This window comes from Panicum virgatum, chromosome 1K, assembly GCF_016808335.1.
Source record: "Panicum virgatum strain AP13 chromosome 1K, P.virgatum_v5, whole genome shotgun sequence".
NCBI classification, from domain to species: Eukaryota; Viridiplantae; Streptophyta; class Magnoliopsida; order Poales; family Poaceae; genus Panicum; species Panicum virgatum.
The window spans coordinates 18,151,048-18,277,712 of record NC_053136.1 but is presented as its reverse complement, the minus strand read 5'-3'; the positions used below and the strand labels follow the sequence as shown (position 1 = coordinate 18,277,712).

General features: G+C 44.3%; 4 protein-coding genes, 2 long non-coding RNA genes and 2 pseudogenes across 7 annotated transcripts; 4 read left to right on the top strand and 4 right to left on the bottom strand.

Moving 5' to 3' along the window:
• Nucleotides 1-19,833: 19,833 nt before the first annotated feature.
• On the bottom strand, nucleotides 19,834-93,471 carry LOC120698165 (annotated as a pseudogene).
• On the top strand, nucleotides 45,521-46,637 carry LOC120698174. The gene has a single exon (XM_039981708.1). The coding sequence runs from the start codon at nucleotides 45,524-45,526 to the stop codon at nucleotides 46,553-46,555; it is 1,032 nt and encodes a 343-aa protein (XP_039837642.1). The 5' UTR covers nucleotides 45,521-45,523; the 3' UTR covers nucleotides 46,556-46,637.
• LOC120698198 (glutathione S-transferase T3-like) lies at nucleotides 47,014-48,731 on the bottom strand. The gene is made up of 3 exons (XM_039981729.1): nucleotides 48,551-48,731; nucleotides 47,747-48,188; nucleotides 47,014-47,661 (listed from the first exon to the last, which is right to left on the bottom strand). The coding sequence occupies exons 2-3, from the start codon at nucleotides 48,176-48,178 to the stop codon at nucleotides 47,101-47,103; spliced, it is 993 nt and encodes a 330-aa protein (XP_039837663.1). The 5' UTR covers nucleotides 48,179-48,188; nucleotides 48,551-48,731; the 3' UTR covers nucleotides 47,014-47,100.
• Nucleotides 49,290-51,892, bottom strand: LOC120698206 (annotated as a pseudogene).
• LOC120653548 (NAC transcription factor 47-like) lies at nucleotides 58,117-59,478 on the bottom strand. The gene has a single exon (XM_039931271.1). It carries the CDS (start codon nucleotides 59,476-59,478, stop codon nucleotides 58,117-58,119), a length of 1,362 nt encoding a protein of 453 aa, XP_039787205.1.
• On the top strand, nucleotides 62,097-72,246 carry LOC120698185. Of its 2 annotated transcripts, none has more exons than XR_005684746.1 (3): nucleotides 62,097-62,663; nucleotides 63,091-63,180; nucleotides 72,076-72,246. XR_005684746.1 is itself a non-coding variant. In XM_039981717.1 (3 exons), exons 1-3 carry the CDS (start codon nucleotides 65,539-65,541, stop codon nucleotides 72,118-72,120), a joined length of 789 nt encoding a protein of 262 aa, XP_039837651.1. In that variant the 5' UTR covers nucleotides 64,359-65,538; the 3' UTR covers nucleotides 72,121-72,246. The 2 variants fall into 2 exon arrangements, 1 of the variants encoding a protein (XP_039837651.1); XM_039981717.1 differs by lacking the exons at nucleotides 62,097-62,663; nucleotides 63,091-63,180 and adding exons at nucleotides 64,359-66,161; nucleotides 66,251-66,371.
• LOC120698214 lies at nucleotides 72,379-73,781 on the top strand. Its single transcript, XR_005684756.1, has 5 exons — nucleotides 72,379-72,477; nucleotides 72,569-72,782; nucleotides 72,872-73,069; nucleotides 73,167-73,317; nucleotides 73,395-73,781. It is a non-coding gene; the product is annotated as an uncharacterized LOC120698214 (long non-coding RNA).
• LOC120698219 lies at nucleotides 73,863-74,457 on the top strand. Its single transcript, XR_005684771.1, has 2 exons — nucleotides 73,863-74,070; nucleotides 74,156-74,457. It is a non-coding gene; the product is annotated as an uncharacterized LOC120698219 (long non-coding RNA).
• Nucleotides 93,472-126,665: the final 33,194 nt, after the last annotated feature.

Sequence of the window (126,665 nt, the reverse complement as noted above, 5' to 3'; positions counted from 1 at the left end):
ATCAGGGCGAGTACAAAGCATGGCATACATGATGGACCCAATGGCTGAAGCATATGGAATCGCACTCATCTTCTCTTGCTCATCAGGTGTCGAGGGACATTGACTCTTGTTGAGACTGACACCATGTGACATTGGCAGAAAACCTTTCTTTGAATCCTGCATATTGAACCTTTTCAATACCTTGTCAATATATGTATCTTGGCTTAATCCAATTAGCCTCTTAGATCTATCTCTATAGATCTTAATGCCTAAAATATATGCAGCCTCACCTAAATCCTTCATTGAGAAACTTTTTTCCAGAGAAGATTTAGTGGCTTCTAATATTGGAATGTCATTTCCGATCAATAATATGTCATCCACATAAAGGACCAGAAATACAACTGCGCTCCCACTAGCCCTCTTGTAAACACAAGGTTCTTCTTCATTCTTGATGAAACCAAACCCTTTGACTACTTCATCAAAACGAATATTCCAACTTCGAGATGCTTGCTTTAACCCATAAATGGATTTCTGAAGCTTGCATATTTTTCTAGCATTTTTAGGATTGACAAAATCTTCAGGCTGTATCATATACACATCCTCACTTAGGTTTCCGTTTAGGAAAGCCGTTTTGACATCCATTTGCCATATCTCATAGTCATAAAATTTGGTAATAGCTAGAAGAATCCGAATATACTTTAGCATTGCAACGGGCGAAAATGTCTCATCATAGTCAACACCTTGAATTTGTTTAAACCCTTTCGCCACCAATCGCGCTTTATGGATGTGAACATTTCCATCCACGTCTATCTTTTTCTTAAAAATCCACTTGCACTCCACAGGTCTCACACCATCAATGGGATCAACCAAGTTCCAGACTTGATTACCGTGCATGGATTCTATTTCGGATTTCATGGCTCCAAGCCATTTCTCAGAGTCGGGTCCCGTTATTGCTTCCATATAGGTCTTAGGCTCATCATTATCCAATAACAATACATCGCGCTGCCCTGTAGTTAGGAGCGTGAACTTTTCAGGTGTGCGATGTGCCTTACAGACCTTCGTGGGGCTGGTTCTTCCACAACGGGTTCTACAACTCCTTGTTCATCCCGTGAAGGTTCAGTGGGGGCTGAAACTGTTTCAGGCACTTCCCGAATTTCTTCAAGATGCACCTTGCTCCCACTGACTTCTTTCGAGAGAAACTCTTTCTCTAAGAAGACACCATTGCGGGCAACAAACACTTTGACTTCCGCTTGATTATAAAAATAATATCCTTTGGTTTCCCTCGGATGCCCCACAAAGAAACACTTGTCTGATTTTGGGGTGAGCTTATCTGACATCAAATGTTTGACATAAGCCTCACATCCCCAAACTTTGAAGAAAGTTAATCCGGGACGTTTCCCAGTCCATATCTCATATGGAGTCTTTTCCACAGACTTAGTTGGAACCCTATTTAGCCTATTTAGTGTAAACGCACCAGTTTCTAGAGCATAACCCCAAAATGACAGTGGAAGATCAGCTTGGCTCATCATCGACCTAACCATGTCCAACAAGGTTCGGTTCCTCCTTTCGGAGACCCCATTCCATTGAGGCGTTCCAGGCGGAGTCAATTGTGGAACAATTCCATATTGTTTCAGATGATCACCGAATTCGTGGCTCAAATATTCACCCCCATGATCAGATCGCAGAAATTTAATTGTCTTGCCCAATTAATTTTGTACTTTATTCTGAAATTCTTTGAACTTTTCAAACGATTCAGACTTGTGCCTCATTAAGTAGATATATCCATATCTACTAAAGTCATCAATAAAAGTGATGAAGTACTGAAAACCATATCTGGCTATTGAGCTCATTGGTCCACATACATCGGTATGTACAAGTCCCAACAAGTCACTTGCCCTCTCACTTTGACCAGTAAATGGCGCTTTAGTCATCTTCCCAAGTAAACAAGACTCGCACGTGTCAAATGATTCAAAATCAAATGAGCTCAATAAACCATCTTTATGGAGTATTTCTATGCATTTCTCATTTATATGACCTAAGTGACAATGCCAAATAAAAGTAGGATTCAAATTATTCGGTTGAAGCCGTTTTGCATTAATGTTATAAACAGGTTTATCCTCAAGATCAAGAACATACAATCCATTCATCAATGGACAATGAGCATAAAGAATATTATTAAAGTAAATAGAACAACACTTGTTCTTTATTACAATCTCATAACCATCAACTTCCTCCAAACATAAAGAAGAGATAATATTTTTACTCAAAGCAGAAATGCAATAACAATTATTTAATTCCAAAACTAAGACTGAGGGTAACGACAAGTGATAAGTGCCGACCGCCATGACTGCAACCTTTGCTCCATTGCCGACACGAACATCCAACTCGCCTCTTTTAAATCTTCTAGTCCTTTGAAGGCCCTGCAACGATTTGCAAGTGTGAATCATCGACCCCATATCAAATACCCATGATTCATTAGAAGACATAGCAATATTAATTTATGTAATATTTATAACATTCATAACTAAGGCAGAAGTCTCACTTCCCTTCTTCTTTTTCAGATCCTCCAAGTATTTCTTGCAGTTCCTTGACCAGTGTCCCTTGCCCTTGCAGTGGAAGCATTCATCATTGGGAGAAGGGACAGATTTGGCCTTAGTCTTAGAGCTCTGGGGATCATTGGAAACCTTTTTCTTGCCCTTTCCCTTGTCTTTGGGAGGCGTCCAACGCTTTCTCTTTTTGTTCTCCTTCTGAACCATCATCACATGACTAGGGTTTTTCTTAATGTTTTCCTCTGCTGTTTTCAGGATCCCATGCAATTCAGCCAATGTTTTCTCCAAGCCATTCATCTGATAGTTCATGTGTAGCGAAAATGGCCTCTCATGCCATATTTCAATATAATGTTTTGGCGATTGATGACACATGCAACACTTGAACTAATGTGTTTGCTTAGATGATATACTCAGGCTTTTAGGTTCAAGTGATGACAAAGAGAAGAGAGGCGAAGCTAGGCCCGAAGGGCCGCCCCTACGGGGGTTCCGCTAAACCGACGTAAGGCAAAATGTACTCATCGGTGCAATGACAGAGATGGCATGCGGGCTAGGGTTTGGCACCGGATGAACCGACGATAGGAAGTTTGAATACGTCGGTGCAATGGCAGAAGCAGACCAAGAAAAATGCATACATCGGATGAACCGATGATGCACCGGTTAATGGCGTCGGTGCAGTTGTCCAGAGAGTTTGTTTTTCAAGGATCAGAGGACAGTTGCACTCACCGGTTAAACCGACGCTAATATTACATACACCGGTCGATTGCGTCGGTTGATTGCCCGTACACGTAACGGCTAGTTTTCAGTGGGCAGTTTAGTATCACCGGTTAAACCGACGATGGCAATTTGGGGAGCATCGGATTAACCGGTGTTAAGCACATTTCTGGCAGCTTTTCTCCAACGGCTATATTTGCTTGTGCTGCCTATATATACCCCCAAGGCCGCATCATTTGAGAGTGCTGGAGTTCAAGGAAGTATACAAGAGCTAAAGATCATCTCCAACCACCATAGAGCTTCATTGTACATCATATAGGCTTAAGCACACTTGTGAGAGTGCTTAGTGCTTGTTTAGGCTTAGTTCTTGAGAGAACTAGCTTGAGAGAAAGCCTTGCTGCGGCAAGCAACTTGTGTACTCGTCGTGTGACCCTCCGACTTGGTGTGGAGTGGCAACGACACTTTGTGCGGGGAAGGAGGCCCCTACTTGGTGTTAAAGCTCCAAGATAGTGATGACGGTGCCGTGGTGACGCTTCGAGATAAACGGTGGCGGTGACCTCGTCTTTGTGACTTGGCGTCACTTAGCCTTTGCTTGTCGGGAGCCTTGGAGGCGTGGCAAGACGGTGATCAAGCGAAGAGACTCGGCATCCCACTTGTTCTTTGTGAGCAAGTGGCCGTGGACGTAGGGAGGGACTTTGGTGTCCTAACCGAACCACGTTAAATCGTGTGTCTTGGTGTCTTCACAGGAGTTTGCATATCTTCTCCCTTACCGCTTTACTTACCGCATTACGTTTCCGCATTTACTCTTTCTTGCTTATCTTTACTTTCCTAGTTAGTTTGATTAGGATTGGCTATAGGTTGCAAGTCTTTTGGGGTAAGTAGAGGGTAGCATAGATAAACCTTAGTCATAACTAGCATGTGTAGGACGTGTTAGGTTTATCTTATGCAATTAGATTGATCCCTAGGATAGAAAAGCGATTAGCGACCCTATTCACCCCCTCCCCCTCTAGGGTCGGACACCCCGGTGATCCTTACATCATGATAAAAGGCTGATAGCTCGGTGGGAGCGATTGGAGAATGACATCAACAGCCAGATCATCTTTGAGTTCAGAACCAAGTTTATCCAAAGTCTCAATGTAACCAATCATCTTGATCACATGGGGACTGACCGGGCTACTCTCTGTCAGCTTGCACGCAAACAAAGACTTTGAGATGTTGTACCTCTCAGCCCTAGCTCGGTTCTCAAACATTCCACGCAGCCCCTCAATCATGGAGTGAGCATCAGTATGCAAATCTGGGGACATAGTGGCAAGCATGAGACAGCTAACATAGAGTGAATCATTGCAGTGCTTCTCATAAGCTCTGCGGTCTGCGGCAGATGCACCATCAGGAAGGTCATCAGGGTAATGTTGCTCAAGAACATAATCCTTTTTCTCTTGCCTGAGAACAATTCTCAGGTTGTGGTACCAATCAATAAAGTTGGTTCCATTCAACTTTTCTTTCTCAAGAACAGATCGCAAATTGAAAGCGGAATTGTTACTGGCAGATATGATCTACAACATTAAAGTAAAGCAAGGTTTCAGCACTAAGTTCATGTAATTCTTCTATTAAAAAGAATAATAAAAGATTCCCACTACAACATCGCCTTCCCTCTAACGACATATAGGGGACCAAGATCCATATTCACTAAAATTCTAGTGAGCTTTGGCTTCACTGCTAGAAAATTAGTGACATAGGTAAACAACGCCTTGTTAATCATATCTCTATATGACTCTTGTTTGTTGGGTGGCATCTAATGCCCCGGCTCCAACTCCATATCCTAAAGCCCAAAACCATTTTGATAGCTTTGTTGAGAAAAGCAATATTATGCTAGTGAGTGTCCAACACTCACCCTATTCATGATGATGGTTGACGGTACTCTACTTTGGTAAATCTACCACACAACGGTCAAAATTTTAATAGGTGCAGCTATTGGTAAAAGCCTAGAAGGATATCAAAGTTTTCAACTTTACTAAGGGAAGCTATTCTATCATGATAAAAACATATCGCTCATATGAAAAACATGAAAGAACAGTATAATAGGAAAATAAACATCACAGTCATATAATCATATTATATTGTGAATAGTATGGCCTTTTGCATCACAATGGGCTCCATCTCCATGGCTCCATGGTGACCTCTGTTGTCATCCATCCTGTCTTGTGGTGATTGTCATCGCCATTCATGCTTGAAGCCTCCAAGAATAAGTACTAAGCTATTACATCTAATAGCACTAGTAAAGTTAATTACATGAGGGAATCAAGCTTCACATGTCGACACGCAGGCCGTTATACAATAATGGGACAACCTCAATCCGGTTGTTTTAACTGTTGACACACAGGTCACACAACTTATTATACACAAATCATCACATGACATTGAGGCCATACCATTCACATCATACCCTGCAAAAACGAGTTAGGCATAGAACGGATTCTACCTAGGGGTATGAAGAGGCCGCTATCAACAGAATGCTATATATTCGCTATGAAAATCTCTTTGGATTGATCCAATCAAGCCGATTCAGGGTCATTCATAATGTCCCTTATTTTCACTGGATCAATCACATTGACCATTGCGACTGGTACATCGGAGAAGACCGCAACACATCACTCGGATCCATCAGTTCAATCTCTTCTCGTTTGCACAGTTAGCCCAGATGGTGATTCCAGCTGGTATGGGCAAGTCGTGCACACAATAGAGAAAGAACACGAACCAATCTGCACTCACAGCGATGCTATCAACTCGTACCGATCCCACACCGTGCACCAATCTATACATCGAATATGAACAGATTGCAAAACCCTAAACAAAAGCATATCTCTATATACGCATCCAGACCAAAAGCTAAATATGATCGCTCTGGTACCACTGTTGGAAAACGGGGACGCTACGCTAGCTACCGCGTTCAACAAGGATCTCATATAAGCGAGTGATCATGGATCGTTACCACTAGACACGCAGGTGCAGCGGAAGATGCGTTGAAGTAGACTTGATCCAACGTAGATGCGCATCGGTGATGAGGAAGCAGATCGCAGCTCCGAGCTCTTGCTTGTCCCGCCGATTAGCACCACAGCAACGCAGCGGCGCCTCCTCGGAGTCCACACGTACGGGGCAGGAACGCCAATCACCGGTGTGCTAGCACCGCGTGCTCGGCTAGGGTTTGGCGGGGAAGGAGAGGCGACGACAGCTAGGGTTTGTCGCGCGAGAATGTCCTCCTACCACAGCCCCGCCCCTCATTATATAGACCCGCCTAATGGGCTGTAAAACCAGAGGCCCATTAGGGTTCTATTCCTTCTTGAATTATATCTGGCCCAAGCATGATTGCCTCTTGGGCATATTACCAACATCAACCCCTAAGGATCTCCAAAACTCCAGGTTCTCCTGCTGGCCGTATCCTCCATTCTCGTACTCGGCCGGCAGATGCTGCTCTGTCGTTTGCACTCCTTGCTCCAGGTGGTAGAAGCTCCCGGTGCACTACGGGAGGCTGGCTGTTTGCCGTGTGCCAAAAACACACGGCAAAGGCCTTTTTGCACACGGCAAACGGCACACGGCAAACATGCGTCGGTAAAGAGGTCCTTTGCCGTGTGCCATTTATCGGGCACACGGCAAATAGTTTGCCGAGTGCTAAAAGCACTCGGCAAAGAAGTTTTCAGAAAACCGATTTTAAAAATAGAAAACAAAAAAGATTTAATTCGGGAGGACCCCACCGGCCAGCCACACACCGATTCCATCTAAATTGCAAGTTGTAACATTTTTCGCACACCACACAGCCGGCAAGATTCGAACTCACGACCTCTCCCTCACGTGTAACCTTCTCTACCACTACACCACACAGTCACTTGTGTCTATACTCCATTTTTTCCCCACATATTATACTAAATCGAGAGTATATTGTTTGTTTGAGGCCCTAAACGAATTCAAATTAAAAAGTTGTCAACTACAAAGTTTCATAATTTTTCGAGATCTATAACTTTTATTTTGGTAGTTTTTCTATCTGAGGTCATTTACGAAATTTAAATTTAACTTTGTCGTATGCTAGATCTAGGGCACACGGCAAACACTTGCTTTGGCGTGTGTCCTTGATCTGGCACACGACAAAGCATTCGAAACATTTTATTTTAACTTCAATTTTTGTACCATTCATTTGTTCTAATATTTTATGTTTGCATAACTTTGTCATAATTTTTACCTTGCCAAAGTGACTCAACAATTCGTATTTGATGATTCTATGAGAAAAAAATATATAATGTAATGTGTTTCAAGCTCAAATTCAAATTAATTATTTAATTGCAAAAATAAAATAAAATTATTAAACGGCTTCAAAAAATAACCAAAATTTTACGTGATGTAATTTAAATTGTATATTGGTAATAGAAAAAATTTTGAAGTCAAATCCAAATTCGATCATAACTTTCACTCCAAACCTTACTGCATCCTTCTCAATTCTCTTATTCTTCTTCGCAGATATTTCCATTTGTAAGCATCGTACATGATAAAATTTTGAAATCCACTCAAATTTTTACCATAGCCTCCACACATGATATCATGAGATATTGCCAAATCTCATAATTTTTAGACTTCATTTGCTTTTTTTAGAATTTTAAAATCATTCAGACACACGTTCATAGTCATGTTTCCTGCACAAGATGTTCGAAATTTCTTCTCATTTAATGGGTAAGGCCTCAAACTAGGTTAAATAATATGAGTATCATTTTTCACTCATTTTATTCTATTATTTGAATCACTTGCAGCTCAAATTTGACTTGATTCAAAAATTACTTGAAATACAATTAATTAGTTAAATATAATAAATAAATACAAAAATGTATCAAATTTTAACATGGAGTGCCACATGTTGTATGTGAAGAGTAGAAAAAGTTTCAAAGTGAGAAGACAAAATAAATTTTATTGCTTTGCCGTGTGACAAAAAAAAACACACGGCAAATCATGACTTTGCCGTGTGTCACAAAAAAGCGCCGTGTGCTAAAAAAAAGCACACGGCAAACCATGACTTTGCCGTGTGCTCTGGTTTTACCGTGTGTTTTCTTAAACACACTCGGCAAAAATCATGTTCGCCGTGTGCACGTGAATTTGCACACGGCAAACTATGGTGCACACGGCAAAATCGAAGTTTCCGGTAGTGGTGGTAGAACTCTGCACCAGATGAAGCTGATCCTCTTGAATCTCTTGTCGTTCCTCGACCTCCATGGAGGGCACTGAGTCATGCTGCTGCTGCTGCTCCGGCGGCGACGGTTTCCTGGATCATCAACTGCTCGTCGGTCTTGTGGTGCTCTGCTGTTGGCTCTGCATCGTCGGCCAGGAAACTACTACCCCAGTCCAGGATTTGCTCGTCGGTAACTTGCGCTGGTTCATAATCATCATAACCACAAATCGCTGAACTGCTGTCGGCGGCGTTGTTGTCGTCCGGCAGGGGCTGCTGCTGATGAGCCGTCGCTGAGATGCCTTGGTCGATCGGAAAAGGCAGCGAGTGTTCTTGCTGGCCCGCATGTAGCTGCGGGAAGACGTCTCCGGAAGCGCCATAGCCTTGATCGATCGCGGGCGCTGTGGATCCGTAGACACAAGTCGACGAACCCCTGTTGGCATCGGCGTCGAAGCGAGCGCGCTTAGATGCGGGTTCAGCATTCTGGCGGCAGTCGGGGTACTCGTCGTCGGGAACGCGCTTGCGTCCATGCCGTGGCCGGAGAAGGAGACGTGGCAGATCTTGAGGGACGGGCACGCCGGCTCGGTGACGGTGTACTCGTGCATCACCCACCCCGTGCTGCCGCCGCCGCCGCCGCTCCTGCCGCGGCCCATCTGCAGGTTCAGGTTGATCCTCCTCCACTCGATCCTCTCGCCACCGATGCACGAGGCGCCGAATACGGGCCTCTGCGACACCCACCTCGCGCCGCCGGTGCAGTAGCGATCCTGACGGGCGGCTTCCTTTATGGTGTCCTTGGTGCGCACGAAGAAGTAGGCCTCGTCGTCGCCGGCCAGGCCGTGGCGCTTCAGGAGCTTCCAGGGCAGCGTGTTGGCGGCGGTGTCGTCGTCGATGACGATGACACCGGGGAACCAGGCCAGCTCGCCGCGGACGGTCGGCAGGAGGAAGAACTCGACGAGCTCGTCGTCGTCGGGGTGGCGGGAGCCCGATGGCGACGGCGGCCTTGGTCGACATGTTCTGCTGGTTGTTAGTTCTTGGACTGGAGCGACGAGCGAGAGAGATCGTCGGAGGGGAGAGGGCTAGGAATATGGTGTAGCGATCGAGAGCGGCTGCGCTTGATCGATCTCAAACGATGGAAAGGGAAAGGGAAAGCGTTAGTTACTTGGGGTGGGTTCTCTTATATAATGCCAGCGATGCGGGATGATGCCCTGCCAGTCTGCCACTGCCATGCGGTTCTCCGTTCGTGTAAGAGTCGTCCCAGGATTCCGAATTCCGACTTCTGTGACCGTCGTTGAGAAACAATTCCGGTCCGGATGCTGGAAACTTGGCCCGAAGTTTATTTGTTTCTGAGTGTTCAGTAGCTTCTCGCCCGGGAAAAGCGCAACGGCAGTTCAAGCAGATGCGGGAAACAACGAACAAAGGGTAACTACTGGGTGTTCTCATGTGTGCTCTAGTCTGAACTCGGAACAAACTACAAACTCTTGCAGTTTCAATAATTGCATTACGACATGTTTTCCATCAGTTGCTGCATACGATCAGTTCAAAGAGTTATTCTTAGTATGCTACCGAAGCATCCTGATTTGCTAGAAATCCTAAATTTGATATAGACGAAGAAATATAGTTCACCTACAAATTTGAATATCAGATCATGTACAACTATACTTCAATTTTAGGTGAAACTATAAGTACACTGTAAATGAAGGGTCGTGAAATTGACTTCAAATCATGATTAGAGAAAATAGATAAATTAACACTGCAGAAAGCTGAAAATGGTCTCCAAGATCATTTTTGGTGACGTGGCACATACATACACATACAGTATCATCAGTTTCACACGTAGGGGTGATAATTAATGGATCATGTACCCACTACTCTCTTCACAATCCAACATGGTTACTATATATTTTTAGCTTTTGTATAAGATATCACCCTAAAATTTTTGACCCTTTACCACCCAACTTCTTCGAGTTTTTTTTTTGTTTTTGCATCACCTTCCAAATTGGGACAATGTCTCTCCGCTGCTCCCCTTCTCCTCCCAACAATGGCGCGTAGGTTGCCAAACCTTGCCCCTGCAGGTTTGGACATTGTCGTCGCCATGCGACTACAGCTTGTACCCTCAATCTCCTCCCTCCATACCAGTGACGGAGCTAGCATCAAAATCTACCTATACGGTGAGTGTGGAGAGCATTGGGCGGCGGAGCAGCGAGGAAGCTGAGTGAGCATTGGGCAGCAGCACAGATCTATTGTGAAATGGCAAGTGTGGCGGCCGCCGTACCTTGCCAGACTGGTGGCTCCACTACTGCTCCATACATCAATGCCTCCTCCCTGTCCCCTTCCCAGCACCATGGCATGGGTCCTCAAGCCATGTAGAGACACAGCTGCCGCACAGCGTACACTAGTAAAAATCGATGCATCGATGACGAACGGTATTTGTCACTATAGAGGCCAAATGCATCATAAAGAAAGTTTCATGACGTATTTGTGACGAAATTTGCTATGTCACAGAAGTCGCGTCAAGTTTGTTCCACCATGACGTAAGGCTCATAAATGTCACAGAACAATTTTTCCTGTGATGAATGAACTTTCATCACCGAAATGTTTTTGCTTTTTGCAACGCATCGCAAAAGCATCACCAGACGTCCGAATTCATGTGTCCCCATCAACACCGTCAATGCCATTATGTGCTGCACCGGCAGCACGTTTCGCCGATGGACGGACACGAGGTGGCCTACCAGAAGGCCACGTGTCCATTGGTCAGGAGCCTCCTGGTACGGCCATGTATCGCTTCGCTTTCATACTTGTCCACTTGTCACTTGCTTGTCAGGTCACATTTCTCCTCAAGATTGTAACACGTGTCTTCTGGTTACTTTCCCACGTGGCACTACAGAGTGCTCACACATGTCACCGCCTAGTTGTGACACGTGGCATCGGCCCACTTGTCCACACGGCCCTACTGAGGTCAGCCACATGTCGGCACTAGGTTGTGACATATGTCGTCTCCGTACTTATCCACGTTGCACTACTATGTAAGACCACACGTCAGCACCTGGTTGGGACACATGGTGTCTCCGTACATATCCACGTCCCACTTTTTTTATTGTGTCACATGCTGTCCTCCTGTTTGTCCATGTATCACTTTTCATTCGTCCATGTGCGTCTTTGTGGTTGTGACACGTGGCGTCAATGTGGCAGTTTTCTGTTCGGCCTCGTGTCACCTCGAGGTTCTAACACGTGTCATATATATTCCTATTGGGTCACGTGTCCTGTTTACATCTCTCTATCTCGCGTTGGCGAATAGTACACGTGTCCGTTTCTTATCGGGCCACGCATCCGTTTCTCATTCTCGTGAATGTTCGTTTCGGACCACCACGTTTCCGAAACCTAGATTTTAAATGTGTCTATTACATGTTGACGTTCATTTAAATCTATTTTATCACAGTACAACAAATGAAACATCATTATTATTTTAAGAAATTAGTGTTATTATTCAGAGAAAATACACTACAATCAATAAAGTTACAACCAAATAAGTTTATGACACAACCAAATAAGCTCGTGACAACCAAATAAGCTCATCAGATCACCACAACAAAGTTCACATTCAAGACACACAGGATCAGGGTTGAGAAGATATACCAAAGGTGGTGGCGTGCCAGAGCTTCTGAAGCATTAGATGCCTCTCCTCTTCTTGCTTCTTGAGCTTATCATACAGGCTTGTAGTTCTTTCCAACACTTTCTCTATTGCTTCAGTCTTCCTCTTTAATTCTTCTAGGTGTTCATGGAGAACAGCTGAACTTTCTTCTTGAGCATCAAGTTCTTGACGTAGCACCGCTTCACAAGCTGAAGAAGACTTCGAGGAAGGAGTGGATTTACCAGAATTCTTCAACGTGCTATTGGAGCTATTCTACGACGCGGCCTTGGAAACAATCTAAGCACTAAGCAATGGTTTGCCTGCCCATTAGCATCAACTTGTGCCCACATAGTGTCCATTGACAACTACAAAATGCAAAATGCAAAATTGAACTATTAAAGAGACAGGAAACAAAGAGAAAATTGTATATTTGACACCAGAAAAGACGAGGTTTGCTCATTTGACACCCAAAGTTCAGAACTTGCCAACATGTCCCCAACTGAAAATTCTATTGCCTACATGGCACTCCGCTTGCTTGTGTTAGATTCCACCATCGATGCGTGGACCCCATAGTGTGAAATGGTCAATATGCCCTTCCAGGTGGTAGTGCCGCAGGTGCGGACCCCCGAGCTATGGGGCGTGGCTGGGATGCCATAGAGCTCCGCCACACAGAACCACCCGCCGCTGTTGAACCTCGACGCCACTGCTGATGTCGCCTTCCCTTATGAAGCTTGGGCTGCGGCGCCGCCAGATCTGGGTGACGCGAGGAGTAGCACGAGGCCATGCCGCGTTGGCACGAGTGCGAGGCCGGTCTGCGGTCCCCAATGCCCGCTGTTGGGTATTTTAACGATGTGAATAAATCCGCAAGCGCACGGATACCATCATAGCTTTCACCCGTGAGTATTCAAGGGTATTATTTCCACAGGGGAATATGTGTGCACTAACTCCTAACTTAGTCGGTCCAAGAACACACCAAGATTAAGTGGCAAGGCTGGAGAGGATTCCTGTGGTAGCACTAAAGATGAGTTAAAGGTCGATCTCTCGGGTAGAATACTCGCTTCGGGCACCGGCTTACCCCCCGAAATGGTCAGGAGACTCCGGCCAATGACTCTACGCTATATCCGAATGTGGAGGATTACGAAGGACCGACATGGCTGTCACCACCTGCGGCCTACCTCTAAAAACCCTGGGATATAAGGCAAATGAAGGTAACCCTTAGCCTAGACACTACATCTATGCTACTGGTTACTACTGCAGTCTAACTACGTCTGTCGACTCGTAGCAAATTATAGCACTCCGTATAAATACGGAGCGACGAACCCGCGAGTAAGAGAACTGATCTCACTCACACAAAAGTACTATGCAAGACAAGAATCATAAATACTAACTTACTCATACCAAAAGAAGCCAGCATCCATAGAGGTACAAGACCGGAGAAGACAGCCGACAGGCCCGGCGCTTCCCCGAACTACTCCTCACCCTCCTGCTACTCTAAGCACTAGCCTAGGAAGCACCTCGCCTTTGCAATGGAGCACAAGTTCTACATGATAGTGGTGTCCTTTTGAGGGGGGCTCTCCTCCTTATATTGCCTCTCCAAAGGTGGATCCGCGGTTAGACTCGCGAGGTGGTACTATGCACGTCCGGAGTAGATGTAGGGGAGCCGTGGAAGACTGCACGAGAAAGTTGGGCCATTTTAGGCCCAGTGGGGGGTCGGGCGACCCACGGGGTCGGCCGAGCCCATATGGCACTCCCTCAGGCATGTCTTCTTCTGGATAACTGATAGGTGGGCCCTAGCGTTGATTCTTGGGTGCATCTTGCTTGGCACACCCATTTCGTCTAGTTTGTGGGCCCTTCTTGTAAGTAAGATGCAGGATAGGATCTTTCATGCATTCTTGTGGTGTCTTCTATGTGTTTTCCTCTTATCTCGTACTTGTGTACCTACAATCAACAATTCACCAACACTTGTAGAATTTGTCAGTAATTACTCCTACTACTACTACTGGTGCTCAATCTTTCAGACTTTATGCAGGAGTTGACGACATTTATTTTGCACTTAACAGCCGTCAACACCCGCGGCGGTGCAAGGAGACGCAGGGCGCCGCCAGCCACCCTGCCCCGCAAGATCCCACATGCCGGCCTCTATCATTGCGCGGCACGAGAGAGAGAGAGGGATGGCCGCGGTTTGCCTCGCTGTAGGGGTGCCTCGTGTCCGCCACGAGCTCGCCCCGCCGCCTGTCCGCTGCGAGCTCGCCCCGCTGCGGAGGGAGCAGGACAAGGTGCTCCGGAGGCGGCGCCGCTGGCGGAGGGCCGGAGCAGGGGTGGGGGTGCATCGAGGAGGCGGCAGAGGCCAACGACTGCGGAGGCCGTGAGGAGGCGCGGCGCTGGCAAGCCGAGGTGCTTGGTAGGCGGCGCCGCTGGAGGAGGGCCGGAGCAGGGGTGGGGGCACTACTGGAACAATGCGTGTAGTGGTTGCATACGTTCTCGTCCTCGCCGCTAATCGACCAGAGCAAGCCTGGCCTCCTCATGTGTTGCGGAATGGCATATTGGTCATTTTGTGCTATGGGTCCCATGCATTTAATGGTAGAATCTAACAAAGCAAGCGGAGTGTCAAGTAGGAAACAAAATTTTTAGTTGGGGACATATAGGCAAGTTCTGAACTTTCGCGGTCAAATGAGCAAACCTCATCTTTTCTGGTGTCATATAGCCAATCTTCTCGAAAACAAAGGTATATTGGATAACTGCTAGTAAATAGTATTGATGTAATACATTTCCGAAAGATAGGGGCAGCCACGAATGTTAAAAATATACGATGTAACATCCAAAGAGAGTGTTGGACAAAATATAAAAGAATTGATGAATTATTTAAGAATCATTTAAGACTTGTTGGTCCTGACTTGTTGAGTATGGCAACAAACAGAAATTACAAGTACAAACATCAATCAAATTAGATAAATCCTAGAAGAGCAAATAAGCATGTAATGGGACTTACAACTGCTTCTCTAGCCGCATCACTCATACCCTTCTTGCGGCTGGTATGACAGTCCTTGAAGGCTTCCACGGCATCGATTTCTTCGTTAGCTTTACCAACTTGCTCCCGGGATCCCTCCTCGTTGAGTTCAGTGGAATTTATAGAGTTCTCCTTGTTCTTATTCTAATGGATGCACCAAAATGGTGGTCAAACAAACAACAAAACTAGAAATAACTGATAATGAGACTTGCTACGAGAGACATATGAGGTGCATGTATGTACTCATTTAAGGAATCAAAAAAGTGGAAAGGTTACATCACAAGAGTGTTGACACTTACAAATGAATGCAACTGAGCAACATTGCAGTGAGATCCTATTGCTGCAGGCCACTTGACTTTAACATGGTTTCGCTTGTTGTGGTCTGAAACTCCCTGCAAGAAATGTAAGTGTTGGTCTATATCATAAGTATATATTTGAAAGCACACCAAGAGAAAAATACCTTGTGATGTGGAGATGACCACTTGTCAACAAGTTCATGCCACTGTCCATCATTCATGGTGGAGATAGGAGAGATTGCAGAGATCTCATTAGCAGGGACGCCAACAAAGTATTCATGCTTCAACCAATACCAGTTCTGCCGTATAGCTGGACTTGAATACATTGGCACAAACTTTTTCCGTAGCCTTGTGACTTGTGTCAATTGCTAACCTCCCCTAGTGACCAGAAATGAAATCTGAGTTACAAAATTGCCATAGAAAAAAGAGCTGAATGTAAAAGAACTAGTACATAGGCACTCACAGATAGTCTTCCCATGAAGCCATCAAAATTCTCAGTCGATTTCATGTATTGTTTCCAATGGGTCAAGGTAGGAACTTGAGACCTAACGATAACACCAGCCTCTGATGCAAACTTGACAGTTTGCACTGGTTCATGTGGCCTTAGGTTCTCCTCAACAACAAGAGATAGGCATCCTTCTCCCCGTAGCTTTGGTCATCTTGTCAAGCAAAACTTCCCTGATTGCCTTCCTCCAGCCACCTCTTTGTGGAGGTACTACAGTGATTTCATTCAAATTCCAATTATTCATTAAGTTTAAAACCATCAGCTCTAAAACACTTGAGTGAAACATAACAACCAACCTTCAGAGCTGGAACCAGTCTGCCCAAAGTCGGAATTCCATCCAGTCTCAGCTTCGTTGACGCCATTACCACCATCTGGATTGTTGAAGTCCTCATGATAGCTAGTGTTGTCTGCAACAATTGTCAATTCTTTCTGCACAACATTTTCACCTCCACTATTGTTTTCTGCACTAGGTGAAAATTGTTCAGGCACAAGCTGTTGACGTGCTAATGATGACCACAGTAACCCTGTTGAAGCTCCAGGAACGTCTTGTGTTGATGGGATTGACCTCTTCCTCTTTGCTTGTTTACCTCCTGGCGCCATGGCACCACCTCTTGTCCTACTTTGACAAACCTTACTAGGAATCTGTACACTTCAAAAGGGAGAATTCGCAAGCATTCAACAAAATAAGCACCTATAAGCAAGAGGGAACTAGTGCGGCTTCTAATAAGCATTGGAAATATGTTGGATGATGCAAAAGGGTGGATCTTCATCTAAAAAACAAGCATTGCAAATATCTAAACTGATGAGAACCCAGTAATGTCAAGCAGGTCCACTATTCGCACTTGTAGCAGATCCGGTGAGGCAGTTACAGATCCAGTGAGGAGGTGGTGGCCGACGGGAAGCGAATCCAGTGCACCGCCCATTGTTGATGTTGTAGCAGATCCGGTGCGACGGGCTTCGTGGATGGGGTAGAAGATCCGGTGTGCAGGCCGTCGTCGATGTTGTAGTAGATCCGGTCCGCGGCCGTCATCGACATTGTAGCAAATCCGGTGCAACGAGCTTCGTTGAAGGGGTAGCAGATCCGGTGTGTCGCTCATCGTTGACGTTGTAGCAGCTCCGGTGCGACGGGCATTGTCAAAGGGGAAGCAACCCCGATGCACTCAACGTCGTCGATAACATGGCAGCATCGAGGCAGTGGCCTTCGGTGGAGGGTAGGGTTCGTTTACTGGTGCATCAGAGTCTCCTTATGCAAATAGGAAAGGTGGGAGGTGGAGGGGAGAGGTGCAACTATTCCAAGCGATAGAGAAGGGGCCATGAATATGGCGAGGGAGCGGAAGATTCTCACAAATACTATAGAGAAATGGGGGAGCGGTGGCCAGTGGGGCTTTTGCCCGAGGGTACGATGGACATTTTCTTGAATTGTTTTCTCACAAATAACTTGATTCTTTCGTGAATGCAGCTAAAATAAAACTCTTTACTATGCAAACACACTTTTTTTGAAATTGCAATTGTTTTTCTTGTTAAACACTAAGGCCGATGCTAGGAATAACAACTAGGAATATGGAAACATACACCTAATCATTGCATTCTACTTCAACAAATAACCAACTCCCATGACAACAAAGGCTACAGCAAACAACCTGAAGAAAATCATAGCTTGGGTTAATCTCTCAACCTTTGCTTCCAATTCGTTGCTCTTCATGAAACCATCACCCAGGGCTCCCATGGCAATAGGGCGCCCAACAGCATGGATCTGCTCCATGGACTGGACTTCTTGAATCCCATCTTCATCATCAAACCGTACCTAGACCTTTGCTTTAATTAAATCATCCATGTAACCCCTCTGCCATTTGAAGTTACCATAGGACTACATGAACAAGAAACCCATGCTTACACTCTATCAGAGATCTGAAAGTACAAAAACCAAATCAAAGCTGAATCTACTCACCGGGCTTTTCATATACACCCAACTGATATTCTCATTGGCTTATAAGAGATAATAGTAATGGAACACTGGAGATGACTTACAATATATGATGGAGTGAGTCAGTTCCACCACTATCAAAGTATTCTCTCTTTAACTGACTCACTTGGTTGAAAATACTAATTTTTCCAGAACTAAATAACCACTGGGGACTACAAGGATGGGAGGCGATTATGGACTTTTGGTCAAGGGCATGAGCAAGTGACTAGGCACTGCCATCTGAGCATCGAAACTCTGCAAGAGTATTGCTATAAGGGCAAGCCAGCAAATGAGAATTGCTGAAGATTTTTTCTAGCAAAGCTAGCAGCATAACAAATGTAGAAACTGTAATCATGAGTAAATATCTATTGATATAAGACACAAGTTCCTGAGAAATGTCTTCAGTCATCAAAAAATACTTATTAACTAACTAGATTGTACTCTTAAAAAAGGCTTTATTTACCCACCATAGGCAACACTTGATTTCAGTTAATACAGAAAGGGAAATATTTCACTGGAACAACAGAGGAAAAATTGTTAAGTTCAACACTCAAATTCTTCACTATCTCCCTTATGGGCATGTCAACCTATGAATTGAAACAAATGGAATTATTTACAAATGTTATCTCTGTTGACACTAATAATCCACAGGGCAGATGAAACTTAATCAAGTGCAGTGGTAGGTCCTAAACTTCACTCTAGTTACCTGTGTGTGTGTGCGCGCGCGCGCTCGCGGGCGCGTGTGAATAAGAACCTATCTATCTCATATACCAAGGGGCAAAGAGAGTGCAAGGTGTGCCAGTTGGTGTGGTAGAATAGAAAAGATAAGGGCTGTTGATATGCCTAGTAGCAACCTGGTGGATGAGCCAGAAATAAATGATCGTAGTGAATGTTTAATCATATGGGAACAGTAGGTATCAGGATGCCAATTCTACCAATAGTAATATGCTTTCACGTGGCGACATCCAATGTGGGGAATTTAAGTTGGGCTGTTGCTCATATACTCACGAAATTCATAAATGATTTTCTTTCTGTGACAGATTTTGCCAAACCACTTGCAACAACTAATGAGTTTTCTTTTTTTGGCTAATTCTGTTCTTGCCAAATGATGTTGAAGAAAGAAATATGCTAGAGGAAGGTTGCAGCAGAACCTTTTCTCATGAATCACTGAGACTAAAAGTTTAAAATGAGAGTAATTTATTAATCTTCTGAGATAAACTTCGCCCATCTGTGCCAATTGATCATCAACTGAAAAATTAAATTACCAAGCTACATAGTCAAATCTAAGGAACGAACAAAACAATGAATTTTTGTGGCTAACATTATCAATATAATCCGAGAATAAATATATATTGCTCTATGTTTCAGACCAAGTCCTCCTACCTCTATGCATACTTCAAAACAAAATTAGTAGCTGATCCCACTCTTTTTCCTTTTTCTTTTCTTTTGTGTTTCAGGGAAGGGTGAGCAACCAAATGGTTTTGAAACAAACCATATCAATGTGCAGCTTCATCAGAGGATGAATATACATGCACATGCAACAATAGTAAACAAAGCTCGACCTTGTGTTGTATGGTGTGCAAATTTTATGTTAACTATATGTGCTAATGAAAGTATTACGCTTAAAGCAAATCTTGTATGCTAATGAAACAATTGTGAAGTCCCATCATGACAGTCAGTTGACATATAATGAGTATTTGTTCTTGAACCAGGTATGGCTGAACATTATTTTTAAATCCATGATAGTACTGTGAAAGACTTGTATTATTGAAATGAAAGTAATGCCAAATTTGAAGAAGTCCATGGATAGAAAAATCCTATAACATAAATGAGATAGCAGAAACAAACAGAAAAACAGGGAGATGAGACACTGATTGCAAATGCAGAATAAGTTGCACCAAGGTCTACCAATAAAATTATAGTGAGGTTCTAATAAGAGCAACATAGTTAGCTGGCAAAGTACCTAGTGTTCCCCTACGTACGCAGATTGCAAGATTAAAGCAATTCCTATTATTGCTGGAAAAGAGAGGTAGAATAATTAAATTCACAGAAATAGCAAGCACATGTAAAGTTAGGTTACATGATCTTCTTAACAAAGTGCACTCATATGAAATCAAGTTACAACAGAGCACATTACCATTAACAAGTTTTTATGGCACTCGCCATCAGAAAGATCTAGCCATGTTGCTGCTGCTCCTATTGTTACCCAACAAAAACATCATTTGGTGTAAGAAATGTGGAGCTATGATGTTCAAAGATTTTCATTGTCCATCTGCCAATGATTCTAAGAAGTTAGGAACATATGGAAGATATGGTCCCAGGCAATCATGTCCAAGAACATGTACTACAGGCAAAATGCTTTGTTTTCTGTCCATTTTGTAAGACATTAGCGTTTTCTCATCCCCCACAACACAGAAAATCGCATTGCCTTCTGGGTAGATTGAAACTAGACCGCATCCATTTTCAGAATTAATGACATCCAATTCAAAGTTCCGCCTATATCTGACATGGTGCTTCAAGGTCCAGTCTTCAATGCCATAGTCCTCAAGAACCCAGATTGTCAAATTATCGGAAATATTAGTTGCCAAATACAGCTTCCCTTGAGCCAGGTCAATGAAAGCTTCATCAATATCAGTGAAAGGACCGTCATCGTATGGCATAGGGATAATCCTCCAAGTCTTCGCCTCCACATCCACTGCAGCAACAACATTCTCATAGGTAACGAGATGCAGCATACCATTGAAAAAAACACTTCTAGAACCCCTACAAATTGTGAGTCCAAAGCTCCAACCACTGTCTTTCTGACTCCACGCTCTAGTCTTTGATGAGTAAATCTGCACTCCTTTCACATATCCATCCTCATGTTCCTCAAATTCAAACACATGGAAGTGGGAGGAGACTGCCGGTTCGAACCCCAAGCGCGCAATTGGCAAATCTGCCGACCAAGTGGACCCAGGCAGGACAAGCCAATTCTCAGTAGCAGGGTTGCAGACGAGGTATTCAAATGTCGCTGGAACAGTGTAGTTCGGGATGCGGCCGAGGAGGAGGCCGTTGCAGCAATCCAAGATGTGGAGGCACACGCGGTAGCTTAAGGGTAGGAAGGGCAGGGAAGGGCTGATGGAAGGGCCTTCTCCCCTCAAGACGTTTGTGAAATGGCGAGCTACCTTCGGGCAGCGGTCGGCGTTGAGGCTCATGTAGAAGAAGCCGGTGAGCATCTGGGGCAGCTTCTTGCGGTGGTCCGGATCGGAGATGAGGCCGCGCCAGCGCGTGGACACGCACTTGCAGGCGCGACTTGGCGGGGAGGCGGCGTAGGATCTCGACGAGGAGGTCGTCGGTGAGCCTGGCCTCTGGACTCCCTCTCCTCCTGCTCCTCTTCTTGGAGCGCGGCGCCATCGCCTTGCCGCCCGTCAAGGAAGAAAATAGTGCGGCCGATCTGCACTGCAAATGGAGAGTGGAGAGGTCGAAGATCAATGCACGAGCAGGACGGAGGGGTATGCTACCATGAACACGCGTACCGGATGTGGGCGAAACAGCGAGCGGTGCTCCCGTTCGACCCGACGGCGGCGAGGTTTTGGGCGTGCGGCGGCGGCGGCGTGGTGGTGGGAGGAGAGCCGAGATGAGGACGGAGGTGGAGATGTGGGGCCAGGGGTGAACCGCTGGCCTGCTTTGGCGAGAAATGGAGCCCAGCCCAGTTGTTATCACGCTTTCCCATTAAGGACTCCAAATTGATCCTTTAAAAGAATATTTCCATCCTAACCATGCATATTCTCTTTTCTATATCACTTTTACATCCGCACTACGTGGGCTCACGTATCAAATTATTTATCTCTTTTTTTACCCATTCTCTCTCTCTTCATGCATTCCCTGCTTCCTCCGCCAGCGCATGGAGCTCGCCGCTCCTGTCTGCCGCCAGGCGAGCCGCCGCCCCCTGTCTCCTTGCCATGGCGCCTACCGCAACCCCCTGGAGCTCGCGGTCTCTACGGCGGAGTCGAGGCCCCACCCTGGCGGCGGGGCTCGCAGCGGCCGGGTCAGCAGGGCCAGGCACGGCGTCGCCCAAGCGCGACTCCGTGAGGGCCACGGAGGCCGCCGGTGGTGGAGGAGAAGCAGGCCATCGAGGTGGATCTCTGACGCTCCTCCTTCCTCCGCGCTGCCCCCTCCCTTGTTCGGTTCGGCATGCTTGGATCTCGCGGCCGCCGCACTCGCCGTCCATGGAGCTCGCCGCTCCCTTCGCTCGGTCTCGTGCCGGCGGCGGGCCTCGTGGTGGCGTGGCAGAGCAGGGGCCCCGCCTCCGACGGCTCGAGGTCGGTGCGCAAGTGAGCGGCGGAGAATCCCGGCGGCGGCCTGTTTCCTCTCTCTCTGGGCGGCAGCCATGCTGGGGCCTTTTCTTCTTCCCCAAATCTGGGCCGTGAAGGGCCCCCGACGAGCTCCTCCCGCTGGCGTCGCCCCTCCTCATCGCGCTGCTCCCACCGGCGCCGCCCGTCTTCTGCTCGCTCTTCTTTTCCTCTCCAGGCGCGCAAGCGCGGTGGTTGCAGCGGGCGCGTGGGCTCTGCCGATTCCGGACATCCTGGGAGCACGGTAGAAATAGCGAAAGAACGCCCTTCTGCTTCAATAGGGTTGGGCTCCCAGTATATGCCGATGTAGGCTATTTTACGCTAAGTGCTTCCTTCTGGAAGCTTTCCCGTATGCCAGTGCAGATAGCCTCAGCACGGAACGAACTCATGTATATTTTTTGCCCTCTATACTGACACCATCAGTAATAATCTCTAATTGACACAGTAATCAAATAACATGTTCTTACAAGTTTATTTACAAAACAATATGTAAGCACGTTTTGATCTCTGCCACACGTATTGGGGAAACAACTTCGGCTTCTTCTGAAAATAAAGTACATACTGATATTCATTATTTTTTAGAAATGGAAAAAAGGCAAGAAGCTGCAACAAACACATGGGGTACATAATGGCAGTCATAAACGGTCGAAAAGTAAAATCATCGTACCATGATGAGAAGTTTTTTTTTTCATATTTTCCTACCACAAGCACCACCACTTGGTGGTCTCACTTCAGAAAGCAATTAAAGGAGGGTGTTTCCAAGGACCGATAGTATTTGTAAAAGCATCCCCTTGAAGTCATGATCATGCCAAATATTGGATTAAATTGATACATTCACTATCAAACACACAGATGTTAGCTGGTTCATAACCACAGGGGTGACGGTGTGATGCATCTATTGCTCACATCAATAATGGTCCACATGAAAGATGAAATATTATCAAGTGCAGTAGCAGGTAAATCTCCACTCCTCGTGGACCTCGCTTTATCCAGCAGTTATAAAATATATAGACACACACACACAGGAGAGCCTAGTTGTATATAGCATCCTCATTTTTGGGCTTTATCGACCGCTCCCTACGGCCGCCCCTAGGTCGTGGGCTGAATTCTGCAAGCATCCATTTCGTGGTGGGCTGAGCAGATAGTCGGCACATTTTTGGGCTGGGCCGGTCTAGAACACTAGTGAAAGTTTGCTCGCAGGTCCCAGCACAGCCGAAGTGTTTTCCGCACAGAGTGAAGCAGGTGAAGCAAATCTCGTCACGGTGTCACCCCCTGTCTGCTTGCTGCACTTACCGCCTCGCAGGTCAGATATCTCATACTCCCTCCGCTAAAAAAAAATGTAAGTCGTTTTGACTTTTCTATATTCATATATTTTGCTATGTATCTAGACATATATTATATCTAGATGTATAGCAAATAATATGAATTTAAAAAAATCAAAACGACCTACATTTTGAAACGCAGGGAGTATCTTCCTTCTTCCATGCTGCCCACACGCCCATGACACCATTATTGAAGAGAGCGAGCATCCACTCCAGCCAAGAAACCACGGGGTGCCGGTAATGAAATCTCGCAGCAGCGGTACAAGCACAGAAATCGGGTTTCTTAACGAGAGGTCCCTCCTCCTCGCTCGAGAGCGATTCACGCTGCGCTCCTCGCTCGGGAGCGATTCACGCCGGAAAAGCTGCCTCCCTGCTCAGCACTGAATTCACTCCCCCAGTCCACCATGAGAGCGGCAAAAGGGAAACGGCCTTGTTGTGCACTCGATAGAGCCTGGAAGCACCTGCTGGCAAGTGGACCTCATAATGCTACTGCCCCACCGTCAGTCAGCTGCTATAACTCAAGCAGCAATATTCTACTCTGAATTTATTGAAGGGGGCTCGCTATTCCATCAGCAAACTAGTCCATCAATTCCTCATCTCACTGGACGGTGGGTCTTTCATGAAGATGGCCCCACTGGCAGGGATAGGGTTGATTGTGCAGGTTGTACAAATGGGAAAAAAAGAGGAGGGCGGTGGATAGGCTGATAGAGTCGTGGAGCGCTCCGTCCGTAGCCAATCCATCGTCATCTCCTCAGATTCGCCTGCAGCCCCCTCACCGGCGTGTTCCATCCCTTCCGAGCAGGGGAGCAAGCCGCGCTGTCCGCTGCCGAGCGTGCCCTCCCTCCTTTCTCTGCTGCGCGGCGACGCGCCGCTCCCGTACAGGCATGCGCCCCCTCCCTCTCCGTGCTGATGCCTAGGCTGTCTCATCGTAGCAGTTGGCCGAGCCCGTGCCATCCCGTCGGCGCCTACCTGCCCTCGCAGCAGCCATACGACGGTCGCCGAGATAAGTATACCTCCCCTTCCTCCCCTGACTCTCCCCCTCCCTCCACTGCCTTTCCCATCTCGCCCAAGCCCAAACCCTAGCAGCAGCTTTGATTTGCTCTGTTCTTCCCTCTGCTTCCCGTGCCAGAACGTAGAGATTTGTGAGCTCCGCGCCTTTCTTTTGCTTCCGTTTCTCTCTCCTACTCTGTGCTGTTCGGCTTACTAATTTTCCCTAGGACTAATTGCTGCTTCTTGGGTTTTTGCCTTGGCCTAATCTGCAAGGTTTCCATGTACTTTGTTGTAGGTACCGCGATGGCGTCAGCTGACCTGGGAGGGTAAGGGTTACATAGCAACACCCGGATTGAAGCTTTTAAAGGTGGGCTCATCTCATCTTCTTCGATCTTTTTTTTTCCATCAGGATGCTGCAGCCCTTTCATGAGCGTGATTGGAATGTATTTCCCTTTGTTTTGTTTGTAGGTCCAGGTGAGCAGGGCAAAGAAAAGATGAATGCTTAATGAACCAGGTCCTTTTTTTTCTCCTTCAATGAGTTTGTAGTTTCTACTTTTCCTTTCCAGGTTTTTTACCCTTGCAGATGCTCTACTTCTTACCTTAGGTGTTATGTTTGAGTCATTTTAAATTGCTGCCAACAAAGTAGTTGTTCAGTTCAGAAGTTTATGATTAGGCTACTTTACTTATATTTCCTCATGTTTTGTGATGTCAGTAGGTTTGGAAAGTTTGCTCTTTAGTAAAAATCAAGTTGCTATCTCTAGCACAATTATCTGGATAACCCACCTTAACAGATCAGTAGCTACAATTTAGTGTGAAAGTTCAGCATGACAGACCTGGTATTATAGAGGGGCAGTAACCATATTTTTCCAAAAAATGAGGGGACAAAAAAATGCAGCTAGGCTACTCTTTATGTGAGGATATGTATGTTGGTAGGGTTTGATATAGTTATTCTGCATTTTTCTTTTTCTATTTTTCCCATTCTTGCAATGTGCCATTGGTCTGCAATTAGTCTTCCTGATACCTGCTTCTAGATGATTCAAAATTCAGGCATATATATATATATATATATATATTGTAGCCTTCTTTCATTTAAACAGATAAAGGGTGTAGAGGCAGATGACCTCTTATATCTGCAGGAGACTACTTAAGTTAAACTTTTTAATAAAAAATGAGGTTCCTGTCTATAACATAGTTATCCGGTTAGCAGCCTACTCAAAGCGCATAGCCAGACCTTTTCCTACGTACCAAATTCATTCAAAACCAGTTGCATACACGCTAGAAAAGGAAAGGTAAGTAGGCACTGTAAAAATGCACAATCAGATTGATGTAAATTCGGCAAGATAATTAGAGGTAGGAGTGTTTGGGGATCTTATAATAGTTGCAGAAAAGTGTTTGCGCTTAATTTTTACGAAAGATAGCTTGGTTACACCCTTACTCAAACTGCGGTTGCAACGTCAACAGATACACCATAGAAGAATGATGACACAACTTTTGCTAAGGTAAACTGTGATATTTTGCTTCATGGTCCTGCTCTATCATATCGTCTACGGCTAATCCAAGAGTTTTGTGATAGAGCTGCTAGGAGTTTAGCCATATCCAACCATATTCCATCTATGTTATATTTTGCTTCATCTTTCTGCTCTATCCTGTAGACTAATGCTAATCCAAAGGACTCCAAGGATGGAGCTGCTAATTCAGCAACTAAGATAGAAAAGACTAACACAAGGAAAAAGTCTGACTTACCAACATAGATTTGTTTTTGCATAACATATTAAATAATCTCATGTCTAACGTGTCCAATTTTTAGGTCCCGCCCCTCACCTAGCAAGAAAATTGCTAGAAAATTATTGCTTGATAAAGACAATGAAGATGGAGATGATGACTGTGTTCATGACACTCCCAAGCCTAGGTATGCTCTTGCTAAAAACCTCAAATGAAACAAATAGATCAGCTACAGATAGCTACACACGGCTATGTCCAATTTATCCATTTGCTGCATCACGATATTATAATTTCTTATCAACCAAAAAATCTTTCCGCACCTAGCTTTGCAAAAACCTTTTTTATTTAGGTGCTCTTACCATGTTTCCATGTTCTCCTACTTAAAGTACATATCACCCATGCTATTTTCTTCATTGATCTTTGGATATCATACTAGCTGTTTTCCTCACATATGATATTTGCTATTTTCTGTATGCCCTATAAAAATTGCCGTTATATCTGTGTAAGGTAGCTACTTGTCGCTGTAAACAACTTCAATTGTTGCTTCATCTTATCTTCAGCTATGTCAAAACTGACGGCTGTTCTCAATAACTGTATTTATAGTTCCAGCGCCGATGCTTAGAAGGAAGACGCAGATCAGCTCATTTTGTGTTCTCACAGTTGCAGCCATACCTAGGCCTACATCTGCTGAATTGCTACTACATGGAATATATTCAGCTATTTTATAACCTGATGCGCAGCATTAATTAACTCTCTTTTGGATATTTTTATGGCTGCAAACTATGTTATTTTCTCTTTAATTATTAGCACTCGCTTTTGTTTGGATTAGCATTCTAAGCTACCTACTAAAATGTTTGGTAGCTACTAATGCTGATCCTCAATTGTATGTAATATTAATATGGCATGACAGAACGTATTGGCTGCACATGCCATTCAATCAATAGTACTGTCACCAATGTTAACATATTTATTTGCATGAGACACTAGTTATGTATTGCCTGTCGTTCAAAGCGTTGCTGTGCTAGACTCCTAATTTTCGATTAGCTAGGTCACAATGTGTATGCAAGCGTGATTGCTACTATATTTTGTTGCTGTATTTCTATATTTTCATTTGAAATTTTATGCTGTGTTTACTTTATATATATAGATCTATTTTATTAGGAATTAAGAAACTGATGATAGAGCGCGCAACGCGCATCATGTTCTAGTGGCAGGAAAAGCAGATACGTTTTTGAGGCAGCAGCTTCTCTCTGGATAGTAGCGTTTATTTAGGGGCAGCTTTCTTCACAGGAATCCTCAACAGAAATAAGATGTTTTTTACATAAAAAAACAGAAAAAAACTGTACCAAACGAAGCCATATGCTGTGGTGCAGTTTCGTTCTGGTCGTCCATTTGATTCTCTTCTATGTCAGGGCAACTTTAGTGTATGTTCATATTTTACAGGGTGCAAGAGGGAACATGCACGTTATCATGCATGGTTCCAAGTTTACAAATTTGCTCCAGTATTCATTATTCAACGTCAGCTTTCTGCACCAACATTTAGGGCCTTTTTGTAGGGCTCCTTTCCCCTCGGCTCTAGCTCCAAAATTATTGTATTTTACTGTTTTGCTCTGTATAGCAGTAGAAAAAACCGCTCCAGCTCCGCTCGGCTTTGCCTGGGGGACAGAAGGAGCCAGTGGGGCTGGGTTGTTGGAGCTTGTCCTGGCTCCTCTACAGTAGTTCAAGCATGAGCCGGGTAAAGCCCAGCTAACACACAGCCTTATTGTCTTCCGATCCCCAGCTCTATGCAGCTCATGCGGTTCACCAGAACGGTGAAACAAGATTTAATCCTTAGCTTCACCAGCCTAGCACACCCAACGCAGGCTTTGCTCCACTGTATCGATATCGCACCCTCTCTCATCCTGATCTCTCCCAGCTCCGCTCTTAGCACCACCAAAAATCACACACCGGAGCTGCCCTCACCGAGTCACCGACTCATCACCTGTCGGAGCTCGTGGCGCTTCCTGCACCCAACAGTCCCACACGTCTAGAGAGATCATAACTGATGGATGTACAGTTGAAGCTCACTGCAAGGAATGAGGAGACGGCGGTAGGCGTGTTGGAAGCAGGGACTGTTCACTGCATCTGTATCGATATCAGCAGTTGTTTTGTGGGTGCTTGGGCTTCCCAATCCATTGCCACACGAGTCTCGGTCTATCCACTGATCTCTTATCTTCTGTTGTTCCTTCTCACTCTCTCAGAAATGAGATACTATATAAATAGGCTCTTCGTTTTGTACTAGTGTGCTTAGAATGCCGTGCGCTTAGGTCTTTGCCGTGTGCTTTTTATCGGTCACACGGCAAAGAGCCACTTTACCGGGTGCCTCAACAAAAACGCACGGCAAAAAAATACACACGGTAAAATCCATACTTTGCCGTGGGGTGACACACGGCAAAGACTTTGCCGTGTGTTTTTTTTTGCACACGGCAAAGTCAATAGTTTGCCGTGTGTTATTTTCGACACACAGCAAAGTTATAATTTTTTTTCTCTTCTCACCTCGAAACTTTTTCTAACCACCACATACAACATGTAGTACCCCAAGTTAAAATTGGGTACATTTTTAATTTTTTTTGCTATATATAACTAATTAATTGCATTTCAAGCAATTTTTTGAATCAAGTCATATTTGAACTGCAAATGATTCAAATAATAAAATAAAATTAGTGAAAAAATGATATTCATATTATTTAGCCCAATTTGAGGTTTTACATGTGAAATGAAAAAAACAATTTCAACATCTTGTCTAGTAAACACGGCCACGAACGTGTGTTCGAATGATTTTAAAATTCTAAAAAAAGCAAATGAAGTCTGAAAATTATGAGATTTGTCAATACCTCGTTATATCATATGTGGAGGCAGTGGTAAAAAATTGAGTAGGTTTCGTAATATTTCACGTACGATACTTACAAATAGAAACATCTCCGGAGAAGATTCAAAGATTTGAGAAGGATGCAGTTAGGTTTGGAGTAAAAGTGACGGTTGAATTTGAGTTCGACTTCGAAAGTTTTTCCACTCTTCACATACAACATGTGGTACTCCATATTAAAATTTGGTATATTTTTGTATTTATTTGCTATATTTAACTAATTAAATACATTTTAAATAAGTTTATACCAAAGTTTATACTAATTAAAATTTCAAAAAGTTTATACCAAAGTCATACAGCTCGATGGAATCTAAAACTTTGTAGTTATTAACTTTTGTATTTGACATGAATTTAGAAGAACACATGATAAAAAAAGAAGGAAAAATAAAAATTATGTCATCTTTGCCAAGTGTATTTGTGGGCACTCGGCAAAGTTGCCATGTCATCGATCGGTCCCTTGAAATGGGGCTCTTCCATTGGCCCTCACGCGCTCTCTCTCTCCCTCCGTCTCTCTCTCTCCTACTGCTACCTTTTCTTCTCCGCCTCCCCTGCTCCCTCCAGATCTCGGCGGCAGTCAGCGCGTGGCGGCGAGGCTGGCCGAGGCGGCAAGGCACGCGCGTGCGGGCTACGGCGGCGAGAAGCGCGCGCGGCGGGGTGGCCCCCTCCTTCTCCCGGCGGCGAAGCTCGCGGGCGGGCTGTGGCGGCGAGAGGCGCGCGCCCCTCCAGCTCCCGGCGGGAGGCTCGCGGGCGGGCTGCGGCGGCGAGAGATGCGCGTCCCTCCTGCTCCCGACGGCGAGGCTCGCGGGCGGGCTGCGGCGGCGAGAGGTGTGCGCCCCACTTGCTCCCTGCGGCGAGGCTCGCGGGCAGGCTGCGGCGGCGAGAGGCGGGCGCGGCGGGACGGACCCCTCCTTCTCCCGGCGGCGAGGCTCGCGGGCGGGTTGCGGCGGCGAGAGGCGCGCGCGGCGGGGTGGGCCCCTCCTTCTCCCGGCGGCGAGGCACTCGCACGGCGGAGGAGCAGAGGTACCCCTGCTATGACTCGCCCCGACCGGCGCTCCCGGCCAACAGGGACCACCAGCGAGGGCCGTCCCTCCCCTCTGGCGCCGCCGCGGACCAGGAGGCGCCTACCCCCCTCGTGCAGCGGCGATGGCCGGGACCACGATGGCGGTGGTGGGGACCAACAGCGCGGCGGTGGCGGCGGCTCCTCCAAGCGGCGCCGGCAGGGACCACGACGGCGGCCGCTACGGCTCCTCCGAGTGGCGATGCCGGACAATGGTGTCGGCGGCGGCGGCGCCACACGCGGCTGTTTTTTTAGTCCTTCAAAATTTGTTTGCCGAGTGCTACAAACCACACGGCAAACTCTTTGCCGACGTCTATTTGCCGTGTGTTGTTTGCCGTGTGTAGCACACGGCAAACCTTTTGCCGTGAGTTTTTTACCCTTTGCCGTGTGCCTTTGGCACACGGCAAGCTGCCGGCCTCCCGTAGTGACTCCAGCTGCTGTATGGACCATTGATTTTCGCAGTAGTAGCTAGCTTGTTCGCTCATGCGGTTATGACTCAGCTAACAACAGCTGGTTCTGAGAGTCAATAATGCAGAAATGTTTGATCCGAAGTTAGGTTGGCTGCACATGACCAAAAACGTGAAGGGGGTGCTTCCACAATTTCTAGAGGTCCTTTGAAACATCTGCTTAACTTACTCCCTGAAGTGAAATAAAGTAATGCGTGGGAAAGCAAAGCTTCTTTATCATGACACATCTTTTCACAGATAATTGTATTTTCTACAACATGTGTCCGTCATCATGTATCTATATGTTCCTGTTTAAACTGCTTTTTTTAATCTATCCCAAAAGAACTAACAAATATGTTGTTGTTTATTTTTCAGAAGAAGTTGCATCGTCGGAAGATGTTGAGCAAATAGTATTATTGCTGGCAACAATATTGAGCAGTTGAGGGTTACGTTGCTGATGACTTGCCCTGACTAATACTTTTACAATCGTGCTTATGTGTAGAGACGCCTGCATTTAATTTTTGTTCGTAAAATTGTTCGTTGTTTAGCTTTGGCGGCCAGGAGATTATACAACGTGGCAGGGATTATTAAACGACAAAATTGGTATGAGCCGACTAAAAGATATGCAAGTATTAAGGGGAGTAAACGCTTGATATAATATGTTTATAATCTTCTAATTATAAAATTACACTCTTTTCCTAATGAGTTTTTTTCCTATTTTTCATAAAAAAGTTTTTTCTATCAAAGTTTTCTCATACATAGATTTTTAATGAGGCAATAAGCTATCAAGAAATTATACATGTCATATCAACAATTTTTTTTTCTATTTTTTCAAAACGGATTTGAAAGAGTTTTTTCTATGACATATGTATACATCTCCTAACTTTTTTCTGTTGAATAATTAGGCAATTGTCTGATTAAATTTTAAAATAAATAAATTATGAACATGATTATAACTAGCATGAACAACCCTATGATACTAGTAGCAAGACGCAGTAGAAACATGATTAAGAAACAAATCAAACAACAATATACGTACGGAGTCTTGGACTTAGCGAAGACGAACGGCGCTGACGGAACGATGACGGTCGTACGAACGGAATGCAGCAGATGATGTCGCAGGTGACGATACGCTGTAGCACCAGACTTGGACGGAGGACGAGCCATGGCGAAGATCGTTGAGCAGTCGCGTCGAGCGCTTCCCAAAAACCTTATTCGCCCTCACCCGGTGCAGGATCCCAAAGGAAAAAGGTTCCGAAGACTGTTGACGGTCACTAACGACCTATTCGGACCGTCAACTCCTGCACAAAATTGAACCATAAAGTGGAATAAATACTAGGATAGACTTACTTACTAACGAATTCCACAGATGATGTTCTAGAATGTGTGCAGGTGATTTTAAGCTAATTTTGCAGTATAATGGTGTGGCATGATCCAAGACACGATGTTCCAGCAAATCAGGATGTGACACGTGTCAAAGTATGGATTAGAGGGCCCCCAAGAGCAAGAAACTGACAGACCAGAAGCCAATCCATGTGGCAATGACAAGTGGGCCCAGAGCTCAACCCAACCGAAGAAGGCCGAGGTCGGTTGGGCCCACTGGGCGTCTGGCTGACCAGCCCGTGGGCCCTACTGACTCAAACCTTCGACGTGGCAGCTCCTGATTGGATGTAGAGGTCGGTTCTTGGAGGATTAGTTGCAGAAGATGCTCCCCTCGGCCGTGGCTCCCTCCAATGAATATAGAGGGGGGGTTGAAGAAATGAGACACACGACACCCAACACAACTCACCTCTCTTCCCTTTGGAGCTTAGAGGTCTTCATCCTAGATGCTTTACGTAGCCTAGGAGATGTAGAAAGACTAGAAGGAGAGTGAGGAGTCGGGGAAAGTGCCGGGCTTGTCGTCACTCTTCTCCGCTTGTACCTCGACGGATGCTTATTCAGTTGTAAGTGTTCGAGTCTTTCTTATTTAAAATTAGAGTTTCGTTGCAAGTTATTATTTCTCCCTTATATATGTTGAGTGTATGCTTAGAGTAGCATTTGATCCTAGCTTAAGACCCCGGATAGAAAAGGGTAGTCTTGGATAGGGCTAGGATTAGTAGGGAATAGCGTAGATGTGGTGTCTATGCTAGACTATACCACTCAGTTGTCTGGTAGTCCCACGGTTTGTAGAGGTAGCCAGCAGGTGGTGACAGCCCTGTTTGAGCCCTAGTAATCCTCCACGTTTGGATATTGGATAGAGCATTATTATTGGAGCTATCGGCTTGTTTAAGCTGGTCGAAACATATTGCTCGAAGTATAACGGTGAAGTATCTCTTCCTCTAAACATAGATTCTAAATCTTAGGAAGTCCTCTCTGTCCTATCCCTTCTGCACCAGTGTGTGTGTCCTTGGATGAGTCTAAACCCGTAGATAGCGTACTCATGTTTCTTAGTGGATACGATACCCCGGAATACTCCTAGGTGAAAGCTACAGCGGTATCTGTGCGCTTGCAGATTTTATTCGTGACATTACAAAGTACCAACAAAGAACTGCTCTCCCGTTCGCCGGTGCACGCCGGCACTTGGGATGGAGAAGACTACGGTGGCAATGCAACAACGAGAGGAGGCAAAACCCTAACTCTAGTTGATATATTCTTTGGTGCAGCCTATGAGTTAGATATATAGGAGAGCCAAATGGTCTCCTCAACTTCCACTAGCAATAAGGGATTAAAGGTTTGCATCACATGGGCCTTTGAGATTTATTTGGAATAATTGAAATACTTAATATGCAAAGCCAAAATTCCAACAATCACCCACCAGATCTCAAATGCCCATTTAGAGATTTGCTTGTTTCTCACTACCGTTTGATATACCAGCATTTCGGTGAGGACTGTTAAGTTGAACTCTCATCTAGAGCTTCAAGCTACACTTATCCACAACTTGAACAATGGATTATGCCTTGAATTGTAAGTTTGGTGCGAACAAATTTCACTCAAAGACATAACCAGTACAAGGCTGCCAGTAGCCTACTCTGCGGGTGGAGCATATACGTCATACTCCCTGGTCTCTTTATGAACTTGCTAGAGATTACCCAAGTCTCATAGACTGCGATGTTGAACAATCGGGCTCATATAGGTGTGCTTCTTTCAAGAATGCTCTGTAGGACAGCATCTTTGCTTAACTAAGCCAACAGAAACACATTAAGGCACATAGCCAACCTACCATACAACATCAGAGAGTATTGCATCTTCACTAAGAGAGGGTTTAAAAGAAAGTTACTCTCCTCAGTTAACCGATAGCTTGTTCTTCCCAAGTCCTAATTCACGGGATCTCCGATCACATAGGTTGGGTTACTACTATGGCAACTATATGGGTCTCAAACCCATATCCCTCGATGCACTTTCTATCACATTCCGTGATAGCCCTTTTGTAAAGAGATCTGCCAGGTTTTTGTCTGTTTGAATATAAGTCACACTTATCACCCCGGAGTTTCTCATCTTCCTGACAGACTTCAGTCGTCTTTTAACATGTTTTGATGACTTTATATTATCCTTAGCATTGTTCACTTTGACTATCACCATTTTATTGTCACAGTTCATAAGGATAGCCAGCACTGGTTTCTCAACCACAGGCAAAGTCCATCAAGAGCTCACACAGCCATTCAGCCTCAATAGTGGCGTTATCCAAAGCAGTAAGTTTTACTTCCATGGTTGACCTCGTCAAAATGGTCTGTTTGTAAGACCTCCATGATATCGCACCACCTCTAAGGGTAAACACATACCCAATCGTGGCATAAAGCTCATCAGTATCAGATATACAGTTTGAATCACTATATCCCTCAAGCACTGCAGGGTGCCCGGAATAGTGAATTCCATAACTCATAGTACCAACTAGATAGCGCATAACCCTTTTAAGTGCATGCCAATGATCAGTACCCAGGTTGGACATGACCCTGCTCAATTTGCTCACAGGAAAAGATATATCGGGTCTCGTTGCGCTAGCTAAGTACATGAGTGAACCAATTATCTGGGAGTATCTCAGCTGATCTTTCGCAATCTTCTTGTTCTTTCGGAGTATCACACTGGGATCATAAGGAGTTGGAGAAGGCTTGCTATCTACATAGCCAAAGCGACCCAATATCTTCTCCACATAATGAGACTGCGAAAGAGTAATCACTACTAGAAAAAGGCTCATTCATTCCTGGCTGTTTGTACCAATCATACTTGGGCCGGTACTAAACTTGCCCCGATGCCATTTTAATACCGGGTCCAAATTTGAAAGCCCTTAGAGCCAATTTAGTACCGGACCAAGCCACCGTCCGGTACTAAATGTCGCATTTTAGTACCGGTCGGTAACACCGACCGGTACTAAAATGGCGCATCCATTTAGTACTGGCCGGTAACACCGGCCGGTACTAAAATGCGATATTTAGTACCGGCCAGTGGATTGGCCCGGTACTAAATGGTCCTCTAGGGGTTACTTCAAAAGGAATGCATCTCCCATCCAGTCACGAGTGATGTATAGGTGGGATGGTAAGGAAGCCTCGGGCGAGGCTGGAGGTCGTGAGTTCGATTCCCACGGACCGCGCATGCGCATATTATGCGTGAAATTCGCGTGACTTGTGACTTGCGACGATGCGCGTGTGCGGGGCCTCCTAGCCGCTCATCCCTTTTTTCCTTTAATTTTTGGATGCAAAACCGTTTAGTACCGGTCGGTAACACGGACCGGTACTAAACGGTCACTTTAGTACCGGGCGTTTTGACCGGTACTAAATGGCACGCCATTTAGTACCGACTAAGCAGTACCGGTCAGCCGCTCGGTACTAAACGGGGGTTGCTGACCGGTATAAATGTTATATTTTCTAGCAGTGAATTCCATTCTCACCCTTAATCAGCTTGATGTTCAGAATCACATCAGCTTCTCCCAGATCTTTCATATCAAAACTCTTTGATAGAAAAGACTTGACCTCATTGATCGCACCAATATTTGTGCCAAAAATTAGTATGTCATCCACATACAAGCACAATATGACTCCTGCCCCCCACCATAGAGATAGTACACACATCTATTAGCCTCATTTATGACAAAGCCCGCAAAAGTTAAAGTTCTATCAAACTTCTCATGTCATTGCTTAGACGCTTGTTTCAGGCCATACAAAGACTTCAATAATTTGCACACCTTGTTTCCTTGACCCTTCAGTACAAACCCATCAGGCCGATCCATATAGATCTCATCATCCAACTCTCCATTTAGGAAAGCTGTCTTTACATCCATATGATGAACGATAAGACCATATGAGGTGGCCAGGGAAAGAAGTGCTTGAATAGTAGTCAGTCTAGAAACTGGTGAGTACGTGCCAAAGAAGTCTCTGCCTTCTTTTTGTGTGTAACCTTTGGCCACAAGCCGAGCCTTGTACTTCTCAATAGTATTATCAGGCCTAAACTTTTTCTTGAACACTCATTTACAACTCATAGGTTTGCAACCATAGGGTTGCTCAGTGAGTTCCCAGGATAGAATTGAGTCCATCTCACTTTCGACAGCTTCTTTCCAATCATCTGCATCTGGAGATGCATATGTCTCAGCAATAGTAGTGGGTGTGTCATCCATAAGGTACACAGTGAAGTCATCACCAAAGGATTTTGCAACCCTTTGTCTCTTGCTCCTTCGAGGAGCTTCATTGTCATCCTTCTCAATGATTTCCTTACGCTCAACCGGTTGTTCAGAAGTCTCAGTAGTAACAGCAGCAACTGGTTCAGGAGTTATCTCAAAAGAAAATCTAGAGATGCTATGCATATTTTTTCTAGAAAATATATTCTCAAAAAATGTTGCATTACGAGATTCCATAATACTATCAACATGCATATCAGGTACCTCAAATTTAATTACTAAAAATCTTTAAGCAAAACTCCTCTGAGCATATCCTAGAAAGACACAATCCACTATTTTAGGTCCCAACTTGCGCTTCTTGTTGATTGGGATATTGACCTTCGCCAAGCATCCCCATGTGCGCAAGTAAGAAAGCGATGTTTTTTCACTCCATCCATATCTCATATGGAGTCTGTTCTTTATTTCTGTTTGGAATTCTATTCGGGAAATGACTCGCAGTCAATAAAGCCTCCCCCCACCATGCTTTAGATAAACCAGCAGTGTCTAACATGGCGTTAACCAAATCAGTCAATGTGCGGTTCTTTCTGATGAGGAGTAGGCCCGATCTTCCGAGAGGTGGGGTAGATTCGATTGATGGAGTATGTGACATTGGCGATCCGACTTCTAATCAGACACGAATTTGAAGCCTGCAACCGTTACACCACCGCTCTGCTGGTTATCAACCAAGCACAACTTGATTGACCTCGCCGAGAAGGCTTTTCCTGCAAGCGAATCGAAGAACACAAGCAAGAAAGGATAAACACGCAATCTGAAATTGCAGATGTGTATGAAGCAAAAATCAAAGTGGAGTTCAAGAACTCGATTCCAAAGGAGTAATCGACACAGTGGATGAGATCAAGAACGGGGGCCCTGGATCAATGTATAAGGACTTATCGCCACAGATACAACGATGCAATGTCTGTTCCTCAAAGGAAAACTCAAAACTAAACAAAACCCTCATCTAAAAGGTGGCGGCTACTGAGTTTATATCCTAAGGGAGGTCCTAGTGTTGCTGGTGGAGGCCAAGGGGGCGTCCACCAATTGGGCCAACATGGTACACGGGCCAACAGCCCAAAAGACGGCGGCACAACGCCCTAACAGATTCTGGATGTCATATTGTTTCGGCGATTCCCGTCGACTCCGAATGAATTTGGTCCTCATACCAGTTTCACTGGAAGATACTTGAAATTATCTTTCCATCCATATAAAGAACATCCAAAACGGACTCCGTATGCGGCCTGGGCGTTGATTTTGGTGCGGGCTGCTCCTGGACTCCGAAGCAGACTCGAACTCGACTTGGATTGGGCCTCCAACTCCACTTGGCTGCAATTGCTAGTCCAGCACGCCTCCAAACTCATCCCCAACGTCCTCATCATCATCTCCATGGTTTATAATAATAATTAAATTATTAGGTAGTAATTTATTCTCAAATCCACATGACAAATTTATTTGGAACGAGCTCACCTTATAATCAATGGTCGTATCCGAAGGTGTCATGCCCTCATCATCCTCCCCTTCTTGAAAGAAAAGCCGTCCTCGGCGCCGATTGTACTCGAAACTGATCCAATAGGCTCCTTGATCCGAATCCACATGAGCTATGTCAATACTATCCTGCAAAAGATTAGTACTAACAAAAGGCAGCATAGGAATAGATGGCATATGAATATCAATAGTGTCGGATCCACTTAGTTGATTACAATATTGAACAACAAAAGAATAATTCAGATTTGCACAAATGTAAACCCGATGTATCAAATATTGTTCTTTGTTGTTATATTTGCCAATAACATGATATGTATGTCTTGACAACCATGGCAAATCATCACACATAAAGAGTTTCTCCTTTAAATTACTTAGATTACACAAAACATCAAATTTAATGTAACCCAAGGTATGTAAATAAGACAACAATTTCATCTGATCTGTATCACTAGCAACATGAATCACGTTTGTAAATTCAGCAAAAGCGTGTGGTTTAGCGCTCTCATGTTCATGACCAGGTAAGTCATCTTTATCACAGGGAATATGAAGCAAATCATCTTGTAACGAAGATAAATCAAGAGTTCGTCCCGCTAATAGTTGCTCTGTCATAGCATGATTGGTGGAAGAATTCAGTACATCAAAAGAAGCCTCACCATCCATGAGTGCAGCACCATGAGCATTACCTTAGCTCTCAATTTCAGCAAGAGTAATAGGTGCATTGTGATGTGATGGCTCTGAATTTTCACATGAGGATGTGAGCTCCTCATTTTTGTCCATGTCATTCTTGTCCTCTTGCTTTTGTTCAGAATCCTGCAAAAGGTTAGGTGGTGCAAGAGATACAACAATGGACTGATCCTCAAAGTTATGCACCTCGTTATATGAATTTAAAGCAGGAGGTGCATTATCAAAGGTTTCTCGCATAAGAAGTTTCATATCATTCCAAGTTTGAGGTTTATCTAAAGAATCTAAAGAATCCCACCAAACTAAAGCTGAGTGTCGTAAAACATTAGATGCATTTTTTACCTTCTTCCTTGGGCACATAAAGCGAGTGGCAAATATATTATCTATGATAATTTCCCACTCCAAGTACGCATCAGCACCCACACCATCATACGTTGGTGGATATGAAGAACCTGTCATTGTTAGAAGACAGCGAAAGATAACACAAAAGTATTATCTCTATCAACTAGCAACTACTTGGTGGTGGTGAAAGTGGAATGCAATATCTCAAGCGGCTTACCGCCGTCTTGCAAGTGTTCTTACCAAAGCCAAACAGGCAGCACAATCAGTTGTCAAGCTTGGGTGTAACAGTTGCAAGATGAACCTGTGCTGACAGAAGTACTTGTGGAGCTTTGGATAGGCACAATATGGTAGCAAGGAATATCAAAATTTCAATTCAGAATTACAAAACTGAAAAGTAGTCCCAAGATTGTCTATGTCGCCGGCCTAAACCCGTCCTAGACCTAGTTCAAGCAAACAACAATACAACTCACCACAAGACCACAAAAGGATGCAAGCACTTCTGATTTTTTTTCTTTGCTTCCTTTTCTTTCTTTGTTTTTTTTCTTGTTGGTGCGGCTTTCTAATTTCTTTTTTTTAGCACCTCTTTGCATTTTTCTTTTTTTTTTCAGAACTAAAGCAATCAAATCTGGTGTGCAACAATCACATGCACGAGCGAACTAAAAACCAGAGTTGACACTAAAGACCATGAACAAGATCTAGACACGACGAACACAACGACACAAGGGACTAAAATTCAGCAAAGCAAACTGAACTAAAAAATTGTGGGGCACAAGAGGGTTATAGGACAGTGAAAACAAATTTTTAGGGCTTTTTGTGCACTATGGGTGATGAACAAAAATGAATCTAAAGGGGGGGCACGATAATACCTCACGGACAACCTGGAATCCTGATACCACTTGATGTGGAGTAGGCCCGATCTTCCGAGAGGTAGGGTAGATTCGATTGATGGAGTACATGACGTTGGCGATCCGACTTCTAATCAGACACGAATTCGAAGCTTGCAACCATTACACCACCGCTCTGCTGGTTATCAACCAAGCACAACTTGATTAACCTCACCGAGAAGGCTTTTCCTGCAAGCGAATCGAAGAACACAAGCAAGAAAGGATAAACACGCAATCTGAAATTGCAGATGTGTATGAAGCGAAAATCAAAGTGGGGTTCAAGAACTCGATTCCAAAGGACTAATCAGCACAGTGGAGGAGATCAAGAACGGGGCCCTGGATCAATGTATAAAGACTTGTCGCCACAGATACAACGATGCAATGTCTGTTCCTCAAAGGAAAACTCAAGACTAAACAAAACCCTCGTCTAAAAGGCGGCGGCTACTGAGTTTATATCCTAAGGGAGGTCCTAGGGTTTCTGGTGGAGGCCAAGGGGGAGTCCACCAGTTGGGCCAACATGGTACACGGGCCAACAGCCCAAAAGACGGCGGCGCAGCGCTCTGACAGATTCTGGACGTCATATTATTTCGGCGATTCCCATCGACTTCGAATGAATTTGGGCCTCACACTAGTTCCATTGGAATCTCCTTGAAATTATCTTTCCATCCATACAAGGAGCATCCAAAATGGACTCCGTATGCGGCCTGGGTGTTGATTTTTGTGCGGGCTGCTCCTGGACTCTGAAGCAGACTCGAACTCGACTTGGATTGGGCCTCCAACTCCACTTGGCTGCCCTTGCTGGTCCACCACGCCTCCAAACTCCTCCCCAACGTCCTCCTCCTCATCTCCATGGTTTCTAATAATAATTAAATTATTAGGTAGTAATTTATTCTCAAATCCACATGATAAATTTATTTGGACCGAGCTCACCTTATAATCAATGGTCGTATCCGAAGGTGTCATGCCCTCATCACTTTCTCTCAGCAACCCCGTTTGACTCGGGTGTGTATGGAGGCGTCCTCTCATGAATAATACTATGTTCCTCACAGAGTTCATCAAAATTTTGGGAAAATATTCACCACCATAATCTTACCTTAAACATTTGATTTTTCTCCCTAGTTGATTTTCAATGTCGGTCTTATAGATCTTGAAGTAGTCTAGCGCTCCCTCTTTAGTTTGCAACAAATAAACATAGCAAAATCTAGATGAGTCATAAATCAACGTCATGAAATATCTCTTTCCACCTTTCATCTTGCACAGATCAGAATGTATGAGATCGAGAGGTGTGAAGTTTCTTTCCTCGGCTGCCTTGTGAGGCTTTCGAGGCTGCTTCGATTGCACACAACTATGGCACTTTGAACCTTTGTCAATGGTGAAATTCGGAATTAAACACATACTGGACAATCGAGACATCAAGCCAAAATTAATGTGGCATAAAGGAGAGTGCCAAACACTCACATTGTCATTAACAGCACCACAAATATGGTTCACGAACTTATTACAAAAATCTGCAAGGGAAAGGCGGAACAAGCCTCCGCAATCATAACCTTTACCAATGAATTGTCCATGTTTCAACACCACTAATTTATTGGACCCTAACACCACCTTAAACCCGTCCTTGCAAAGAAGGGAACCTCTCACTAGATTCTTGTTGATAGTTGGGACATGCTGCACGTTCTTGAGCTGCACGATCTTTCTCGAAGTAAACTTCAAATCTATTGTACCAACACCACAAACAGAAGCATGTGACCCATTCCCCATCAACACACTTGACCCTTGAATGTCCTGATAAGAAGAAAACAAAGAGATGTCAGCACACACATAAACATTAGCACCTGTATCAAACCACCAACTCGTGGATTGAAATACTGAAAGAACAGTAGATAGACTACTATACCCACCCTTAGTGGTGCCTAGAGTAGTCATGTTGACATCCATGGATCCTGATGATCCAAGACTCGCCTTTGCCTTGCGATCTGCACGGTTAGGATAATCTCTTGCAAAGTGCCCCCCTTCACCGCACGTGAAGCAAGCACCTTTGGCATTTGTGTTCTTCTTCTTCTTGAAGGTAGTAGTCTTGACAGGCTTGTGGGTTGCCTTTCTGTTCTTGCTGTGTGGGTGGTTCTTCTGCACCATGTTGGCGCTAGAGTTACTCTTGCCTCCTTTCTCAGAAGCATCCTTAGCCCAAGCTTTCTCTTCAACATCAAGAGATGCTATCAGGTTTTCAACTCATATTTCTTGTCTTTTGTGTTTTAGAATAGTGGCGAAATCCCTCCACGAGGAAGGTAACTTGGCGATTATGCACCCAGCCACAAAGTTGTCAGGCAAAGGACACTTCAGGAGTTCGAGCTCTTTGACAAGAACCTATATCTCATGAGCCTGTTCTATAACAGAACGGTTATTCACCATCCTGAAGTCATGAAAGCTCTCCATGTTATACAGTTCACTGCCCACATCGGTTGCATCATACTTAGCAACCAGAGCATCCCACAACTCTTTTGCATCTGTTATGTGCATGTACACATCAACCAGACGATCATGCAGAATACTTATCACGCATCCCACAAAGATGTTGTTGGCATCCGTGAACTTTCTCCTCTCCTCAGGAGAATGATCACCTGCTAGAATACCAATCCTCGCTTCCCATGCATGCAGCACAGTAAGCCAGAGACAGACCTTGACTTGCCATCTCTTGAAGTGCACACCGGTAAACTTGTCCGGCCTCAATGCATCAACAAAACTAGTAAAATTAACAGATTGCCTATAATAAGATTTTTGGATTGTTGAATAATTAGGCAATTGTCTGATTAAATTCCAAAATAAATAAATCATGAACATGATTAGAACTAGCATGAATAGCCCTATCATACTAGTAGCAAGACACAGAAGAAATATGATTAAGAAATAGATCAAACAACAGTATACGTACTGAGTCATGACCTTAGGGAAGATGGACGGTGCTAACGGGACGACGACGTTTGTATGAACGGAATGCAACAGACGACGTCGCTGGCGACGATACGCCGCAGCACCAGACTTGAATGGAGGACGAGCCGTGGTGAAGATCGTTGAGCTGTCGCATTGAGCGCTTCCCAAAAACCTTATTCGCCCTCTCTCGGTGCATCCCAAAGGCGAAAGGTTCTAGAGACCTGCTCCCCGGTTCGCCGGTACACGTCAGCGCTCGGGATGAAGAAGATTACGGTGGCAGTGCAACAACGAGAGGACGCAAAACCCTAACTCAATTTGATATATCCTTTTTGTATAGCCTATAGGTTAGATATATAGGAGAGCCACATGATCTCCTCAACTTCCACTAGCAATGTAGGATTAAAGATTTGCACCACATGATCCTTTGAGATTTATTTGAAATAATTGAAATACTTAATGGGCCAAGCCTAAATTCCAACATTTTTCACAAGGTTTTTGAAGGAGTTTTTCAATATGATGATCGAACAATCAATCGAGATTACATGAAGCTAACTGATCAAGTGGGAGTGTTAAAAAAAATAGACAGTTAGTGATCAATTAGGATAATCATTATGTAAATAGTGGATAATTACAAAGAAGAAACCTCCACACCGAAGGGCTGCGTCCAAAGGACCCACCCGGCCATTCGGTGGGTATATATATTATTGTATAAACATCCCGATCAATGAGATCATCCATTTCATTTCAATCCCTTTCACTTTTCCACTTTACAATAGAAATAATATGAAGGCTCCACCAACAACTGGATGCTACATGCACTACTACAAAAACGAATTATAGAAACGCCCCAATTTTTTTCCAGAGGCGAACCAAAATTTCACTCATTTCTACAAATAGAGTGGAGTTACTGTAGCATCCGACCCGCCCATAGAAAAATATTTTTAGGGACGGGCCACCCCCTCACCTGCCCCTAAAAATAAGCGTCATTTTTAGGGTCGGTTCATGGCATCATCCGCCCCTAAAAAGAGCATTTCTAGGGACGGTTGATGCCATGAACCGCCCCTAAAAATGGTGGCATTTGTAGGGGCGGGTTATGGCCATCACCCGCCCCTAAAAATATTTTTCTATTTTATCTAAAAATTCATTTAATTGTTTACGTATAGCAAAACAAATTAAAAAATACGAAACTTCTACACTATGGTTATTGTAAACTATAGAAACAAAAAAATATACCAAGTATATTTTATTGTATATAAATTTTAAGATTCTCGAAACCTTAAAATATGACTTGAGTTATATGAGATACTTTATATTTATAGCTATTAGGGAACTTATAATAATTTTTTGGACCATTAGATGATCTTAAATGAAAAAGTTATCAACTATAAAATTTTAGATCTCGTCATTCTCTATAATTTTGATCTAAAGTTTGACTTCATTTGAGATCATACGAAAAAGTTAGAATTTCTTTTTGTGTGGAACCATTTGTAGTGGCGGGTCATGCCATCACCCGCCCCTAAAAATATATTTGTAGGAACGGGTGAGGCCATGACCCGCCCCTACAAATGCCACCATTTTTAGGGGCGGTTCATGCCATGAACCGCCCCTAGAAATGCTCTTTTTAGGGGCGGGTGATGCCATGAACCGCCCCTAAAAATGACGCTTATTTTTAGAGGGGGTGAGGGGTGATCCACCCCTAAAAATACTTTTTAGAGGTGGGTTGGATGCTACAGTAACCCCCACTATATTTGTAGCAACGGGTGAAATTTTGGTCCGCTCCTGAAAAAAATCGAGGCGTACTTGCAATTCGTTTTTGTAGTATTGAGTGGCGCCGCCCACAAACGGCTTTTGCCCATGGATCGATGATCACCCCGCTAACACAAGCCCGAGAACACGAAGAAACAGTGTACTTGATCATAGGGTGATCATTGGCAAGTCATCGAGGTGTTTCGGGTCCGTTCGTTGCGACACAACACGTCCTAGAGTAGCAAAAGATGTGATCCTTCAACCTAAGAGCATCTCCAAGTGTTTGCTAAAATTAGCTTGGTAAAAGTTGGGTTTTAGCAACTTGGCAAAAGATATGCCAAGTAAGAGCATCTCCAAGTGTTTGCTAAAATTAGCTTGGCAAAAGTTGGGTTTTAGCAACTTGGCAAAAGATATGCCAAGTAAAAACAAAGTACATCTCCAATAGTTTGATATTTTAGACTTGGCAAAATGAGAAAAGAAGGCCCACAAGGAATTGTTGCTAGCCTGTTTCACGCACCATCGTGGCCTGCTTCACGCCGTCGCCATCGCGGCCTTCTTCCCGCCGCCGCCGTCGCTTCGTGTTGTCTTGGCGTGGTCTCCCTGCTACCGGCGACATACACCTCTGAAATCCCTGCAATCGGTGGCTACTGAACCTGCATCGCAATAGAGTGAGTACGTGATCTCCTGCCTCTAGCCAGCCATCATATTTTGTTGTGTGATCTAGAGGAAAAATATAATCCAGCGATTTACAAAACCAAATTCAGCATAGGAAATACCTGATCAACGTTCTGTAGACTAAGCAGACCCGGCACTATCCATGATTCCATGAATGGGTCTAGGAATTTTTTTTATGACATGATGGCCTGATGCTCATTGTTTCAGGGTGCGTCATGCCTTTGAAGAGGTCCCTTGTTCAAAGAGAATTGGATGATTCATCATCCGATGACGATGACTACGTGATATTCTCAGCTGCTCAAATTGTGCATACTTATTCCAACGCCAAAAGAAGTCATGGTGGCTCTGTCCTTGGCCATAGAGTTCTTTATCGGGACAGAAAAGGCGGCCACGAAAGGATGTTTCAAGATTATTTGGCGATTAATCCAACATACACCCCTGAAATTTTTCGTCGAAGGTTGTTGTTCTTTCACTTCGGTTTGGTTTGTATTATCTGCTGAATTATTGTTCGAGTGCTTAAACTTTAGTTTGTTTTCTTCAGGTACAAGATGTCTAGGAATCTTTTCGTACGCATAATGAATGCGGTAGAAGCACACGATGATTACTTCGTTCGAAAAAGGAATGCGGCCAATACACTTGGATTGAGTTGCTTCCAAAAAGTCACTGCCGCTTTTCGTATGATCACTTATGGGGTTCCAGCTGATGCAACCGATGAGTACGTTCGCATTGGCGAAAGTATTGTACTCGAGTCACTACGTAGGTTTGTTGCTGCAGTTGTTGATATTTTTGAAGATGAATACCTGAGATATCCCAATGAGTCAGACACAGCACGCTTACTTGGAATGGGTGAGCGAAGAGGTTTTCCTGGAATGTTAGGGTCCATCGATTGTATGCATTGGACGTGGAAGAACTGTCCTTATGAAAAACAAGGTCAGTACAAAGGTCATGTGGAAAAGCCCACTATCATTTTGGAGGCTGTTGCTTCGCACAACCTTTGGATATGGCATGCCTTCTTTGGAATGCATGGATCTCATAATGATATAAATGTCCTTCACCGGTCTCCTTTGTTTGAAAACTTGGCGGAAGGTACAGCTCCACAAGTGAACTATACTGTTAATGGTCATGATTATACGATGGGTTATTATCTTGCAGATGGTATATACCCCTCATGGGCTACTTTGGTGAAGTCCATCAGTCTTCCTATGGGGAACAAGAGGAAATATTTTGCTACAGCGCAAGAAGCAGCGAGGAAGGATGTCGAGAGAGCTTTTGGGGTTCTTCAATCTAGGTTCGCCATTGTTCGAGGACCAGCTCGCATTTGGGATACTGAGACACTAGGAATGATCATGAGGGCTTGTGTGATCATGCACAACATGATTGTTGAAGATGAAGGAGTCGTGGATCCTAACGAGCGATTCGAATACGGAGGTGACAATGTGCAACCTGATCATGGGCAGCCTACTCGTACACTTGATGAGTTTATTGATGCACACAAAAGGATCAGAGACAAGGAAACACATATGCAGTTGAAAGAAGACCTCATCGAGCACCTTTGGAACCATTATCCGGACTTGTATTAGCTGTATATAAAATTTTATATATGAGACTCATGTATCTTGTCATCAAACATGTGTCCTGTCATTTAGACTCATGTATGCTTGTTTCGGTTGGTCGTCAAACATGTGTCCTGTCATTTAGTTCACTGTCATTTCATTTGCTTGTTGTGGTCGCCAAATCAGCAACAGCTAGCAGGTGGCTTCCAGGATCATTGCAGCTAGCAGGTGGTCATTTCATTTGCTTGTCATTCAGGTGCAGGTGGCAATATCATTCAGTCACTGAATGACGAGCAGTTAGCAGGAGCAGCAATATCATTCAGGTGGCAATTCATTGCAGCTAGCAGCTAGCAGCTAGCAGGATCATTGCAGCTTGCAGGATCATTGCAATGAAAATTAAGGTGGCAATTCATTGCAGCTAGCAGCTAGCAGGATCATTGCAGCTTGCAGGATCATTGCAATGAACATTCAGGTGCAGGTGGCAATATCATTCAGAAACATATATGAACATTCAGGTGCAGGTGTCAATATCATTCAGAAACATATATGAACATTCAGGATTAGAACTAAATTTAATTTGCCAAACGCCTAGCGACAATCTTCTGTTGCATCGTCTCGTAGTATTGACGCTGTAGCGGGGTGAGGGAAGTCATGTCGATTGACATTATTTCTTTCTCCTCTTTAATCAATTCTGCTTCAGCTTTTTTTTCATCAATTGACACTCGCATCTTCTCTATCTCTAGTGCAACCAGGAACCTCTCCTCTTTTGCCTTTTCCTTTTCTTTGTCAAAAGCCTCCTTCTTGGACCACATCTTGTCCAAAGCTTCCATGCAAGCGTCGCCACCACCGCCTCGCCTAAGTGCTTCTTTTGCCTTCTTTACCCCCGGTGGCCTTTTGCTTGCTTCGGTTTCTGGAGCAACTTCCTTTGCTGCATCTTCATCATTGTTGGTGCCTTCTGTATCCCTTGGTCTGGACTTCTGTTTTTTCTTGTTTGATAGTTTTTCAATCTCGGCAAGTTCAATCCTCTTGGTTTTCCACTTGTCATCCTCCTTCAATATATTCCAACAATGTATAAGAGTAAATGACTTATTGTCATTGTCTAATTCCTGGTACAACTTGGATGCTTCTGAAATCTGTTGAGAGAATTTGGCAATATATAAATGTGCAGTTCAAATAAACGAAATTGATTAAAGTAAATATTCAACACATATTGTATACCTTGTCTTGGATAGTTTGTCCACTTTGATTCCTATGCTCAATCTTATCATAGCAACAACAATACTTGTTCACTTGTGACTGAATTGTCAGCCACCTATGCATAATGGAACTCTCTGTCCTCACAGCTGCAGTTTGCTTGTGTTCCTCAAAGAAAGCATGAACTCTACTCCAAAACGTGGAACGAGATTGATTGGCACCGTTAATGGGATCTTTGCTAACATTCAACCAGCCAGAGCATATAACTTCGTATTCCTTCCAATCAAAATTTTTTGTCCTCTTCGATCCCTTTGTGTTGTGACTTGGCTGCACTTCCACATGGGCTTGTTGACCTTCGGAAGTAATGCCTTGTGTGATCGGAATGTTGAGGTCGTCCTCCATACCACCATTATTTTGATTGAGAAGAATGTCAGTCAAGAATTCATCTCCTTCCATTTGAATGAGTCTACAAAAAAATAAGATCAATGACCAGAGCCCCCCTAGTGCAAAAAAAATGAGATCAGAACTAGTCTAAACTATAGTCTGAACTAGGCTGAACTTTAGTCTGAAACAATGGGCTCGCTCAATGATTTATTAACAATGGGCGCCACTCCCACTCCTCCGTCGGGAGGGACTCCTCCTCCAGCCGCTTCTCTGGCCACCCCAAGCGATCCAGCTCCAAGGCGGGGGACAAGGCGGCGGGCCGCAAGGGCACGCCGCAGGGCAAGGGGTGGCAGGAGATCGGGGACAAGGCGGCGGAGTTGACGAACCATCGGAGAAACAGCGGCCAAGGAAAAATCACAATCGAGGAGGAAGAACGAACCTGACCTGGCGGACTTGGCGAGGAGAGTGACGGGATCGATCTGATGGGGAGGACATGCGATGAAAAATCCTCGTGAGCGCGGGAGAGAGGCCGACGTCTTCGCGCGCTCGGGAGAAGTCGCGACGGGGCCGGATTTCGCGATGCGGAGTCGTATCCGCACGCGGATATATGCGCGCCGGGAGGGGGATTTTTACCAAGTTGGTAAATTTGCCGAAGTCGCGACGGGGCCGGATTTCGCGATGCGGAGTCGTATCCGCGCGCGGATATATGCGCGCCGGGAGGGGGATTTTTACCAAGTTGGTAAATTTGCCAAGCTCTTTGCCAAGCTGTTGGACACCTAATTTTCTTTTTTTGCCAAAAAAATTAGGATGGCAAGTTAAAATGGGGAACTCTTGGAGATGCCCTAAGTGCGCAAAACTCATCTGTTTTGTGTTCGAATCGAGCTCGGTTTTTTTGTTTGCCACAGAAAGCCGTGAACTAGCATATGCAAAGTGGCAACACACGGGGCGAATTGGTGAAAAATCAGCAAAGCGTTGCTCACTTTCGCAACATTATTTCCAAGGAGGAGGCTTTCTCGAGATTCCGGATCTACCTGTAGATCGTTCCGCGGCCCGACTTTGCCGTTGGCCGTCAGCCGTCCTACCCTTTTCGCACCGCTAACTGATAAAGTGATGGTATTGGCCTGAGGAAATAAATGGTCACATAGGCCATGCGTATTGTAGCGCTGAAAGAGAAACAATGACATGACATTCATCCAGTTCGAGGGCGCCAATTTATTTCAAATAAAAAATTACAGAGAACGTTACATATATATGACCCAGTACGCGGCTAGACTTATTTGATCGAGTCTTTTCATGGAACGCCAAACACCTTTCCTGAGTGAACAGTCACGGCATCCATTAGCCACAGCTACCGGCCTGCCAATCAGTGTCGCCGCCGCCGCCGCTTCTTTGGCTCCGCAGCCTTCTCCTCGAGCTCGTTGAGTGCAGCCTTCTTCTCGAGTTCGTTGATCAGGCGCCCGATGCATGTCTCCACACCGCGGTCGGAGCCTGGGGGGGAGTCAGTCTGGGGACAAAGGAGGCACTCGGCAACGTCGGCTGGAGTGATCTTCACCACCTGCAGTAGCTCCTCGACTCTTTGGAACAGAGGGTGTGCTTCAACCTCAAGGTAGTTGTTGGCCAGCGTCTTGAACGCCTCGAAGCAGCAGTAGGACATCTCGATGTGCATGTCCATCCGCCCACTCCGGATCAGTGCCGATTCGAGCTTTTCCGGGAAGTTGGTCGTCAACACTATGATCCGCTCACCACTTTGAGCGGACCAGACACCATCGATGAATTTGAGCAGGCCCGACAGCGTCACTTTAGATGTGTCGTTGTCGTTGTTGTACCTGCAGGCAGGTACATACACAACCATTAATGGGGTCAGGGGACGCCAACGACGACTCGGTGTTAATACTTGACTACTTGTAACATTTCAATTATAGATAGCAGATGACAAGACTGTGTAAGTAGCCACCAGTAATATAATGTTCGCCATAAAAAAAAAGTATTATAATGTTCGAGTAATTAAGCTGACCTCAACCATCCGCTCCGCCTCCCCTGGTTGCTCCGCTGGCCGGTGACATCATCGAAGCTGCAGTCTATATCCTCGATGACGACGATTGACCTGCCTGTTATATCGACGAGGAGACGGCGGAGGTCGCGGTTGTTCTTCAGTGATGTAAGATCAACGTCGTAGATGTCATACTTGAGGTAGTTGGCCATGGCGGCTATCATTGTGGATTTGCCTGTGCCTGGTGGGCCATACAGGAGGTAGCCGCGCTTCCATGGCTTTCCGATGCGGCGGTAGTACTCCTTCACCGTGTTCGGCTGGTTGATTCCGGGCTGCTGCTGTGCTGCTTGCTGCGCTGCTAGGCTGCTGCTCGAAGCTGCTGGCTGCTGCTGCTGCTGAGCAGCACACTCCCCAGCAGCCGAACACAGTGCTTGTTTCCGCGGAAGTTGTCCAGATCTTCCTGGATCTTGCGCTTCTTGTTCGGGTGCATCGCGAGGGTGTCGAAGGTGGCTGGATGCTCAAAGGCAGTGTGGCTCCACGGACTAGCTTGTGGCACAAATGGAAAGCCACATATGTTTAATTAATAGCATGAATTAAGTAATACGTAGGAATTGAGGCAGCATCGAAAAGGAAGATCGAGCACGATCGAACCTGAGACAGTGAGACCTGAGTGTAATATATAACAAACTTACCCTAGTCTCCCCCATCATGTCGTAGGTGTAGAGCCTCTGGCCTCGCTTGCCGATCATGATGTCGCGGCCTTCTCGGCGGACGTGCGGTAGGTACTCGTTCAGGACCAACGCCCGGTGCTGCTGGGGGAACTTGAGGCGGAGGAAGCGGGTAGGGCGCTGTGTGTTGTTGGTGTTGATTTTCCCCGACAACCACCGCAAGCTGACGCCGCGGAAGCTGTCGGCCACCTCCTCGCCCGTGCGGAGGCTGAACAAGAAGCTGTCGCCCCTGAAGGTGCCGTCGGCGTAGAGGTCGAGCGAGTCCCGCGAGCACGCCGAGTTCAGGTACGCCTTCACCTCCTCAAAGGCCTTGATGCACTTGAGCTCCTCATTATTGATCAAATAATCCTTGTCTTCGACGATGTCGACGGTGACGAGCAGATCATCACAGCCAGTTTGGCGGACGTGCGGCAGGTACTCGTCCAGGATGAACGCCCGGTACCGCTGGGGGAACATCAGGCGGAGGCATCTCTCCTCCAGTAGCCGCCACACGGTGACGCCTCGGAAGTGGTCAGTCACCTCCTGCCCCACGCGGAGGCTGAGCGTGAAGCTGCGGTCCTCGACGGTGCCCTCGGCGCAGAACGCGAGGGCGTCCCGCGTGCACACCTTGGTCAGGTACGCCTCCACTTCCTTGTAGGCGTTGTTGCTGGACTGGCACGATTCCTCGCCGTCGCCAGGTGACAACAAATTAGAAGACTTCTTGTTGTTGACGATGTCGATTGTGACGTACGGGTCCAGGAACGGGACCAGCCGCCTCGCGTGCCGCCGGACGGCCGGAGGTGCATGTTGAAGTACATCTTGGGAAGATTTTGACCCCGCGGAGCGTAGACCGTCAGCAGCGACGCCCAGAGGCCCCAGAAGAGCCACCTCGATGAGCGGATGGCCTCGGCCGCCAGCAGCTTCGTCGATGCCATCATCTTGCCTAGCTCTCTTATCGCACGGGCTTGCTCATGCGCCTCGCGAGTCGCGTCCTACCTCTGCTGGGTCTAGGAAGGACTGGATATGAGCTCGGAAATGCAGGCTCACCTTGGTGCGGTGGGGAATGAATGAATGAAGGAGATGCAACGAGCCGGGGGGTTTTTCTTATTATACTGCCGCCGTCCTTGCCCTGTTGCTGCCACGAAACGTCGCTCCCTCGGGTTTGATGACGGGGAGTTCGATGACGACTTTGACGATGAGGATATCGACGAATTCGACGATGAGGACGACGACGACTACGACGCCGCGCCCAAGCGCGTGAGGCGCTAGGCCGCGAAGCTCGGCTCGGCGCTCTGCTTGCTGTGTTTGTTTGGTTTCCTTGCTGAGATAGAGAAGGGAAAAACACAAGAAAATAATAAGTTTAGAAGTCATTGCTTCAAAAGAAGTTTAGAAGTTCGTTTCAAAAAAAAAGTTTAAGTCAAACGGATCGATCAGTCGGCGTTGATCCGCATGTTGTAATCTCATTGCTTGATTGAGTTAAGCAGATTTTTTCACTTTGTCACATTGGATCGTGAAGTTGTATGACATCCAAGAACACGAACTCAAATCTTTGGGAGTGCTGTACTTGTTTAATTCGTGATTGTTACAATTATAAAAAAGAGAGAAACCTTGTGGTAATCAGCATCGTGCTTGCAACTTGGCTCGGTGATCTGCGCTCCAAACTTAGTTTACCTTCAATTTAGTAACTTTGTTAGCTAGGGGTGCAGTATGGTTGAATCCATACTGCACCTGTAACTAACAGGGGATGGCTTCAGCTAAGACTAAGTCACCTTCTTGTCAGGCTCAACGAGGCGCAAAGGTTCAGACAAAGTTCAGGGCTAGGCGCGCCACACTGAAGCCATCACCTGCGGAGACTTCATTGCCGACTTAACTGCGATGACTTCCCGATAACTGCACTGCAAAATGGATCCCAGCGCCTCCACAGTTCCATTTCATGGCATGGCAGTCGTTTGTTTTTAATGAGCATGTTTAGAAAGTGAGAAATGTCCGGATTCCGGAACACTGAGATCTGTCCCAACATAGAATAGAAAAAGATAAACAAATTTGACGGAAATAACATATTTTCTTTAGTTGGATGTTCATTGTTTGAAGGTACTTTTGAGATCATAATGCTAATTCATCTTTCTTGGAGGCCTGGAGCGGTGACGCTTGCCTGCTGGGGCTACAGGTGCTGAGCCGCGTCGCCCTTTTCTGCTCCGGGTGACTGACCGGGTGCTTGCGTCTTCTCTACAACAGGAGCCAAGAGTTCCTATCAAGACCTCAGCAGACAACAGATCACAAACGTCTGCATCTGGCCACAACGTACGACACTCGCTGAACCACGCGGTACGCAGGACGACGACGAGCACTTGATTCTGCCTTTGTGCTTCTTCACAGATCACACGTGGAGATGTGCTGGAAGCTCGTCATCAGCAATTTATTTGGGGATAAATCCTCGGACCATCCCCTGACTCTTCTTACGTGGACGTCAGAGGATCTACGTGTCATGCGCAATTTCCAGAGAAAAAGGAAAAAATAGCCTCTTTGGCAGATCTTCGAAACTGGCTACACGAAGCCTTGCTGAAAGCGATCGGGTGCTCTAGCCTAAGAGGAGGAGTGTGTAAATTAGACACTATTAAAACCTTAACATGTGGCCCATGTTATACAGTCGTCCGACTAATCGCGATTAGTCGACCTTATCGCTCCGCTGGCTTCGATAAGTGAAACGACTAGTTTTTGTCGATCAGTTGTCTGATCGTCCGACTAATCGTCGCCTAATCGCGATTAGTCGTCCGACTAGCTACTTGGACGATCAGGCCAAAACCAAAAGATGTTTCAATTGACCACCTGATGGAGAACAAGAATTTCAATTGAATGAAGCATTGCTTGATTAGATGCATGGCTGGGCTGTCTTCTTTTGAAGTTTGCTGCTTTGTTGAATTGTTGTGTGCTGATGTGTTGTTCAGCTGAAGTGTTCAGCTTATTATCAACTTATCATTTGAACCTATTTATGTACTGAATGTCTGAACACTGAACCTATTTAGCTGTCTAATTGTCTATGTAATATGTATGCTTTGCTGGTTGCCTGCTGCCCTGGTTTAGTTGTGTTCTTTTTAAATTTTGAATTACTTGCTCACTTGCTGTAATGCTGTTACACATTTAATTTCAGCTACTGACTTTAGTTTTTCTCTTTGTAATTACAGTTTCAGCAGCAGAACAGCAAGGATATGGAGTGTGGGATAAGAATATGGAGTTCTGGACAGTTCAAACATCAAATCTCACAAGTGTCACCAAACTGACTATCATTGTGGTGTTCCTGCTTGCTATATAGTATATAAATACATATACATGTACATATATGTTGTGGGATATATAGGACGACTATAGCGACGACTAGGACCGACTAGGGTCGACTAATCGACCTGATCGACGACTAGTCGCGACTAGTCGCCTTATCGGTGCCATGGCGACTAGGTTCGACTAGACGACTGTATAACATTGCATGTGGCTCCAACTAATTTGCACAAAACTTAAACTAATTCAAGTTATCTAGATGTGCAACTACGGTTCATCTTAGTGTGAAATCCTCATCCCAAAAGAATTTTGCAACATATAGCCAATCCTAGCAAGATACTACACTAAGAATGTAAAGGCACACAAATTACAAAATGAAATGCTGAAGCTTAAAGAGAGGGATGAGAGGAAGCGAACTCTCGACACGAGGATTTATCCCGTGGTTCGAATTGCCACAAAGGCGCCCCTACCTCCACATTGTTGAAGCACTCACGAAGAGTATCGCTTCCCGGCAATCGAGTCTCTTCCGTGAACACAATCACGGTCATCTTGATCTCGATCTTCACTAAGGGAGATTGCTCACGAAGGAGGGGTCTCCGTCCCCCGCACAATGTCGTCAACGCCGCTCCACACCAAGCCGGAGGGTCGTTGACTTGCCGGCGAGCCACCAAAACTCCAAGGAGGCCAGCGCACCGAGATATAACTTTGGTTCACTCTAGAACCATAGCACAAGGATCTAAACCTTGCTTGATCACTCACTCAAGAGCTAACCTAGCACTAACATTCACAAAGCTTGTGCTAAGGACTAAGGATTTAATCTTTATGCTCTTGGATGGCTTGGAGGTGTTGGGTGTGAATGGGATGTCCAGCAACTCCAGCAATCTTCAAATGGCCGGGGTGAGGCATATATATAGGCCACCAACTCAAGAGAGCCGTTACTACCCGTTGGCTAGTTTTTTGCGTAGACATCGGAACTTCCGGTGTAGGGACGTCGGAACTTCCGGTCACTCACAGCAACTGAAGTAGCCGTTGGCTTCCTGACACAGTTGCAGTGCCTCCAGGGACCACCGGTTGAACCGATGCATAGGGCTTCGGTCAAACCGGTCACACACAGCTCCAGGACAAGCCGTTGGACCTCCCACTTCTGCTGACGTCATTGCACCGACGCCATGCTCCGATGCACCATCGGTTAAACCGGTGCTGAAGGCTTAGCTCCTGCGTGCTTGACATCGTCTCTGGAAAATAGTACATCCAATGCACCGGTGCCTAGCTTGACGCTGTCGGTTCAACCGGTGACCTGGCTATCTTGACTTGGTCTTCGCTTGATCTTAATTTGGTGCTCAGACTTGCACCGATGCCAGGGCGTCGGAACATCTGACAACCATCGGATGCACCGATGCTACATGCATCGGTTCTTCCATTGCTCTTGTTTTCTGCAGAACTCATCCAATTCAGCGTTTCTTTGAGTTCTTTCTTCGTGTATTGCTTTGTATGACCTTTTTACTTTATCCCTTGGATCTAGAAATGTTCACTTAACAAAATCATTAGTCCCATTGATTGCGTTGTCATACGATCACCAAAATCACTCGAAATGGCATAAAAGGTGTCATGTTCGTTACACTTGCCAAACGGAGTGTTCCACGACGGCTCTATTGGAGGAGCTTTTGAAATCGCGCTACCTAAAGTTGTTTGGCCGAGGAGGAGCCTCAAAACATGGCTCCACGCATCTCCTTTGGCTTCTCCATCTCGCCTGCCACTTTTGTCCATCGAGAGTGGCGCGAATGGAGAAAGCCGAGCCTCTTCACACGCTTTGCCTTCTTGCGGCGTTCGGCCGCTACTCCTCGGCCAGTATCGCCTGCTTCTGGAGACCAGTGGCGGGTGCTCGAGGCGGGGCGGGCGGCAGCAGGAGGCCGGGCCAAATGGAGCAGGGAGATGGCCGAGAGGGAACATGGAGGCAGCCGGCGGCGTGCGCCGAGGCTGCTGGGAGCTGGCCGACCGGTGGCACGCGTGGAGGGGTGCGGGAGATGAAGCCATGATGAAGGTGGAGCAGTAGGAAAGCGGGCAATTCCCTGCAAGGCACTAAAAAAGTTTGGCAAAATAGCTACTTTAATCCTTCAACTTTGCTCTAAGAGTTAAATTGGTCCTTCAACTTTTAAAAAGACCAATTTGGTCCCTCAACTTTAATTGTTAAATCAAATTTGTCACTATGCTAGTGCGATGCTCCACAATACATTTTTACCCTTAGTTTCTTCTCATACTCAATTTCCATTATTGTATTTTTAGATAAAGGAATATTTCAATATCCCGTCCTCTACAATACAGTGTGAAATATCCGGCCATTATTACAAAAGAGAACCAAGTATATAGAGGGAAAAAAGCTAAATTTAGCAAACAACTTATTTTAAGCGAAGCCTATTACTAAACCGCCACCCATTTCTTGCGAAGATCTCCATAGCTATGGACTCCAAAACTCGACAATTCTCTGATATAGTAATCTTGTCCTCCTCTTTCTGAAGCAAAGCCCAAAATCTTATCCAGTATGTCGCCCTGAAAAGGATCTGCAAACAAGATTGTGGGTTCACTTTATCAAAAACAATATCGTTTCTACTTAGCCATATGGCCCAACAAACAGCACTTACACCTGTAAGTATTAAACTCTTTTCCTTCCACCTAATCCCTTGTAGCTAAGTCCCAAACATATGAATAACATTGTTAGGTTTTTTAAGGCCAAAGGTGGTATGAATTATTCTCCAAATTAATCTAGCCATATGACACTCAAAAAAGAGATGTTGTATAGTTTCATTATTACTACAATAACAACATTTCTCATTCCCGTGCCAATTTCGTCTAACTAGAATATCTTTAGTTAGAATAACTCCCCGGTGAAGGAACCATAAAAAGACTTTTACTTTTAAGGGGAGCTTTAATTTCCCCAAAGATTTATTAATTAATTGGAGTGATCCCCATTTATGATTTCTCTATACATTTCTTGTACAGAGAAGATTCCACTTTTTTTCAAAGAACAAATGAATTTGTCTGGTTGGTCCACAAGTTGAACACCTGCTACCTTTGTTACCAACTCATGCCAATTCACAAGATTGTTTCCCCTTAAAGCCCTCCTAAAAGAAACATTCAAAGGAGTCGATGACATAACTTTGCTTACTGTGTCATGCTTTCTAATTACCAGATTGTAAAGTGTTGGGTATTGATTAAACTTCAAAATAGATCCATTATTCTATCCGCTGGTTTGATGTCTCTCGTATTTGTTGAAGTACCCTTTTGTATTTAATTTAGTCTAGATCATATAAGAATATCGTGCACATGTTTGATTAACTTGTTGCACTGCTGCTGAACATGTAAATTGTGAAGGAGAAAATAGCCAATGGTAAAGATGACTTTTTAGTATTAGTCTCATGGTATTGTGAAGCATTACATCAGTATAGAGACAAATTTGATCTAAAAACAAAAGTTGAAGGACCAAATTGGTATTTTTGAAAGTTGAAGGACCAACTTGACCCTTGGAGCAAAGTTGAATGACCAAAGTGCCTATTTTGCCAAAAGGTTTCCAATTCCTCCCGTACCACCACAAAACTTCTCGTTCCCAACCAGCCATCGATCCAACTTTCTTTGGACTCCTATGCCACTTTGCTCCTTAGCTTGCGGACTTGCCTATTGTTCACAAGTGGCTCCAATAAACAAAGAATCAACAGAAAAATGCATCAGCTGCTACACACCAAAGAATTGATGAAAAGAATATAATTTTGCATATCAGAGGCATGCGTGCTTATTGTTCACAAGTACAAGAACGAACATTCTATCTTTTTTTACTGGCAACAATACAAGAGTATCTGTATCACCTTGGTTCACGCACAAGTGCTTTTACTGATAATTATGGAGTAATGAGCATGTACTTTACAACATTAGCAGTTTAGCACTATGGCTCAAAGGATCACTCGTGGAAAGAATGACAGAGTTTCCAACTTTATATTAGAGGAGATGTATGTACATCCCGGACAAGATGAGATGACCGAACCAAACGCTCAGAAGACTATGTTCCCGATATCAACTCCTATGGACCTCCAAAACTTCCGCTGCTCCTGCTCGTCTCCTCCAGTCTGGTACTCCGCCGGCAGATGCTGATGCTGCTCTGTCGTTGGCACTGCTTGCTCCAGGTAGAGCTCTGCACCTGCTGATGCTGCGGAAAGGAAGAAGCTAGTCCCGGTGGTAGTGGTAGTGGTAGTGGTAGAGCTCTGCGCCAGCTGAAACTGATCCTCTTGAATCTCTTGTCGTTCCTCGACCTCCATGGAGGGCACTGAGTCAAGCTGCTGCAGCTGCTGCTGATTGCTCGGTGAGATGCCATCAGAGCTTTCTGCTGCTCCGTCGGCGACGGTTTCCTGGATCATCAACTGCTCGTCGGCCAGAAAACTACTACCCCAGTCCAGGATTTCCTCGTCGGAAACTTGCACCGGTTCATAATCATCATAACCACAAATCTCTGAACTGCTGTCGGCGGCGTCGGTCTTCTGCTGCTCTGCTGTTGGCTCTGCGTCGTCGTCGGCAAACGAACTACCCCACTCCAAGATTTGCTCATCGGTAACTTGCATCGGTTCATAAGCACAAGTCGCTGAACTCACGTTGGTCTCCGGCAGGGGCTGCTGCTGCTGTAGATCTGTCGCTGAGATGCCTTGGTCGATCGGAAAAGGCAGCGAGTGTTCTTGCTGGCCCGCATGTAGCTGCTGGAACTGGAAGACGTCTCCGGAAGTGCCGTAGCCTTGATCGATCGCGGGCGCTGTCGATCCGTAGACACAAGTCGATGAACCGCTGTTGGCATCGGCGGCGTCGACGCGAGCGCGCTTAGATGCGGGTTCGGAGTACTCCTCGTCGGGAACGCGCTTGCGATCCTTGCCGTGGCCGGAGAAGGAGACGTGGCAGATCTTGAGGGACGGGCGCGCCGGCTCGGTGAGGGCGTACTCGTGCATCACCCACCCCGTGCTGCCGCTGCCGCCGCCGCTCCTGCCGCGGCCCATCTGCAGGTTCAAGTTGATCCTCCTCCACTCGATCCTCTCGCCGCCGATGCACGAGGCGCCGAACACGGGCCTCTGCGACACCCACCTCGCGCCGCCAGCGCAGTAGCGAACCTGTCGGATGGCTTCCTTTATGTCGTCCTGCTTGGTGCGCACGAAGAAGTAGGCCTCGTCATCGCCGGCCAGGCCGTGGCGCTCCAGGAGCTTCCAGGGCACCGTGTTGCCTGCGGTGTCGTCGTCGATGACGATGACGCCCGGGAACCAGGCCGGCTCGCCGCGGGCGGTCGGCAGGAGGTAGAACTCGACGAGCTCGTCGTCGTCGGGGTGGAAGTTGAGGCCGGGCGGGAGCCCGATGGCCGTGGCGGCCTTGGTCGACATGTACTCTGGTTGTTAGTCCTTGGACTGGAGCGACGAGCGAGAGAGATCGTCGGAGGGGAGATCAGGGCCAGGAATATGTTGTAGCGATGGAGAGTGGCTGCGCTTGATCGATCTCCAACGATGATGGAAAGGGAAAGCATTAGTTACTTGGGGTGGGTTCTCTTATATAATGCCAGCGATGCTGGATGATGCCCTGCCAGTCTGCCACTGCCATGCGGTTCTCCGTTCATGTAAGAGTCGTCCCAGGATTCCGAATTCCGACTTCTGTGACCGTCGTTGAGAAACAATTCCGGTCCGGATGCTGGAAACATGGCCCGAAGTTTATTTGTTTCCGAGTGTTCAGTAGCTTCTCGCCCGGGAAAAGCGCAACGGCAGTTCAAGCAGATGCGGCCGGGATGAAAGTGGTAATCTGAACTGTTAGAACAAATTTAATATTTTAAAATAGATATGTATAAAATTGGATGGTGATCATTTCTTATATTATCAAGCACATTATTACAAATAAGAATAAAATTTTGCATAAATTATTTTATGCATTATTTGCTCCCTACAACAAAAAAAAGTGAAAAAAATACCGAATTTATTTCCGAATCCATACCGAATTTTATATCTATCATTTGAGAAAATATAGGATGAATTTGAGGTTTACCTTTTATGAATCTTTACAAGCTCAATACTCAAAACAAGAATACAAATTCGTATACAAGATTCTATATCCTATTTATTCGCAATCAAAGAAAAACGACCAAAAAACTGATTACCGAATAATTACCGTTTCCGACCGTTTTCAACCCTTCATGCGGGAAACAACAAAGGGTGACTACTGGGTGTTCTCATGTGTGCTCTAGTCTGAACTCGGAACAAACTACAAACTCTTGCAGTTTCAATAATTGCATTGCGACATGTTTTCCTTCAGTTGCTGCATACGATCAGTTCAAAAAATTATGGTTAAAATGTGATAATTTGGTTCAGATCCCTGGCTATGCTGCGCCTCCAGTTTTGTGTTGCTGGTATTTTCCAGTATCGTACTTTGTGCTAAGTTTGATGCTACCGAAGCATCCTGATTTGCTAAAAATCCTAAATTTCATATAGACGAAGAAATATAGTTCACCTACAAATTTGAATATCAGATCATGTACAGCTGTACTTCAATTTTAGGTGAAACTATAAATACACTGTAACACTTCCGGAAAACCAAAAATTGCTGAGTGCTTTATGGTTTGCCGAGTGCCAACTATCGCGCACTCGGCGAAAACACCATTTAACGAGTGTAAATAATAAAACACTCGACAAAATATAGACACTTGGCAAACCCATAATATGCCGAGTGCCATATTCTAGACACTCGCCAAACCCTGAATATGCCGAGTGTCGGGTATGTGGCACTCGGCAAACAACCCGTAACGGGTAACAGCCGGCCGGGCCGTTTGGTTTTGCCGAGTGCTAAGGGTGGGACACTCGGCAAAAGGTTTTTTTCGTTTGGTTTTACCGAGTGTTAAGGTGGGGCACATGGCAAATGGTTTTTTCCCGTGCCACGTGGACGACTCGGTTGCAAAACTGCTCCTTTGCCGAGGGTCAGTAAAGGACACTCGGCAAAGACACCTATTTGCCAAGTGCCAAAAGCACAGCACTCGGCAAAGTGACTGATTGGCCGAGTGTCCTTTGAGGCACTCGGTGAAAATTTTAAAAAAAAACTTCCACTCCAAGTTTCCAAATTTTTTCCCTGTTCTCATACGATATGAAGCACTACATATTAAAATTTGGTATATTTGTCATTATATTTTCTATATTTAGTTAATTTCTTTCGATAAAAGGTATTTCGGGGAAAATTCAAATTTGAACCGCAACTGTTTGGAATAATGTACTATAATGAATGGAAAAGTTGATATTCATGTTATTGAGTCCAACTTGAGTCAATGTTGAAGATTTAAAATGAAAATTCAAATATCTTGTTCGCAAAACATTTCTAGGAATGTGTGACCGAATATGTTTTAAATTCTATAAAAAGCAAATGAACTCTGAAAATCATGAGATTTGTCATGATGTCATGATATCATATGTGGAGGTTGTGATAAAAAATGGAGAAGGTTTTGCAAAAGTTGTGACGTATGTTGATTACGAAACGAAGTATCTCGAAGAAATTTAAGGGAATTGTGCAGGATTCGTTAAGCTTTTGAGTCAAAGTGACGATCGAATTCAGATTTGACTTTAAAACTTTTTGTATAGGCAAGAGTCATGATGGATTGTTTCATGTTAAATTTTGGTTAATTTTTGAATCCATTTCTTAATTTTAATTTTTTGTACAAAAACACTTAATGAATAAAATTAATTAGTTGATATAAATTGTGTTTGAGCTAAAACTGCTTGTAATAATCAATTTTTTTATGTAAAAGCATGAATTATGAATTATTGATTGATTTGGCAAGGTATTTTTCAAATTATGTTTGAAAAAATTTAGTAAAACACATTTTGAAAAAACAGAAAAAATTATTTGCTGAGCGCATTGAATCTAGCACTTGGCAAAGCTGTTGTGTTCGCCGAGTGCTAGATCCAGTGCACTCGGCAAATGCTGCCGCCACCACTTATCCACTCACGGCCACACACTGCACACACGGGCACACACTTCACACACGTCACCGCGCCGCCTCCGTCCAGGCCGCCGCCACCACCCCTCCGCCGGCCAACCACGTCCACGCCGCCACCGCGCCAACTCCGTCCATGGCCGCCGGGTGAGCTCGGCTCCGCAGCTTGCCCCGCCCCCCGTCGCCGCCACGTTCCATCCAGGCCACGTGCGCTCGGCTCCGCAGGACGCCATGGCCGGCGGTTGAGCTTGGCTCCGCAGCCCTCCTCGTCACGTACCCGGTGCCGCAGTGCCGCATCCGGGGCGAGGCTGCGCTTCCGCTGCGCGCCGGCGGCCCACCTCCGTTGCGCCGCCTCCTCGCCGGGGCGTTGCAGGTCCGCCACCGGCCACGCCGGACCTGCGGGCCGGGCGCCGCGCCACCGGCGGCCCACCTCCGCAGTGCCGCCTCCTCGCCGGGGCGTTGCAGGTCCGCCGCCGGCCATGCCGGACCTGCGGGCCGGGCGCTGCGCCACCAGCGTCACACCTCCGCAGCGCTGCCTCTTTGCTGGGCTGCCGCCACCCCGCCAGGCTGCCGCCACCCCCGTCACCTTCGATCTGCAGTAGGGTGAGTAGACTTCTTTTTTGCACATCAAGCTCCAAATTTAGTTTTAATTTCGTTCTCCAGTTTTGAGTAATCACAAGTCCCTTCACAACTTAGGAGGTATTTCGTTGTTATGAAAGTGGCCACTCCTATGTCCACCATTTCACTTGTATCTTCAACCTGTATCTGCACAAAACTAGATTATTTAGTTTTGCTCTAATATTGCTATGGAAAACATAAATTGGCAGTGACACACACTGATAACTTTGTCCTTGGTTCAACTATTGTTTGCTGATAATGCCATAATGCAAAATGAAGTGTTCACTGTGTAAGTAATCCTAGGCTTACCAAAATGTTATGCCAAAAATGTTATGTTTGTTATTCTGATATGTACACTTGTTATGCTTGTCGTGCTATTTGACCAATATATGTTTTATTTGGTCTTTTATAGTTGCCGCCCACGTCACCTGCGACCAGTTCGACGAAGGCCCGAAGCCAACCAGAACCGCAAGTCCACACCACGCCGGCCACGCCTACACAGGTGACCCACGGCGCCTGCCGGCCACCTCCGATGTTGTGTTCGTAGTTCACATAACCCGGTTAGGCATCTCCCGTTCGAAACAGATACTGTTGGAAATATGCAGATCTTTGCATATCTATGGCCGTATCTGTTTCGAATTGTCCATGTTATTTGGACAGCCCGAGGTTGCGTAGATGGGGTTAGTTTTCATGGTCCGCTCGCATACGAGACAGAGTCTAGGCAACATCTCCCCGTTGTTCTCCGGATACACAATCTCCCTTCTGGGGCGTGTATCTCGAGAACAGCGGGAAGGTGCTGCCGAAATTCTGTCTCAGATAGGAGGAGATCATGGAAACTGACTGCATCCATGCATCCTCGGGTGGGATTAGGACATATCTTCACCTATTAGAATGTAGGGACACCATGTAGTTGCGTTTAATTTTGTTAGTACTCGCTGCCATTATAGAGGATGGATAACGACCGTCAGTGGATGTACACGGGACGGCCAAGTAAGGGTGCCATCACCATGGAATGGATTGAAAAGACCAACGATTTCTTGGAAACCACATGGGGTCAGGCTGAAGGATTGAGTGTCATGTGGTGTCTCTGCAACAGTTGTGCAAACAAGAAACGAAAAACAAAGACAGTTATGGGCCAACATCTTTTCAATTATGGATTTATGCCAGACTATACTCGGTGGACCTTGCATGGTGAAGGCCATCGTATGAGGGACGAGGTCATGAGGCAACGCATCGATGATTGTGATGCTGATGGTGGGGTTGGAGATATGTTACATGACTATTATGAGGCACATTTCGGTGAAGGACCGCAGGAGGAGGAGCCAGAGGCAACCGCAAAGGCGTATTATGAGATGTTGGAGGCGGCACAGAAACCACTTCACGGCCAAACAAAGGTGTCTCAGCTGGACGGCATTGGACGCCTAATGGCCTTGAAGTCTCAGTTCAGTTTGAGTCGAGACGCCTTCGACAGTATGTTGACCATTTTTGGAAGCATGCTTCCGGAACATCACATTCTGCCAAAGACAATGTATCAGACACAGAAAATCCTTGGTGCACTTAAGATGCCATATGAGCAGATACATTCTTGTCCGAATGGGTGTGTCTTATTTAGGAAAAGAGTACGAGGCTGACGCTTACTGTCCAAAGTGCAAAGCCTCTAGGTTCCTGGAGGTTGACTCTGGTGATGGTCAGCCTAAGAGGCAGCTCACAATCCCCATGAAAATAGTACGGTATCTTCCGTTCATACCGAGGATCCAACGATTGTACATGACCGAGGAATCCACGCAACAGATGACATGGAACAAAAAAGATGTTCGATACAACCCTGAAAAGATGGTGCATCCTTTCGATAGTGAATCATGGACACATTTTGATTCGATTCATCATGAGAAAGCTAAAGAAGCTTGTAATGTACGTGTTGCGCTTGCAACAGATGGGTTCAATCCTTATGGAATGGTGGCCGCTTCGTACTCATGTTGGCCCGTGTTCATTATCTCTCTGAATCCCCCCCCGGGGTCATATTTCAACGACAGAACATATTTGTGTCAATGATTATTCCAGAGCACCCGGGGAATAAAATGAGTGTTTACATGGAGCCTTTGATCGATGATTTGGTCAAGGCATGGGAAGAAGGGGTCTTGACCTACGACCGAGCGACAAAGACAAACTTCAAAATGTATGTCTGGTACCACTACTCTCTGCATGACCTCCCAGCATATGGTATATTCTGCGGCTGGTGTACTCACGGAAAGTTTCCATGCCCAACATGTAAGGCAGCTCTGAGTTCATTTGGTTGAGGAAAGGGGGTAAGTATTCGTCGTTCGACAAACATCAACAATTCCTCCCTGCTGACCATCCATTTAGGCAAGACATTAGGAGCTTCACAAAAGGTGTCGTAGTTATAGATTCTACACCGCCGATAATGACGGGTGCCGCAGTTCATGCTCAGATAGATGCTCTCCGGGTCAATTCTGAAGGTGGTTTTGTGGGATATGGTGAGGAACACGCCTGGACTCAGAAGTCGGGCTTGTGGAGGCTCCCATATATTGATGACCTCCTCCTTGCACACAACATTGATGTGATGCATACAGAAAAATATTAGGGTGAGGCTCTTTTTGGAACAGTCATGGACACAGATAAGACGAAGGACAACGTTAAGGCTAGAGTGGATCTGGCAATGTTGTGCGATAGACCAAGATATGAAATGAGGACTCCAGGACCCGGGAGATAATGGAAGAAGACACGTGCCAACTTCGTCCTAACGAGGGCCCAAAAGAAGGAAGCACTAGAGTGGATCCAAAAGTTACAATTTTCTGATGGGTATGCTACGAATCTGAGGAGGGGAGTGGACCTAACTACTATGCGAATCAATGGGCTCAAGAGTCATGACTACCACATATGGATTGAGCGGCTTCTTTCGATGATGGTTCAAGGATACCTCCCTGATTATGTCTGGCAAGTGCTGGCAGAGTTGAGCAATTTTTTTCGGCAACTTTGTGCTAAGGAGTTATCTCGGGCCGTAATTGCGGACATGGAAAAAATGGCTCCTGTGTTGCTATGTAAGCTTGAGAAGATATTTCCACCCGCCTTCTTCAATTTGATGCAGCATTTGCTTCTGCACCTCCCGTATGAGGCACGATTGGGGAGGCCTGTGCAGAATTGTTGTTGCTATTCAATCGAGAGATGTCAGAAAGTTCTTCGAACAAAATGTAAAAATAAATGCAAAATCGAAGCTTCCATTGTAGAGGCATATATTCTCAAGGTGTCAAACTTCACAACTAAATACTATGGTGAGAAGCTTCCTAGCGTGCATAATCCACCCCCTCGTTACAATGCTGGCGATAATGAATCGAGCCTCAGCATTTTTCGAGGGCAATTTGAAAGTGCAAGTGATGCGAGGTACAAGACTTTGAACTATGAAGAGTGGCGCCATAACATGTTTTATTTGTTGATCAACCTTTCCGAGGTGGAGCCATACATAGGGTAAGTTCTCGTCTAACCTGATCACAAGTTTCCACTGTTCAGCCTCCAATACATAGGGTGCATAATCCACCCCTTCATGTTTGATATAGGAAATTTCATCATCAATTCTGGCGTCACTCAAGGCCTCCTACCCCGAAGGAATCGGATGCCCTTCTTAAAAATGGCGCGGGAAATTCACAGCCCGATTTCATTTCTTGGTTCAAACAGAAGGTAATTTCCAATGCACAACCCGCTTTCATTTCTTGGTTCGAATAATATGACGAACTATGGTACTTGCGCTTGCAGGGCCAGACCGATTCATCTATGAGTGCTGAGTTGAGACAGGTTGCCGATGGATTTGGCTATAGGGTCAAGTCATTTAACGGTTATGACGTGAATGGATACCGCTTCCACACAATGGGGTACGAGCAGAGTCGGCCCAATCGAAGAACCACTAATACAGGAGTTTTTACGCTGGGCCAAGATGGGGTCGACTATTATGGAAGATTATTAGAAATATGCTGTGACACCTCTGGTGTCAGTTTAACCAAAGTCAAGCAATTAACATAACTTCACACACAAATTAGCTAAGAAAACTTAGATAAGAACCCTATGTCTAGTTCTTGCAAACTTGTGTGTAAATGTATGTGTGCATGTGTTTGAGTGCAATGCTTGAAAAACAATATTTGGTACACTTTTAAACTTGATTTGACATGTGTGGTAATAAGGCAATAAAATACACCTTTCTTAATGAGCTATAAACTTTCTATGCAAATCAAATTTAAACTGGAAAACCATCATTGAAATGATCAATGGAACCATTATTTGATTTATGAAGAGCTACTAGTTTAAACAAAATAAAAATTCAAACAAAAGGGCTAAACATTCCTTTGGCTCATGATAACAAAGATTTATACAAAACAATGATGCATCCTTATATATGAGTATGTGAGGATATAAAACTTGCTCATTTAATTTCCTAAACATTCATGCTTAACTTGTCATAAAAATATAGTATGAAGACACACCCATATTTTTGGGGCACATAGTTTAATTTAAAAAGACTTCTGGCAAATTCAAGAAGAGTTCAATTTCTAGTAATAAGGAAGTTAAAATAACTTCAAACCATTGCAAAGAAGCCTATGAAAATGAATATACATATTCACCATGTCATGTTAAACAAAAACCTAGTTGAAGCCTAGGAGTAAAAGTGCCAAAATTCACATGAAATGATAAGTACTTTAAATGGCAGTTTTTGAAATGATTAAATAACTCTCAAACCATTGCTCTAATGAAAAAGTGCATAACACGAAAGTTGTAAATCTTGAAAAATTGAACAAGAACGGTATTCAACACTTTTTCATTTGAGGCCAAGATGAGGGAGAAAAATTGAAATTACAGAACTGAGTTTGGAACTTTGGTCTAATTACGAAATTGCCACTAACCGTTTCTTCCACCTCCGTCTCCATGCACCTCGCCTACGGCGGCGCCGTACGCCGGCGAAGCCACCTGGCCGCCCCACGCGTCACGCCTCCGCCCAAAACCGCTCCCGCGCCCCTGGGTTTGCCCCAAACCAGCTCTCCTGGCGTTCCCCCGAGCTCGACACGCGCCCCCGTTCCTCTCCTGCTCGCCACGATGTTGCCATGGCCGAGCCACACGCCGCGCCTGGCTGCGCCCTCCCCGGCCGCGCCTACCCCAGTAGACCACTTTCCAGCTCGCCCAGACCCGCCTCCCTCCATCGCGCGCCTATAAAAAGGGCCATCGCCCTCCCTGCTCGCGCGCAGGAAGGCCGCCCATGCCATGGCCGCCGGCAAGCTCGGCTCACCGTGGAACCACACCCTCCGCTCCTCCTCAGCTCCAATAGAGCCCCTGAACGGGTTCCTCTCACCGCCCTGCACCTCACCGGCCAAGCCCCGCCGCCTTTCTCTCGCCGGAGTGGCACCACTGCCGCCCAGTTCCACCCCCGTCCACCGGCCGCCGTGGAGAGCCCAGCTCCGACCCCTCCGCTCCTCCCACGACCACCCAAGGGTAGCTCTCGAACTCCTCATCCTTTTCCCCCACTTTCCCCTCGCCGTCGGTGACTCTCCTCGCCGGGAAACGCCGCACCCTTCCTTGCTCTATTCTGTGAGTTCCGCCAGGGACCCCAAATTAAAAGAACCAAAACTTCCAGGGGTCAAACTGCAAAATGTGCTTATACTTCAAAACAGTGAACTTTGAAAATACATAACAATTCGTAGAAAAATCTTAAAATTGCAAACTCAACTGTTATGGAATACTTAGAACAAGAACTACAACTTTTGTTACATTCACATGTTCATTTTTTGCTTTTATTTTAATCTGAGAAAAAGAATAAGAAAATCACCCTATGCATGTTAAGGAAGTTCTACTCAACAAATAACCTTGATTTTTGAATATGTCATCACTAATGGAATATTAAGATCACAGTAAAAATATGACACCCAACTAAAACAGTTATCATGTTGGAACAATCAAGATTCTCTAATCTATTGTTGACTTTCTCAAATTAATACTGGAAAATATGCACATGAACTTGCTCTAGAATTTTTACTGCATGCATGTGCAACTGAAACCCTATTAATCCCTAAATTTCAGATTTATTAGAGTTCATTTGCTATATACCATGATTTATGCTTGTTTAATCAACTTAATTCTTCATATATAGTTCTTATGCTCAGAAAAATCTATATTTATTTCTGGAGTCTCTTTTTAGCTCTGTGTTCCTGTCTAAAAATTTTGAGCTGCAGTTACTGAGTTTTGCTTTGATGAATAATCATGCTTAGCATCTTAGGGCTAGATTTACTATTTTTGTTCTGAGTAATCTACAATGTTTCTGATCATGATTTTTGGGCATGATATGTTCTACCTATAATAAAAAGTTCAGATGCAATACTGGTTAAATGCACCTTGAGAAATCTATGCAAACTCATGCTAAGTTAACTGCATAACTAAATTATCATATTGAGTTAAATCTTGAAAATTTTTTGGAGAATGTTTAGCTCATGAATAGTCTCTGGTAAACATTTGAGAGCCATATCCCTAGTAAAACTCTCTGTAGAATTAATCTTAGTTAAAAGCTTGCTGTTTTTGTTCTTTTTGTCACCTCAGTTATATAAGTGAATAAAATCTGGAAAAATTTCAGTGCTGAGTATATGCTATGAAGTTGCTCTCGTAAAATTTGTAGCACCAGAACCCATGTTAAACGTTCTGTACAAAAAGATGAAGTAATTAGAATAGTATACTTACATGAATAGTAGTGGTAAATGCTTTATGGTCAATGGCTGAAATTTATACCATGAATGCTTAAGTTTGGATCTGTGTTACTTTAGTTTCTCATCAATAGCTCATTAATAATTGTGTTGTTAAGAAATAATGGAAGCGTGCTATGTGTTGAAATTGAAAAAATGAAAACTAAAACCCCCACTCATTCATGAAGAAACGCAGTTATGTTTACTACTCTATAAATGACTGCCCATGAAATAAACTGTTGAAATCATCACTAAAGTAACTTTTGTTGGACTACAACTTTATCGTGAAGGAAAGAAATTGTTATCCATGAATAACTCATAATCTTGCATTGCATATAGAAACGGTTAATCTCGCGGACGGTGACTACGAATTGGTGCCCGCGGACTCTCGTGTGGAGCAGGAGGCCTCTTTGAACTGTACTAACTTGTCTCAAGACCTGGGCCAAGCCCCAGAGGCTTTTCTGCCTGACAGTGCCCAAGAAGGCAAACCCCGGAGCATAATCCCACTATTTTCCGAATTATCTTTCAGCTATCTATTCAATAATGTATTGTAATATTTGTTTTCTGCATTTAAGTTTCTAGGCGTTGATCGAAAACCTTAGATGCATGATCCCTAGGAACCTATGTTTATTACCGGATCTTTTTATCGACTAGTTGCCATGCTAAATAGGCACGGTGGAAGTCGAGTGGTTTCCTGCCTCTCACGAGCAAATAGGAATTGTACTGACTTTAATTCCTGTTGAAATGTAAGGACAACGGGCGGGGTTGTGTAGTTGTGATACCCCGCTGGTGTAGTAAAAAATGGCTAAGGTCGCGGTGTGTGGCTCATTTCGTTAAGCGTTTGAAAGTACTAGCCACATACCGAGAAATATGGTAATCGGTAAGCTTAAGTACCTGATTGGACTGGCAAGTGGAACGATCTCGCACCCTCCTGGTAGAAGTAGGGTTTATATTTTTGTCGCGACGTACGGGTGCAGAGTGGTCGGACTCTGTAGTCGGGGAGGGTGTTCCGGATCCACAGACTGGAAAGAAAGGGGAAAAGTAGCGTGGGCGGGAGCGAAGTCGATCCCCATGCGTGTGGTCTAGGTTCCCCTGGCCAGGTTGAAATTCGATTCGGAATCGTCCGCCTCTCACGGCATGAGACTGCTTAATGATTTCGGTCACATAGAGTAACAAGTGGAACATGATGATGATAATACTGCTGGTTGATTAAATGATTGCTCTACCATATTTGTGTAGAGTTGGATGCAAACTTAGAATGGTTAATCTAACTAGAAAATGGCTAAATAAAATTTGAAAATAAGGATCAACATTTAGTGCATTTTTGGCAAACAAACCCCACCAACCAAAAAGCCTTGCATGTCTAGTTATCGGACTATGTTATATCCGGTGACGGGTCAGTCTTGCTGAGTATTAGTATACTCAGCCTTGCTTGTGGCACTGTTTTTTAGGTACTAACTTCGAAGATCTATTTGCGAGTCTTACTTGGCCTTGTACTCTGCCTCCGGGTTGGTCTGTTGAGTGGGATGGCCCTTCACCTGGTGCTGACCACCCTCCCGCTGAGTGATGCATTCGTACAGGCTTTATCGATGCGTCACGTTATCTCGCTAGTTATCTTTTACTGCTTCCGCTAAACGATGAGACTTGAATAATTTGAGTAGATGGAACTCTGTAGTACTTTACTAATCTGAACATGGTTTGTAATAAATTTCCTTTCCGCTGCAATCACTCTGAGATGTATGAATTGTTCTGTGTTGTAATCTCTGGGCTCACCTTCGTGTGGGTGTTGTCTGCTGATCCTGGAATAGCGTGGCTTTTATCGAGGCTTCACTCGAGGAACTACCGGTGAGTGCCAATCTGGGTCAGAGTTGCTTAGCAACGAGGATCAGTGCACCCGGGCCCAGTAGTTTTGGGTGGTTCCGCCACATATACGAACTCTAGTTTCATGGTTCCGTACCACTGACTCCTATTATATTCAAATGCCACTGGTTCGATCCTAAATTAACGAGGCATACACCCAAAGTTGGCCTAATCGAAATTCGACAGGATTCAAAGTTACCAGGCGACGATGTCTACATTGTGGCTCAACAGGCCATACAAGTTTATTATCTCTCGTACCTGTGCCAAACTGACAAACGACTTAAGGGTTGGGATATTGTGTGCAAGATATCGACACACGGCAAACTACCTGTCCCAAGCAATGAAGACTACAACAATGATAGAGAGTTCTTTCAAGAAGAGGGGCTAGAAGGTAGTTTCGAGATAGACTTAACAGACGTGATCAAAATGGAAGTAGACAATTAAAGGGTTGTCCACGAGGCAGAGGTCGGAGATGAGGTCGAAAATGTTCATGACTTAGAATTACTTGAGCGACTGTGTTTAGGCAGAGACAGTGAAGACGACATTCCTCCTTCGGATACTGCTGGTTATGTAGATATGGAGGATAGTGATGATGAGGATTATGATCCAACTAATCCCGATCATGATGACTATTTCTAAATCATGTATGATCCGTATTATTTAATACTATGTTAATTTGTACTAATATCCTGTTCATTTGCATCTTTTTTGAATTTTGTTTGTTTATTTTGTATTGTTTTCTAAGTATCATTTGCACTATTTATTACTATGTTTATCTTTGCTGATTCGTTCACTCATCTTGATTGCAGGTCATTGAATCGAGATGCCAGGCGGTGGCAAGATGTCTTACCTGAGCTCCTTATATCGAAATCAAGGTGGAGCGCGTCTTGAGGGGTCCAATGTAGCAGAGGCGTCTGGGAGCCATGGTGGAGGAGGGAGAGGTACTGGAGGAGGGGAAGGGAGAAGGAGAGGTACTGGAGGAGGTGGTGGAGGAGGAAAGGGGGGGAGGAGGAGGAGGAGGAGGGAGAGGACACCTTCTCCTGTACAGGAGGAGGAGGAGCAGGAGCAGGAGCAGGAGGACGAGGAGGAGGAGCAGGACGACGACGACGAGGAGGGGGTGAGGAGGAGGGGGTAGCAGGGGGTACGCGGGTGTGGTTACGAGGACCGTCGACACTCCCGCCGCGACCGATTATTCAACCCGCAAGGCCTCTGTAAGTAACTTCAGATGTTATCAATTCTTTTTCATTTGATATATTCAAAATCACAATACAAACTAATACTTTATCTTGAACACTTTTGTAGGAATTGGGTGATGCTGTCTAGAGGTGCCCACAACCAGAAGCCCAATGGCATCCTCGGTGCTCTGTGTAGGGAGCACTTCCCTGGGCTCGTGGAGCATGCCTGGGTCAGGGAGCCGACCTACACGTGGGACCACTACATGGCCGTCGCAGATGCAGATGATCGGGAAGGGAGGAATTTCGGCACCAAGGCGAGGCGGGTGGTCGGGGAATTGTGGGTAAGTAATCATTTCACTACATTGGTCAATATATCAGATGCACTTTAAATTCTTGGAATACTTACTGCAAGTATCGGTCCTATATGCAGGATTTCTATAGGTGCACTCCAGGTTATGAGGCTAGGGCAAATCAAGTGGCTAACAAAGCCTGCTATAAACTGGTGAAGGACATGCACTACGAGGCGCGCGTTCAGGCCAATGTCCGATACATTGCCGATTACGAGAAAAGGTCGATCAAGAAAGGACCCGCAAGGGAACTCTTTCTCAGGCCGGATCAATACTCGAAGGTAAATCAGGAACATCTCTACTTATTTTTTGTGAATTTGAGATTCCAATATGACATACACCTGATTACGTGTCGGTGATCCTGAACTCGTGCGCCAGGAAGGCTGAGTGCTGGGCTATGATGGTCGATAAGTGGATGAGCAAGGAGTGGGCCCGGCAGCACACCTTATGCCGGGAGCGCCGCTTCATGATGCCAGGTGCAGCGCACCATCAAGGCAGTCGTAGCCTTCCCAAGTTTTAGGAGGTTTTGGTACGTGAATTCACTTTTTCATTATTTCTAACGCTAAATTCGGCATGCTTACTAATCATCTTGTTTTTTCTTTGCAGTCGGCACGACGTGAAGGGCAGCCTTGCAACGAGTTAACGGCATACATTATGGCTCACATGGGCAATGCGACGTTCGATGTCGCCTTCGACCCGGCGGCTCCGCCCGAGGCCTACACCAACCCGAACATCCACACCCGCATCACTCGGTACATGGAGATAGGAAAGGCGCTCCACGGGGACACATGGGATCCGGCCACCACACCCCTTTCTGGAGAAGCCATCATGAGGGCGGGAAGAGGGAAGAAGCACGGCCGGTACTGGCTCGGCGATAGCGTAGTCGACACGGATAGTACGCCCACTCTCTCGCAGCTTCAGGCAAGGACCACTGACTCGACCCCTCCCATACTTCCATGGTCCGAGACTTCTGTGGCCAGCATGCATGCAATCCAGGTTATTTCTGTTTCATTCGTCGGTTGTTGTTTACGTACCTTTGTTTCGCATTGTGACATTGGGGTGAAATCTTGCTGGCCCAGCTAGACGAAGAGAAGAGACAGCGGCAGGAGTTGGCAGAGAGGTTGGAGCAGGAGCGGAAGCTGAGGGAGGAGCAGGAGCATAGGGTTGCCGCCATGTTCGCCTACATTCAAGGTCAGGTGCATCGATAAACTCAACCGCCGCCAACAATGCCGTGGCCTCCGCCAACTCCACCTCCACCACAGTTGCAACTGCAGTCACTCCCGTGAGTATGAATGTATTTGCTTGTAACCGCCGCCTAAATTAAATATTGACTTGGAATGTAATCTTGTATCTCATCCTTTTTGCAGAATCAATCGGGGGTGGCATCGAATGAACCTCTGGATGATCACTCTCCGGCGTCACAGTGGCCAGGTTCAAGATCTGAGAAGAGATGATTATGGTATCGTTCGGTTGTTAGACATGTGTGCGCTGTACTATGGACTTTGATGTTAGATTTGTGGTTGTTAGACTTGCGGACGTTGGACTTCTCGCTGTTGGACTTGTCGATGTTGGAATAATGCTTGTGAATGTTCGACTCAGATTTGTGGACTAAATTTGAATGTCATGTGATATTTGTGATATATATGCGATGTTTGTGATGAATGTGACATGAGAATGTGATATTAATTGCCTGTGATGTATATATAATGTTATGTTTGATTTATACAAGAGGGAGCTCATATATGCGAGATAACAGTGAAAAAAATTAACTTTGCCGAGTGTTTTTACCTTGGCAATTGGCAAAGCGTCCATTTCCAGGTTGCTGGGAAATGGCTTTGCCGAGTGCCAAGGGAAAAACTCTCGGCAAAGCCCCACCTTCGCTGAGTGCTTTTGCGTCGGCACTCGGCAAAGCTTGGGTCTTTGCCGAATGTCTTCCGTTTGACACTTGGCGAAATTGATGCAAACGGTCTGTGGTCCGGCCATTTAACTTTATGTTGCCGAGTGCGTATCGGCACACGGCAAAGCTTTGCCGAGTGCCCGAGAATAGGCACTCGGCAAAGGTGGCTTCGCCGTCAATTTGTTTGCCGAGTGTCTTTTGCCAAATGCTACACTCGGCAAACCCTTCGCCGAGTGTATAAGGGCCTTTGCCGAGTGTTCCTGACACTCGGCAAAGCGCCTGTGTCCCGTAATGTAAATGAAGGGTCATCAAATTGACTTCAGATCATGATTAGAGAAAATAGATAAATTAACACTGTAGAAGGCTGAAAATGGTCTCCAAGGTCGTTTTTGGCGACGTGGCACATACATACACATACAGTATCAGTTTCACACGTAGGGGTGGTAATGGATCATGGCCCCACTGCTAAATTCTCAATCCGACTTGGGTACTATATATTTTTAGCTTAAAATTGTATAAGATATGAGACTAAAATTTGTGATCCTTTACCACCCAACTTCTTCGGTTTTTTTTTGCATCGCCATCTAAATTGGGACAATGTCTCCCTGCTGCTCCCCTTCTCCTCCACACAATGGTGCGCAGGTCGCAACCAAACCTTGCCCTTGCAGGCTTGGACATCGTCGTCACCATGTGACTGAAGCTTGTACCCGCCATCTCCTCCCTCCATACCAGTGATAGAGCTAGCATCAAAATCTACCCATACGGCGAGCATGGAGAGCATTGGGCGCGGATCAGCCAGGAAGCTGAGGGGGCATTGGGCAGCAGTGCGGATCTATTGTGAAACAGCAGGTGTGGCGGCCGCCGTACCTTGCCAGATTGGTGGCTCCGCCATTGCTCCATACATCAATGCCTCCTCCCTCTCCCCCTCCTAGCACCATAGCATGCGTCCTCAAGCCATGTAGAGACACAGCTGCCGCACAGCGTACACTAGTTGAAATCAATGCATCGATAACGAACGGTATTCGTCACAGTAGAGGCCAAATGGGCCATAAAGAAAGTTTCATGATGAATTTGTGACGACATTTGCTATGTCACAGAAGCCGTTTCAAGTTTGTTACACCATGAAGTAAGGCTCATAAACATCAGGGAACAATTTTTCCCGTGACGAAGGAACTTTCATCACCGAATCATTTTTGCTTTTTGCAACACGTCGCAAAAACATCACCGGACGTCCGAATTAACGTGTCCCCATCAACGCCGTCAATGCCGTTAGGTGCTGTGTCGTCAACACATTTCGCCAATGGACAGACACGAGGTGGGCTACCAGAAGGCCACGTGTCCACTGGTAAGGAGCCTCCAGGTTCGGCCACGTATCGCTTCACTTTGTTGCTTGTCCACTTGTCACTTGCTTGTCCGGTCCACATATCGTTTCACTTTGTTGCTAGTCCACTATAATACGTGTCTTCTGCTTACTTACCCACGTGGTAGTACAGAGTGCTCACACATGTCACCGCCTGGTTGTGACACATGGCATCGGCCCACTTGTCCATGCAGCCCTACTGTGCTCGGCCACATGTCGGCACTAGGTTGTGACACGTGTCGTCTCCATACTTATCCATGTTGCACTACTATGTAAGACCACACATCAACACCTGGTTGGGATGCGTGGTGTCTCTGTCACTACTACAGAACAGGCCTTTGTTCCAGGCTATCTGTCCCGGCTGTCTTTGGACCCGGGACAATAGGTGGCTTTTGTCCCGGGTCCAACGACAAGCCGGGCCAGCGGGAAGACAGAGGTCTTTTATCCCGGTTGTAGACACTAACCGGAACAAAAAAGGAGCTTTTTGTCTCGAGTGGTGGCTCCAACCGAGACAAAAGACCCCGTGACCTTTTTGTCCCGGGTGGAGCCACCACCCGGGACAAAAGGGAGCCTTTTGTCCCGGGTGGAGCCGGCGCCCGGGACAAAAAGCGACCGACGTCTCCCTCTCCCTGCCGATATTTTCTAAGTCGCTGTGGCTCCTCCTCTCATTTCTCTCCCTCTCCTCTCTCTCTGCCTTATCTTCTTCCTCCCGTCCCCTTCCTCAGCTACCTTCTCTCCTCCCTCCCTCCGGCCCTCTGCTCCCTCCCCGGTGTGGGTGGGGCTGGCGAGAGCGCCGGCATGCAAAGCCCTCTCGGCGGGGGGGCGGCACTGGAGACGCGGTGAAGCCCCGCGCACGCGGACGCGCGGCTCCCGGCGCGTCGGGTAGCGCGCCGCGCTCCGTTGGCCTCGGCTCTCTGCCGGTGTCCGGTGGGCGGGTGGGGCTGCGCGCGCGGGCGCTGGCCGGGATGGCGTGTATAGGAGAGGAGGTGAGCGCGCGGCGCGCCTGAGGCTGAGGCACTGGAGAGAGGCGGCGAACTGGCCTGGGATTTTAAATTTGTTCCTGAGTTGTTTTAGAGAGAAGAAAAAAGAGGAAAGGTTCAGCATTTTGGCAGTGATTTAAGAGTTACCTTTCTCAGGATTGTCCCGTTGGAGCGCCTCCAACCCGGTGGCGTCGCGGGCGGCTCTGTTGTTCTTGTTTTCTTTTCTTTTTTGTCAAATATGTATATGTGAACGGATTAATTTGTGAAAAAATCATTTGTAGTTGTGATAATTGATTTTGTGAATGATTGATTTGTGATTGTAATTGATTTTGAGATTGATTTTGAATTTGGAGAAGCTGGCTCCCGTACGCTGGAGCTAGCGACCTAATTTTTTTCGCGAAATTAGCATTTGTCCCGGTTCGATAGCTTCCGGGACAAAAGAGATGCACGTATTTATCCCGGACAGGCAATCTCGGTTGAGGAACCGGGATAAAAAGCAGTTGTAGACCGGGACAAAAGCCCTATTCTGTAGTAGTGTGTACATGTCCACTTGCGACTTTGTTATTGTGCCACATGCCGTCTTCCTGTTTGTCCACATGTTGCTTTTCGTTCGGCCATGTGCGTCTTTCTAGTTGTGACACGTGGCGTCGATGTGGCAGTTTTCTATTCGGCCTCGTGTCGCCTCGAGGTTCTAACACGTGTCATATTCCTATTGGGTCACAAGTCCTGTTTACGTCTCTCTACGTGTCGTGTTTGGGTTGCCCGCGTGGCGTTGGCGAATTGTACACGTGTCCGTTTCTTATTGGTCCACGCGTCCGTTTCTCGTTCTCGTGAATGACTGTTTCGGACCACCACGTCTCCGAACCCTGGATATTAAATGTGTCCACTATATGTCAACATTCATACAAATCTATTTCATCACAGAACAATGAATAAAACAACATTATTTTATTGAGAAATTAGCGTTATTATTCAGAGAAAGTACACCACAATCAATAAAGTTACAACCAAATAAGTTTATGACAAAATCAAATAATCTCGAGACAACCAAATAAGCTCATCAGATCACCACAGCAAGGTTCACGTTCAAGACACACAAGATTAGGGCTGAGAAGATATACCAGAGGTGGTGACATGCCAGAGCTTCTGAAGCATTAGATGCCTCTCCTCTTCTTTCTTCTTGAGTTTATCATGCAGGCTTGCAGTTCTTTCCAACGCTTTCTCTATTGCTTTAGTCTTCCTCTTTAATTCTTCCAGGTGTTCATGGAAAACAACTGAACTTTCTTTTTGAGCATCAAGTTCTCGACGTAGCACTGCTTCACAAGCTGAAGAAGACTTCGAGGAAGGAGTAGATATACCAGCATTCTTCAAGAACGTGCTATTGGAGCTGTTCTACGATAGGACCTTGGAAAAAACCTGAGCACTAGGCAATGGTGCATGCCCATCAACAACAGCTTGTTCCCACATAGTGTCCATTGACAGCTACAAAATGCAAAACTGAACTATTAAAGAGATTGGAAACAAAAGTATATTGGATAACTGCTAGTAAATAGTGTTGATGTAATACATCTCCGAAAGATAGGGGCAACCATGAATGTTAAAAATATATCATGCAACATGTACAGAGAGTGTTGGACAAAATACAAAAGAATCGATGAATTATTTAAGAATCATGTAAGACTTGCTGGTACTGACTTGTTGAGTTCTTCTTGTTCTTATTCTAATGGATGCACCAAAATGGTGGTCAAACAAATAGCAAAATTAGGAATAATTGATAATGAGACTTGCTACGAGAGACATCTGAGGTGCATGTGTGTACTCTTAAGGAAGCAAAAGAGTGGAAAGGTTACATCACAAGAGTGTTGACATTTACATATGATTGCAACTGAGCAACATAGCAGCGAGATCCTATTGCTGCAGGCCACTTAACTCTAGCACGAGTTCCCTTGTTCTGGTCTAAAACTCCCTGCAAGAGATGTAAGTGATGGTTTACATCATAAGTACATATTTGAAAGCACACCATAAGAAAATACCTTGTTCTGTGGAGATGACCACTTGTCAACAAGTTCACGCCATTGTCCATCATGGTGGAGATAGGAGAGGTTGCAGGGATATCATTAGCAGGGACACCAATAAACTATTCATGCTTCAACCAATACCGGTTCCGCCGTATGGCTAGTTTGAATACACTGGCACAAGCTTTTTCCATAGCCTTGTTACTTGTGTCAATTGCTAACCTCCCCTGGTGACCAGAAATAAAATCTGAGTTACAAAACTGCCATAGAAAAAAGAGTTGAATGTAAAACAACTAGTATGTAGGCACTCACAAATAGCCTTCCCATGAAGCCATCAAAATTCTCAGTCGGTTTCATGTATTGTTTCCAATGGGTTAAGCTTGGAACTTGAGACCTAACGATAACAACAGCCTCTGATGCAAACTTGGCAGCTTGCACTGGTTCATGCGGCCATAGGATCCCCTCTGCAACAGAGATAGGTATCATTCTCCCCATAGCTTTGGTCATCTTGTCAAGCAAAACTCCCCTGGTTGCCTTCCTCCAGCCACCTCTTTGTGGAGGTACTGCGATGATTTCATTCAAATTCTCATTATTCATCAAATTTAAAACCATCAGCTCTAAAACACTTGAGTTCAAACATAACAACCAACCTTCAGAGCTGGAACTAGTCTGCCTAGAGTCCGAATTCCATCTAGTCTCAGCTTCGTTGACGCCATTATCACCATCTAGATTGTTGAAGTCCTCATGACAGCTTGTCTGCAACTATTGCCAATTCTTCCTACACAATATTTTCACCTCCACTATTGTTTTCTGCACTAGCTGAAAATTGTTCAGGCACAGGCTGTTGACGTGCTGATGATGACCACGGTACCCCTGTTGAAGCTCCAGGAATGACTTGTGTTGATGGGATTGACTTCTTCATCTTCGATTGTCTACCTCCGGGCGCCAATCATAGAGATATATTTTTTTGTCACATGGAATTATTGCACCTTAGCACTAGAACTAGTAATATCATTGCCATAATAATTGTTTATAACATTAATACAATAGAGTATCTTATGAACAACAACATTACAGACCTATATTGTCTCTTTTTATACTAAACACAGTTTTCTTTTTCCCAATCATGAAGGTATATTATTTCATTCGCCCATTAGCTGAACATCAATTTTTTCAGATTTTCTAGCTTAAATTTGTGTCGGGGCTAAAATTCTTCAGTTTATACCCATAGCTTGAATGCTAGATCAAAGTTCTATAATATAATTTTGTAAGTTTGCAACATTCCAGTACAAAAGTTTTGAAGTGCAATACGAGAGTTGAGATATAGAAAATATTCTATGTATAGGTTAAAATTTTTGTATATAAAAGTAAATTGTTTATAATAGGCCAGTACAAACTCTCCAACTTCATAATGCAAAGTTTTCAGTTAAAAAGTTCGTGATTTTGGAGCACAAAGTTCTGTATCTAGGAGTAAACTTTTTTATGATGTGCCAACACAAAGTTTATGAATACTATTTGTTTTTGAAGGTACTACCTTGCTGTGCCTAGCACTCTCCATCAGAAAATAAACTAATGCTTTTGAGTTCTAGTATTTTTGGTAATTCTGCCAAAGCATTTGCGCAGTAGGTTCCTTTTTTTTGTTTTCACTAAACCATGGAGAATTTATTTTTGTGAGTTTTGTAACTATGATTTGTCCATTAACAAGAGGCTTACTAAACTCCTATTCTGTACAGCTTAGGCTAAGGCAGCTCTGAAACAAGAGTTTGGTCCACAACACTTCGCAAGCATTCAGATGAGACCAAGGCACATTGATTGCTGTGGAAAAATCCATACGTATGTGTTTCAATATACTTTGGTATGAAGTCCCTTACATTAGATGCTAAATTTGTTTGAATTACAAAATTTTGGAGTTCGGAGTACAAAGTTAGTAATGTTATATTTCTAAATTTATATGTTCTAATGTTTAGGGCTGTAAAATTTTTCCAGATAAAGATTTAGAACTGAGAGGTACAAAGTTTATGATAGGCTAGGACAAAGTTCCCAATATGAGAACGCAAAGTTTTTTAATTATGAAGTATTAGATCTAGAAGTACAAAATTTTAAATGTGCTATTACAAAGTTCCAGATTTTTGGAAGAGTAAAGTTGGATTAACAAGAGTACAAAGTTTATAACATGCTACTATAAAGTTTTCTGATTGGGACTACAAAGTTTTGACTTTATTTTACTAAAATATTTTTGACAAGTGATTTTTCAAAGATCTTCAGTTGAAAGTGCAAAGTTATTGAATTTAGTGTTAATTTTTTATGCCAGTATATATTTGTGAAAGGTCTCAAATATCCATGTATAAAATTTTGTATCTAGTACTATAAATTTTAAATTTAATTGTAGAATGTTCATAAATTTACTGTACAAAGTTTTAGAATTACAAAGCTAGGGAGGTTACATGTATAAGGTTGTATTCATATTTTTGATAATCTTTTCTGGTTCGTATTGATTCCATGCATGTTGGTGTAATTATCTTCTCACACACGTCTTGTTGGTTTTGTTATACCATAATATTAGCTTGGGATTCATGTGAAGTTTCTAGAGCTGGAGAAAATTCCTTTTTCTCGATGCAAGGTCACTCATGTGGTGTAGTTCAGGAGCAGGAGCAAAATCATATTTGAGGTGAGCTGCATATCCTCTTATATCCTCCTTCATATTCATGTGTATTCTTAGCAAATCCCCTTTCTCTTTGTCTAGACCAGATATTCCATCCATTTTCACTAGAAAAGTGACATATGATGGGTTTAAGCCTACCTTTTGTTTGTGAACCATACTTGTTATTTGTTTTATTTTTATGTTTTTGGTCTCCATATGCCTCAATTTTTGGAACTGTTCTGCAGTTATATGTCCAGCATATGTATCTTATAAAGTTTTGCATATAGTAATCAAAAGTTTGGTTATATTTTATTGTAAAGGATTATGCGTACAAATTGAAAGTCAACGATATTAGAGTTTTCAATTACATTGCGATTTTTGAACTACAAGTGTAAAGTTTTGAACACTTGGTTCATAAGTTTTTAAAAATACTAATGTGAAGTTTTTAGTTTAATTATGTTCATTAAAAATTTGGGATTCTATAAAGTTTTGAATATCTGCATTTATAGGTAGGGATTCTAGATTTTTTTTTAAATATGTGCACTTAAAGTTTTTTCTCATTATTTTTACAAACCGCTATGTATAGAACTTGAAAGCCAAGAATGTATAAATATTAAAATCATGTAGTTGAAATTAGTTGACCTACATATGTGAAGTTATACACATGTGGCTCATAAGCTTTCAAAGTATCTATATGAAGTTATTAAATATGTACAATTAATGTTCCTGAAATGTGTAAGCAGTAAGCTCCTAAATTTGGAGTGCAAAGTTTTGGCTCTAAGAGTCAAATTTTTGAAATGTACAAGTAGAAAGTTTCTAGATTCAATTTTATGGTGTGTAACATTTTGTTTTGCATAGGACCAACTTTCTTATGCATGAATGGGACCATAAAGTTGTACTATAGAGCCATGTACTTATTAGGTTGCTATATTTCTAGAATGCAAGGTTTTGAAATAGGTTTGGATCTAGAAGTCTTCTCATAAAGTTTTGTTAAAAGAAATTTTATAAATTCAGAGGACAGAGTTTGGAGTTTGTTTTAGTAAATAGTTTTTCATAGTGACTTCAAAAATTCTGAATTCAAAGTGCAAAGTTATTGACTTTAGAGTTTAAATTTCTTTATTTGTCTAGAAAACTTTCATGTATAGATATAGATTTTTAAATCTATTTGTATAAAGTTTTAGATATCCATGTACAAAGTTCTTATTTGCAAGAGTTTTAAACCTCTCAAGGTGCAGGAAAATAATAGTTAGTTAAAATAAAGCCAAACAGTTAAACCTACATTATATTGACAAGATCATGAAGTTTGATATATGCCACTAGCTACTTTTTAACTAGTTGCTTGGTTCAAATATTTTGAAAACCTTAAAGTATCTTAAAATTTAGACGAATTTAATAGTTTCTTGATTTCTATAATGTTTCCCTCACCTAAGTTTAAATAAAATTATTTTCCGCTATGAGATATTAAAGCTTTCAATTGATAGGGTGTAAAGTTTTTCCACGCATATGCCTAAAGTTTTTGTACTTGACTTAAAACTAGTGGATATTTGCCTTCAAATGTGGTTTTTACAATGTTTTGAATGTGTGATCTGATAGTTTTTGAATTGCATGTTCAACTTTTTTTTAATATGTGTCTTGAAAGATATGGGTATATAAATTTCTATACAGAGATTTTTAACTTGTGGCATAAAGTTGGAGATGTAAGAAGTTTAGAATATATGAGTCAAATGTTTTTAATATTTAATTACAAAGCTTTGTACATATATCTTGAAAGCTGATTTTGAATAACATAGTTTGAAGTCTTTTGATCTATGCAATATGAAAAATCTATGTGTAAAGGATATAAAGCATTCGGTATGTGCATTGGAAGTTTGTCAAATCATGTGATTGAAATATTATTAATCCACTTGAAACAGTACTTTCTGTCACTCAATTTTTTTTTGCAGGATGTCATTGGATTTCTTTGGGACATCTCCACTGACGCTTTTCTACCAAACAATGAGCTTTCTCTTATTCAGTTGAAAAGCAACTTTTTATGTCGAGAAATGTTTATGAACAATTATTTTTTCTGTATTTATTGAAATATTCTATTATAGAAGGAACATAATACATATGCGAAAGTATTGTGATGTGTTATTTTGTCTTGAAATTTAAGTAGTGAATTGTCACATTTTTTCCGTCTGTTCATTTCATTTTGGATCCTTTTGGAGTTATTGCATGGACGTAAGAACATTTTGAGCGCTACTTTTACATTCATATGTATATGAAAGTACTCCCCCTCCCATTTCACTGCCCACACACCCGCTATCCCGAAGGAGAAGAAAAGGGGAAGAAAAAACACACAGAGTATTCTAGAAGTGAGCTAATGTCCGAGCTGCATAGAAGCTAGACATGGGAATCCTAGTGCTCGTTGCCAGGTGGTCCGGATGTGCGTGCGCAGCTGGAAACTAGCAACGCTCGTTCGTTGCAGCAGCTAGCGGCGAACGATCGCCCACTAGCGGCCCCCTCTGAGCATCGAAACTCTGCAAGAGTATTGCTACAAGGGCAAGCCAGCAAATGAGAATTGCTGAAGATTTTTTTCTAGCAAAGCTAGCTGCATATATAACAAATGTAGTAACTGTAATCATGAGCAAATATCTATTGATATAAGGCACAAGTTCCTGACAAATGTCTTCAGTCATCCAAAAGTACGTATTAACTAACTAGATTGTGCTCTTAAAAAAGGCTTTATTTACCCACCATAGGCATCACTTGATTTCAGTTCATAGAGGAAAAATTGTTAAGTTCAACATTCAAATTTTTCACTATCTCCCTTCTGGGCATGCCAACCTATGGATTGAAACAAATGGAATCATTTACAAATGTTATCTCTGTTGACACTAATAATTCACAGGGCCGATGAAACTTAATCAAGTGCAGTGGTAGGTCCTAAACTTCACTCCAGTTACCTGTGTGTGCGCGCGCGCTCGTGGGCGCGTGTGCGTGTGAATAAGAACCTATCTATCTCATATACCAAGGGGCAAAGAGAGTGCAAGGTGTGCCAGTTGGTGTGGTAGAAAAGAGAAGGGCTGTTGAGCCAGAAATAAATGATCTTAGTGAATGTTTAATGATATGGGAACAGTAGGTATCAGGATGCCAATTCTACCAATAGTAATATGCTTTCACGTGGCGACATCCAATATGGGGAATTTAAGTTGGGCTGTTGCTCATATACTCACGAAATTCATAAATGATTTTCTTTCTGTGACAGATTTTGCCAAACCACTTGCAACAACTAGTGAGTTTTCTTTTTCTTTTTGGCTAATTCTGTTCTTGCCAAATGATTTTGAAGAAAGAAATATGCTAGAGGAAGGTTGCAGCAGAACCTTTTCTCATGAATCACTGAGACTAAAAGTTTAAAATGAGAGTAATTTTTTAATCTTCTGAGATAAACTTCGCCCATCTGCGCCAATTGATCATCAACTGAAAAAATAAATTACCAAGCTACATAGTCAAATCTAAGGAATGAACAAAACAAGGAATGTTTTGTGGCTAACATTATCGATATAATCCGAGAATAAATATATATTGCTCTATGTTTCAGACCAAGTCCTCCCACCTCTATGCATACTTCAAAACAAAATTAGTAGCTGATTCCACTCTTTTTCTTTTTTCTTTTCTTTTGTGTTTCAGGGAAGGGTGAGCAACCAAATGGTTTTGAAACAAACCATATCAATGTGCAGCTTCATCAGAGGATGAATATACATGCACATGCAACAGTAGTAAACAAAGCTCGACCTTGTGTTGTATGGTGTGCTAATTTTATGTTAAATATATGTGCTACTGAAAGTATTACGCTTAAAGCAAATCTTGTATGCTAATGAAACAATTGTGAAGTCCCATCATGACAGTCAGTTGGCATATAATGAGTATTTATTCTTGAACCAGGTATAGCTGAACATTATTTTTAAATCCATGATAGTACTGTGAACGACTTGTATTATTGAAATGAAAGTAATGCCAAATTTGAAGAAGTCCATGGATAGAAAAATCCGATAACATAATGAGATAGCAGAAACAAACAGAAAAACAGGGAGATGAGACACTGATTGCAAATGCAGAATAAGTTGCACCAAGGTCTACCAATAAAATTGTAGTGAGGTTCTAATAAGAGCAACATAGTTAGCTGGCAAAGTACCTAGTGTTCCCCTACGTATGCAGATTGCAAGATTAAAGCAATTCCTATTATTGCTGGAAAAGAGAAGTAGAATAATTAAATTCACAGAAATAGCAAGAACATGTAAAGTTAGGTTACATGATCTTCTTAACAAAGTGCACTCATATGAAATCAAGTTACAACAGAGCACATTACCATTAACAAGTTTTTATGGCACTCGCCATCAGAAAGATCTAGCCATGTTGCTGCTGCTTCCTATTGTCACCCAACAAAAACATCATTCGGGGTAAGAAATGTGGAGCTATGCTGTTCAAAGATTTTCATTGTCCATCTGCCAATGATTCTAAGTTAGGAACATATGGAAGATATGGTCCCAGGCAATCATGTCCAAGAACATGTACTACAGGCAAAATGCTTTGTTTCCTGTCCATTTTGTAAGACATTAGCGTTTTCTCAGCCCCCACAACACAGAAAATCGCATTGCCTTCTGGGTAGATTGAAACTAGACCGCATCCATTTTCAGAATTAATGACATCCAATTCAAAGTTCCACCTATATCTGACACGGTGCTTCAAGGTCCAGTCTTCAATGTCATAGTCCTCAAGAACCCAGATTGTCAATTTATCGGAAATATTAGTTGCCAAATACAGCTTCCCTTGAGCCAGGTCAATGAATGCTTCATCAATATCAGTGAAAGGATAATATCCGTCATCGTATGGCATAGGGATAATCCTCCAAGCTATGCAGCACGGATACGAATACGCGTATCGGTATCGGGCCGATACGGATACGGGGATACATCATTTTCTCAAAAAACACGATACACGGATACATTTTAGTAATTTTTTATAAAATAAATATTAATGCATATTAATGGTAGGAAAAGGAATATAAAAAAGAAAAGAAGAAGAAACTAAGAAAGTCCGGCCCAAGAGACCACCAAACAGTCCATATAACCTTCCCTTTCTCTGGATCGGTCGATCGGAAGCAGATTCTGTGCTCTCTCTGCGATACGTTCACGGAGTATCTGATACGTATCCAAATAAGTATCCGATTTATGTTTCATTTATTTTTTTATGGATACTTCTCCAATACGTATCCGTCGCATATCCGCCGTGTATCGGTATCTGATACGTATCGGATACGTAATTCGCACCTCCTCTGGAGTATCGGGGTAATGTAGCCTCCAAGTCTTCCCCTCCACATCCACTGCCGCAACAACATTCTCATAGGTAACGAGATGCAGCATACCATTGAAAAAAAAGCTTCTAGAACCACTACAAATTGTGAGTCCAAAGCTCCAACCACTGTCTTTCTGACTCCACGCTCTAGTCTTTGATGAGTAAATCTGCACTCCTTTCACATATCCATCCTCATGTTCCTCAAATTCAAACACATGGAAGTGGGAGGAGACTGCCGGTTCGAGCCCCAAGCGCGCAATTGGCAAATCGGCCGACCAAGTGGACCCAGGCAGGACAAGCCATTTCTCAGTAGCAGGGTTGCAGACGAGGTATTCAAATGTCGCTGGAACAGTGTAGTTCGGGATGCGGCCGAGGAGGAGGCCGTTGCAGCAATCCAAGATGTGGAGGCACACGCGGTAGCGCAAGGGTAGGAATGGCAGGGAAGGGCTGATGGAAGGGCCTTCTACCCTCAAGACGTTAGTGAAATGGCGAGCTACCTTCGGGCAGCGGTCGGTGTTGAGGCTCATGTAGAAGAAGCCGGTGAGCATCTGGGGCAGCTTCTTGCGGTGGTCCGGATCGGAGATGAGGCGGCGCCAGCGCGTGGAGGTGGAGTAGGATCTTGACGATGAGGTCGTCGGTGAGCCTGGCCTCTGGACTCCCTCTCCTCCTACTCCTCTTATTGGAGCGCGGCGCCATGTAACGTCCCCGTGGCCGCCGGCGATCGCCGTCGACGTGAGTAACAGCACAAGCGAACTTGGGGTAGGAGGACCAGGCGGCGGACCTGACCTCGAGCTTCTATTTCTCAGCGATTAAAACATTCATGTCTTACAGTTTTCTCCCACCGGGATTTAACCCCCCCTCACGACTCACTCACTGGCCACATGGCCCCACACACAACTATCTATGCCCTATTACGCTTCCTTGAAGGCGCCTTTCAGCCGGCCACGTGATCCTCGGTCGCGACATCTGCCCCCCTGGAGAGCGAGCGTGTCCCCAAGCGAGTGCTTCTGGAAAACATTGGCGCAACACATAGTAGTCTTCCCAGGTAGCTGACGTAGCTGGAAGTTTCGTCCACTTGATGAGCACTTGAGGTACCGCGCGACCTCCTTTTGTGACCAGGCGACGATCGAGGACGGTTTCCAGCAGGATGTCCGAGCCGTCGAGATTGACCAACGGTGGAAGATTGGAGAACACCGGCGTATGGTCAGGAGTATAGGCCTTCAGCTGTGAAACATGAAAAGTAGGATGAATTAAGCTAGTAGGAGGTAGATCAAGGGTGTAAGCTGCCTGACCGATCTTCTGCAGAACCGTGAACGGGCCGTAGTACTTCATGGCCAGCTTAGGAAATGGACGATTCACCACGGATGATTGAGCATATGGTTGTAACTTGAGAAGAACCTTGTCACCCACTTGAAATGAAACATCAGTGCGCAAACGATCAGCCATGAGCTTCATGCGTTTCTGTGCTTTTTCCAGATGCTCTCTAAGGAGGACCGAATGTAATTTATGGTCAGCAAGAAAATCCGCAACCAACGGAGGAGCATCAGATGGGGTATCCACTGGAACACCCACGAATGGGTCATGACCATAGAGCGCCTTGAAGGGAGAACAACCAAGAGAAGAATGGTGTGAGGAGTTATACCAAAACTCAGCTTGCGGTAGCCAGGAGTGCCATTTGCTTGGAGAGTCACCAACTGAACAGCGTAAATACATCTCAAGACACTGATTAACCCGCTCGGTTTGGCCATCCTTTTGAGGATGATAGGCTGTACTGAGTTGTAACTGGACCCCCAACAGCTTGAACAATTCCTTCCATACATGACTGGTGAACACTTTATCTCGATCCGAAACTATGGAGTGAGGAAGACCATGAAGTTTAACCACAGTGTCAAAGAGTAACCGGGCTACTGAGATTGCCGAGTAGGGATGTTTTAGTGGAACAAAATGTGCGTACTTAGTGAAACGGTTGACAACCACCAGAATGACATCATAACCATTGGACTTGGGCAGGCCTTCTATGAAATCCAGTGAGATATCTTGCCATGCGCCCGCTGGAATGGGTAATGGTTGGAGAAGTCCCTGAGGATGAGTATGCAAATGCTTTGCTTGTTGGCAGATGTGGCACTGAGAAATAAATGATGCCACATCTTGTTTGAGGCCTTTCCAACAAAAGAGTCTCTTAATTCTGTGATAAGTTGCATGCTGCCCAGAATGTCCCCCTACTGCACTTGAGTGGAAAGCAGCAATGATCTTGGTCTGAATAGCCGAATTGGCACCCACCCACAGCCTGCCTTGATATCTGATCAGACCTTGATGCAAACTGTAACCTTGGTCATTGGGAGTGTGCACAGCTAGTTGGCTTAACAATTCCTGAGCTCTAGAATCAGTAACATAAGAGTTGATAACCTCTTGCACCCATTGTGGTTGTACCTGAGATATTGCCTGTAGTGCCAGAAGGTGTCCCACTATAGATAGAGCATCAGCAGCTTGATTGTCTTTACCTTTCTTGTAGACCACCTTAAACTGAAGGCCCATAAGCCTAGTCATAGCCTTTCGCTGCATATCTGAATGGAGATTTTGCTCTGTGAGGTAAGCAAGACTCTTGTGGTCAGTCTTAATCACAAACTCTCCTCGTTGTAAATATTGCCTCCACCTTTCCACAGCCATAATGAGGGCTAAGAATTCCTTTTCATAAATTGACATGTGCTTGTGTGATTCTCCCAAAGCTTTACTCAAATATGCCACCGGTTGCCCATGTTGCATGAGCACAGCTCCAATGCCAATGTCAGAAGCATCAGTCTCCACCTCAAATGATTCCTGGAAATTAGGAAGAGCTAGGACTGGTGTAGTGACCATAGCCTTCTTTAATCTGTCAAAGGCTTGCTGAGCTTCATCAGACCAATAGAAATTCTTCTGCCTTAGCAATTGTGTTAATGGTTTAGCAATCAAACCATAATGCTTGACAAAACGTCTGTAGTATCCAGTGAGCCCCAAAAACCCCCTCAACTCTGTGACTGACTGGGGAACAGGCCAATTGACCATGGCAGCTGTCTTAGCTGGATCAGTGGTGACCCCTTCTCCTGAAATAATATAGCCCAAATAATCCAATTTTAACTGAGCAAAAGAACATTTACTAACTTTCAAGTACAACTGGTGTTCCCTGAGTTTATCCAACACTTGTCTGATATGTGTGATATGGGTGTCCAAGGAAGGGCTATAGATCAGAATATCATCCAAAAGTACCATGACTGATTTTCTGAGAAAAGGTGCTAAGACTTCATTCATCAGACACTGAAAAGTAGCAGGAGCATTGGTTAAACCAAATGGCATGACTCTAAACTGGTAATGACCTTGATGTGTTTTAAATGTTGTCTTGTGCTCATCCTCTGGCTTCATCCTGACCTGATGGTACCCAGAGCACATGTCAAGCTTTGTAAAGTACTTGCTGCCAGCTAATTCTTCCAGAATTTCTTCCATGAGAGGCATGGGAAACCTATTCTTAATTGTTAACTCATTTAGGCGCCTGTAATCTACACAAAAACGCCAGCTGCCATCCTTTTTCTGAATGAGGAGCACTGGAGAAGCAAAAGGACTGGAACTAGGGACCACTAACCCAGCCTGAATCATGTCCCTGACCTGCCTTTCTATTTCATCCTTATGGTGAGGAGAATATCTATATGGTTTAGAATTGACAGGAACTGAATTTGGCAAAAGTGGAATAGTATGGTCATAAATCCTACTGGGAGGAAGATGGGTTGGTGACTGAAACACATCAGCATATTGGCTAAGCAACTCCTCAATTTCCTGGGGTCTATCTATTGTTGTAGTGTCTGATTGCTGCTGCAAGACTGCTAGGGCCCAAATATCATTTCCCTTCCACCATTTCACCAACTGATCTGCTGACAACTCTTGAATTGGAGTGGCCTTGTGAGTGATGCCCTTCAGACACACAGTCCTTCCCTGATATGTGAATTCCATGGTCTTGTCTGTCCAGTGACATGTCATGGGGCTCAGAGGTTTCAACCAGTCATAACCCAATATGGCGTCAAAAGCAGTAATATCTAACACTCTCAGATCAGCCTGCAATGTATGACCATTGCACCACCAAGACAGCTTGGGAACCCATTTATCAGACATCAGAATCTGGCCATTGGCTAGTTTAACTTGCTTAGGGGTAGTAGAAATGGGTTGAATGCCCACTTTTTCCAAAAATGCAGCACTAACAAAGCTGTGAGAACTGCCTGTATCAATCAAAGTAAGCATGACCTTGTTCTGCACTAGAGCTCTGATGTGCATGGCATCACCATGGGAAGTACCAGCTAGGGCATTGAGGGAGAGTTGACAAAATTCTGAGGCTAAAGAATCTTCTAGCTCTATCTGGGCTACTACTTCTTCAGACAGTGGCATATCCAATGAATTAGCAACTAGTGCATTTACCTGAGCCTTGGGACGCTGAGCACAGATGGCTGCATGATTAGGATCATACTTCTCACCACAATAATAGCATAGGTTGTTGGCCTTGCGGTAGATCAATGTTTGCCGTTCTTTCCACATAGAAGTCTGAGGAGTAACAGATTTACTATCTCCCTTGAACCCACTGGACTGAAATTTCTGTGGGCTAGCATTCTTGTGCCATTTGTTCTTTCCTCTTTCCTGCACCTGTTCCTGAATCTTAGCCAAGAGAATAGCCTGGTCAACATCTCTGGGCACTTGAGTTCGTACTCCGGCACTAATATCCAGCTTCAGCCCCTTGACGAATTGAGACACAAAGAAGGTGTCATCATAACCATCATGATGCATACATATCTCAAACTGAAGATTCTCAAATGCTGCTGCGTATTCGGCCACAGTTTCTCTCTGTTTTAGTTCCAAAAGCTCACTCATGGCATCCCTGTAATCATTGGCGCCAAACTTCTGTTCCACTGCAGCAATGAAACTGTTCCAATCACCTAACCCATGTTGCCTTTTGTATACCAGCAACCACTTAGCTGCCTTGCCATCCATATTCAGAGACGCTGCCATTGGCCAAAATGCCTCATCGATGTTACAGAGCTCAAAGTAGTCCAAACATTTTGACTTCCAAATGCGGGGGTTAGAACCATCAAAAGTAGGACAAGACATCTTAGGAGTAACATGACGATGACCAGAAAAATCAAAAGGCTCACGCCTAACCCGGTGGCCCTGAGGAAGAGGACGAACCGGAATACCAGAAGCAGCGGCGCGGAACGGTTGGTGCCCTCGATCCAGAGAACTGTGGGAACGTGTAGGGCTTGGTGGAGGATCTGCGGGCTCTTGAGGTTGTGTGTGATTCAGGGTGATCCGTGCGACGGCTTCACCGGTCAACTCGATCTGCTTGGCGAGGATCTGCTGGTCCTTCAGCATCTGCTCCATCACTTGGTTGCCCAAATTCATCTGCGACTCCAGCCGCTCTTGATTGATCCCAATTGACGCCACTCGAGCAAAGAGCAAGTCGAAATTCTCATTCACTTGGGTCCAGCGCTCATCCTCCTGCTGAAAACGGTCGTCCATCTTGGAGAGGACGAACTGAGTCTGCACGGAAGGCTTGGGGGGCGCCGTGGCGACTGCACCTCAAACCCGGAGATACTGCTCGATTTGATGAAACCCCACCCTCCGGGGCTCGAGCAGCGTCGATCCGAGCCGAAGGAGTACCACAGCCGCACACGAAACCCACGAACAGTGACGAAATGTTCGCCACCGCGCCGAACTGCAGACACAGAACACCGATCCCGATCTAATCCTAAGCGGCGCGAAAGAGGAGTGGTCGACGGCGCTGGGCAGCTAACCGTCGATTTGCGGTGGCCGCCGCCGACTGGGAGTCGGTAGGCGGGGCAAGGACGCTGGAATCGGAGCGATTCGCGGCGGAGCTGGTCGACGACGTCGGTGTGACGGTACTGACCAAATCGGGATCGAACCGGGGAGGAACGGAGCGCGCCGAGGAGCCTGAATCTGATACCACTTGTAACGTCCCCGTGGCCGCCGGCGATCGCCGTCGACGTGAGTAACAGCACAAGCGAACTTGGGGTAGGAGGACCAGGCGGCGGACCTGACCTCGAGCTTCTATTTCTCAGCGATTAAAACATTCATGTCTTACAGTTTTCTCCCACCGGGATTTAATCCCCCCTCACGACTCACTCACTGGCCACATGGCCCCACACACAACTCTCTATGCCCTATTACGCTTCCTTGAAGGCGCCTTTCAGCCGGCCACGTGACCCTCGGTCGCGACACGCCATCGCCTCGCCGCCCGTCAAGGAAGAAAATAGTGCGGCCGATCTGCACTGCAAATGGAGAGTGGAGAGGTCAAAGATCAATGCGCGAGCAGGACGGAGGGGTATGCTACCAAGAACACGCGTACCGGATGTGGGGGAAACAGCAAGCGGTGCTCCCGTTCGACCCGACGGCGGCGAGGTTTTGGGCGTGCGGCGGCGGCGGCGGTGGCGGCTAAGGATGGCAACGGGTCGGGTTCGGATCGGGTGGAGTCTCCGTGCACCCAAAACGGAAACCCGAAATCGAAACCCGAAATCGAAACCCGAACCCGAAACCGATTCGGGTGGAAATCCATCACCAAAACCAAACCCGCGGATACCCGAAACCCGAATGGATACCCGAAACCCGCAGATAAATATACACATATTCACATGAATAAACAAGATGCAACAAATAATAAATATTTTCATGACTCAACTTTCAATAAATTTAATAGTCTAAGTAAACAAATTATCATTAACATATTATAAAACATGAGTTTTAATTCCAAATAATTTATTTCGGATATCCATTGGATATCCATGGGTGGAAACCAAAACCCGAAACCGAACCCGAAACCGAACCCGAACCCGAACCCGAACCTGAAAACCGTGGGCGAAAAACCAACACCAAACCCGAAACCCGAAAAACCGAAACCCGCGGATACCCGCACCGAACCCGATCCGCTGCCATCCCTAGCGGCGGCGTGGTGGGAGGAACCGAGGAGGAGAGCCGAGATGAGGAGGGAGGGGGAGGTGTGGGGCCAGGGGTGAACCGCTGGCCTGCTTTGGCGAGAAATGGAGCCCAGCCCAGTTGTTATCACGCTTTCCCATTAAGGACTCCAAATTGATCCTTTAAAAGAATATTTCCATCCTAACCATGCAGATTCTCTTTTCTATATCACTTTTACATCCGCACTACGTGGGCTCACGTATCAAATTATTTATCTCTTTTTTACCCATTCTCTCTCTCTTCATGCATCCCTGCTTCCTCCGCCAGCGCATGGAGCTCGCCGCTCCAATCGGCCGCCAGGCGAGCCGCCCCCCTGTCTCCTTGCCGTGGCGCCTACCGCAACCCCCTGGAGCTCGCGGTCTCTAAGGCGGAGTCGAGGCCCCACCCTGGCGGCGGGCCTCGCAGCGGCCGGGTCAGCGGGGGCAGGCACGGCGTCACCCAAGCGCGGCTCCGTGAGGGCCACGGAGGCCGCCGGTGGCGGAGGAGAAGCGGAAAATCGAGGTGGATCTCTGACGCTCCTCCTCCCTCCGCGCCTCCATGCTGCCCCCTCCCCTGTTCGGTTCGGCACGCTTGGATCTCGCGGCCGCCGCGCTCGTCGCCCATGGAGCTCGCCGCTCCCTTCGCTCGGTCTCGTGCCGGCGGTGGGCCTCGTGGTGGCGTGGCAGAGCAGGGGCCCCGCCTCTAGCGGCTTGAGGTCAGCGCATAGGCGAGCGGCGGAGAATCCCGGCGGCGGCCCGTATCCTCTTTCTCTCTCTCTGGGCGGCAGCCATGCCTCTCTGGCGGCCGCCGCAGAGCTGCTGGGGCCTTTCCTTCTTCCCCAAATTTGGGCCGTGAAGGGCCCCCGACGAGCTCCTCCCGCTGGCGTCGCCCCTCCTCATCGCGCTGCTCCCACCGGCGCCGCCCGTCTTCTGCTCGCTCTCCTTTTCCTCTCCAGGCGCGCAAGCGCGGTGGTTGGAGCGGGCGCGTGGGCTCTGCCGATTCCGGACATCCTGGGAGCACAGTAGAAATAGCGAAAGAACACCCTTCTGCTTCGATAGGGTTGGGCTCCCAGTATGCCACTGCAGGCTATTTTACGCTAAGTGCTTCCTTCTGGAAGCTTTCCCGTATGCTAGTGCAGATAGCCTCGTCACGGAACGAACTCGTGTATATTTTTTGCCCTCTATACTGACACCATCAGTAATAATCTCTAATTGACACAGTAATCAAATAACATGTTCTTACAAGTTTATTTACAAAACAATATGTAAGCACGTTTTGATCTCTGCCACACGTATTGGGGAAACAACTTCTGCTTCTTCTGAAAATAAAGTACATACTGATATTCATTATTTTTTAGAAATGGAAAAAAAGGCAAGAAGCTGGAACAAACACATGGGTACATAATGGCAGTCATAAACGGTCGAAAAGTAAAATCATCGTACCATGATGAGAAGTTTTTTTTTTCATATTTTCCTACCACAAGCACCACCACTTGGTGGTCTCACTTCAGAAAGCAATTAAAGGAGGGTGTTTTAAAGGAACGATAGTATTTGTAAAAGCATCCCCTTGAAGTCATGATCATGCCAAATATTGGATTCACTCTCAAACACACAGATGTTAGCTGGTTCATAACCACAGGGGTGACGGTGTGATACATCTATTGCTCACATCAATAGTGGTCCACATGACAGATGAAATTTTATCAAGTGCAGTAGCAGGTACAGTAGTATCTCCACTCCTCGTGGACCTCGCTTTATCCAGCAGTTATAATATATATAGACACACACACAGAGGAGTGCCTAGTTATATATAGCATCTCATTTCTGAGAAACAGGAGTGCAATGAGCAGTGGAGGTAGAGAAGAGAAGGGATATGTTGATAGTCATGTGGCAATGGTAGGCATTGGGAAGCCCAGAGGGGCAAGCAAATGTATCCCAGTGGCATCGGCCCAGGCAGGGAAATTTTATACGGTTGATTGTTGTTCTGAAAGCAGCACCGGCGTATAATCGTTTCACGAAGCAGCTTGAAGGTCAAGTCACCTGAGTAGATTTCAGGTTATTTTGATCCAGCGTGAAGCACTACCCTGCTATCCAATCAAATAAAAAATATGTTTAATATAACTATTCTCCTCACTCTCTTACCTGCCCAGCTGGTCACGTATATTATTTTTCTAGAGAGTTGCTTCAGAGCACTACTACAGAACAGTCTTTTTGTCCTGGTTGGGAAAGGCCTTTTGTCCCGGTTTTCTAACCGGGACCGCCAAGGCGGGACAAAAGGGTCCCCTTTTTGTCCCAGGTCAGGCAACCGGGACAAATGAACCAATCGGGACCAAAGCCCCCTTTTTTTTCCTGTTTCTTTTGGGTTATTTCTATTCTATTTTAGATTGAATTTTGTATTGGAATTTAAGTGGAGTATGAACTGCAACAATATAAATATAAATATATATTCATTTACTCATATAAAGTGCAACACAAAAGTCAATTACATACAAAGTGCAACACAAAAGTCAATTACATACAAAGTGCAACAAAAATTTTACTTAATTTTGTCATATTTACTCCTATTATCTATGTTTGACATGCTATCATAGTAGAAATCTCCTGCCGGGTCCAGGACCTTGTGAATAATAAATCCTCACATGGCTTCTTGAATTGCAAGGATCCTTGTGACTCGCATTTAAGAGAGCTGTGGAAAAGTGAGAATATTAATTACATCAATTTACAAAATGAGTTGCACGCAAGCTAAGTTTGATAAAGTTTTTTACTTACATCCTCCTGCCATGCGGTAAAGGTCTTTTGAGGACCTATTAGGGTATGGACATTCTCTATGACATAGTATGCGCATAAATTAGTTCCTTGCGCCTGCCTCCAACACTTCAAGAGAAATCAAAGAAGTAATTAGCTAACAATGTATTCATATATACTAAAGGATATGAAACATGCAAATAAAGTACAATCCCACCGTACCGGAAAGTTTTTCCTCCACTTTAGTTCGACATTGAAATTATTGCCACTATGCTTTTGAACGAAATTCTTCCAAACCCTGAACACGAACCAAAATGAATAAATATAGTTGTCTTTGATTTCAAAGCAATGGTGACTGAGGTGGTATGACAAGAATAAATTACTTCTCCAACATGTCGGTCATGTCTTTGTATTGGTCCGGATCTCTGCGCAATGAGTCCATAACAATCGCTAAGCTCTTGTCAGGATATATGTTAATTAATATCCAGTGATCTCTGCAAGATTTCATGTAGGGTTAATAAAATTCAGTTATATAGAGCTAAAATAGTTATATGGCAGAAAAGACTTATCCAAAGTTGTACAGAAATGCAATGGTCGCCTTATAGTGTAGAACGCCTAAGTACTTGCACAAGTTTTTGAATGTTTCAGCAGGTTTGCTCTGGAGAGTCTTGCAATTCACAACTATTGGGTCCACGAAGCCGATGTGATAATACCCTTTTTTGCGGCATGTTTGAATCTCCATCCTACGGGATACAAAATGAAGTAAGGAATCTCCATCCTTAGTTATATATGGTAATGAACAAGATTTAAAGAACACACTTACAGAAGCCACAAAGTGACCATAGAGATGTCGAGGGAGTCCTGATGGTATAGTTGGTACACTTCTTCCCAATCAATCCATATGATGGCCTCTCCGTGAAAGAAATCTTCATCTCCAATCTTTGCGCCTTGCATGAAGTTGCAATCTCTCATCGCCTTCATGTATAAGTCATGTAGCCTTCGCATTTGCGTTGGAAGCAACTCCACAATATCTGGGGGAACAAGGCTAGTGCCCTCCTTATATGGCCATCTCACCACTGGAGCTATCGGATACTCTTTAAGCGGATCCAGATCTTGATTTGAAGCCCCTGTTATCTGATCAGTAGTGAGCTTTGCTGATTACAAGAACCTCAGAAAGCCTTGTTGTTCCTGGTTTACAACTAGCGGTTCTATTGACTGTTTTTGTTGGGCCCCCAGCTGTGGAACACCGAACGATGACGACCCTGATTTCCTCTTGTCGTATGATTTCTTAATCGAGTGGTCGTTGTCCGAAAGCAGCGGTGGCTCAATGAACTTTCTCCTATTTGATTTATTCATTCCAATAAAAAATTTTAATTTGCAGGGTCCAGCAGTTTGTCCTGATTCTCTGGCTCCATCTTTTTTCGCTTCTTTGGTGGTGATGGAGGAGGTGAGCCAGGAGATGACGGCTCGGCAGGAGTAGTCGACGGCTGCCTAGGAGATGAAGACGAAGGAGAGAGTTTTGGGGCAGGTCCCGGAGATGGTGGCGGAGGAGGTGAACGACGATCGGGTTGCGGCAATGCCGGCCTTGATCCCTGATCGGTAGGCTTGAGGACGATGTACCGCTTGTCCCATAGTATGTAACCATGAACGACGTCTGCTAGTGTTGTCTCCCTATTACCTCTAGGAATATCGAGCTCGAGATTCTTCCAATCATTGCACACCTCCTCAACCCCAACTTCAGCATATCCAGCCGGGATCTCCTGCCTATGGTACACCTCGCCTGGTGTGCTTGGCATGGCGGAACCGTACGCTACCATGAACCTTAAGTTCTTACTGCAAGTTTGAAGCGCACAAGGTGTCCGCTGGGTGATCTCATCCACTGGATAGGGCTGCTCGGCCGTCGTATCAATAGTGGCGATTCTCGTATCAGCAGGGAGGCCTATGGAGGCGCACCTGCTTTTACGTTGAGATAGGTCGGCCACATCGACAATAGGCTCTGCAAGCGCCGCTTGCTGTTGCTGCTGCTGGCTCATTGCTAAGGCCACCTGGCGTTTAACCTCATCTGCCATTCTTTCATCTTGTGAGAGGAGTTGTTCCTCTAGCCTTCGCAAGTGCAGGCGCTCCTCGTTCTTCCTTCTATCCCGGGTCATGGCTCCACCTGGGACCAAAGGGGGCTTTTGGCGAGCCGCGGCGAAAATGCGCATGCAGCCCACTTTTAGTCCCGGGTGGATCTACCACCCGGGACAAATGGGGGCCCGTGGCACCAAAACTTTTGGGTTCTTCAATTGTTTCTTTTTTTTGTTTCTTTTTTTATTTGCCTTTTTAAAATAGGATAGCAGCTGTTAATTGTGTAAAAAATAAATTAGGGTTCCAAAAATATTGAAATAAAGTTCCTGGCATTATTTATACTTGACATGTACACAAAAATTGTCTAATTGTATTTAAGTTATTTGGATCCTTGATATATATAACTTTATGCATATTATAATTTTTTATTTTTACCATGCAAATATGTATTAGATAAAATAATTGTTTCAAACTATTGGTTTTCGAAATAAATGAGTTTCTTCAACACATTAACGTTAAAAAATGAGTAGTACATATAACTTAGCCATTTCATGTGCTAGTCAATGTGTTTGTTTTGTGAGTGAGTTTGAATGTGTTAGTTAGAGTTTGTAGTTATATGTTTCATGAAACAAATAAAAATAAAAATAAAAAAATAAGTACTAACCCTACAAATACATATTTATTTTACGAGAAATTGATGCATCACATATATTAAAACTATATGTTTAGAGAAATTGATGTATCACATATATAATCAAAATATTTAAATTCTCCATCACATGTTTATGAAATATTACATGATGATTCTAATACATCAAGGATCAGCAGATACTGGTACGGTAACAAACTTCCTCTTCACAAATGTCCCTTGATTATGATCACGGCGCAAGTATGGAGCATCCTCATTGGCCAGCAGGATGCATGGATCGGCATTGACTGTGAAAGGTGGAATGTTAGCAAAGTTATTATAGTCCTCTGACAAGTCTGTCCTATCCTCGACTCCAACAATATTTCTTTTACCTGAAAGGACTATGTGTTGCTTTGGCTCATTGGTTTGTTTGTTGATCTCCTTCTTTGGCTTGCTAGACATGTCCTTAACGTAGAAAATCTGAGAAATATCCTGGGCTAGGACGAATGACTCGTCTCTGTACCCAAGATTGTTAAGATCAACTATTGTCATACCGTACTGATCTTTTGTTACTCTAGTCAACTTCACCCACCGGCACCGAAACAGAGGCACCTTGAAATTGGGCTGCCGTAAAATGTAATCGTAAAATGTCTCCTTTTTCCTATTGCTGTCTGTGGTGTCCATACGCACACCACTATTTTAATTTGTGCTTTTTTTATCTTGGGCTGCCGTGTAAAATGTGTTCCCATTTATCTCGTACCCTTGGTATGTTAAGATATTTCAAGATGGTCCCCTAGACAATAAGAACAGTAGTTCACCTACATCCATGTTATGCATTAGATGTTTCCGCAACCAGCTGCCGAAAGTGTCGATGTGTTGACATGTAATCCAGGTCTTAGACTTTTTTGGGAATTCCGAGGTTAGAATCTTCTTATGTTCCTCGATATACGGATCCACCAAGAACGATTGTTGAAGAACCGCGTAATGCGCTTTCTTGAACGAGTCATCATCTGTGCAGACATGAGATTTTTTTCCCTAGTGTGCCCTTTCCATTTAGTCTCCCCTCATACCGCGATTCAGGGACCCCAATTGGTTTAAGATCATCAATAAAATCAACACAAAAGTCAATAACCTCCTCTGTTTTGTACGCACTGGCGATGCTTCCTTCTGGATGGGCATGGTTACAAACACATTTCTTTAGTACACTCATGAACCTCTAGAAGGGGAACATGTTGTGTAGAAATACAGGTCCGAGAATATCAATCTCTCTCACAAGGTGCACTAGAAGATGTGTCATAATGTTGAAGAATGATGGTAAAAATATCAGCTCAAATCCAACAAGACACTGTACCACATCGTCTGCAATTTTGTCAGATTGTCTGGGTCAATTATCTTTTGAGAAATTGTGTTGAGGAAGGCACATAGCTTCACGATGGTTAACCGCACGTTCTCAGGCAGAATCCCCCGCAGCACAATGGTTAGAAGTTCAGTCATAAGCACGTGGCAGTCGTGAGACTTTAGGTTTGTCAATTTCTTCTCTTGCAAATTTAGGATTCCTTTTATATTCGATAAGTATCCAGATGGGACCTTGACACTGCTCAAACATTCAAACATGCTTTCTTTTTCTTCTTTGCTAAGAGTATAGCTGGCGGGACTTAAATAGTGTCGTCCATTGTCTCTCTTTTCAGGATGTAGTGCATCTCTGTCTTCTATTCGTTGAAATTCCTGACGTGCTTCTAGTGTATCTTTATTCTTTCCGTACACTCCCAAGAATCCTATCATGTTGACGCAAAGATTCTTTGTGAGGTGCATCACATCAATTGCATGGCGAACATCTAAAACTTTCCAATATGGTAGCTCCCAAAAAATAGACTTCTTCTTCCACATGGGCACCAATCCGTTGTCGCTCGGAACAGGTTGGCTACCTGGTACCTTTCCAAATACTATTTCTAGATCTTTGACCATTTCCAGGACGTCGCTGCCAGTACGGTGCTTCAATTTTGTTCGGTGGTCCGCCTGCCCTTTGAAATGCTTGTCTTTCCTTCGTACCTGATGTCTGATGGGAAGAAACCGACGATGACCCATGTATACACACTTTCTACAGTGAGTCAACCATATACTATCGGTATCCTCCAAATAGTGTGTGCAGGCTCTATATCTCTTGTTCGATTGTCCTGATAGGTTACTAAGAGCAGGCCAATCATTGATGGTTACGAGCAACAATGCTCGTATGTTGAAGTCCTCTTGTTTGTATTCGTCCCACATTTGTACACCTTCTTTACACCATAGCAATAATAGTTCCTCGACCAATGGTCTTAAGTACACATCGATGTCATTTTCGGACGGCTTTGGGCCCGGGCTAAGTATAGGCATCATGATGAATTTCCGCTTCATGCATAATCATGGTGGAAGATTGTATATGCATAGAGTGACAGGCCAAGTGTTGTGCCCACTACTTATCTCACCGAAAGGATTCATGCCATCCGTACACAAACCGAACCTTATGTTTCTCACATCCAAGGCAAAGTCAGTGTACATTCTATCTATTTTTCTCCACTGTGACCCATCCGCTGGGTGTCTCAACATTGAGTCTTGCTTGCGTTCCTCTTTGTGCCATCGCATCAACTTAGCATTATCTTTATTTCTAAACAGACGCTTCAAACGTGGTATTATAGGCGAGTACCACATGACCTTGGCGGGAACTCTCTTCTGGGGACGCTCCCCCTCGACGTCCCCAGGATCATCTTTTCGGATCTTGTAACGCAATGCACCGCATACGGGGCAAGTATCCAAATTTTTGTAGTCACCTCGGTAGAGGATGCAGTCATTGGGACATGCATGTATCTTCTGCACCTCCAATCCTAGAGGACAAACAAGTTGTTTTGCTTCGTACATCGTGCTAGGCAATTCGTTGTCTTTAGGAAGTATTTTTTTCAGAAATTTTAGTAATTCACCAAATTCCTTGTCTGATACACTATATGTTGCCTTCCATTGCAACAACTCCAGTGTGGTGCCAAGCTTCTTCAACCCATCCTCACATATTGGATACAACAACTTGCAATGGTCCTCTATCATCTGCTGGAACTTTAGCCTCTCCTTTTCACTCTCACAATCTTCCTGCTCACCGCACAATGCCCTGCCTAAGTTTGTCGGTGGGCTCATTTTCTGCAACATCTTCTTCAGGCTCTTCCATGACAGTTTCATCGTCAAAGGCACCGAATCCAGCATGGATTAGAATTTGGGCATCATCATAATCTACTTCTTCATTGTCTTCCATCATAATACCCTTTTCTTCATGTTTGGTCCAACATAAGTATTTGGGCATGAAACCATGACGGAAAATGTGACTGTGAAGGGTTGTTCTAGAGGAATAATCTTTATTATTCTGGCAATGTAAGCTTGGGCAGTACATGAAACCATTCTGCTTGTTTGCCTCGGCGACATTCAAAAAATAATGCAAGCCATCAATGAACTCTTTGGTACATCGGTCAGCTTTGTACATCCATTGCCGGTCCATCTGCATTGTTTGAATAACATGAATAGAAAAATAAATGGTCCAAAGTAATAACATTAGTCATACACCACGATTAATTAAAATGTCTACATAATCCATCACACAAACATAATAATCTAAATGGTCCAAGCTGAAATAATAGCAAATTAAATACAATACATGCATGCTAATACAATACATACATGTTAAATACATGCATGCTAATACATACAAAATACAACTAATTATTTATAATACAATAAAAATTAATAAAATACTAAATAGTCATATTGTAATATATACATACTCACATCGTAATATATATACTCTCATTGTAAACAAAAATCTAGTTTTAATTTGTAATAACAATATGAACTCTCTATACATGGAAAATCACACATCAACTCTCTATACAAGAAAATCACACATCAACTCTCTATACTCATCTAGATAAATTAAAACAAGTAAATCTATCTATATATGCACTGCTAAAAGTACCACACACATTTGAGTTCAAATGGTATAAAATGAAGAAACTTTCACAATTAAACCTCCCATTTCTCCATTTCAAAACAATAAAAACTGAGTTAAACAAGAAATGAATGATGAGAGGAACAAGCTCCTAACCTTTATAGCTGTTGAATGGACAGGAAATCAAAGAGTCTTCACAAATCGTGGACGAAATGGGCAAGAACTCCCCCCACCCGAGCCAAGAACAACAAGAACACTGAACTGAATGGCTCGGGCGGGGGAGGAAGAAAGGGGATATAGGCCGGGGCTCTTTTGTCCCGGTTGGAGCCACCAACCGGGACCAAATCCCCTCCATTTGTCCCGGTTGGTGGCTCCAATCGGGACAAAAGGCCCCTGCCCCCCCTCCCCCGCTGCCCCGGCTAGCCGTTGGACCCGGGACTAAAGCACTCTTTGATCTCGGGTCCAAAGACAACCGGGATAAATGACTTGGACCAAAAGGCTATTCTGTAGTAGTGGAGCATCCTACGGTCCAACGTGAAGCACCCTAACAATTCTCTCTTTCCACGTAGTGCTACCTTAAAAATCAACGCTGGAGCTGCTTTAACCAGATGCATGCTGCTGCCACTAAATTGTATTTCTTTTTTTTTATGCCTGTTGTGCCTGGCGCATCATCTTTATCTCCATATATCGTGCTTGGCGGCATTGAGAAGAATTGAGTGTTAGACTAGCATAGCGTTTTTATGTTGCTATGAGTAATATAAATTTTACCTAGATTTATACGAGACCCTCTCTCACTCCGTGTATAAGTTCCATCGTGACTACACGAGGTATTAATTGTCCGGGTTCTGATTGAAATTTAGATTGATTTGGTGGCATTCTGATTGGGATTCAAGTAGCTTTAGAAATAATAGAGATTAGGTTTGTCTGCAGTAAAAATTCAGCGCAGCAAGCGTGTCCTGCTTGGCGGAAAGAAATGACATAACCCAACCATATATCCTCTACAGTCTAATTTTCTATGATTCAACTTCTAAGTCTGCGGCCTAAAAAAGTCTAGGAGATAAGGCACAATGGCAAAATTTTTACGGGTAAATAGCTGGCTAGCAGAAAATCGATGCTCTTCCTTTGGTCGCACGTGCCATTCGGTCAAGTGATCTGAGCAACAAATGGTAGCATTCACATGTGTGACACTATAATACAGCTATATTAAAATGAATCTAGTTATAAATTTCTATCCTAACGTATAGAATATGTTTCTACAAATTTTTGTCAATGCAGACGTTCATATACATGCATGCATACCCATCCATATAAATACACGTATGCAATCCTATCCCTAATAGCATTAGAAAGACTCGGTCGACATCTCCTCGAGATTGATAAATTCATCAATTTTTAATTTTATTTTTTTGTTCTTAAAATTTGTTTTTAAAATCTTTATCTCCCAAATTTGATCTTAAGTTTTTGGTTTTAATTTTTTTCAAATTTGTCAGTAAGTTCATTTTTACAAATTCTGTCTCCTGGATTTTTGTTCTAGATTTTTTTAAAGTTTCACTAAAGTTTGTTTTAATCTTTCACCCAACCTTTTATTTTCCAAATTTTCCCCTTTTTGGTCGCATTTCTTTTCGGACCTTTTATGTACTTTTTCTCTTTCTATAATTTTTTCCTTTGCGATTTGATCAAACTTGTATAAAAAAATTGTGGTGCAAATTTTGCGAATATAAATATTTTTATGTAATTTGTTTTGTGTATAGTTTTTTATCTATACTATAAATGTTAAAAATTGAAACTATTTCTTATCAAAATTAGACCACTTTACTTCTAGTCAGAAATCGACTGCTCCCTATGGTCGCTCGAAATTAGATGGCCCCTGGGTCGTGGGCTGAATTTTGCGAGCATTTGTTTCGGCCTTTTTTCATTTTTATATTTAAAAAAATTAAAATTTCAAAAATATATGGCCGTTCCAAGAAATTTCAAAAATTGGCCCCTGTCGCGCATGGGGAGGGCGATAAGCCCCTGTCGCCCAGGCAGGGGGCGACATGCCTGTTTTGTAAAAAAAATTTACAAACAGGTCCCCCAATGGGCGTGGTGCGGGGCTCGGCGGCGGCGGGGGATGGGGGGGTCGCCCCCCAACGGGCGACAGGGGGGCCTGTCGCCCCCCCCCCCCTCGGGCGACAGGGTCCGCGCGGCAGGGGGTGCCGCTCGCCCCCCCCCCCCCCCCAAATGGGCGACAGGGGGGCCTGTCGCCCCCCCCCCCTCGGGCGACAGGGTCCCCCCTCTATATAAGCCCCCACCCTCATTCCCTACTCATTTGAGCCCAAAAATTCCACCAAAAATCCAAAAAAAAAAGAGAGGGGTGAGGAGAAGGAAAGCGGCGAAGCCCTGCCGGATTGCACACTTGTGATCTGCTGATAATTATATTTAACTTATGTATTTTTTCATTGATATTGTAGATTAATTAAATTTAATTAGTGCTATAGTATAACCAATTTAAGTAGGAGTTTAAGGATACGCGTTTATCATTAGTTTAGGAAATTAAGACTACGCATTTATTATTACAATTGCAATACTATTAGAGACGTGTTTATAAATTAATTATGATTTAGAATAGAATTTCACATATGTAGTATAGAATTTGAGTGTCATCACGTAGTTATAAATACTTAAATGTTGTAGTTGAAATCCATACTTAATTTTTACGGATTATTGAATAAGGTAGTGAAGTAAAGAGTATAACTCGATAAGTATTCTGTGATATACAGATATGTCGAGCAAGATGCAGTTTCAAGTATTTTTTGGTGACTACAATGTTTTGTATGGGCCAAATGGAGTAGATCTTTCTGTTTTTAGGTGCATATCCAGCGCTATAGATAAACCTCTCGACAAGAGTTTTGGTTCCATATATAAGTGGTTGCAGCGTGGGTTCCGTGTTGATCCGGAGATACATGTGATGACCGTCCATTCTCTTGTTAATTGGGAAGTAGAAAGTGATTTATGGGAATTGATGATGATACACAGCACTGATGACTGGCAGAAGTACATGCAAGTAGCTCTAGAGCATGGGTGGCCTCTGGCCATTCTTGTTCAAACTCGGGAGAAGACACAAAATGAAATCCGACATGGTGCAGATCAAGCAACTCCGAGTATTCGAAAAGAGACCAACTATGTTGAGCAAGATGAGTCAGAAGAGATAGAGAACCAAAACATCAGACCACAGGGCCTTGCTGATGAGGGAGAGAGGATACATAGCATCGTGGAGGAGATGGAGGTAGAAGACCAAGCCGCAATGGAGATGGAAGAATATGAGGGCTCATTTGATGACGAGCAGTACTCATTGCCAAAAGAGTGGAAGGAGCATGGTTTTGGCAATCATGTCGTAGAAGATGTACGAAATCAGGAGTGGGAGTACAGAGGGAATGAGGTAGTGCAAGGTGCAACATATCCAAACATTGATGCCGTAAAAGATGCTGTGAGACTATGGGCAATATCATTGAAGCGAGAATTTAGAGTCGTGAAGTCTGGCACTAAAAAATATGAGGTCAAGTGTGTGAATGATGGATGTCCATGGCGAGTACATGCATTCAAGGGAAAATGGATGTCGAACTGGAAATGTTCCATTGTGATAGAGCACACTTGTTTGCTATCAGAAGTTCAGCCCTCGTATCGCAATATATCATGCGAGTTTGTTGCAAAGCAAATATATGGGTTGATTATGGACAACCTAAATTATGAGCCAAAAATGATTGTTCGACACATTGAGCAGACTTACCAGTACACAATTAGTTATTTGAAGGCATGGCGGGCTAAACAAAAGGTGTTCGAGATGCGGTTCGGCACATACGAGCATCATATGATAACCTACCTCGTATGTTATCCCAGGTTGCTGCTAAAAATCCTGGAAGCTTTTATGACACATACCTCGTACCAGCCGTGACTAGGGGGCAAAGCAGTCTGCAACGAGCCTTCTTTTGCCTAGGTGCCGGTGTTAGGGCATTTCAGTGTTGTCTTCTGGTGATCTGCATTGATGGCACATTTCTGACTGGACGGTATAAAGGTCAGATATTCACCGCAATCGGGGTAGATTGCAACAACCAAATAGTTCCGCTCGCATTTGCATTTGTTGAGAATGAGAACTTAGACAGTTGGTATTGGTTCCTTGAACGAGTGAAGGTTCATGTTGTTGCTCCACATCCAGATGTGTGCCTTATTAGTGATAGGCATGTAGGTCTGCTACAATCAATAATGAAATTGTAATGCGGAACTGCGACAACGCCTCCATTGTGGCCCGATGTCCACAACAGGTGGTGCATTAGGCATATGGGTGCAAACTTCTATGACCACTTCAAGAACAAGGATCTTAAGAACATGTTTAAGAGGTTGTGCATCCAAAATCAACAGAGAAATTCAATGCTTTATGGCAGATGCTTGATCAGTTGACTGCAGAGCAAGTGAAGTTAAGGGCATCAGGAACCAGCACGAGTCAGGCTGCAGAGGCTACGAATTCAATTGAGAAGCCATTTTCACACTGGATTCGAGGTGCAGCTAAGGAGAAATGGTCATTCCTTTATGATACCAACGGAATACGGTATCGTATTCAGACAACGAACCATGCAGAGTATTTCAATATGGTTATGCGGCATTGCCGTGCCTTTCCTCTTGTGGGAATTGTTGAGTTCATCATGTATGGGTGCATGAAGTATTTCAGAGAGCGTTACATGGCTGCAAGCATAAACATCAGCAACCCCCAAATTCAGTTTTGCACAAGAGTGACACAATATATGCAACAGAAGATAGAAAAGGCCAAACTACACCGCGTCATATCGACAGGTACAATGGAGCATAGATTTGAGGTTCTATGCAAGGATAGAACTGGTCGTGGTATCTGTAGAGATAGGGTGGTATAGGAGAGTTTGATTACAGTAGATGGCAAAGCCTTCTGCTTCTGCATGAAGCCTAAGTTATTGCATTTGCCATGCTCGCATCTTATTGCGGCATGTGCAGAGTCTGGGTTGCAGCCAGGAGTATTTGTTTCACCTTACTTCAGCAAGGAAGCAGCTGTATCCACCTGGGGACATGAGGTATACAGGATTGGAATAGTGGGACCTTTCATTCAGGATAATGAGGATAAGATGTTTATTCCTGATCCAGCCACTAAGAAAGGCAAAGGCCGTCGTCAAACACGTCGTATTCAGAATGGTATGGACGAGTCCGAGGCAAGCAAGGCACAAAAGCGTTGCAGCCAATGTGGAGCATTGGGTCACAACTACAAGAAGTGTCCTCAGAATGCACTTCACGATGCTGCTGACGTCGGTCCTTCTGGAAATCCCAGAGATGGAGCACCTCCTACGTTCAGACGACCATCGGCGAGAATTGCTCGTGGAAGGCACTCGGTGTCATGATCCACCAGTGTGCAGTTTGTACCTTTATACTAATCGTGTGTGGAGTTTGTATCGAACCTATCTGTAATATGTAGTAATCATGCGTCCAGTTTGTATGGAACATATATGTACCTATGTATCAATCATGTGTCCAGTTTGTATCGAACCTATCTATAATGTATAAATATCATGCGTCCAGTTTGTATCGAACCTATCTGTAATGTGCCTATGTGTTCTAATATATTTTTGAATGTAGGTATGGAGATGGACTCCTTGCTAGACCCAGTTATCGACTCGAGCCACAGGTCTTTCTTTGCAGCAGTTGAGCACCGAGCCCTAGAGGTACTACGTCCTCGTCCACCTGGGGAGCAGATCTCTATACACCATGATTGGGTTGACAGGTATGTAATGAAATATTTTTGTTTATCACTTATGTATTCGTCGGTATTCCTTTGTTTTGACAATTTTGTTTATTGTAGGTTACGTGAGTCCGGTCTACTAACTCTGAGCCGTCTTGTCGAGGGTGGGATTGTTCAGCTCGACCGATCCCTCCTGACGGCGCTCGTTGACAGATGGAGGCCGGAGACACACATGTTCCACCTCCCATGTGGGGAGATGACTCCTACGCTGCAAGACGTGGCCTACCTCCTCGGCCTCCCTATCGTCGGGGAGGCTGTAGGTCCGTGTGTGGTGGCGGCCTCGTGGAAGGATGACCTGGAGGCCCGTTTTGCCTTGGTTGACCGCGTGGAAGAAGCGGGTCCGACCAACCCACACCCGTGAGCAGCAGGTCCTTCGAAGACCTGGTTCCTACAGTTTACAGTACGTATTCATTGCATATTTAATTTTAATTGTTACAACTCACATGTTGCATTGTCAGTTGAAACCATTAATCTTAATTGTTTATGCAGCCTACCCTGTTGCCTGCGGATGCCGACGAGTATAGTGTGACCAGATCGCTGGAGGCGTACCTGCTTTGGTTGTTTGGTTACATCATGTTCAACAGCACTCATGGCAACTCGGTCGATAGGATTCTCCTTCCGTATGCACGAGAGATTGCGGAGGAGGACGAGGACGTACCGCCCTACAGCTGGGGTGAGGCAGTACTTGCAGCCACTTACCGTGGACTCTGCGACGGCTGCAGGAAGACACATGGGAATGCTATCCTGGCGGGGTGCCTACTATTGCTGCAACTTTGGTCATACGAGAGGCTAGCCGTTGGTCGGCCCATCGTCAGCCACGAGCCTTACCACGAGGCCATGTACGGCAAAGAGGACGACAGGCCCACTATGGGAACTCTCTGGATCTGGCGTCAGGTATGTTCGCAACAAATCTAATTTTCTTATTCATTGTGACACAATGCATTAGCGCACTTTTAATTTTACTTATTCGAACTGCAGAGGTCCTGGGCGCATGCGTAGGTTAGACACGCATATCCTGAGTTTGTTTCAGAGCTCGACATGCTGACGCCCGAGGACGTTATCTGGGAGCCTTACAACCCAGTGGCTGTGGCTACCCGTGCACCAGCAGGCCTGTCTTCGTACTGCTCCGTGAATGCGAGCCTGTGGCTTACTACAGCCGTCCTGGTTTACGACATCGCGGTTGAGGCATATTGCCCCTGGAGAGTTAGGAGACAGTTTGGGCAGCGCCAGGAGTTTCCGGTGCCCACCGCATTGGAGCGTGTCAGTCGCGAGGACCACAGGTAATTATGAATGAACTTGGCTCATACATTCGTGTCGAATCTGATGATTCTTCGTGGTCCACTTTTGTAGGTTGTCAAGGAGTGGCTTGCCGTGCTCAGCTGATTGGCTCACCAAGATGCAGCCGTGGGTAGACCAATGGGAACAGACAGACGAGCACTTGGTCCATCCAATAGGACCACACACAGACAACTCCTTTATGGCTTACCTCACCTGGTACTTACCCCGGACTCGGGCTCATCTGGTTTATGTTGACACTCACCCGCAGGCACACCAGGCGAGGCCTCAGGATGGCTATGCCCGGCACCATGTGGAGGCACTAGCTGGCGCGGTGAGTCTCTTGATCATATTAGCATATATATTAATATTCATAAGATAATTCATGTGTTACTAACTGTTCCTTTACTCAATGGATGCAGTTTCTCCTTTGCAACATGATGGAGACGGACTGCTCGACTTACCTGACGAGGGTACGTGCCGGATCCCCAATGACCCAGTTTGAGCAGACTGCATGGTCGAGGCAGCGTGACCAGTTGCGTTCAGTACTGCACAATTTGGGAAGCCGTGTGCAGTATGAAGACAGCCACGGGTCGTCCCAGGCCTCGTCGTCGTTCCCGTGTCCGGCGACCGTGCACCAGCCGACGTCTCAATACTACACTGTAGCAAAAATGGCCTCTCATGCCATATTCCAATATAATGTTTTAGTGATTGATATAGACAACACAACACTTGGACTAATATGATTGTTAAGATGACCATTCTCAGGCTTTTAGGTTCAAGTGATGACAAAGAGAAGATAGGCGGATGGGGGTCGAGGGGGAGCCTCCCCTCGCGGGTCTCAGAACAGCGCCCTAAAACCTCTTCGGTCCAAAGGAAAAGAATTGAAGAGACCGTGAAGAAATCCAAGTCAAAGAAATCAAGACAGAGATACTTTAGTATCACCGGTTGAACCGGCACTGAGAAAATCACATACGTCGGTGCATTGACTTGGAGCACACCAGGAACTTTGGTTTCACTGGTTAAACCGACGTTAGGAAAATTGAATACGTCGGTGCAATGGACCCAGAAGCTGAGGCAAGGTCTATACACCGGATGAACCGACGATTGGGTCTTGGAGAACGTCGGTGTAGTTGTCCAGAGAGTTTGTTTTTCAGAGATCACAGGACAACTACACTCACCGGTTAAACCGACGCAGCATCGGTTGATTGCCCGTACATGTAACGGCTAGTTTTTGAGGCGGGCAGTTTAGTATCACCGGTTGAACCGACGATGGCTATTGGAGGTGCGTCGGATTAACCGGTGTTAAGTATTTTTCTGGCAGCTATTCTCCAACGGCTATATTTGCTTGTGCTGCCTATATATACCCCCAAGGCTGTGTCATTTGAGGGTGCTGGAGTTGCTGATGCCTACTACACTTGAAGAACACCTCCAACCACCATAGAGCTTCATTGTACACTTGTGAAAGTACTTAGTGCTTGGTTAGACTTAGCTCTTGAGAGAGTAAAGCTTGAGTGAAAGCCTTGCTGTGGCAAGCATCTTGTGTACTCGTCGTGTGACTCTCCGACTTGGTGTGGAGTGGCAACGACACTTTGTGCGGGGAAGGTGACCCCTCTTGGTGAGAAGCTCCGATAGTGAAGACGGTGCCGTTGGTGACGCTTCGAGAGAGACGGTGGCGGTGGCCTTGTCTTGGTGACTTGGGGTCACTTAGCCATTGCTTGCCGGGAGCCTTGGTGGTGAACGCAAGACGGTGATCAAGCGAAGAGACTTGGCATCACACTTGTTCGTGTTGGACAAGTGGCCGTGAACGTAGGGAGGGACTTGGTGTCCTAACCGAACCACGTTAAATCGTGTGTCTTGGTGTCTTCACGGGAGTTTGCATATTCTCTCCCTTACCTCTTTACTTACCGTATTATGTTTCCGCATTTACTCTATCTTGCGTGCCTTTACTTTCCTAGTTAGTTTGATTAGGATTGGCTATAGGTTGCAAGTCTTTTATTGGTAAGTAGAGAGTAGCATAGATAAATCTTAGTCATAACTAGCATGTGTAGGATGTATTAGGTTTATCTTATGCAAATAGATTGAGCCCTAGGATAGAAAGCGATTAGCGACCCTATTCACCCCCTCCCCCTCTAGGGTCGGACACCCCGGTGATCCTTACATACACAACTGCAAGTAACGTAGATATCTCTTTAAAATTAGATCAAGTGTTGCTATATATTTACTAATATCACAAACATGATACGATCCAGCTACTGCATTCGGCCATACTGGAATGTTTAGAGGGGCACCACCAGTTGTTGGACTGTATCCAGGGATGGTACCGGGGCCACAGATACCGGCCTACACATGTTTGTTTATGTTTCGTATTTCAGTTTCTACATGTCATGACAAAAGACACGAGCGTACGCTAACATCCGCATTTCATGCGTAGGATTCTACCCCATGCGGGCGCCGGACCTTCTTCCTCCTTTCGACCTGGTACAAAACACTCTCTCAATACACTCACTAATTTACCACGCAACATATGTTGGTTTACGTTTATATGTTACGCAGGGTTTGTTTCGAGTACGTTCGTTCCAGATAACGAGTGCGTCACCTTAGACGAACTCGACAGCTTGACTCCAGACTCACCTGGCGCGCACGGTGACCCCGATGTCTTTGGGTATTCATAGCTAGGAGCACCACTTGGGATCTCTCAGCAGCATACACCGCAGCCCCTTTTGCATCCTGAGCGACAGGTGAGGTCTCCGGATCTTCACACCTACTCCGAGGGCCATGTCCGTGCCCAGCAGAGGGCTAAGAGGGTCCGACGCCCTAGGGGTGGTTAGATATATCCGATGTTTGTATCTCTGATGTTTATTTGTAATGAGATAGCTGTGGACCGCTTATTTGTACACTTCAACGTTCGCCTCTGATCACTCTCGTATTTTCCATTACTTACGATAGATGGTATGTTTATGCTTCGATGCTCCATTAGGATTAACTACGATTCAAACTCGATATTATGTACATGTCCAGTGAATGCAAGTTAGGTACGAGACATACATACAAGCATAATACAACATTAACAATACTAAATGCGAATATATCTTAAACCGATGAACATCATATGTTATAGATCATGGCATGAAATCTTCTAGGTCGTCATCCAAGTTGACAGATGGTGGTGCTGCAGGTGGTGTAGTATGGCTCGACGAACCTCTTGCCTTTCCCTTTCTCTCATTTCTGGATCTAGGTTCATGTACAGGGGGAGGAACATCATGTGTTGGAGGCCATGGTTTGGGGGGCATAAAGTCATCCATGTCGTCATCCCAGTTATCACAAGTTGGTGCTTGAGGTGCTGCAGCATGACTTAACGAACCTCTTCCCTTTTCTTTTCTCTTTTTTCTGGATCTAGGTTCATGTACAGGGGGAGGAACATCATGTGTTGGAGGCCATGGTTTGGGGGGCATGAAGTCATCCATGTCGTCATCCCAGTTAACACAACTTGGTGCTTGAGGTGCTGCAGCATTACTTGACGAACCTCCGGTCATCTGTTCTTGTGGAGGCCAAGTACTATCACCCGAAGATCTTCTCCACCTCCTTCGCCTAGTTTGTGTCATAAGTCCACCGAATATACATACCAATTTACAGAAATTTGGTATCGATTTGTTAATCAACTCCGTGTCCTCGAGGTAATCCTAGCATATAATTCAACAATAATTTTACTATTTTATAAATATAGATTCCAAATGATGGACGGAATTAGAACTCAATGAGAGTTACCTTAATGTGCATCTCATACACCTCTGGCCGCATCCATATCTTATAAGAACTTTGTAAGAATCCAATGACATTAAGATGATTCGCTAGTTCACATACTCTCATGTATATATTCCGACGTTCTAGCAGGTGTCCCTTTACATCTTGCGTTGTAATACCTCGAAACATTGTGAAATCTTTAAATTCTACTATTTTGGACAACACCATCTCTATCGTACCATCCGCTAATGGATCCAACTTCTTACTGATTAAAAGATGTGTCATGATATCTAGTATTATACTAGATTTTTCTTCGGTCCATGAAAATCCTCCAGAATTGGAGACAGCCATTGTCTTATGCTGTAATATCAATAAGGTACTGTCATTATAAATTTACAATTATATATTTCACTATCCAAAAATTAATTCTATCATCGAACTTGTACTTAAATGGTTCTGCTATAGCACAAATTATATTAAATTACTATACAATATCAATGGATTCAAATATAATTACCTGCTGATCACAAGTGCGTAATCCGGCAGGGCTTCGCCGCTTCCCTTCTCCTCACCCCTCTCTTTTTTTCCCTGGATTTTTGGTGGATTTTTTGGGCTCAAATGAGGAGGGAATGGGGGTGGGGGGCTTATATAGAGGGTGGACCCTGTCACCCGTTGGGGGGCGACCCCCACCGCCGAGCCCCGCGCCTCGCCCGTTGGGGGACCTGTTTGTAATTTTTTTTACAAAACAGGCCTGTCGCCCCTGCCTGGGCGACTGGGGGCCTGTCGCCCTCTCCATGGGCGACAGGGGCTCATTTTTGAAATTTCTTGGAATGACCATATATTTTTGAAATTTTAATTTTTTTTAAATATAAAAATGAAAAAAAGGCTTCGTTTCGTGGTGATGGGCAGATAGTCCGCACATTTGTGGGCTGGGCCGGTCTAGAACGCTAGTGAAAGTTTGCTCGCAGGTCCCAGCACAGCCGAAGTGTTTTCCGCATAGAGTGATGCAGGTGAAGCAAATCTCGTCACGGTTTCACCCCCTGTCTGCTTGCTGCACTTTCTCATATCTTCTTCTGTGCTGCCCACACGCCCATGACGCCATTATTGAAGAGAGCGAGCATCCACTCCAGCCAAGAAACCACGGGGTGCCGGTAATGTAATCTCGCAGCAGCGGTACAAGCTCAGAATGGCAGGAGAAGCAGATACGTTTTTGAGGCAGCAGCTTCTCTCTGGATAGTAACGTTTATTTAGGGGCAGCTTTCTTCACAGGAATCCTCAACAGAAATAGGATGTCTTTTACATTAAAAAAACAGAAAAAAATCTGTACCAAACGAAGTCATATGCTGTGGTGCAGTTTCTGTTCGTCCATTTGATTCTCTTCTATGTCAGGGCAACTTTACTGTATGCTCATATTTCACGGGGTGCAAGAGGGAACACGCACGTTATCATGCATGGTGCCTGTTAAGAGTGAAAAGTGAAAGAGAGAATAAAAATGATTGATTGTTATATTGATTGATGTTTAGACCACACTATTTATATGTACAAGGGTGAAAGGGTATCTCTTCCCGAAAGGACAGGCCCCTTCGGGAGTGGCCCCTTCGTGTAATTAGTAACTGCCTACTGATGTAATAAATCTAATTAATAAATTGATCACTAATCCTATTTTTCTTCGTAACACTCCCTCTTGATCAATTTGTTCTTCTTGTGGTCTTTGTAATCAATTTGATCTTCTTGTGGTCTTGTAATCAATCAAAAAGCTCCTTGAAAAACCATATGGGAAAAATTAGGAGATGTATGTATGTATATGTCATGGAAAAACTCCTTGAACCCTTTTGGGAAAATAGGAGAAAATTTTGATATGACATATATGTGTTGGTATTCCATTAAAAACTCATTTAAAACCCAGTGGGAAAAATATAAAAAGAAAATAATATGGAATATCATTGATAGCAAACTTATATGAGAAAAACCTCGAAAGGAAAAACTCATAAGTTTGAATGTATTATGATCTGCTTATTATATTTGAACTTATTCTCCCCCAAAACCCGATGGAAAAATATGAGGAGAAATTATATCTTGAATATCTTCTTAAAAACTTTGTTGAGAAAACAGAAGATATGATATATGTAATATGTCTCGAATATCCCTTTTAAAAACCCCGGTGGGGAAAATTAGAGATATGACATAAAGTATTGCCTCATTAAAAACCTATATATATATGAGAAAAATCTTGATAGGAAAAACTCATTAGGAAAAGAATACAATTATATAATCTGATGATTATGGTTAGTTGTATAAGTTATGATTAAGAGAGAATCTCCCCCTGAGCCTTGCAAATCTCATGATTTGGTTTGCAAGGTTTCTATTTCCCCATAAAATAGTTTAGGAGAAATGTATTTAGTGATATTGGTCTTTATATAACTTGCATTCTTTTGCACAAATGCAAGCAAATTATCTTCATAGATAATTGTTGGTTTCATGATTGAACCAATGCCACGTGACTGTTGTATGTGGTTGATCATTCTGTGAAGTCATATGATTTTACGTGAAACTTCATATAATGTAATTATTTCAGAATGATTAGTGGATATAGCTACAAGAGTCAGCTTTGATGACTTCCAACGTGTAGTTGTTCCACCGTGTAAAATTACAAACCTGTTTAAGGTCTTGCATTATGGGGATCAGACATGTAGTCGGTGTCTGTGTAACCAACTATGGTCTGTCTTTGCTAGAGCCAACATTAATTATGCCTTGGAAATATCTGAAGATATTCTTAACTCATGTCCAACGGCATTTTGTTGGAACTGTGCTATGTGTAGCAAGTAAATTTACAAGCTCCATTATCATTTATAGACAATGTTCAATGATTCGATGGAATCATAATTTGATCATTCAAAGAAGTCTTATATTTATGTAGTGCTTCAGAATGATAGACTAAAGTTTTGAATTAGAATCTATTTTGATGATTCATATAAAACTTTAGTACTTTGATATCAGTTTATATTCTAGCATAATAGGGATTAGTTAGCCAGTATCGACATCCCACTTTTGTTGTGTTATGATTTGATAATACAATTCAAAATCTTTTGTGCCATCTAGATATCTATGGATATCTGATTTGACTCCTACCTGTATGGCATTGTTGGAGTTGCGCTAATTTGAGCTAGCAAAGTATCTACAAAAGCAATATCAGACTTGTTGCAATTTGTATGATACAATGGCGCTTTTGGCACTCAGTTTCTATCCCAGGGTCGAAATGGGTATTGATCCATTTTTAGGGATTGAATGACCACAAGGGTTTGATGGATACGATTGTCCAATATTAATTGAATATTGACAAACTGATATATGTGCTTAAGTTGAAAACTTAAACAACTGTTGGTTTTGCCAATTTTCATCTCAAATTCCGTCATAAATGAATGCTTGTTGTTTGTGTGTTGAGATGATGCAAATTCCATTTGGAATTTATTTATGAACACACATATGAATTTAGAGTAATCCTTTTATGGGAGATACTCGTCTAGTCAGTTGTACCACAATCAACTTGACTATCTCAAGTCATAGAGTGACTTGTATGTAATTATATGTTGTGATTTTTTATTTTGGATTAGAATACAAAATCCACTAGGGATATATAAATCCAAATGTATCAAATTCAATTGATGAGCCAATAATTGAATATGGGAACGTAACTCTCACGCATACCTTGATGGTATGTTTCTCGATCTCTGCACGAAACCATATGTGACAAGCTCTCGTTGTTTCACCACCTTGCTTTCTTGAAGAAAAGCATTATGAGAAGTAAATAATACTTCCTTATGTGAAAATGAGAGCATTTCTCCTTAATTGCCACCTTTTGATTTGACCCAATTTGAGTGTTTGTTAACACTCTACTTAGGACTTTTTGGTCTGGATCCAGTTGAAGGTGCATATCAATTTTCAATAGGAGTATATGTCGACAAATTTGTAGTCTTAAAATGATTGATTGATCAGAATCAATATATATGTTGTGAGAAATTAACCCTTTTAAATTCTATGTCATTTCCCACGACCATACAATTAGTGTGTTCCACAACCCAGTGCCTAAATTATGTGCACATATACTGGGCTTTTGAATGTAGAGAATTCATAGGCTTTGGATTCGAATAAATCTATAAATAAAGTGTCTAACAACATTCATAATGCTAATTTGCATTTACTATCTTGGAGGATGTCCCCCCTATTTCCGCGGATGCTTGTAATAAGCTATATTCCTAGCTTGTGACCATACTTCTCCCCCTCTTATGGGAGTTGAGTGACATTTCACTTCTTTCTAGCACTTTACTTGCAGAAATATTATTTGATGACACATTTGATGAGTAAATGCATTTGGCAGGTTATTTGCAATATATTGCAAATATAATATGTTTCGAACTCTGGTTCAGATATTATTTTTGTATACATGGATATGAGGATCGAATGTGATAATAATCTTCTATAATTTATAATTCCGGGCATTCTCTATGTGTGGTACAATCTCCCCCTAATGCCTGAAATTTTCCTCAAAATATAATCAGCATACGGGCTTCTAAATGAATGAATAAATCCCTTATGAGTGATCAAAGATATTTTATGAATGACGGATAACTATCTTGTATGGATCCTCAATGCCCATGGATGTATGCTGCGGTGGTGACATTGGTATTTGTGAAACATAACCGATATGCAGATGGGAAATATTTGGCTGAGGCCAAATTCCACGTAATTACTGTAACGGGGGTGTCGTTATGATTGCAGCAAGATGAATTTGAATTAAATTTATAGTTTATAAAACCGAATGATGCCAACATGATGTTGGTGATTTGCAACTCTTTAATAATGGTCTGTCAATTAATCTCTTGATAAGAGATTTGGCTAATCCATTTTGTGTATGTATATATTATATAAAAATATTCTACATTAATGCCTAGAGCCATACAATAATAATTGAAGACTTTTGAGGAGAATTTAGTGGCATTATCAATCCTGATGGATTTTATTAGGTGTTCCGGATAATGTGCTCTTATTTTGATAATTTGAGCAATGAATCATGCAGTGGCATGATTTTTATGTGGAGAACAAACACATATGGGACCATCTAGTTGATGCATCAATAAGTACTATGAAGTAGCAATATGGTCCCGCTAATGGATGAATTGACCACTGCTTGAATGCGTCCAAGGAATTGTAGTGGTCAACCTTGATCTTAAGATAAGAGGTTCTTAATATTAATTCCCATGGCACATGCGGTGCACAAAAAATCTGAAGATTTGGGAAATTTTGAATTATCTATGTGATGACCAATTGAATTGCTGATAATTTTGATGTCATCCAAATTTTAGGATGACTAAGGTAATGATGCCTTATCTTGATGGTATCAAGATTCTAAAAATTATCTTGTACGCAACATTTTACGAGTTTGATGTGTATGTAACACAATCTCGTTGATATTGAAGGAATTGTTTCAAACATTTTGCTTGATATATCTATCATTGTTAAGATGAATTGATATTCATCGTTGTTGTCATTATGTGAAAATCTTGTGACAGATATCTATGTAACTCAATAGGGAGAATTAATATGGCTCGACCGAAACCAATAATCACAATATCGCATAATGCGATTTGTGTGAAATTTTCTTTACTCTTTGTGAGAGTTTGGAAGTATTTAATTTCCCTAAGTATAGTCTTAGTGGTACCATGTCCACTAAATATATTCCTTCTTTTATTTGAATTGTTCCTGTGGGAGAATCCTTGACAACAAATATTTATGACACAATAAAATATAGCTAGGTATCAAGTTGCTGGAAATTATGGAGATTAAGTTTTCTCCAAATATGTCGTTGAATTGAAATTCCACGACCATATTGTCAGTGCTCAATAGGTTGTTCCACGTGGTGGGATCTCCTCATTATTTTATTCTGTAGAACATCTTCATTGTGTTCCGTAGGAACATTTTGGAGTAACTGTTGTTAGCAGGTCAAGTGTAGAAGTGTGCTTCAAACTTGTTCTCTTGAACTTGTTTACCAACGGATTTCAAGAATAAGTCAACCAAATATCTAGCAGTGTTGCATTTTTAGTGATGTGATTGTGACAATCACAGCGTTTGACAAACTTGAGAGTTGTCATGTTGAGTATTTTCTAAAAATGCTTTTAACTTTGTTAGGACCTTTATACTTGTGATATTTCTTGGTGTTTCCTTGAAATTCATTTTGAATTTTATACCACCAAATGTCATTTTGATATTCTGATCATTATATTTATTTTCTGATAGTAGTACTGAGCCCTGCGGGGCGTAGTTGATGGTTCTTTGTTAAGAGCGCATCATATTTTTCTACCTATAGTAGGACATGTATTTGATCAGAATATTATTATGCCAACGGTATTTATAATGCAATTACCTATTTGAAAGAGAAAATATAGATAATGTTTTTTGATTATTTCTGCATTATCTATAATTTGATCACAAAACTGAAGTTTGCAACAAATTTTGGGTACTGCAGAATTGAATTCTGCGATAGATTTGTAGTTCATAAGGCGAAGTGGGGACCACTTGCACCATGCTTCTAGAAAAATGATTACCCTATGTTAATCATAATATTCTTTGAGTGCAACCCAAAGTTTGTGTGGATCCTTTTCCAATATCTTGAGATAGGGGTACATATGTGTCTCAAGAAATAATGTGGTTATTTGGTTGTTTCTAAAACATAGGCTTGTGTATTAGATTTATTGATGTTGTCAATAAATCCAGGAAAGACAGTTGTGACCATCTGTTGTAGTTTCAGTGAAATCCTTATTTGACTAGATTAGCCATTTTTCTACATGAAAGATCATATATATGATTAATTTACTACAATAAATTAAAATTTATATGTGTGTAAATTTATGCAAAATAATGAAATCAAGATGATTCTTGAATCATAATTTAAGGTATAGTTACATAATAGTGCAACCATTTTTGATGATTTTCCTGTGGGAATTAATGACTTGATAGTCATATTTTATACAAATTTATTTATATTAGATATTTTGGATATACACATTATAGGTAATCATCATAAGATGTAGACCTTTAGTAATGGGCAAATAATTTGCTGCCTAAAAGCATGGTCTCAGGGTAAATAAATTCTTAAAGAATTTATCGCAGCCGATGCCTAGGTCTCTATTACCTTGTGTTTTTCCAAAAATTAATTTATATATCTTAATTTGAATTTTGCATATTGCTACATGATGTAGAATGTAAATTAAGTGCCATATTTGGTTACAAATAAAATAAATAGCACATGAAAAAGATTGTTCAAATAATATTTGCATAATCAATGTGAAATCTGCAGATCACATATTTATAATTACTGTGATAATTGTAATATCTATATTACAATATTACTTAGAATCCGAACCTGATGGTCTAGATAAATATTTACAACAATTATGCAAATTCAGAGTAGTCAAAGAACTAAAACAGAACAATCTAAGACCTCAAATATAAATATGCAGAACTGGATAGTTAAAACATGTAAATATATGTAAATATGAGGGCCTTTATGCAAGATTGCATGGGAGAAAAAAGCTTGGCATGGCTTGGCTGGCCTGTGGGCAGCCTGCTTGGCTCGCTGGGAGACCGACCTGCAGGTCGATGAGGGCCCAGCGCGGCCCAAAACCGGCCTAGCTGCAGGCGGCCTGAACGAATGGTGGAAGGGGCGGTTACCCTAATCCCTTGAACCGCCGCCGGGGCCTTCCACTCGAAGCGCCATCGCGCCCCTTGGCCCCGATCGCCGCCGCGGACGCCTGTGGGTGCCGCCGCCATGCGCCATCAGTGGTGCGCCGCCACAAGCCTGTTGCGTGGCGATGCAGCGCCGCTTCCTCTTCTTCTCCCTTTGCTCTAGTCCGCTCCGGCCCCATGTGCCGGTCGTAGACCGGACGCCGGCCATGGCCGGCGCTTCAGTGGCCGGAGGAGAGCCCCAGCGCCGCTGGGCTCCATGTGCCGCGGCGGATGCTGGGTCGGTGGTCGGGGGCCGTCACGCGGCCAAAAAGACGAGCGGGTGAGGGAGCCGTGGACGCGAAGGCGTCGGTTGACATTGCCGGTGATGCTGGCGGCGTCGATGCCACTGATGCGGCCGTGGAGGGGCCGCCGGCTTTGTAGAAGGGCGGAGCGCCCCAACGAGCCGTCCGAGTCCCGACGATGAAACACGGATGCATCGCCATGGTGGTGTCGCCGACGTTGGTGGAGGGGCTGGCCTGAAGGCCAAAATTGGCGTTGCCGGACGTCGGCGGCGTTGGTGCTACAATGTTCCTCTCGTCGGTGATGCCGATGATGTACGATGGCGTCGCCATCCCTGTGCGCTCGGAGGAGTCGCTGGTGCTGCTCGAAGCCGCTGCGGCGGGCGTCGAAGGACCAGGCTGATGGCCTGGTGGAGGCGCCGGGGCAGGCCAATGGCCTAGGCTCCGATGGCGAGGGTGGCCATTGGAGGAGCGGCGGCCGCGACCACCATGGAAGCGGAGACCACGGCGTCCACGACGGCGATGACCAGTGCAGGCGATGAGAGGGAAGACGAGGAAACCGTCTTCAAGTGCAAAAAATTGAAGGTCTGTGGAGTCCAGAGCAGGAAGCGTGAGACCTTCTTGCTTTTGCGTTCTCGGCAAGTCGCTCCCTGGTCTCGTTGCCGCCTTCTTGCAGGAACTCCGGCGAGGAACGCCGGCGAGGACTCTCATGCAGTGGCTTCGTTTCCCAGGGAGCCGCCGAGTTCCGTACTCATCGTTTTTCTGTGTGCGGAGTCGGCGAGTTGTCTTTGCCCAGGGGCGTGAAGACGTCAGGCCTATGTGTTCAGCGGAGAGGCTAACGTGCATGATAACGTGTTAAGAGTGAAAAGTGAAAGAGAGAATGAAAATGATTGATTGTTGTATTGATTGATGTTTAGACCACACTATTTATATGTACAAGGATGAAAGGGTATCTCTTCCCGAAAGGAGAGGTCCATTCGGGAGTGGCCCCTTCGTGTAATTAGTAACCGCCTACTGATGTAATAAATCTAATTAATAAATTGATCACTAATTTTATTTTTCTTCGTAACAGTGCCAAGTTTACAAATTTGCAACAGTGGTTAGCTCTGTAAAAGTTCCAAAACGGATCGGACTAGCACATAAAAGTACTCATTATTCAACGTCGGCTTTCTGCACCAACATTTATTGTCTTCCGATCCCCAGCTCTATGCAGCGCTCATGCGGTTCACCAGAACGGTGAAACAAGATTTAATCCTTAGCTTCACCAGCTTAGCACCTAACGCAGGCTTTCATCCACTGTATCTCATCCTGATCTCTCAGATCCTCTTAGCACCACAAAAAATCACACACCTGAGCTGCCCCTTCACCGAGACACCGACACATCACCTGCCGGAGCTCGTGGCGCATCCTGCACCCTACAGTCCCACATGTTCTAGAGACTAGAGAGATCATCACAGCTGGCTGTAAAGTTGAAGCTCACTGCAAGGAATGAGGAGACGGCGGTAGGCATGTTGGAAGCAGGGACTGTTCACTGCATCTGTATCGAGAGCAGCAATTGTTTTGTGGGTGCTTGGGCTTCCCAATGCCTACCATTGCCACACGACTCTGGGTCTATCCACTGATCTCTTATCTTCTGTTGTTCCTTCTCACTGCACTCTCTAGGCGCTTCGTTTTGTACTGCAGCTGCTGGATGGACCATTGATTTTCGTAGTAGTAGCTAGCTAGATGTACCAGTTCGCCCATACGGTTATGACTCAGCTAACAACAGCTGGTTCTTAGAGAGTGTGCTTGTGTTCTCTTCCCCTCTCTCAAACCCTCTCCTCTAGTTACTGTTGGGGGAGGAGAGAAAGGGTGGCGCGGTCGCCGCCGGCGGGGCCTTCGGTTCCTTCCGCCTCCGATGGCCTGCGGGCCGTCTGGAGGTGGTGGGGACCGCGGTGGCCTTGCCGGTCGGCGTAGGTGGTAGTGGTCCTAGTAGATCTAGGGGTCCGTGTTCTTGTGCTGTCGACGAGGCGACGGCGGCGGCAGCACTACTATGGAATAAGTCCTCCCGGTCTCTCCGTCGCCCCGTTGGTGTTCCACTCCGGCGCCACCGGCGAGCCCGTGGAGGAGGTGCTCCCCGCGTGGAGCGCCTGTACAGGAGTCCGGCCTCGTTTCTTCTTCGTCTCCGGCGGGCGGCGGAGGTACGAGGCTTTTGTTCTTGGGCTATAGAGCAGACTGGGGTTCTGGTGGGCGTTTGGAGGCTGGATTTGCCTCAGTCTTTCCTCGGCGGCGGCGGTCGTCGACGGCGGTGGCGGTCGTCGACGGCGACGGCAGATCCAGGGGCTGCATGGGTTGGGGCGACGCTCCGGTCGACGGACGACAGCTGACGGCTTTTTCTACTGCGACTCCAACCAAAGCCATGGCGCAAAGGGGCCGCTGCAGCTCGCGGTGGAGCTCGTCTTCCTCGGCGGCGGTGATGGTGGCGGCCGGCGTGGGAATCAACTCCTGGTGGATCGCGAAGGATCTAGGGACCTGGGTGTAATTTTTTTGTTTCTTAGGGTCCTTTGCGTAGTTTGGTTGACACAGCTGCCTCTGTATCCTTTGGGTATGTGTCTGTATTCGTTCGTCGTCATGTACGTTGCCCTTAACTAGTAATACAGATACGTGCTTTCAAAAAAAAACAACAGCTGGTTCTGAGAGTCAATAATGTATAAATGTTTGAACGGAAGTTAGGTTGGCTGCACATGACCAAAAACGTGAAGGGGGTGCTTCCACAATTTCTAGAGGTCCTTTGAAACATCTGCTCAACTTACTCCCTGAACTGAAATAAAGTAATGCGTGGGAAAACAAAGCTTCTTTATCATTACACATCTTTTCACAGATAATTGGATTTTCTACAACATATGCCTGCCATCATGTATCTATGTCAACATATGTCGACGACAGTCTCCCGGAAAGCCGGTAGGAGCCTCACTCTTCTAGTGATCTGGGAGCTATGGAAAGAGAGAAATGCAAGAGTTTTCCAGCGACGAGAAGCATCTACATTAACTTAATGACAAACATCAAAGCAGAAGCTGCTGCATGGACGCTGGCAGGAGCAAAAGACTTAGCGCTATTGTTATCGCGAGAATAATCTCTTTCCTTGTTCCGGCTAGCCGGCTGTTTTTAACTCTTCTCTATCAATAAAATAGGCACCATCTCGTACCCGTTCGTTCAAAAAAGATGTTCCTGTTTAAACTGCTTTTTTTATCTATCCCAAAAGAACTAACAAATATGTTGTTTATTTTTCAGAAGAAGTTGCATCGTCGGAAGATGTTGAGCAAATAGTTTTATTGTTGGCAACAATGTTGAGCAGTTCAGGGTTACGTTGCTGATGACTTGCCCTTAGACCAATACTTTTACAATCGTGCTTATAGATATGCAAGTATCAGGGGAGTAAACACTTGATATAATATTTTTATAATCTTGTAATTATAAAATTGTACTCTTTTCTGAATGAGTTCTTCCTATCAAGGTTTTCTCATACATGGGTTTTTAATGATGAAATATGCTATCAAGAAATCATATATGTCATATCAACATTTTCTCCTATTTTTCTAAAATGGTTTTAAAAGAGTTTTTCCTATGACATATCTATACTTCTCTTAATTTTTCCCACATGGTTTTTGAAGGAGTTTTTCCATATGATGATCGAACAATGAATGGAGTTTACATGAAGCTAATTGATCAAGAGAGAGTGTTACAAAAATAAGCAGTTAGTGATCAATTAGGATAATCCTTATGTAATTAGTGGGTAACTGCAAAGAAGAAACCGCCACACCGAAGGGATGCCTCCAAAGGGCCACCCGCCTATTCAGTGGGTATATATTGTAAAGGAAAAAGTTCAATTTACTCACCTCAACTATAGCCAAAGTCTGGATAACCCCTTAAACTATAACTTAGTTCAATTGAACCCCTAAACTGTCATTTAGTTTATTTTACCCCATTATATAATTTATCTTTTTTTATCTCCATACACAAGTTGAGTTTTAAATTCAAAATTTGCAGGGTAATAGTGGACATTACAATGCATATTTAGAAATTTTTTTATAATTTTCCCCATTAGTTTTCATATAATTTTGAACCCCAATGATTAATTTATTATTAAATATCATAAAGTATCAAAACAGTGATAAAAAATTATGATTTATTTTTATAACATGTATTATGGTGTGTACTATTGTGTTATAAAATTTCAACTTAAAACTCCACCTATGCATGGAGAAATGAAAATGAAAAAAATACATTAGGGGGGTAATTTGAACCAAATGGTATAGTTTGTGTTGGGGGGGGGGGGGGGGGGCGGTAAAATGAACTAAGTTATAATTTAGGGTTATCCGGATTTTAGCTATAGTTGAAGTGAGTAATTTAGACTTTTTCCTATTGTAAACATCCCTGTCATTGAGATCATCCATTTCAT

Excerpts from the sequence above, each read along its gene's own strand:
- LOC120698185 (XM_039981717.1), top strand. The coding sequence starts at position 65,539 with ATGCGAATCAATGGGCTCAAGAGTCATGACTACCACATATGGATTGAG. Across the intron at positions 66,162-66,250 it reads GAGGTGGAGCCATACATAGG|GAAATTTCATCATCAATTCT; the intron begins GTAAGTTCTCGT and ends TGTTTGATATAG. Across the intron at positions 66,372-72,075 it reads TTTCTTGGTTCAAACAGAAG|GTCATTGAATCGAGATGCCA; the intron begins GTAATTTCCAAT and ends TCTTGATTGCAG.
- LOC120698174 (XM_039981708.1), top strand. The coding sequence starts at position 45,524 with ATGTCTAGGAATCTTTTCGTACGCATAATGAATGCGGTAGAAGCACAC.
- LOC120698198 (XM_039981729.1), bottom strand. The coding sequence starts at position 48,178 with ATGGAAGGAGATGAATTCTTGACTGACATTCTTCTCAATCAAAATAAT. Across the intron at positions 47,662-47,746 it reads GACAAACTATCCAAGACAAG|ATTTCAGAAGCATCCAAGTT; the intron begins GTATACAATATG and ends TTCTCTCAACAG.
- LOC120653548 (XM_039931271.1), bottom strand. The coding sequence starts at position 59,478 with ATGTCGACCAAGGCCGCCACGGCCATCGGGCTCCCGCCCGGCCTCAAC.